Below are 144,179 nucleotides of genomic sequence, written 5' to 3'. Positions count from 1 at the left end.
AATAATGGTGATGATGATGATGATGTCACAATAGTAACAATAATAATAAAGAAAAGGGGAAGAGAGAGAGGGAGACAGAAATAAAAACCAAGAGAAACAAATAACACACAACAAAATTGCTCACCACCTACTCGTTGATGCCCAGATCAGTCCCAAGAATTGATCAGCCCCTCCTGGCCAGCTCCCATAGTTTTTATACTGGACATGATGTTCTATGGTGTGGAATATCCCTTTGGCCAGTTCAGGTCAGCTCACTTTGCCATGCTGCTCCTTGGTTCCTTGTGCACCTCGCTGGCAGAGCATGGGGCACTGGAAAGTCCTTTAGAATGGGCAGAGCTGAGCAACAACCAAAACATCACTGTATTATCAACATTATTCTTGTACTAAACCCAAAACACAGCACTGTACCAGCTACTAAGGAGAAAATTAACTCTATTCCAGCCAAATCTAGGATAGGAAGAATTACAGAAATTCATAAGGAGAGGAACAGAAAAAAATCACATTTTTATTAAGGAACGTTATAAAATTATTTTTCTCAGGATCTTGTAGACAGAAGATACATAAATCTGTTTTCCAAGACCAAAAGAGCTGCCTGAGCTTTATTTTCTGTCCTGTATCTCTCCTCATGAAATTCACAAGGGCAACAATCGTAAAATTCTTTGAAAAGCTCTATCAATGTTATTTAAAGGGATTTAAGACATTTGAATGTTTTAACATAACAGTAAGGAAAACATGGATAATTGCTCTTCTCTATTACCCTCTGAACCTTGTTTCTGCACAGCACCTCTGCAGTAGTATGGTGTCTCTCTGGCTCCTCATCCTCACAAGCTCATTAGTCACTAATCAGCTGCATCTCCAAGTGTGGGGACCAGCAGCAAAAGCGATGCCCTGGTAGGAACAGCTCCCAAGAGACGTGAATCCAGCTCTCCTCACTGCAAGGCAGTTCTGATGGCAGAGGGATCCTCAAGCCACTTTACTACCACGTATTCACATTGCAGCATTTTTCTTTCTTGTAGACAGATTGAAATGAAGCAGAAGCCCACTGACACTCTTCAGATGGCCTGACACAAACCAAGTCAGATGGACAAGCTTCATAGCCATGATAGCAATAGTCCTTCCCAATCCATGAGCTCATACCAGATGACAGAGCCCAGTTCCACGTGAAACACCATCTGCCCAGCTTAGTGAAATGAGCTCGTGTGTTCTTGCGCATGGAAACATTAATATATTTGCTTATTTGGAAGTGTGTTGTATTTAAATGCAAGTTCCAAGTAGCAGACACATGATGTAATTGCTGTATAAATAGGAAGGTGGTTTGCACACAAATATAGCAGGACTATTAGAGGTGATCATTAGTTACTAATATAAGCAGTTATTTGAACATTAGCATATTGTTATTCGTAGCAGAACTCACGATGCATTTAACAAGTAAGTAATAGCTTCCCTCATAAGCTTAGGAGCATAAAAAATCTGTTCTGTACATTGCTGGATGGACAATGACATCAGTGATTATACAATCTGAAACTTTCTAACAATTATCCATATTTAGAAAGACTATTTGATTAAAAAAAAAGAGACATGAGAGTATTTTGACCTATTTCAAATAGAATTTCCACTTATATTAAAAACTGTTGAAATTAAAAAGACAGAAAAGAAAATGGAAAGAACGGAAGGAAGTGTTAAAACTCTAAAGATATGCTGAATACGTCCTCCTAAAGAGCAAAAGCAATTAATTCCCTATTACATGTGCCTTAAAGGATTATATATTCATAAATTGACAACTTAGAAAGGACTATCCCATCATGTTTTCAAACCAATCAACTATGACAGAAGCTCATATTTAACCCCCCCCGTTGTCCTAAAACAGATGTTGTGCTCCACCACTGAAACTATACAAGAGGAGACTCTAAACCTTTCTGATTCCAGTCTACTCCCATCTTTCCAATGTAATGATGTCTTCCTGCTCAGTACTTTCTCTTCTCTCATTTTGTCAACACTTAAAAAAAAAAAAAAGGAGCAAAGAGATTAAGGTAGCTTGACAAAGCAGCAAGAAAAAGCTACTTTCTGATGTGATGCTCCTTGTAGGACAAGATCAAGGCCAGTTTTGCCCTGCAGTCACAGCTCTCATTGTGACTTGACAGTGTTAAACTCTCTCGTTGGGTGATTCCAGGGATACAGCTGTGACAGCACTAAATTAAACATGGATCACTAAAACCCTGTGAGATGCTGAAATAAGCCCAGGTCATCCTGGAGGCTCTCCAGGTGTGAGTAAGCTTCTTTAGAGAAAGTTGGAGATACACAGATAGGTATACATGATACGTGCAACCTTAGTCATAACCCAGTCATAACTGACTTCATCAATACTAGGAATCTTACTAAAAGTTGTCAGCAAAGTTTATTTGAAACTTTTTCAAAAAACTCTCCTGTGTGATGCACTAAAAGGAATATTGTAATTTAATTTGTTTTCACTGTTTCCAATTAGTTTCCAAATGATTTCAAGTATGGCTGCTAAAAGGAAAACAAGCTCGTTTGAGTTAATGCTGACAAATAATGAAATTTAATCATGTTTTAAGATTCTTAATGTTCATTGATTAGTCCATTCAAAACTTGAATAACCTCTTTTGAATTACAGAGTTTAAACACTTTTCTTTAGTTTTCTAGGACTACATTTAGGTCACTCACTTCTATTACTTTCTAATGGTTCTGATTTTTATTTTCCCACTCTTTCATAAAAATCTTGTTCATCTATAAATTGTCTTGGTTACGTATAATTCACTGAAACCACACTGATTTGGGGAGCAAAATACACTGATGGCACCCTGGATAGGAACATCTGTAGGTGTTCACACAGTGTCAAGCTTCCTGAAAGAGCTTGGCAGGGTGGATGTCCAAAGAGACCAGAAAATCTTGTTTGTGCAGGAAAGGGAACTCAGGTAAAACATCAGGTTGGAGGTCAATGGGTACTTCTGAACAGCTCCATGTCTTCTGAAATAAATGTGTCTATTTTGTTCCATTTAAAAAATAAACAAACCACCACAAAACAAATAACAAAACAAAACAAAAACCAACCAAAAACCACAGTATACAGTCATAGGGAGAAACCCTTGTGAAGGGAAAATTCTTTTACTTTCTTGTTCTCTGGGGTCTTTGTGGGGGTTTTTGGTTTTGTTTGCTTGCTTTGTTTTTTACTTACCTCTTCATTATTTTTCCTTAAATATAAATACAATTCTCATTTTGAATTCCAGATTTCCAATAATTCTTCTGCATCCCTTCTCTGTACATTTCTCAAGACATATCAGAGGACCCCATATATGTGACGCAGGGAAAATTGTGCCTGAATTGTCTTTGGAGGAACAAGTTGGGGCCCCACCATCTTTCCATACTTTAAACTCTCTGCTTTAAAAATCCTGAAGACAGGATTACTTGGCGTTCCACAGCTCTTTCCTACCGCATTGCTGAAATGAAATGTTTCAATATTCTTGAAATGAAGCATTCTGACATTATCAAAATGCAAAGAGAAGATTGAAATGATTCATTTGGACTTACTCCCATAAAAATGTCACTGAAATCAGCACATTTTCACAACATGTTTTGATTTGGGCAAAGCTGAATATATATATTTTTTTTCCCCTTGGAAAATGATTTCATTAAAAACAAATGACCAGCTCTAATTACAACTCACTGAGCCTTTGCTTCAAAAGTCAAAGCCATTAAAACAGCACTTAGTCTGTATGTACTGGGAGATAGATTCTCTCTTACAGGTTGCTATGAAAATCATCTTTCTTCCCCCACAGAAGGGCTGCTGTTTGATGTCCCTGGGACTGCAAGCCAAATTTGTGACTTGCCTTTAAGTGGCATCCACAATTTGTAAGAAAAAAAAAAAACAACAAGAATTTAATAAGCAAGTCAAAGGCAAAAGGTGAAGGGCACATCCCAACCCTTTGAAGAAAATTACCATTGACTTTCGAGTTTAGTTCTGGAAATGGAAAGCAGGAGCTAACAGAGCCATGTCTGCACAGCATTGGGGCCTGAGCGGAGATCCACGACAGGACCAACTGAGCCACCTCCCGAACAGGAGTCGATACGGCCACGCCAGAGCAGCCCTCTGTCCAAACTCATTAGGCTGCTGAAAAGCTGGATTTTATGACTTTGTCCATGCTCTTAAACTAAATGTGCCCCAGTTCACAGCGTGAAGCCGAGGCCAGCTGGCACGCAACAGCTCACACCAGTGTGGAACCCTCCATCCCCCTGCATCCTGACTGCCTCTTGGGAGCGACTCCTGCCCCACGCTAACACCCAAAAAGAGTACAGACGTGGTTTGTGGGAGTGCCTGCTTGCTTGAGATGAAAATGCACTGTCAACTTATTAGTGTAATTTATCAGAAAAGTTGCAGTGCCCAGCACTGTTTAATTTAGTGATATAAATATGGCCAATTAATCTGCCCGTGTGACTGATTGAAGTGCTCATATCTTTTAATGAGTGAATATCCCAGCATTTCCAGGGCTGAGGGACACATGGCTTTGTCACAGTGCCTGTGGCATGAGAGAGACCTGCCCGGTTCTGACCTGAGCCCTCGCCTGGTTACAGGGCACCAACACAAGAACTTCTTCAGGGCAGGGTCAGCTCTGCCGTCCCACTGCAGCTTCAGGGGCAGATGCTGACACACATCTCTCACTCACCCTGGGCTGTGAAGGTTTTATATTGCTTTTAAATCAGCTTTTCACCATGTCACAGGTCAGTTATTTTGGGTTTGGGTTTCCTTAAGGGAAATTCCTTTCCCTGGCAAGCTTTGGTGGTGTCCTTGGCTGACCAGGACCACGAGCCACAGAGTCATAGAATCATTAAGGTTGGGAAAGTCCTCTAAGAGTATGGAGTCTAACCATTAACCCAGCACTGCCATGTTCACCACTAAACCATGTCCCTAAGCACCATATCTACACATTTTTTGAACACTTCTATGAATGATGATTTCACCACTTCCCTGGGCAGCCTGTCCCAATGCTTGACAATCCTTTCTGTTAAAAAATTTTTCTTAATATCCAATTTAAACCTCCTCTCGAACAGCTTGAGGCCATTTCCTCTTGTCCTATAACTTTTCACCTATGAGAAGAGATCAACCCCCACCTGACTACAACCTCATTCCAGGAAATCGTAGAGAGCAATGAAGACAAACCCAAATCAGGAACAGGACTCTGAAGAAAAGCATGATGCACTTTGTCCTCCCTCCTACTCACTGCCTGTTCCTATCAGTGCAAAACTAACTAAAACCTCCCAAGTTTGGGGGCAAATTTTGTTTATTAGTCAGAGATGGGCAGGAGAACCATGGGATTGTCTGTGAGTCAGAGACAGGGAGAAGGTTAGGCTTTAACTCTCTTGGTCTCTGCTTGGCTCATGCCTTCTTCCTCCTTCCCTGTATCCTTCCCAGTGTGGCAGGTGCAGCACAAGGCAAGCAAACACCAGTCACCTCACAAGCTCCAGGGATGTACACTTGGAAATCAGTAATACTGTCTCACCAAACAAAGCTTTGAATAAGGCCCTAAATGTATCATTTCTGTGGAAGAATAAATGAGTAGCTGGGATGGCAAATAAGGAGGGGGTGATGAACATCAAGATGTGCCTCTGGAGTGGTGGGGAGAGGAGCAGGGCTGGTTGAGTGGAAGGGAAAGAGCTGGCAGAGCAGTTGATAAAAGAAACATTTGTATGACATTAAGGAAAATTCTGCGAGAAATTAAAACCCGCAAAAGGTTAAAGTTGAGTAAAGAGCTCCAGACATCCAGCAAGGCTTCAGTTGGGTGTCTGGAGTCTTTGACAGAAGAAGTGATTCATCGGCTCCCACACACACCTTTTTTTAAGTATGCATGCTCATTTCAACAAATGTGAGATTTCCAGGAAAAGCAAGAGCACAGCACACCCACTCGGCCCTGAACAGCCTGGCGTGGGAACGCTGACGCCATGCCGGGGACGCCTGCCAAGCGTGGCAGAACCACCCTCTGTCCTTCTCCCAAGGGGTGGAAAACAGGGAGCTTTTCCCTCTCCTTCTCCTCCCCTCCACTGTTTCACTTGGGAGAGGTTTGGGTTCACTCTGCTGTGGGTTGGGTGATTCATCTCTTGCACACATATGGGGAGGGGAAAAAAAAAGATAAATATCTGTATGTATATTGATATATATATTTATATAGATATATGTATCTATATATAGGAGATAGATGTCTCCTGTTGGGCAGCTAAGGTCTCAGAAGACAAAAGTTTGGCGGATAGATCGGCATACCTGGAGATCCAAGAGGCCTTTGAAAAACTCTCCAGAGAGTGCTGAAAGACTGCCACATGCTGCAAAGTTGTCCTCCCCTATCCACAGTTTGGTTTTACAAAGAGAGTGTTTCAGAGTTCACAACCACAGGGGAAGAAAAGGCCACACAAACACCTGATATGGAAGATGAGTGGGATCAGGTGTAGTAACACCTGCCTGACTCTTCAGTGGGCTCATACATCAGCTTCAGTAAGTGAGGACTGGGCTTATCCATGATAACAGACAGCTCAAAAAGAAACATCAGAACATGAGAAATATCACCTGTACTAAAATGTTTCTCTTTAATAATATTTAACCAACACTTATATGACCCCTGAACCCTCTGCTCCCTGTCACACAACTAAAGTGCCATGATCACTTAGAAAAAGCCAATCTCAGTCCCTCATAATCCAAACACATAACCAGTAATTTAAATACAGTAAAACAAACAGACCTTCTTATACTTACACAGAAAAATAAATATAGTTAAATACTCAACCACTTTTATACTACCCTATTCATGTTAGTATAAATAATTTAATAAAAACCGCTGTCAAAAATAACCGAAGCTGCTCCAGACTTTTCATCTTCTTGAATCTCATGCTGCAAAATTTAGGGAACTTTGACTCGGAGTTTATGGTTGACTTGCCACCAAGTACCATCACCTCTGTGATGGTGAGAACATCCCGAGTCATCACTCTGGACTAGACGACCTCACAGGTCTTTCCCATCCACGCTTTCTGAAATTCTATTAAAGGCCTCTGTCAAAACCCCACCTCTGCTTATTCTGCAAAGAGGGAGGGGGCATTTGGGTTTGCAGTCAGGGCACAAAACTGTGATATGTAAAACTAAATTTCTATCCTTCCTCCTACCCCAGCTGATACAGGTATGGATACAGATCAACAAGAGAAAAAGTAACATTCCTCAAAACGGTCAAAAAGACTTGGTGACTTAGACTCAGTCTCTGAAAAAAAAAAAAAAAGAAATATTGAGAAAACTAAAAGACTGTTTGGGTTTTTTTTTTTTCCTATTTTTTCTATTTTTTTTCTATTGCCAACCTGGTTCACACCAAAAGACTGATAGATGGATTATTGTGTGGGACAAACACTTTCTTTCAATTAGAAAAAAAAAGATAAATCAGAAAAAATAATTGGTTTGAGTATCCATATCGTTACCCTAATACATTCACTGTGTCCAAATCATGTGGAGTGTGGGTGAGAGTTTGAAAGCTATGGACACAAGTCAGTCCACATTAATTGCCTCCTTCCTGGGTGGGGCACAAAGTCAATACTGTCTTTTTATAAAATCACCCCAAACACATACCTACAGTCAGTCCAATATAGGATAACATCATCAGTATAATATAATCAGTTATTTTCTCATAGAATCCCAGAATCATAGAATGGTTTGGGTTGGAAGATACCAGAAAGCACCTAGTTCCAAGCCTCCTGCCATGGATAGGGAAAATTTCCACTAGAGAAGCTTCCACCAGAGGACCTTCCACATTTTTTTCCCAGTACTGCATTTGCTGCAACAAATAGGCTTTATGTTCCTGGGCCTGAATTTCTCATTAATACCTTTATGAATCATTTTGGAGACGGGTCACTTAAGCTTTCTCTACAAGGATCATGGACCAGTGCACTTGAGATGTTCAGCTCCCAGAGCGAGCCATTCTGTGGACAAAGCCAACCTCTGTCAGACACCAAAGGTGGACATCACTTGCTGCAGAACTTCAGAGCAATTCTATGACTCCACGATTTGCATGTCAGGATTTTGTAAGTTTGAGTTACGGGATTAGGTAGATCCTCTACTTCAGTATCTTGAGACACTCAAGTTTCTCAAAATGAGATAGGTGGATCAGTTTTACAAAAAAGAAATTTTGGGGAAAAAAACAATGTTTTCTCCTTTCTCTCTGTGTTTCAAGGGCTCGTGTAGAGTTCAGATACCTCCAGATCATAGCGGAGGATAGATGGAAGCTGGGATGTCCATGGCAGGGAGTGTGTCATTTAGAGATTTGGGTACAACTCAGCTAGATTTATACAACTGCGCACTACTGACAGACACACTGTAGATATCTAAATTCAGACACAGTCACAGACATCCAAACTCTCACTCAGGCTGAATCCCATCCTCAGGGATCTCCAAGGGAAGATTGCAGTGGAGTAAAGGAGTGGTGGATTTTCCCTTCATCGCACTTAAATTTTCCACAAACATATTTCATATACTGTTTAGAATCAAAACCTCCATTACTTTCAAAAATTGGGCAGATGTTCCTTCATGCCTTATAGACATCTGATGTTTTAGATCTGGAGAGTTCCCACGACACACACCCATATTTCTGGACATTGCCACAGTCAATGCTATACAAGAGTTAAACGTTGCTGAGTATTATTTTTAGTTGCCTTGAGAAATGTTCAGGAAAAAAAGTGGCCACAATATAGGACAATGCATTGCAAAAATAAACACTTAAAAAGAACTAAATGAAACTGAAAAACAACTCTGTGCATATGATTACCATTTCAAACAGGGACAGACTGACCCATTGGATACTCCTGAGAATGCTCCCTCCATGGAAGGGTATTCATATATATCAGCATTTGTAAAATTCAGAACAACATTGGGGTCATTTTGTTTAAAATATACTGTAAACTCAGCAGGATGCATCTGCTTTATATTAGTCTTGTGGAAATACTATAAAGGGCTTTTGGGGGTTTTTTTTGGTGTTTTTTTTTTTTTTACTTGGTGGATAATTGGGATAAAACTGAACTTGTGTAAAAAAGACAGCAACTCATGGCAGAAATATCTTAGTAGCCCAAGTTATAAAAAAGGGAAACAGAAGTCTGAAAACTAATTATGTACTTTTGAGAAAACATTTATTAAAGTATCTAACGATATTTCAGTATTTCCTTTATCATTATATTGCAGTATGGTGGGATTTTTTCTATTCTGGCAACATGAAAATTTATATTTTGATACTTAATACAACCATAGCTCAGGTATCAGATCAACTGATCACTTTTTGGGATTGAGTCAAGTCTGTTCACCTTGTACTGTCATTAAAACACGTGCAAAGCCAGGAACTGGTTTAAACTGATCTGATTTGTGGCATCTGTGCTGCAATTCATCATTCTCCTTGCACAGATGCAAATGACAAAGGAAGGGAGAATCAGGCCCTCTGTGCTGACAAAGGGCTCTTATCTTCCCAATGTTTTGCTAGCTGATCATACTGTTTCCTTGTCCTTTCATTTAAGGGTCATCAAGATAAAAGTGTTTGTTTGAATTCTTTTTTTTTTTTCTCTTCCTTGCTCCCAGGTCCTGTGATACATAATGTTCCTACTAAGGTCGTACTGTGGTCCCCTAAATGTTTCTGTATGGCTTCATGGACTGCTCTGCTTTTGTGGTTTTGCTTAATTATTTAAAGAAATCGTGTTAGGTCTTCAAACAGAAAATAGAGTGAGGGTGACAGGGATCTTAAATGCCATTCTCTCATAACTGCCTGTTCACAATCTTTCCAACCAACATAATTTGGGGGTATGTCCCCCTCCTATATGCCCTGTCCTAAGGCCACCAGCCCCAGCTCTGCTTTGAGACAGAGCAGAAAGGGTTCATCTGAGCGGGGTCTTACAGCCTCAGTTTCAGCATCTCATACAATCTGAGATCAGGAGCTGCTACAGTAATCTGTTTACTTTCTTTCTCAACTTAAATAAAACAAGAGGGGGAAAATGTTCTAACGAGATAGCTCCTGCTTCTGTGAGAGATTCACGGAGAATAAAAATAAAAATCTATTTACCTTCCACCACTTGCAATGAATTATGAATACAGCGGTGTCACCAATTTGCATAGAGCACGTACACGCAGCTCATTCTTGCTTAATCCTTTTGCTTGAGCTTTTTATTATTTCTTATTATTATAAATTCAAGCACAGAAGGCAATTTCAGCACCTGAACTATTTAGAGAGAAGACTGATTATGTTATTATGGAGAAAACTGGTTTTTATCAATTGGTTTGGCAAATTCAGGCTCAGACACTCTCCAGTTCCCTGGTCTCTCATCTTGATTACTGTGACATCCCGCTCAACTTACTTTGATTCGTATCTCTACGGTATCAGCCATTCAAAGTACAACCTGAAAAGCACAAAAATGAGCCACCATTGGCTTACTGGCAACATTTTGATTTCTGTTTCTTTTATTCCTTGTATATCACATCTTTTCCAAGGGTTCAGTTTCAGCTTCTTTAAAACTGCTTGTGTTTATACCCAGGACGACACTGGTGCTGAAGAAAAGCTGGATTCAACAGAATGAAAGGCAAAGTATGATTCTTATTCTGAGGGCAGAGATTATTTCAAGAGTTTCTCAAGCTAAGAAGGTTGGCAAAAAGGTCTTATGGCTGGTTTGTAGAGCAATGTGGAGATTGCATCTTTGCAGTCTTAGAGAGGTTGCTGCACAGAGTAGGTTGGGAGTGACCTCTCTGTTTGATCACCCCTGGTTCACTGGATTCATAATCTGAAACTTGACTGGATGCTGTTGCCTTTGACTGCAGTGCTGGCATACATATGTAACACAAGGATACAGAAGAGGGAAAGAAAAATTAAGAAAAATAAAATTAAAAAAAAAAAAAGGCGCTTAAGAGAAAATAAGACAAAAAATGGGAGCAGAAGAAATGCAGATGGAGATAGGCCTGAGAGGAAGAGGGGATGTATCTGGGGAATGGCAAAAGGCAAGGACAGTGGGAGTTGTCACATGGTTGTAACCATGAACTTGAATGAGGCCAAGAGGAGGGACAAGGGTGTGACAATGGGGCATCTTGCAAAAGCCTGCAAGATGCCAATCTATAAGCAATGGAATTAGGTGCAAGAGCCATGAAAAGGTACCCATTGATCTGCAATGAGAGTCATCCACATCAGTAAAGTGGAAGCAGAGAAGGAGGAAGCAGATGAAGAGAGCAAGATAGATCAAGAAAATTGAGACCAGAAAAATCACTTTTTGGTTTAGCTCAGGCCAGGAAGTCACTAATGGCCTTGGGCAGGCGGCTTTCAGCAGAGGGGAGGATTTGGGAGCCAGCAGAGAGGTGATCAAAGGGGAAAGCAGGAGGAGCAGAATTTAAGGCAAGATGAGTCAATGCTCTGGCATTTTGGAGAACAGGTAGGGAAAGGGTAGAAAGGCAGGGGGTTTAAGAGGCAAATGGAAGGTGTAGGGCATTAGGGCACCAAGTGATGCTGATGCAGAGCCATCCTGAGGCACTGCAACCTTGGAAGAGCCTCCTGTTCCTTTCTTGCTTTTCACATTCCCAAGCCTCCCTCTTATAGAAAAAAAAAAAAAAAAAGTCAAACAAACAGAAAAAGGAGAAATTATGACTGACAAAGCGGTAAAATTAATGGCATCAAGCAGAGCAAAGCGCTGTCACGGCCCAGAGCTCCGTCCTGTAATAAGTGAGTGGCCCAGATGTCAAAGGGGTTGGGGCATTCCCTGCCGACACAGACAGGCTCCTGAGGGCAAAAAACATTTTGTCCTCATTTACAGTGTGGTGGAATAGGAGAGGGGGAGAAGGGAACAAGGCAGAAGATAACTGAGAAGTAAATTGATTTACATTTAAATGTTATGTTTTTATTACTATTTTTTTTCCACTCAGTGTGAAATCTCATCCTTTAAACTAGACAAACCAGGGTAAACTATTTTTTATAGTGTGAAAAAAAAAATGATTGACATTCTGAGGTAATACTTTTTAAATTCCTCCAATTAAACAAAGCGAATTTAATTTTAAGTTTAATTAAAAGGAAATTTAATTAGAAAGAAGATTAAATTTTAATTAAATTTCTCCAAAATCCTTATCCTTGCCTTTACTGCTAATATTTCTCTCGGAACCAAATCCCTTTTTAATATTCTTAAATTCTATTCTAGTAAACTTCCCCTTTATATTAAAATTATATCTGCCTGGATGTACTCGCTACCAGGAAAAAAAAAAAAAAATCATTACCCCTTTTAAAATACTTGAAGAGTACACCTGAGACACAGAGTAACTCGAGAGCGACCAGTGGAACATTTGGATACGCTCTGAGTGCGACATCGCTAAATTAACCCGCCTGCTGCTGAATGCTCCGCAGGCAGGGAAGCATCTGTGTGTCACAAGACATTCCTTTCCTGCACACAGCTCTCTCTGCTGCTCAGCACACCCACGGTGTCCGTACGGGCTGCACTGATCAGCGTTTCACGTGCTCTGCTTGTGTGTCCTCTTTTCTTCTGCAGAGAGTTTTTCTGGTGGGTCTTTGCTTTGCTTTGCTTTGTTTGGGTTTTTCAATCGTAGGATAGTTTGGGTTGGAAGGGACCTTAAGGATCATCTTCCTCCCCCTATCATGGGCAGGGACACCTTCCACTAGACCAGGTTGCTCCAAGTCCCGTCCAGGCTGGACTTGAACACTTCCAGGGAAGGGGCAGCCACAGCTTCTCAGGCCACCCTCTCACAGTACCGCATCACTGTCACAGGGAATTTATTCCTAATATCAAATCTAAACATGCCATCTTTCAGTTTAGAGCTTTTCCACTGCCCTATCACTGCAGGCCCTGGTCCAGAGTCCCTCTCCAGTGCTCTTGGAGCCCTTTTAGGCACTTGAAGGGTCTCTAAGTTCTCCCTGGAGCCTTCTCTTCGCCAGGGTGAACAGCCCCAGCTTCCTCATCTACTTTCTTTTCCATCTATTCTTGTCTTTTGGAGAGGTTTGCCTCAGTCACAGCACTCAAGATGGGCCAGTTCAAATCTGCCTTTTGCTTACTCTGTACTCCTCTGACATCAACTCCACCTCCAGAGTGAACAAAACTGTCTGATAACCAAAAATCTATTGCTATAACATACCATAAGGGTTGTATAAAGGCTTTGCAGAGCTCTGCTTGGTGGGTACTGCAGCAGGAGACAGATGGAGCACTGATGCACCCACCCTGCCACCAGACCATCCTCCTGAATCTCCAAGGATACATCTCCCGTGCACAAAGCAATGCCATGCAGGAACAGGGACCGGACACCCACCCAGGAGACACAAGATTGGAGGCAGCCATAGCAGGGCAGTGCTTGTCCTAAACCACACATCCACACCTCCAATTTTGCTCTTTTTCCAGCAGAGGCAATCACATCTCATAGCAATGACCAGGTGAGCCGGCTGTGCTGGGAAGTGGACAAGCAGGATGGCACTTAGTAGGGCTTTCCAGAGCACCTCTGGCAGTCATCTCCTGACCCCTGAGTGAGGTATGGTGTCACAGCCCCATCCACTGCCATGACCCCACAGCCCAACGTGGACTGGTGGGTCCGGCACGGGGTCACAGGGTGGAAAAGATGCTGTGAAACTACGTCAGCCCACAGTTTGTGCTGGAGCCTGGCAGAAGGGGCAGGAGAAGGAGTGGGAGGACAGCCAGCATTGGCCCCTGAGCTGTGCTCATGGTCTCTGTCCCCAAGACCTTCCATGCTCATAATGAGCCAGTATGTGACCCATCGTCCCAGATTCAGAACAACCCATGCTTATTTTAACACGTTGTCATGGTGACCACTAGTCTTGCCAGTGAAGACTGACTTGCAAAGCAATCATTATTTATGTAGTTACTCTTACACGTAAAATCTCATCTGCTGGACTCATATGTTGTTATACCTGGCATCTACCTGCTCCAGCACCTCTTCTTTGACAGGAATCAGGACCTGACACTTCAGAAACTCCATAACAGAACACAGATGATGCTTTGTCTGCACACTTGTCAACTAGAAAAGTCACATGCCCACTTTGAAAAAATACCACAGATGTTTATGCTCATGAAACTCAGAGTTTCTTGGGGTTTTTTGGCTTTTTTTTTTTTTTACCAGACCACTCCTGCATGGGTTGCCAAGTGGTGCTGCAGAGCACTCACTGAACTTTTGAAGGACCAGAAAGCATTTTGCAAGATTTATAGAGCTCTATTTGCTTTGAAAGGGAATCCAAATAAGATGCATCTTCCCTGCTGGAATTAAAGCAGAGATCCCAGGAAATGCCATGTGTGCAAGGCCAGTCTCAGCTGTCTCACTCACAGCAGACCCACCATAGTCCTGCACACCCACACTGCGCATCTTGAGAAATCCTCTAACCTGACTACTTTGGTCACTTCTTTTCTACTTGTTGACATTTGTGAGGTCATTCAAGTTGTTCCTGAACAGCAGCCTAGGGGGTTTTGGGGGGATTTTTTTTATTAACCAATCTTTCTATGTTCCCTTACCCTAAAGTCATCTATTTTGTCTATGGGAGCACCCTGCTCACCTCCTGATCTCCACGCTCTCCATATCTCTCTCCCACCCACTGCAAAAGTTAGCAGGAGTTGACCTTTCTCCTCACCAGCTGTCAGACCTGGCAGAGGTTCCTGAACAATGGAATTTTTGCCTTGTAGGGCTTTTTTTCTTGTCTTCCCCATCTATCTTAAAAATAAACATGGACCAAGTGACAAAAATTCATACACTACCAGTCTGTTCCGCAGACAGTTACACAGTTACGGTGATTGGAAAAGACACAGAGCAAAGACTGATTAAAATATGATGGACCAATGGCATTATGCATCTTATTTCTTTCACAGATGTAGTCCTAAAAGTATTCTAGGACAGGCTTGAGAACATGGTGATAATCTTTTATTTATAGTGATTAAATTGTTAACATGATGGAAATTTATATTCTTGTTTTTGCGTGCCACTGCTCATTTCCAAAATCTATCTTATGAGTGGAAGGTATTTTTATTACTAGCTTCACTTACACTAGGATCAACACAGATGAGGTCTAATAGGCAATGCTAAGATAGAAATAGAAATGGAAACAGAAAAAGGAAATAACTTTATCCTTTTTTTAATGAGATGCTGAGGCATAGAGAAATCAGCTGTGGGTACTGACCCACCTGGAAGTGCACTCTCCAGTCAATTTAGAGTTCCACAAAGATCACCTGGAAAATCTGTGGTGAAACAGAGAATTCAGTGCTGATTTCCAGAGTCCTAGATTGCTACTTCAAGGAAAAAATAATCCCATTATTTTAGATGCAAAACAAAATTAAGAGATAACACAAGACAGAACATTTGTATTACTAATGGAAATGCTTGGATAAATCTGGTATCATCCCAGTGATGAAACATGATACGATCTAGATATCTTGGATAAAATCATTACATGATGATAGTATAATTTTAACTGATGGATAATTTGAATTCATCTTTTGTGTGAGGGCTCAGTCTATTCAGATGGATCCCTGTGAGCAAGGAGTTGCTCCAGCAGGGCAAATACAAACTACCCAACACCGCCAGTGTTAAGTGCTATTTCAGTGGGCAGAAGACGTGCTGTACACACCTGGAGATCTCCTCCACCAAAGAGTCTGACACTGTCATGTTCATGCAAAAACACAGCAGAGGAAGAGAACAGTTTCTTGTATTCATCACTTTATTAGAAGATGTTCTTGAGATAATCATGGTCTGGGCCATGTTCTTAGCCAGGGGGTGTTGTGACACTGAGCTGCAAACTCTTCAGCACAGTTGGTGTTGTGTTGTGGTAAGTTATGTCTCATGAAGCTTTGCTATTTGAGAAGGGGAGGCTTTGAAACAAATCACAACACCACATATGAAACTAAAAACAAAAGCCCAAGAGCACACCACTGTCTCCATTTAGTGGATTTGGACTTTTCCAGGTGATATACCCAACCTGGAGATCTGAATTTGTCTGCAGAAGAGAGGGGATGCAGGCAGTGCTTGACTGCATGAAGCCTGTGGTCAATCTGATTGAGTATGCCACCTGGCAGGAACCAAGGAGGCACCAGAGGAAGGTTCAAGACATTTCTCTCACGAGGGAACTTTCCTACTTTCCCACAGCTGGTTAAGGTCTTCTCAATCCTGGAAGTATAAGGATTTATTTCCTGTTTCTTGCTCCTGTTGAAAGAAAACTGTTCTTTACTGTTTAGTGTGTTCTGCAGACTATCTGGAGAGTAAGGAGCTTTCATCACACAGACACAAAAATAGAGAGAGTTTTATGGGGTGTGTTTCATTCCCGTTGGGTGCCCACCAGCCATGACTAGTGCCCTTTGGGCCACACAATCAACCTCCTCACTCACGAAGATAAATGTCGTATCAGCCCTGCAGTAAGCCATCATCTATTCTTGAGAAACAAAGAGAGTATATAGCATGACCTTCCTTGAAATATTGGATCTATTTACACGGGTTTGCGTGGACCACATTACTTATGAGTCACCAAGGGGAAACTGAGCTCCTTGTAGATAAAGCGATCAGTGCAAACCACTGTAAATAAATCTGAAATTTCTATGAAGGTCGCACTGTGTCTGATTTATACTTCAGCACCCTATGAAATAATGTTGACCAGGTAAGTGGTTTTCAATTATTTTTTTTTATTCACATAAGAAAAGAAAAAACCTCCTTTTTTGTAGTATAAGGGACTGCTCAATTTTAAAGTGCATCTGGTTAGAGAGATGGCACATGCCCAGGAAGTAAGTTATTGTCTGGCATAAGGCTAAATGTTCTTAGATCTGATTCTGCCATCCTAACTAACCAGGATGACTTGAATGGGCATACAGGGCAGAGTCAAAACCAGCAGCAGCCACAGATGATCCTTAGACACCGAAGCTTCATTTTTCTGATTAATCTATAACTTTGTTTCCCTTATTAACCCCAGTATAGGTCAAGCCCAAGTGAAGCCTTTGTATCACTAACATAGGAGTTACCATAAGCACAGGCTTTTGGTCTTGGAAGATAAGTAATGCTCCAGTGGCCAAATTATAGGAGTGGAAGTCAGGAACTTTGTTTCTGTCATTAATCTGCTTTGTGACCAGTTTCACAAAGCAGAGCTTTTTCTCAGCTTTCATCTGACCTGTCTGCTAAAGTAGGTGAACCCCTGGTGTCAGAGGGGTCTACCTGATGCAATTAGGAGCAATAACCATGAGGACTCCATTTTAGGTTGAGAGGAGTCTTCTGGCTGAATGTGCAATCAGTTGCTTCAGTTTGCAAAATCAGACAAGAAATCTATGAGCAGATTGTCCAAGAATATTGATAGTTTTCTACTTGCTGCTCCTGATGTTACTGGAAGGTTAAAATGGTATCTAGTAAATCTGAACTTGATCATCATATATTCTGCTGAGCCTCAAACTCATGTTTTAGTGTTCTAAACAGGGTGAAATAAAAACACTTTTGGAGTACCTAAGCTTAACACAGGAAGAACAATCTTTTGAGAATTACAGCAAGGTTGAACTTGCCCGAACTGTTACTCATTCTCACAAAAGTTTTACTTTACACAGTAGGAAGTTAAGATTTGGAAAGTCTGAGAGTCTTCAGGGACACTAAGCAGCCTCAGCGATCACAGCAGATACAATTCAGACCTGGTAAAGACAATAATGCTCTCTGGCAAAAGAGAAAAGTCGAAGTTACTTCATGAGTCTTCCACAATGTCAAGAAAACATGTCTTTTTTAAAATTTCCTGGAAAATACACCCAGCACTCAAACTTCAGCTCAATTTTTAAACTTTGTAATAAAATGGCTGGAGTTAGAAGCTGGTCTGAAACACAGCCTTCCAGGAAGTCTAGGTACAATAAGGTTTTTCTAAACCAGACTGAGATTTTAAAACCAAATTGGTTAATTTAAACCTGAGTGGTACCAGCCTTTTGTCAGCCTCAGCAGTTCTGCCACACCTCAGGACCTTTTATCAAATCTATGCCTCAGCAAATTTAAATGCTAGTTTAACTGCAGTTGTTAGTTAAATGACAGTTAATTACATCCTTGTAGCTCAGATTAATCACTTTAGCATATGAGTAGCTTACATATTGGACAGGATGTATATGAAGTGTCTCTGCAAAAGTTGAGTCAGAGCAGCAGTTTTCCCTTCACTGTGGAAACACCCTTCTGCCCCACAAAGGGCAAATCTAAGCACCCATCAGCACTCCAGGACCATCCTCAGCCACAGGAGGTGGCTCAGCTCAGCTGATCATTGCCTTCTCCAGGGAAGGATCAAGAACTGCCTCATGACTTACAGGAATGGCAAAAAACACTGAAACCTTAAAAAGGTAGTGGATGCCCCATTCCTTTAAACATTCAAGATTAGGTTGAACAGGGCTCTGAGCAACCAGATCTAGTTGAAGATGTCTCTGCTCACTGCAGAAGGGTTGGACTAGATGACCTGCAAAGGTGCCTTCGAACTCAAACTATTCTATGATTCCACAGGATTGGAGCCTTAAAAGTTGTTAAAGTAAAATGATCACATTAAACAGGTGGGGGGTTTTGTTGCTGTTATTAACACTATCATGATTGTGACAGTTCTTCACAAAAGTACCAGACAGGAAGAAGACCCAAATTGTCCTAGTCCCTGTGTAAACTCCAATCCACATCCTAGAAAACTGCCACTTAAACTTTACAATTGAATTACATCGATGCTATTCAATCTGAATGTAATATCTTTAGAGTAATTGCACTGCAAAAACCATCTATGCAAAATATTAATTCATATTTTTTATTTACTTCATTTGGCAGTTTGTCTTGCTGCCTCCTCTTCACTCAGATTTATCAGTAGTCTGGCAACCATCAAAGACCATTTGAGAAGTGGCACAGTCTTGGCAAGGACTGGATCCTAGCAGAAGACTCTCTGAAACTCACGGTAAAGCCCTCCCATTCTGTTGCTCCACAGACCCTGCTCCACCATCTGCCTCGCGAATTAGATTTTTTTGTTGCTGCATTTCACAAGTTTAAAAATACGGTTATTATGATCCATAAACCAGCTTTCACGGAGATTATTAATTAAGTCCCAAATATTGTACTGACGTGCTTTGTGAAATATGCCTCCAACGTCACAGCACTGCTGCTGTTACAGCCCATCTGCAGAATGTCACATCGGAGCACTTAAAAGTTTCGTGTTGCCTGCAGGAGGGGGGGAGAGGGGAGTTTTGTTTTGCTATCCCTTGTAGCAGTCCGAGAAGTAAAACCTGGAGCCTTAGAGTCAGGTGGGTGAGATAAATTGAAACGGATCTTATTGCTCCCAAACACTCTCCTGGAAACAATGGCATCTTGACATTTTATCAGTCACTCATGCGGTCATTCTCAGCGGTATCAGCCAGAGCTTGAAGGATAGAGCCGTAAAGAAAGGATTGTCAGCCATAAACATTCCTCAAAACCATGAAAGCCACAAATGAAAGCTTAAGTAATGGAGGACGGAATACCCTTGATATTTCAACAATTACCTGCAACAACAGGCTTTGTTCAGAGCCCCGGCCATTTTTTTCAAAAGCCTTTAGTTGTCATGGCCAGAATAGGATAGGGGAAGGGAAAAAAAAAAAAAAGAAGAAGAAGAAGGAAAAAAAAAAAGAAAAAGGGGGGAAAAAAGACAGAAGAAGAGAAAAGAGAAGGATTAAAAGTTCCTATGTGAAAAGATAAACTTGAGTGGCTGCATAGATGAAGAAGTTTATGGAAATTTTTCATTTTTTAAAAAAATCAAGATTTATTGCCAGATATTAGAATTATTAGGCTGGTAGAGAGATACTTTTTTTTTTTTTTTTTTCTTCCTCCAAGAGATCATTGGAAGAACATTCATGCTGCTGAGCTGTTACCTCTCTGGATATTTCTGATGTCAAATTATGGAAGAAAAAAATGACACTTGAAAGGACATAGCAACTGAAGGAGCTTCAGCAATGGACAGAAGTGAGCAAGTGGGAAAGCAGAAGTGAGTTCAGCTTCATTACACTTTGGGAAAACGATCATATTTTTGTGCAGGAGAAGAAAAAGAAAATCTAGTTTTAAGTAGTCTTTGTGCCAATATTTTAGCAATTTAGAGCTCATAGAAACTAAGTAAAATGTAGTGCTTGGTATCCAAGTCAACCCAAACTCTGGAGGCAGCAAACATGAAAGGTTAAATGCTCTAGAAATTGCATTTGTAGAGTTTCTCAACTTAGGAGATTAATAGTTACTCAAAGCAATGGATAAATATTAGCAAAGGACCATTAGCAGAGAAAAACACATCAGTGAATCAGAGCTCCCCAGCTTATCAGATCAATTTTAAACAGGTTTATCTTGGACTTTTCCAGCACCTTAATGAGGAACAAATTGGTTTTTTACCCCTTTTTGTTTCCTGAGATTTTGTTGACTTTTTGTTGTTAGGTATATCCAACCATTAATATAAATGGGTCAGTGGCATAAGACAATTAATCCTCTCTTCCCTTCAAGTTTCTGAATACAGGCATTTTATGAAAGTTCCCTTTTATTGCTCTGCTGATGGTCACCTAAACTCTAAGAACAAAAGAGTTACTGCTGTTTAATGATTCTCACAAAGGAGGAAGAGACCAAGTAATAAATGGAAACAACACCAGAAACAGGCTATTTTTTTTTTAATATTATTTTATATATATACATATATATTGGTAGACAATAATGTGAACAGATGAGTTAGAGCTTGTATACTGGTGTGAGTAATTCTGTGGCCAGAGAGAAAAGAATCACACCCTGAACCACACCCTGTGTTTGCAAGCAAATATTGAACCAAGCAGTTGAATAGGAAAGCTTTATTTTACCTTTCAGACCTCCAGGGGATTAGAGGGAAAAAAATAACAAAACAAAACTCACACATCAAAAAAAAAGAAAAATGGAGAGGAGAGTGATATTTAAAATACAGTCCTTGCTAAAGCAACAAAACACATTCATTATACTTTATTAATGGCAGAGTGGGGAGCAAAGCAAAGGCACTCTTTTTTAAAAGAACTCACTTGCCTATGTAGAAATCTGAGTTCATTAGAAATGCTCCAGGAGATGCCTGTGGTCTCTCACTGTCATTCCAAAAAACTACAGGTCCCCATAAATCCTAGATGATTTCTGACAGGGTGATGTGGATCTCTTAAACACCCAAGATTGTCTCAGATGATTCAACACACCCAAGGGAAAGAAATTGGAATTAACTCCAAGAGCTAAACCTTCCAAGACATGCAGACACCCGCCTCTGGGCCGGGCATCTCGTTAACTATTGACTTCTGTGGGCTTCAAATGACTTTTGGCACCTAAATGACTCTGTGGAGCTGACTACAGGATCCTTTTCCCTGGGGTACCTCTGTCTGGAGTTCATAACATTGCTCTGCAGCCTGGGGGCTGGGGTTTTGCTCCTGACCAGTTGAGTAAATCTTGATGGTCCCTTATCCACCTTTGCTTTCATTTGGCATTGTAGGAGTTTGGTTTATTTAAATCTCTGCCTGCAAGGCCAAATTTCTCTACGCCACTGTAAACAGAGCCCAGGCTTCTCTGGACACTATCAAAGGGCTGAGGTAACAGATTAGTTTTCACGGCCTTTGGATACAGTTTGTCATTTTGGAAGGGTGCTGGAAGCTGTCTATGCCCTGAGGTGTCCGTGAGATGGAAAGTAGTTACCCTGAGGAGCTGTAAAGTCTCATGGAGAAACTTGTCCTCACCTCCATCAGCACTTGTATGTCTCCTGGAGGAGGGATATCATGCAATCCCCTTCTACCCACAGACCCCACAGACCAGAAACATCTGCTCATTCTCCTCCCTTAATTCCCTGGCCATATAAACCTGCTGGGTTCCTGCAAAAGTCTTAGTTTAGATAAAGCATAACTTTTCACCAAAAAATCCTAACAGGTTTTGACATCAGCAGTTGGTTTTATACATTATTTGGATGCAGGAGGTCTAACAGGATAATGTAGGAATCTCTGTTTATACCAATTGTAGCTGACAAGCAGATGCAGCTGCTCTTACACATTTTTTCTTACACTTGGCATTGTCTGAATTCTGCAAATAATGATGCTGGTAAGTTTGGAAGTTTTCTAAACTGTATTCTTTTGGATTCATATATTCATCCCATTTTCATGACAAAACAAGTGCTTTTTCTGTGAATACTTCAAGCTTTTACAGAGGGAAGAACAGAGTTTCCATGAGGTTAAATGTTGCGGTGTAGGTCTGAGCAAGTTGAAATACAGAGCAACACTTCCACTTCCTCCAATGAAATATGCATTTCATCTTCTATGAAGACTTGTTTCTTGCTAGTCTCTGTCAGCAGGAGCCATCAACATAACAGTGTTTTGCTGACCTGTGAAAGAGCTTCTGGTAACCACTACTCAAGAGCTCCATTAAGACAAACCATTTAAGCTGATTCCATAACAATGTGAAACTTTTGTAGAATGAGGTTAGGAGGTTGATGCATTTTATATAACCAAATGCAACCATTTTGGGCCTGAACTTGTGAGCTGCTGAATAGTCTCAGCTTCCATTAACGTCACAGACATGCTCAGCATTTTATGAGATCAATATCGATGAAATCTAAAATATTAAGATAATGTTTTAGTTACAGTAATAGCAACAGAGGTGTGTAGGAATTTGAAGACATTTCCAAAATAAAAGAAACAAAACCCATGGTATGTTTACTCGTTCCTGATGACAGTTTCTAGTTAAATCTTTGCCTTGCTTTGCCGTGCCTTGCCTTGCCTTACCTTCCTCCCTCTTTAATCTGAAATCTCTTAGAGTACCTAGTAAAGCTAATCCGATTCATGATGTAATACATTTTTTCACACTGTTCCTCAGCAATTGTCAAGTATATTAAATTGTTAATAATTAGGTGGGTAGCTCCAGTTTTTAATAAGTACAACATAACACACTCAGCCCATTAAACTTAAAGGTAAGGGACAGCGACCAATGTAGATTAATCAAATCAGAAATCTAGCCTGGAAAGAATCCAATCCAGCTCCCTGTTTGGGTTTTTTTCAGGAAAGTTTATAGTTTAGTCACACATATAAGTGTATGAACACTGTTGAAAACCTTGTTGAGTCCAGTTGACTCTAACAGGAGGCAAGTTCCACATCCATATTCCTCTAACAGGTATAATTTTTATCTCCTTTTCCACGTTAAATATACTAATTTATAGTTCACCCTATAAAATAGATCTTGGTGATACCAGTAATGTCGATGACATCTAAACCCTTAAAGTTTCTTAGGATTTTTCTGAAGGATGTTTGAGATCCTCCATTCCCACTGACTGCAGAAGGCCTGAACAGAGCTCACCAGCAAGATCACAGCTAGGATGCCTCCAAAATTAAATTCCATCAGTGTAAGTAGAAACAGCACTGCTAAGAAGCAGGTTAAATTATAGTTTGTGGGAAGTTATAGACCATTTCCCAAAAATATCCTTTCATCTTGAAACTTCTAGTACTTGAACACACAAATCCCTCCTCTTTCTCAGGCTATTTATCATTTTTAGAGGCTATAAATTATACACACCGAGCACCAATTTTATACACCAACAACCATAACAATGCAGTTGCAAAATAGAACACTCTGAAGGGTATGTTCCCCTTTCAAAAAGGATCAGAAAGGATAATAATGCAATGCCTAGGTCTGCAGTAACATTTTCCATTCAAAGATCTCAAAATGGTTATAAAGGAGCCATTAACCTCATTAAACACCTGTGAGACAGGAATCCAGCCATTATCTTCATTGCTTTCCATGAAGAGGAAGAGTGGGGAGGGTATCTTACGTTTGTGTACCTTAAGGGGAAGTTTTACAAGTGTTTTCCAGTCCTGCTATGACTGGTTCAACTCCATCAGTTTTAAGCAAATTCGGGAGCAATATATTGATTGTTCTGAGCCAAGACAGATTACATGATATATAACATGCTGACGGCAATGCTGGATAGATCAGGCTCCTAACACCAACTGACTGACTGTTGTTAGTATTGACATCAAGTTAATTCATCGGGAGGAGAAGTTGTACCACAGAAATCAAAAGTGCACATCACCAGCTTCTCCCTGGTGGAGTTTGGGGTCTTCCACTGCCTGAAAGGGAGCACAACTGTCTCTTTGGAGAGCTTGCCACAGACTCAAAGTGGGAAGGTACCCTGGATTCCCTGCCAAGAGGGACATCCTGAGCGGAGAGGAGCAAGTCACAAAGCCAGGGCTGGCAGAGTAAAACCTCAGGGAGACATGCTGCATCTGTTTTCTTCCTGGAATAGCTCTTGGTGATCCCCACTTAGCTGACCTCTGGATCACAGATCAGAGCTATCTCCCTCTAGTCACTGAGGAGTGACTATGACCTGAGAGAAGCGTCAGGCCAGATACAGGATTTCACACTTGTTGTCTGGTTGGAAAAGCCTACAGCTGAGCCTGGCAGCCCGAGCTTTTGTTATATTCAGCTGCAATTCAGTCAGCAGCATATGGAGCACTGGATACTGTGGCCTGAATGTAAAGCTGAATCCCACCCTGGTTTGCACTGCTGCTCTTAGTCATCTATTTTTTCAGATATTGAGATGCCAGAGTTGGGTGTCTCAGTCTTTCCCTGTGTGTTTATAGTCTGTGTGACATTTTGACTCCTGCTTTTGCTTTATTAACACTATTTTTTACAAAGTTTTCTGGACAAACAGGTCTAGAGAGGGTCAGCTGCTTGCTCAGGGTCACCAGCACAGAAACAGAATCCAAATCATCTGCATCTTCTGACCACAGATCACAAGGCATCACTTCCACATGTGGAAGATATGTTTTCCATTAGTTACTCCATTTTCCACATAAAGTCTTCTCTGAAATGTCTCCCTATCCCAGAGTCCAGTTATCTCCCCTTGAAAATCACTCACCTCCACTCTGACACAACCAGTGCTATATTGCAACATGCTTACCCTTCAACTTTACTGCCTTTTCTCTTTTTAATACTACATCTAGATGTTACAAATCTTTAGGAGACTACAGATATGCTATATTCCCCCAGAAATACAAAAGTTAATAAGTAATTTCATAAATACCTAAACATTAAGAATTATTTAATTTCAGACAGTACTCAGGAGGAAATTTCCAATTTTTGTTTTGCTTCACAACCATTATGAAAGTCAGCCTTTGTTCGCCCTCATTACCAAGTATATTTCCTGACGAATGCCAATATTGCAGCATATGCAAAATGTCTTTTGCTTTACCTGTGTCATCAATTTTCAGTTCAAGAGATGTATTCTGTGTGGTGAGGATATTTAGGGAGTTTGGGATTGAAGGATGTGAGAGACCAGTTCCCCAAACTCCAGCATAGCCATTGTGGTAAGAGCTAAACATGCCATGAGTCAGAGCATCCCTGAAGCACTGAGGCAAGGGAGACAAAAGATGAGTAAGGCAATGTCCACAGAGGCATCTGGCCAAAGTTATAGGATAGGTCAAGGGGAGAATGAAACATGGATCACAAATCTCTCTGCTTCTACTAAGTGTTCTTGCCACAAGGTGAAATACAAAAAGGATTTACTTGTTCATCTTGCCTTTCTATTTCAGTACCTATCACCACATGAGACTCTCCTACCCTTTTGCCAGACTAATTAGATTGTTTTAAAATTCCCAAGGTTTCTTCTGGACTTTCAGAAGCCAGAATGAGATGCAAAACAAAACGAATCGTGAGAAGAAAAATCCATTTTCTTAACCCTTACTTTAGTGATGTTCACAGGAAACATACATGTTATCTGCTGATTTTTCCCAGGGAAGGCCACATCACAGTTTTGCACTGTGCTCTTAAACAAGAATCCTTTTCTTCCTCCCACCCTCCAAATGCATATAAAACCCAGAAGTGTGCAGTTTTTGCGCTTTGTAAATATGCTTACCTGGAATATGAATTCAAGTTTGAGCCTGTGATTTGCTTGATCTGGAACTCACTTTGCCAAGAGGATGCAAACAAGAACATATAAGTGCTGACAGTTCTCCAATGCCATTTCCACAAATCCTCCTCCAGGGACAGATAAATAATGAAATGACTCGATGGGAAATAACACTAAAGCATCCCAGCCCACAGAACCACAGGATATGCACCAGACACACATGGGTGAATGCTGAAATGCTGAGAACATTTAGTAACACAGATAGGACTTTGGGAATCCTCATGCTTGTCTAGGCTAACTGAAGCGTAAATCTGGAGTAAATGGAGCAACAGTGATGCAAACTGTCATAACAGATTGAGAACCAGACTCAGAGCTCCTACCATCTACCTACATGATGGAAAAAAATCTTCATCGTCTCTATATCAAGGCATATTTCTTGATATTTCTCTTTTGAACACCTTCTCTGCTGTTTTAGTGGCGCTGAAATGCAAAATATTCATCTTACGTTTTCCACAGCTGACTCCCATTCCGCTAATTCAGTTATGCAAGATTTGACCCAAATGACTCCTTTCTTTTGATTTTTTTATTACTTTGCTGATATTTGTAGGCAGTATCTTTATGTCCGAGGCTGTCAGTGAACTGAGTTTGATCAGGCAAATCTTTACTCCCAAGACTGTGCTGCTGAATTAGAATGGTAGAGTGTGCTCTCAGCTAAGTGCATTAAGTAAAACAGCATAACAGCATGCAGCAGTTTAGACTTGCAGCCTACAATTTCCCCTCCTGCCCAGAACTTATCAGGGAGATCTATTAACATCCTGCAAGCACAGGGCTTTTCCATTCAGTGACCATTTCCTTTCCTATTCGTTACTAACATGCTATTAACCATTTCAGCCACTGCTGAGCATTGAGTTGATGTTTGCAGAGAGGTATCTAAAATGATTTAAGGACTGCCTTCCTGATTGTTAAATATTTCCTTCAAGATCTTTATAACTACTGTAAGCATATTTTTTTTCCTTATTTATTAGGTAGATACCTCTAACCATAAGAGAACCATATACCACCATATACAAACTCTAGGACTTCTCAGACACATCAGGGTCTCCAAGATTGATGACTTAATGCTTGTTAATGAAAGGATTGACTTCAGTTTTCTCTAAGCAAAAGACAACTGGAGGACCTATAGCCTTGTGTTGCAGTCATTAAGCTGTGTGTCATCCTCCTGTTCCCATTCAAGGGCTGTCTGTTGTCTCTGCTCTTCTCAGCCAGGGAGATGCTCTGATTCAAGACAATGTCATCAGTGGCCTCAATTTCTACCTTTGGCTTTAGAGATAACACATCTCTTTTAGTTATCCAGTACCATTTTTCCCCCTTTTGCTATCAAACAAACCATAGGTTTCTTTCTAATATGATACCTGTTGTTCTTTGGGAGTTTTTCTGATTTTTATGAGAGACTGTCCCACTCGGATCCACCTTTCAACAACAAGAGGGACGAAAGGGTCTTAAACCTCTTAAAACCATCTTAAAAGGGAAATGCTTTTCATAGAGCAGCTCTTCAGTTTTCATATGGTTCTTGCTCATTGTGTTTTGATCCTATTGACGCTGAATGCTCTCTTGCTATACCTCAGTGTGATATAATGGAAGGAACACCATGTGGTAGTCTGCAGAAAAGTCGATTAAACTAGCAGACATAAAACTGCAAACAGCTTTTACGCGTCACTAATGGACTGGGACCGCTTGGCTTTTATGATAGCTCAGAAAACCTTACACACCTGAGGTGCTGTAAAAATGAGTAACAGTTAAAAACAGGAAGAAATGTAAAGGACAAGGTGCAAAGCTAGATGGCTTTTGGCATGAGCTGTTCAACAGTGTCAGACCATGGTCTGTTTACAGGTGCAAACAAAATGAGCTCTCTTCCTCATGGGAGAACTGCCATGATCCCAAATGTATCCTGCAAACTTGGTGATCAAAAATTTGACTATTAGCAGAGTCCCTTTCCATCTGTTAAAAAGAGGAAATGGCTTTGGTCAACAGGGGCATTTAAATTGTAGGTTCAATGTTTGGCTAACTAAGGATGAGAAGTGTCATTTTTCTCAGACTTAGCAGAAACACTGGTCATTAAATACTTCCCTACGTCGTGTTTAGCTCTGGCTAGTGCTGCCTGTCTTTTACTTTCAGACCCTCGAGGCTTTTTGTGTCATCATCATCTTGCCACATGTAATGTCTACATGGTGCCGTTTCCCCTTTTAGGACCCAGAACTCAGAAGGACAAAAGTTCTGTCAAATCCTTTTCTCCTCTCCTCTGCTGGCAGACACATGGACTAATTCTCCAAGACAAACTTAACAAAGCAGTATCAGAGAAATGACAAATTTCTACAAAAAAATGCTGAATACTGCAAATGATATGCCTGAAAAATCACTTGATCATTAAACAATAGAAGATGTCTTCTGTAAAATAAATAAACCATGAAAGGAGAAGGCATACCTGCAATTTAATATTAATAGGATCTGAACTGTTCAGGAAGATCTTGGCCAAGTCTGAAGATACTCTCTGTGTCATACACTTTTGACAGATGCTGTCCCCAAAGCAAAGCTGAAGCCAAGTCTGACACCTGACTCATACCAACAGGGAAGACAAGAGAAATCTCCAAGTGTGGTTCAACTAGGCAGGAGACAGCAGGGTTTTTTATGGCAAAATCTTTTGACTGTCATAAATTTTCATGCTCTATGCCTAGATGTCATGGTGAAAGGCAATAGATTATATCCATTTGTCATTATTAAAATTCCTGCTCATAGCTGGAAGAAAAAAGTTAACTTGCAGATAGTATAGCTCAATTAAGTGGAAAAAACACATCCTAAAGAAAAGCGACTCTAATTGAAGAGCTTTGACCTAAAATGAATCAGGTTTGGTCTTAACTGACTGAGCATCAAAATATATATTCTATTATTCTTTATTTTGCTGTGGTAATTAATGTAAGGAATGTTTCATGCCAAGCTAGCTTTGCCTGTAATGTCCTCAGATTAAAGAAAGTGGAAATAGCATCTCTGTCAGAGTTGCACAGTGTTCTCATCCCCTGAAGGAAACCCAAGCTCTGCTGATTAAGAAGACTTCAGCTTTTGATCGTGAGTTATTGGATATTGACCCATCATTCAGTCAGGGCTGCAGACTGACTGTCCTGAGCTGAAAGGCTTGGAATCAGATCACGTCCAGGGGGAACAGCTCTCCGAGCAAAACTTCCTTCCCATCTAAATCAAGCCTACAAATAGCAACTCACGTTTGTCAGACATTCATCAAATGTGACATGCTTCGTGGAGCCAGGCCACAAAAACACAGGAACCTGTCATAATAACCTCATGCAAGACAGTGGATGGTCCTGATGCTGTATGACATCCTGGGTAGCAGATATTCACCTGCTTCCCGAGCAGGTGAATGTAAAACTCAATCTCATAGAAAGAGAAATTGTCACTCATAAATTGGGGGGGGGGGGGAGGGGGGAAGAAAAAAAAAAGGAGAGTATCTGATCTAATTAAAATGCACATTGATTACTGTCAGGTTGTGGAAATGCTGACATGCAGGGATTGATCCTGCTTGGAGATGGTGCGTGAAGCAACAAGCCCCAAAACTGGGAGCTATCTGTCTTTCCAAACCCATAATAAGTAGTTGCTAAACCCAGGTAAAAAAAGTCCTCCAAAGTTGGGTATCTCCGCCTATCACTTAAAAACACTTCTGGTCTGGGCAATGATTATCACTGTTCTTGTTAATTTTCAGTACAGAACGCTGCAGTTTAAACACTTTGGTACAGAATCATCCACATTTACCGACCCTCGTGCAGCACAGTCTGCAAGACTTCAGGCTGTGCAAGGATCAGCTCAGTAAAAACACAGCAGACAAGATGTGATGAGCAAGAGTAGACAGTGTCTATCCAAGCCCAGCTTGCTTACACAGTGCAGCAGGACAGGATCAGGAGCCAGCAGGAGGGGAAGGTTCTGAGATATAGATGAAATCAACAGTGAAGGAAAAGTAAAGTTAACACAAAACTTTTCAAACAAAAAAAGCCTCTAACGAATCTGCCTCCTTTTCAAAATTAGGGAATGAGAGAGAGTACGTTTAAGTAGCTAACAGGAAGAAATTCTTGATGGTGAGAATGGTGAGGCAGTGGAGCAACCAGCCTGGAGAAGCTGTGGCTGCCTGATCCCTGGAAGTGTTCAAGGCCAGGCTGGATGGGGCTTGGAGCAACCTGGTCTAGTGGAAGATGTCCCTGCCCATGGCAGGGGGTTGGAACGAGATAATCTTTAAGGTCCCTTCCAACGTAAACCATTCTGTGAGTCTATGAAAAGTATTTTGCCCCCTAATGATTGGTTTCTCTGGAAAAAGTTCCCTTTTTTAACTGGACATTTCCTCCCTCCACCATTATTTTTTAATCCCTTTCTTCCTGTCTTCATCCTCCTAGTATCCCATTTTTCTATTGTGAAAGGAGATATTAACTTAGGAAAATGAAATTACAGCTGAACACTTTTAATAAAACTTTTGCAACAAAAATCTCAAATAAACAAATATTAATCTGGTTTGGAAAGACAAATTTTAGTAAAATATATATATTTTTTTCTTACTTAAGTAGATTTACTGGAAATCCCCTATAGGCAGTAATAAGTTCATTTATTTTCTTGTCCTAAAAGAAAAGAAAGATCAATGGTTTTGGTTGGTTGTTGGCTGTTTTTTTAAATTTTGTTTTGCTACATGCCCACATTCCAGATTGAATACATGTTGGGAGAAAAATCCAAATAAGGATCTAACTATGAAAAAATTCACAGTACATGCATTGCTGAGGTGAAAATATGTAAGGGTTCCCAGTGAGCAGTTCAGGTGCCCATTGTGTCCGGTTGTGTCACATCCGGACACATCCACAACATCTACAGGTGGATGCTGCAGTGCCAAAGACAATATAAAATGATACCTACATTTAGAATACTCAGACCGTATCCCCTTAGGTAAAATTACATCAATTTTCCTTGTGTCAGTTTGCTCACCTTCAAAAAAAAGGAAACTAATACAACTTATGATCACTTAAAAAATTCTATTTAATCCATTGAAAAAATTATAGACAGAAAATATTAAAATACTTTGACCTATCTATCTAATTTATTGATACATTTTCGATCAGTAGATAAAGTTATGCTATACACCAGAAAAATAACCCAATTCACTGGACAGAAGGAATGTAAAACTCAGACTTCCCTTGGAAAAAAAATATAACTGCTCAACTTTGACTTATATTCTTTAGCAAAATAGATAATTGCTGTAGTAGAATAGCTTATAGTTGATTTTTCAGGTAGAACAAAAGATGTCACTAGTTTGTGGACAGAAAAAATTTCCCTTTTGATGGTCAAGTTCTAAATTACTGTGACAGACATTTCACTGACAATCTGTGATGGTCAGAGGTGGGTCACAGTGCCCATCCAGTTTATGTACTGGATGTAGGTGTCTGCGAGCTCAAACTTAAAAACCTCCCAAAACTGCAAGTCATCTTGGAAAAATCTCCACATAGAACTTCACACAGGCACATCCTTCTTCCTAACACAAGACATTAGAGATCTTCTATACTATGACAAAAAAAAAGAGAAAAAACCCCAAACCCTGGATTATTGATAATTTGCAGCTGGAATGAGGTGCTTTATGATCGATGCCCTGCAAGGAGGATGCTGTAAACAAAACATTATTTTGTATTGCAAATAAATGGGTCTGCTAAGTGCTGTGTAAATCCCCCCAGGTACCAATGGTCCATAGCTCTGACAAAAATGCATTTGCAGAGCACTTAGCGTCAAGAAATACCATCTCTTGGTGCCAAAGGGTTAAGAGTCTCTCCAAATCAGAGGATAAACTCATTAAAATGGGCCATTACTAGAGAAAGAAGAAGCCCCAAGACTCCTTCCCCATTTCTTTGGCAGGTTAGCAGGAGGAACCAAAGAGCATAATACAGGTTTGAGTGCACATAAAACAATAGTAAACTGCATAAGGAGTGAGGATTCCAAAGTAAATAGAATACAGAAAGTCAGCAGAGGCAAAAGTTAACTTAATATAAAATACTTGACTCTCAGGTAAGGCATTAAGATGCTGTTTTGGCAGCCAGAACTAATAGCAGACTTGCTGAAAGGGTATTGGCTTCAGAAAGAAGACAAATACAATCCTAATCCCTTTTTCCTGCCACACACTGGAGATGAGTGAAACCCAAGGGGGAAATTCTTATTACAGCAAATAGGTGCAAGTCCACAGGAAAAATTAAGTCAACTTGACAATTTACAAATTTCCTTTCAAGCATGAAAGGTGGATGAAAACAGAAGGTTATTTTTAAATCCAAACCACAGTATTTTATATCTGTTAATATCACGGCCGAAGAATAAGGGACACAGGAAAAGAGTTCATAATGAACCTAAGCTTCATCTCCCTGGCACAAAGCCAGGACAAAATAACTTTTGTCAGACAAGCAATATTAGAAAATCTAATACCAGGAAGAGACATTTTTCCTTCTTCCCATCAGGGGCAGTGAGACCTGGCAGTTTATCCACAGCTTTCTGGGTGAAGATGCAAACCAAGGTAAAATCTACTTATCCCTGACTTTGCTGGGTAAGGAATATACAGCACAATGTTCCTCAGTTAAAAAAAAAAAAAATAAAAAAAATTCCTTTGCTGTGTGCTTCACGTTCCTCCTGATTTATTCCCCTGCAGACAAAAGAGGATTAGGGATAATCAAAGTTTGCCATCAGCATACCTGTACTATTCCACAAATGAAAGACCTTGAGCTTTGTGGAAAATACCCATACTGTTAGGTGGGCATCTGCTTAACTCCTGTGGACCTTTAACATGTGTTTTGAAATGCTCAGGCATGCCAGGACCTAGCAGTATTAAATCTTGCTTTTGTAGGTGGAAAAAATTGCAATCTATGCTCTGTTACAGTCAATTGACCGTGCAGATAAAATTATATCCTACCCACTACATAGAGACAGACACGCTCCTGAATCTTGGGCTCAAGTGCTCCTAACTCCCTTCTGATGTCCAGCAATCTGCACATCCACTGCTTACTTGTGGAAAATACCTCCCTCTCCCAATGATTTTGGTTTGGGTGTACAGCAACACAAGCATGGTAGAGTCAGTGAAGATTGTACCTGGGGCAAAAATAGGTAGTCTGGGGGCAAAATGACAACATCATAGATCCAGATATCTCTTCCTGTCGAGTGAGGAAATCAAAGCAAACCATTCTGTTCAAGGAGTTCCAGGAACACATGGCTGCCATGATAACGTGCTCTACAGAAAAGATCTGATGCTGAGGAGTAGAGAGATGCTGGAGGAAAAGAAACTGCATCTCAGGCACCAGAAGAAGGAATTTTACCCTTCCTTTGTAGACCACAGAGAAGTTGGAGGGGATGAGAGAATTAGTTTGGAAATTTGCTTTGTTGCTTCTCACAGAGGTCACATGGGTGCACATACATGTTCATTCCTGGGGGCAGTCTGTGAATTTAAGGCTGAAACTGAGTGAGGTGAGTCTTGCAGAGATAATTGCCCTGAGGAGAGAACATCAATTAAACTTATGAAATGGAAGACACCACAGAGGATCATAAACAAAACAACATTTAAGTGTCTCTGCCAGCAGATACGTTGGATTATCATCTGCTACCTCAGATAGGAAAAGGGTGACCAGCCAATAAACACAAGAAAGATGCCCAACCACACAAAATGCTACTGGAAATTTCCACACCAAGACAGTAGTCCACCTAGCAGTACTTTTTTATGATTTTCCTCTATATGACTTATAGCTGAAAGTAATATAGCCAGTGCCCTGGTTAGTCTGATGAGATCTAGTGTCATATAGAATAAGTTAATTACATAATTGCTACCATGAATTCCACTGTAATGCTGTTAATATACAAAAAGTGTTCACAGGATTGGGACCTAGACTGCCAGCTCATGAAACTTTCCCTTAATTCTTTTTGTAATACTGCTCTTCTTTGACAGCACCAAATTTGAGGATCGCTTGGTGAGAGATCTATGTGACTGTCTCTATGACTACATAAATATTCATATAAATAAGTGTACAAATATCTACAGATGAATGTATAAATATCTTTACATACAGAGATTTGAGCAAGCTTTAAAATACATATTTATTCCAGCAATGTCAACAAAATTATAACAGATGAAGCACAAAATTTCAGCTGGTGTGGTTTTTAAGATTTTTCAGTACAGATCTGTGCTCTCTAATTTTATATATTTAGTTAATTGCTGTAAGTTAGGTCTTGGTCACCCTTGTATTTCTCTACAGTTGAAACAGAGAAAGAAATGAAATTATTCTTTGAGAAGGTGACTGATCTTTTTGGGTTGAATCACCCTCTGAAGGTGCCTATTATATCCCTGCCTAAGAAGCCAGTATAGGAATGCTTCTTAATTAGCATGCTGGCTAAAAAAAATAAAGTTGAATTTGGTCCCTAGTTCCAATTCCTTGATCAGCCAAATAAAACAATGCTTTTCTTTTTCTGAGGCAGATCAGTAGAAAGCTGTTTGAAGTCAGTAAATTTCGCCTGGTTTGCACAGTAGTTGACCTCATCTGGGGACAGGCATCTGGGACTGGTGACATCAATTCTAGAGGTGTCAGCTCAACATGACTGGCCTCAGACACTAATGTTACAACTTCTTGACAGCTGAAGTTACATGAGGTACTCCTCTCCCTCCTCTTTTTAATATATGTATGTTTCCACTCAGCTGGGTAAATCTCAGATTTCCTTGCAAAATCACTTCTTAAAATTCAAACATAGTCAGGATGAAACACAGTGGGTTTTTATCAATTTCTTACAATGCCGTACCTACTATTCAGGGCAGAAAATTATTTAGGTCTGAGCTAGGCACCTAGGCTCCATCACAGATAATAGAAAGAGGTAAACATCTTCAGAGGGCAATTAATCCGCAGGCTCTGTCTTGCTTTTGGTAAAGTGAAAGTCATCTTGAGATGGGTATGAAATGTAGGACTGTCTTGCAACAGTGATAAATAGAAGGAGAGGTGTTATGAGACAAGAAGAGTGAAGATAACAGTACAGCTGCTAAACATCTGAACTAGGGGTGCACAGGCTGGAATTCATCTCATTCAACATCTAGGTGAGGGAGAGAGCATGACCAGAGGGTTCACTATTGGCAGCTGAAACACTCATGGCATCTGCCAACATTTGCCATCAACTTTAGCAAACACTAATTATCAGGTATCTTACTTTTAGTCAACTTAAGTGGAGTGAGATGGATTCCATACCAGATATTTCCTATGGAGGTATATTTGTTCAGTTTAACTGTTGAGCTGGGAACTGGCCACAGTCCTTCAGAAATTCTCCTGTGCTATAGGCTCAGGGATTTTAAAGCCTGGAAAAAGAGTATTAGCTCATCTAGTCTAACCACTTGGATACCATCAGCTATTTACTGCCACAGAATTACAACTGTACTAAACCCAGTCATTTGCTTTTGCTTAAACTTAATCTGTATTTGGCTACATCTACATTTCAGTTTTGAACTGAAGACATCAAAAGCAAGAGAATTTCCCTCATCTCTGTAGTTTGTTCTGAGAGTTCATTCCCTTCTCCACTATAAATGTGCACCTTTTTCCCCATCTGAATTTGCCTGGCTTCCAGCCACTGACTCTTGTTAAGACTTTATCTTCAAGATTCAAGATCCTTTTACAACCCAGTATATTTCCCTTCGGAGGCAACCTGCACATGGTCACAGAGGAAATATATAACAGAGCAAGGAACCAAACCTTACACTCTGAAATCTCAGGATAATGCCCAGATCATCAGCTCATCCATGCTGCTGACAGCACTTTGGAGGATGGGGATGGATAATAGTTATTAATGCAGCATGTATAAAGGGTTTTACAGGTGGGACTATGAGAAAGGACAGTGCTACCTCTGCCTCCTCCAGTCATACACACTGCATGTGGCAGCTGCAGCTCCACAGAAGAGACCTGGATATACAGCACACAAATGTCTCAGGAACTCAGCAATGTGTGGCTGTGGCCTCTCATGAGACAGAGTTTCCCACATTTCGGCTTCAACCTGTTTCTAACCTAATAGCAAATGTCTGCCTTGATTGTACTCTGACTTTCATGGACCAGATGATGCTCTCTGCAACACTGCAAGTACTAGGTGCTCATGAGCCATCCCTCATCCTCCTCCTCCAGCTTCCCCTCCTGGCACCCTGAGGTTATTGTGGTAAAGACACGTGAAAGGGCACGCAACTTATATGGAGAGTGGCAAAATTCATATATGAGAAAGCACCTCCCTAGAGCTTCACCTTGCTGTTGTGAACTGAAGCTCTGCTCTCTGTCTGCTGCAGCCCCACATAAAAAGAAAATTGTTTCTCATAAATTACTTCAGAAATGCACATTGCATGTTAATTGTAAAATAAACAGTTTAAATTCATTTCATTGAGCACAACATCAGAAAGAAAATGAGCCAACTGCAGTAGATTATTTTTGTTGGATAGGTTTCAATCATCTTTACTGATGCCCTTCATTCTTCTCCTGATTACCATCACTAAAAAACCCCATAGCAAATTTCATCTGAGTATCTAAAAATAGAGATATTTATAACTTAGCTGTTTTTGTCTCACACTTCTCCTCCCCCTTTCCTCCTTGCATTTCTGATCAGACTTACTTCAGAGCCCGGTGAAAAATGTAAAACATCCATGCAAAGACTATGTACAGAAGGGACTCTGGGGGCTTCACCACGTTCTTTTCTATCTGTACCAAAGGAGTAGCCTCAGTCCATTCCCATTTGCTCTGCCAGAAGTTGTTGTCCCACAAGACTTGCTCTCTCAGCTGCTTCTGTGAAGAATGCCTGTCTTCACTGAGATTCAACCAGGTTAGTAAAGAACTCCTAATTAAACAGGTTAAGCCAACCCAGTTTGCTTTCATCAAAAAAAAAGAGTGAAGTGGGCAACACAAACAGTCCATCCTGCAGGCCAGCAAGAGCAGAAGAGAATACATGGGGCAGAACAAAGAGCAGCATCTTCTTCAGCTATTTGCACTGCAGCCCGGAGATGTGTGATCAAGGCATTAGTGCAAATTCTCATTTGGAATAAAAGTGCCACAGCTGCATTGACTTCACACCAGCAAGGAGCCACCTGATAAGGTGGATGAAAAAACAGCAAGTTTCTTTCACAAGTCTCAGAGACGGGTGAATGTCACCCTTCTGAGTTTGATCTTTTGGTTGACATTCCAAAAATTAAGCAATTCATATTGAAGCCAGGAGTCTACATGTCGAGCCTACATGATCACTTTGTAGGTTGTAAGTCATACCTTAAGGCACAAGATAACTTGAAACTTAGCCCAGGCTTGTTTTAAATTCAGCTCACATTCACAGAACTACAAACCTCAGTGAACTCTGTGAACTTGGCTCAGTTTTAGGGTTTGAACAGTCCAGGTCTAAACACATTTAAAATACTTTTTCTTTTTACAAAAGCAGCCTGGGCAACAACTGGAAGCCTTGGGAAAAGTTCCTCTGCATAGGAAAATAGCTAATGCATCAAGTTATGGTTTCTTAATGGCATTCAATTAACACATCACCGTTGTTAGTTGATTAAAAATTAACTGTGAATACACATTTAACATTTAGTACTTATAAATGTTCCTTGATTTATTAAAATTGTCAGGAGTTAAGGAGTCTTGGGATAAGCAAGGAATATTTTCTTTGCCTATTTTGGTAACTCTGTAATGAAGCAAGCAGCTTTTAATAGAGAATTCAGACTTGCTGAAAACTTTTCTGTAAAGCACATTATAAATCATTCTGCAGATACTAAACACTCACTTTGCTCAGTTCATGTTTGTGAAAGTGTGTGTTGACTAGCAGCAGTTGCACCAGAAGAAACCCCCTATTTCAGAAGTGCAAAAGAAGAGAGTGTTGTGGGGAAGATGAGCACAGATGAGTTCCTTCTCGTAGTGTGTTTGCTGATGGTAAATCTTCTCCACACTGACTTTTTGGATTGCAGTATGGCAACAAATGCCACCACGGGCCTTTTGCTGCATGGCATCCCAGTGCCAGTGCTACATTAACAAGGCAGGAGGTGACACTCCCAGTCTGTGGTCCGGAGCAAGCAGCTGGACAGCCAAGCTCGGGAGAAGCACAGTCACGGGGTGGGCACGATGAGCATACTCCACATGGAGGGTTTTCAAGTGACTGACAATCCCACCTGACCTCTGATGTGACCTACAGGACCGCCTCAGGCAGACCATCGATGCAGCCAGCCTGTATTCCCTACCATTTGGCACTGGTATAGTTCCTCCTCTTATGTGGGATCCTCCTAAACTCGGACATATCAGTACTGATGCTGCATACAGGGCTGGCTCTGACTGCACGTGCAGTTACTGCAATCACATGTTCAAATAGACATTTAAGCCTCTGAAGAAATATTTGTACTCTCAGATGTGGCTAATGTGTTTATTGAACCAGGTCCAGGCAATGACAGGCATGAGGACACTGCGGAAATAGAAACAGTCCAACCAAGAAGCAGCAATAGCAGTGCAAAACACTCAACATTTCAGCTAAAGAAGTCAGGGAAAAGAGGACTTTCCTCCTACCTGAGCACTGACATTTCAGGTCTGTCTGCTTTAGTCCACAGTTGTGCCTCTCTGATTAAGTGTGTGACATATGGATGCAGATCACAAAAACAAGACCCCTACAATGTCAGCATTTGGTCACCCTGCTTATGAGATGCTGACAAAAATCTTTTAAATACAGAATTTGATTTCCAACACCATAATTTTATGTTTTTGCCCTTCTGCATTGCTCTATCCCCAGTAAAAAGCAAATGAGAATAATTAAAAAAAAAAAAAAGGATAAAAGAAAATAAGAAAAGAAAACAAGCTTGGGAACACTTTTTATCACGTCCCCCTCTGACTTGCTCCCAGGGAACACAGCAGTGTTTTTCCCTAGTTCTGCACCTAATGAAACTCTTGTCATGATGCAGGGATTAATCTGATTATTTATTATTTGCATTAGGATGATACCATCTGCCCTTCCTTCCCCTCTCTTCTCTTCCTCCCTGTATGATTAGAGATCTGTTGTGTTGAGCAAGACGGGTACTGTGTTAAGAAAAAGGTGGTTATCCTTGTTTCAAGGAAGGGAAGTGAGGTGGGGAGAATTTAATGATTTAGATGGAGTTCGCTGAAGCACAGTCAAAAGCATCCTATCCATTTCTGTGGGCTCTGTATCAGGCCCTAAGCATAAGCCTGCTCTGCATAAAACATCACTGTGAGATAGAGATTTAAATTGGCTCCAAAATAGCTGAGTGTCTGCACTGCAGCATCACCACCCGAGGAGAGGCTCGTTCTGGCTGTGGGAGCAGACTGGTCATCCCAGCCTGGTGCTGGTAAACTAAGGTCCTGCAGCCTCCTCATTCAGAGCCGGTTCAATGTACAGCACTCCAGGGTGTGTTGAACACAAATGCCCAGGATAATCTTCCTCAACCAACACAGGAAGCAGTAAAATGAGAAAATAGTGTTTCCATCCGTAAACTGTACTTCACCACCATCCAGTCTTAAAGCATATCTTGCCATGCTGATAAAACAGGATTCAGGATGAACTGAAAGTTAGACATTGTTTTTGATTTTGTCTCTTCTCAAGTCTTCTGCCATATTTATCATGTCTCTCATCATGTCTAAAAATCCAGTTTATCAGAGATGACTGAGAAGGAGTCTCATCAATGTCTATAAGTATCTGCAGGGAGGTGTCAAAAGATGGAGCCAGGCTCTGCTTGGTGGTGCCCAACAACAGGACAAGAAGCAATGAGAGGGTGTGGAGTCCCCCTCATTGGAGGTATTCCAGAACTATCTGGACACCATCCTGTGCCATGTGCTCTGGGATTACCCTGCTTGAGCAGGGAGGGTGGACCAGATGACCCACTGCAGTCCCTTCCAACCTCACCCGTTCTGTGATTTTGTGATAACTGTTCCATAGAAAAAGCACTCATAGCATATCCTGTGTTGGAGGGACCCACAAGGATCACCGAGTCCAACTCCTGACCATGAACAGCACAACTCCAAGAATCACACCATATGCCCGAGAGAGAACTCTAGCAGGAAAAGCATTGCTTTATGATACCAACAGTGTAACTCGTAAATGCTCCACCAGAAATACTTTTTAGTGCTCATTTTTAAAATGAGACACTTTCTATATAGCAGTTCTCAGACAAGTTTTTTAAGACATCTAGATACTAAAAGATGCTAATAAGTGATAACTGAAGTTAAGATGCTTGTCTTCTGCTGAAGTTAATGGGAATGAAACACATAAACACTTTTGAAAACCTTCCTTTGTGTCTGCTGATCTTTAATCTAAGCATCCTTGAAAATCTGAGTCTTGTGTGCTCTTAAAAATGAGATGTCTGTGCATGTCTGACACCCTTAACCGTCAAAGTATTTTGTTAGTGTTACTCAAAGACAGTGATGTCCCAAGAAAAACCTAGCACTAATAACCTTTTTTGCCAAGTGGGGATACTGACCTTCACGTGGTGACACCGGCTACACCCCTCTCAACTTACCAGACTGGTCTTGTCTCACCATCTGCCCACATGAACCACATGCTGCTGTTACCAGCAATTACTGCTTAAGTCTGAGCCTGACATTCTTCAAGGAAATGAAAGGAAAGGGCTTACTCACCCCAATGCTCTTTCTGTAACAAGTATGACAGAGTTTATATGCCTCAGAGACAGAGAAGGATCTACTCAGGCAACAAAAATATCTCACATAAAGCAGGTATTTGTCAGGTTGTGAGATAAAAGGCTCATCTACACACACATAGAGGAGCCCAGAAGATAATAATGGGGAGGGGGAGAACCCAAATAACTTCAGGAGAGAAATGCACCTCTGTCATGCCTTTTTAGGGCTGTCCATAAGTAGCATCACCGCACCCTGGTGAGTCACAAGAGCTGCTCCCTGGAGCCCCTCAGGGACAGAGAGGGGTTACTACCCAGTGACACTTTTGGGAAGAGTGTTTTGGAATAGAATGAGACTTACTATGGGATGTTTAGGGGAAGTCAAGAACAAAAAAAAGATGGGAAAGAGAGGACTGAGAGAGTCAAATGTTGGTAAACTGGAGGGAAAGGGGACAAAACAGACAGCTGTGTGTAAATAGGACTGGCCAGTCCTCTTATCTGGATCCTCCGTGTGTGTGTCTGTGATGTTGTGTGCAAGGTGCCTGTACCACCCCGGAAGGGGGCTGCAGGCTCAGGACGTCCTGTGTCCAGGTGCCAGCAACATGGGGGAGATTGGGATTCACAGGCAGCTACTGGTCAGATTGAGTGTCTGAGCCCAGCTACTGGTGGATCCATATTTTATCCATATGTGCATATTTTGTGCCGAGAAGGGGGATGTGATGGGTTGTTGGTGCTGTGTTTGTGCGAATGCTCCGTGTGTGTGTGAGGTGTATGGATCTGGATCCACCTCTATATAAATACTTATGGTGTATATATGTGTTTGTGTGCCTGCTGGGAATACATGCTCTGTCTCTGTACTCATTGGATCTCTGATGTCGATCTGAGGCAACCTCCACCAGGCTGCTGAATTTGGTCTTTCCCTAACAATATTCTCAAGCCACTTAAAAATGCAGCAGTGCCATATGCTAACCTGAAACAAATTCAGCTATCTCAGAGTCAGATTTTGGAGGTTTGGAGAGACTACTGCATCGTAACGCTCTGTTTGATAAGCTTTGCCAGCCAGATCCGAGGAAGGGAAGGAGAAAAGGAGGTACCTTTGGATAGTCCTGCCAGGCAGATGGACAGGGGAGCTTTTCTTTTCAGTTGAATGATCCCAAGCACAATTGCAGGGAACAGTTTATGGTGCAAAAGGAAAGATAATAAGAATCTAATGTGGAGGAAATTTTCAGATTAACAACTGTCTTCTCACTCTCTCCACAGGCTGATATTGCTTGGTGCTTTCATTTTCTGTTACGCTTTAAATCCAAGCTGACTGTGATTTCTATTGATGAAGGCACTGAGACTAAGAGCAGTTGGGTGCCTAAATATCTCTGAATATCTCTGTGGACATAGCTCTGAAGACTCTGGGCATTCAAAATTCAAAATGGGGTTAGATTCCTCCAGCTGCAGAACAATAACTTTTATAGCCCTTTTCCCCAGACAGTCTCAAAGTCTGGAGTTTGAGACTATAATGAGAAATTTAGAGCAATTGAAGTCTCTTATTTCATATTCATCTGAATGAGGACAGCCTGGAACCTGGGATATCTCACTTTTTTGTTTAAATAGCTAGACCTTTTTTATCTATGAAAGGGGCCTTGAGTAAAGTAAGGCCTTGTGCTGAACTTGAGGACATGAGGGGTGGTTCAAATTATACCTATCAGATTCAGAGGCTTAACTTTGCCTAATTCATGGATCTCACTGGGATTTAGGCTAGAGTTAGTCAAACCACTGTTCAAATTTGGGGGTGCCCAGGGTATGTTTTCAGAGTAAAAGCACAGACACCCAGAGAGTTTATGACTCCCATAGATTAAACAGCTGAAAGGAGGTGTGGTTCAGATGACAATTTAAATGTATATTTGGCACCAAATTTCTTCTTTGCGAGTGATCCTGAGATAAATTTATGAGGAACAGAGCAATGAGCTTTGCTGGCACTGTTTGCAATTGGAAAAGGTTTCATCTCACTTAGTTTTTCCCATTCCATCAGGTAGCACTGAACTCAGGCTCCTTCCAGTGATAGAGATAAGCAGAAGGAATCCCCTTCTTCTGCAAGCTATGCAGCCTCCTTCATAGTTCTGCCTTCCTCTTTCACCTATCAGAAGGAAATTGGATGTTCAGCTTAAAATAAGAACAGGGAAGAAAAGATGGACCTTGCATTGAACCACACTCTTTCTTCCCGAAGCCCTCTCCTAGCTGGCAGTGACTTATAAGCAGAGAAAACTCTGTAAACTGACCACTTATTTCAAAATCTTATTCTGTAATTGGAAGATGTTCACTAGCATGGTGCAGCTTGTTAATTATGAAGCATTAAACATGTGAGGCCAGATTTTGACATCTTGACAATGATGGCAATCTTGTATACAAATAGTCCTGCTGTAATAAATTGGACCATTTGTGTTATGGGATCTACCCAAGGCTACGAGTGACTCTGTGAATCCAAATCTGACACCTAATATTTATAACAGGGGACTAGATGACTCAGGGCTTCGTAACAAAACACAGAGTTTTCCAGCCTCGGGCTACCTGCTTTAATCTCACCGCTGTCAGCTGTGACAAAAAGTCAGCACCACATGACAGCTGTTCAGAGACATCCTAATGAGCGGGTGATGTCGGGGGTCCCGGTGGACATCACCCCGGGAAGCAGAGCTGTGCCCCAGCCCCTGCGCTGGCGGCCTCCGGGTCAGGGTCGGAGCATGTCGGGTGGCACAGGGACACCGGCACTGCCGCCACTGCTCCTGCGGCAGCTGCTCCAGGAGAACGGCACGTCCCGGCACTCTGGGCACAGCGAGGACAGCGTTCCCCATCAGCATGCACAACCAAAAATAATCCCCTCCCCCTACTCCCCGACAACTTTGGCTCACCAGTGAGGCCTAAACCATGTAATCTTTGGGGAGCGCAGCAAACCCGGAGACCATAATTAAAATATGTTAATCTACACTGGGCACTTACCCATGGATAAACACTTCAATTTGGCACAGTTTCCTGCAATCTTCTGAGATTTGCGACTGATCTCAGAACCCCACTCCTTTCCCTTTTGACATTTTTAGTCTTACTTTTGAGCCAAAAATAAATAAATAAATAAAAACAAATAAGAATTTAAGGGAAAAAGAGGGAGAAGGAAAAAAAAAAAGACACTTGTTTTCCTCATAAGCTTTGTAATTCCAGTACATTTTTACTGGGGGTGGGGGAATGCTGTCGCTAAGCTATGTGTTCATTACAGCCAGGGGGAAAAAATGAGGTTGGCTCCTAGTTTTGCTTATGTTGTTAAAAGAGCCTCTGAAGCTGCAGTTCTGGAACAGGTCTCCTCTTTCTTTGAAAGCATGCTGTTTGATAGACTGTCATTTGTCCCCTCCTTTCAGAAGAGCCAGCTGGCAGCTAAGTGCTAAAGCCAGTGACTTGCATGTGTTTTTCTGACATTTAACAAATGGGAACAGCTTGCAAATCTGCATTAACTCACTCTGTCTCACAAATAATCATCGGCTACGCGGTGTAGACATTCAGAACATTAGCGCAAACACAAAAGGGAGCGGGAGTCTGTGGGAAAAACAAGTTGGCAAATAAAAGCTGTTTCACTAAGGGACAGATAAAGCCTTTTGGTTCAGATGGAGGGTTCGGATATAGATCCTGAAGTTGGGGGGTGCATGGAGGTATGAGAGGAGCGTGGAGAAGGTAACTAATCCTCTCCCTCAATCCGCATGGGAAGCTATCAGATTTGCACCTAAAATGATAGTGTCTTTCCCCCACCATTCACAAGTGTTTATCAGTGGAGCATTTTCATTCTGCAGCCACCACCTGAGACAGTCTAAGGAAAACACAGAAAGCACACCCAACACCAAGTTGTTTCCTCATCAGTCCTTCTGTGTAGGAGCTTATGGATGTCCCCAATTTTTTTCTCTTTGTAAATTAACATAACAGTCTGTTACTAGGATAATGAATACCATGGCATTGTTCAGGTAATAAAGGGATTTGTATAGACTCAACACGTGATCAGTTCTGAGGCTAAAATACAGCAAGTGAAACATTTACCTTCTAGGCTTAGGTCTGAGATTTGGATTCTTCACTTGAAAAAGAAATGCATACTTAATTGCTTTAGCCTCTCTGAAAACTATAGCCACAGATTTATGGAGCGAAAGAAAAATCCAACTGTTACTTCATCTTAACCTGTCTTATTTCTCCCTTCTAAAGACTGAGAAAGCTTCATGCCCAGGTCACAGTGTAGACATTTTCCCCTGCTGTCAAAATATCCCCATCCTCTGTAGGTTTACACTCTTATAGGTAGTGGGGGGAAATGAAGTACATGTAAAATTATGGGAAAGCCTCGCATACAGACCATATCAGTTCGGGGTCATCATCTTCCTTTGCAATGGCACTCAGGCCAGGACTCCAGCATTTAGACCAAAACCCCTCTGTTACTGAGCCTAAGTATTAAGTTCTGTGCCTGAGAGTCATCACAGACTCACGGCACCTGCAAGTGCATCACTTGAGGCTGCAAATAGTGAGTTGCAGTAACAGAACTGGTCCCCCTCCCAGGGCAAAAGAAAACTCCCACAACAATGGCACAGTTAGGTGGATATGATTTCCAGACAATACTTGATGGATTTGAGTGCCATTAAAAATTGTTTTGCCTGGTGAACTCAAAATACTTTGCATTACCAGTAGCTGAGAAGGACACGTCTTGGCTGCCTCATGCAGCACAGTAACATTTCAGAAAATATCACTCTATGTGAATGCACCCGTGTTTCTGACACAAGTTAACTGAGAGGATATAAACTATATACTGCACCACTTTGTCCCTGAATATCCTGCCTCACGCTAATGACAGTCTAACATACTGGCTATATGCAAATTTTTCACTAGTCTCACTAATGCCAAAGAAAGCCCAGGATCAAACCTTGTGCCAGCTTTTCCATTAGGCAGAATTCATCAGCCTGTACAACCCCATGGGGACACAGACCTTCAGGAACCTGCCTGACCTGTAGGCCAAGACTTAGTGTGCTCATGACATTGTAGACAGCTGGACTCTTCTTCCACTGGGAGCAAAAGCAGCTCCATACTTTCCTGGGTGTGCAAATCCTGTCCCAGAAAGAGCAGCAGAATCACAGGTGCTGGCTGGCTGTGTCTCCCTTCACCTGAAAATCTGCAGGAATGTTTTTTTGTCTTTTGGGGTTCCAAGATTCAGGATTCATTGAATCAGAAACCTGATCTACAGGGTGGCATCCCTGCTTATGGCAGGGAATTGGAACTAGACGATCTTTGAGGTCCCTTCCAACCCAAATCATTCTATGATTCTAGGCAAATAAAGAATTATTATTTTTACTTAAGCTATGTTCCTCCCCTTTCCCCCTCTACTTGTCTACTAGTAAAAATCATCTGGTCATTCCAAGCAGCTACAGGAAGTTCAAGACCATGGATGATAAATTATGTGCACCATCTCTAATTACTCTGTCATCTGTTTTCCTGTAAGTACTGGGCAATTTCAGTGAAGCCTGAAGTAGGAAACTCGAGTCACACTTCCTTGTCACATGTGCACTGTACTTTGCTTGCTTCTCTGAAATACAAACGCTGTCATTTTTCCTGTAGCATCCGTATTTCTTTTCACCACATCCCTCTACCTCCTCCTCTCTCTCATTCTCTCTCTCTCTCACAATACTTGGCAAGTTTCTTCCTGACAAAATGTCCATCTGTAAAAAATAAATGGAACAATAACACCTTGTAGGCATGATGTAAGTGTTGCTTGGGTTTTATTTTTGTATGAATACTTATATATTTAATTAAACACAGTCCTGGCAGCTTTGTAATTGCTTAAGAGTGTTCTAACAAAAGCCTAACTGCTGAAGTGGGCAGAATTGCATATTCCTTCATTTCTCTTGCTCTCCTTTAGTGCATTCTGTGCAGTGCAGCAGTGAGTGTATGATTTACTATTGTCCTGGAAGAGTCTCTGCAAAACCTTACCTTTGATTCCCTTCCCCACCTCGGACTGTTCATGCATACAGGTACACATTTTGTATCTGCAGGGGTCCCAAGGGAAGACCTGATTCATTCCTTAAAACTACCTGCAGTCAGTGAAGTTTCACCATCACAGATGAGTTTGGCCCCTTCAAGCAAAGCTCTGTAGTGGTTACAAGATATATACGAAACAACCCAAAAGGTATTCCCTTCCAGATTATGAAGCAGCAGATCAGGCAGACAGATGGAGCAGCAGGCAGACAGGAACAGATAGGATTTTATCTCAGAAAAAGAAATGGCAAATAATTCCATGGCTGAGCTAGGAGCAGTGCAGCTCTGGAACAAATATTTGAAAGGAATTTCAGGGACTGGGAGGCAAGTTGCAACTAATAAAATAGGTGTTACCAAGTGAAGGGCAAAGAGTTCTCAGGCATGCTTATGTTAGTTTCTGCTCCTCGACCCCCTCTGATGTTATAGGACACACCTGGCCAACAGACACAAGCAGTGTGTGACTTCTGAAGATGCTGGGGTGCATTTTTATAAAACAGAAGGGAACAAAATAAAAACTGCCCAGAAGTTTACTTTTGAACAACCTTCATCCTAGAACATAAGTAACTCCCGGCCAGCAGCTGGTCAAACTGAGGAACTGCAGGGTAAAACTCACATTCAGAGATTTCACACGAGGTCTTATTACCAAAGCCAAACCCACTGGTACAAAGCCATTATGCAAGAGCAAATCTCAGTGACGAGATCAATGCTACAGCCATTCCTGAGACTTTGTTTTTGTGAAAAATGTTCCTGCTCACAGGGGCTGCCATGAGACTAATGAATAGATTTTGTCCTCTGGGAGAACTTGTCCTGTGCTCAAGGAGCTTTAGGTCAGGCCCAAAGCTGTTGGTTTTCTGTGATGAGGCTTGTCATGGACAAGCAAAGAAATATGAAGCAACACACAGAAACTCACCTTTCCTACAGAAAAGTTAGGCCTAGGTAACAAAGTCTTTCCCTACTAACTCTCTGTATCATTTAAAACTGCGTAACATTTTTAGATGCACCTTTCCAACCTTATTGTTATTTACTGTTGTATAAAGATATTACAGGATTGTTTCGGTTTGCCTTTTTTTTTTTTTTTTTGGTTGGATAATCAGAGATACCAAACAAATATTTGGAGGTTTTAGAGCTCAATGGCACAGAATACTTCAGAGATAAATCGTTTGAGATACTTTTACAAAAGACCTAGTGGTATTTTTTTTTTTTCAGAGAATAAGAATCAGCCTAACCTTTCCATGTACATTAAGCAACAGTATTGATCTGCAAACCTCCAGGGACAGCTTATAGGCAGGAGAGGTCAGGAAGAAATGCTCCCAGTTGCACAGCAGGGTGTTCATCGGGAGGAACCTGAGAGAGATATTTGTTATTCACAATTTCCTGGAAAATCTCACTGACCTCTCCGGTGCTACTCTCTGCTCTAAAAAAATTTGGGGGAATGAAGCCAAACCAAAGCACCAGATTAAACTATTGTGCCTGGGATGGAATGGGAGAGGTTACCCAGCACAAAGTGAACAACAGGTTTGAGTTAATGCTATGAAGTCAGTTAATGCTGAAAGTCAAAAATCTGCAGGCAAGGTACATTCTCAAATTTCCAGGTAGCCACCACAACATCATTCCCATGGCTGGAAATTCCTCCCCTCATTACTTTGTGAAATAGATTGTTGGTTCTGGAAACTAGAAGTGGAAAAAGAGAGCTGCTGTAATTGAGCTGTCGTTTCTCTAGACCTGCTCCCTATCTCTCCCAGCCTTTCCTCCAGAAAATGTAAAAATTGCAAAAAGTCAAAAAGTAACACACAGGCATTTATGCCTATGCAGGCATGTGTTTGCATGCATGTGAAAGAGACAGATGAGGAGAGGATTCCTGACCCAGAAGTGTGATTAAATCCAAAGCAGGTTGATAAAGAATCCACTGTAGTAGGATGTATTAAAAAAGAGAGTTATTGTATCTTCTGAACTGATCAAGGTGATAAAGTAACTGATCACACAGAAGAACTGCTGGAACTGCACCCAATTCTACTCTATGAGTAAACAGAGTCTTGTGGCTCATTCAAGAGGCTATAAATTTAAGCTTAGTATTTCAGGTCTATATCTAAAGAGTGACAGAACCTCATATCTCCTGATTCACCCAGAAAGAATGCATCATCTTTTTGTACCAATCTAATCAGGAACACTTTTGCCATGTCCATTTTTCTTTTTAAGTCAAAAGAGGCACAGAAGAGATTTAGTTTCATTTTTTCTTTTTTCTTTTTTTTTCTTTTTTACATGTATTTTTTTTCAATTTTTTTTTCCCCTTCCTACTGGATATGGAGAAAATAAAACCAGCCTCGACTTTGCTAAGCCTCTGACACAGGTACCCTCACTACACATCTCACAGCAGAGCAGCTCATTTCAACCCTGTTCTTTAAGTACCATCTAGTGGTTACAAATATATTTGCATTTCTGTTGTTGGAGGATCTTCAGATTCAGATTCCTGTATCTTTTAGAGCTGAACTAGCATTTTCTGAAATGCAATAAAAAGCAACACTCTTCCACTTATTATTCCTCCCCTTTTTTAAAAGAACATAAAATCTTCATGTCTTTTTACCCACCTTGTCTCAGTCCCACTGCGAGTAACTTCAGAGAAAAAAGGGCTCAAGAAAAATGTAGCTGTGTCTTTTTTTCTTTTACATACAGAAGATAAATGTCAAACCATGATCCTGCATTACCTTATATAGGTAATTTTTTTCCATTGAGACCCCGACCCATATGTCTCTGAATATGCATTTGAGAATTGGCCTTCAATTTGAGCCATTTATTACTTTTGAAAGTATTGCTCCATCTATCTGCCTGTCTTAAATTAATATCTCTCTTTGTGTGTTCCCCTTTCCATATTGCCTGCCATCTGTTATGTGATCACTGAGAGATAAGCCTGGTTTGCTTGTTCGATCAGTTATTCTGCTTTCTATTCCAGTGGACACCGGTTAAATGTACCCATGGTGTTGCTCCCCCGATATCAGCAAAGTTACACCATGAACAGGGAGAGGTGACCTCCTCTTCTCCACCAAATCTATGTGATTCTCTTCCAGTACGAGGCTCTGAATGTCAGCCCCCTTCAAACAATTGTTTGGGAGAAATTAGATTTTGTCTCATTCTAAAATAGGTGTTTATGACAGTTTACATGAAAATGTTGGTTAAGGCACCTGGCTTCCCCCCTGATTACAAAGGTTGCTCATTGATGCAGGTCAGATGGGGTCCCTGGACTATGACTCAGTTCCTTGCCGTCAATGTCCAGCATTGGTCATGCTCCTTATAGAAGAGCCCTCGGGAGACCTCTCCTCTGCCTGATCAGGGCTGGAGGGAACAACAGCAGCTCAAAGGGCCCCAAAACAGGTATGATTAGTTGAGTCCTGGCGTGCTCAGGCTTTATGTGCAGGGCAGAGCCGTCAGGGCAGCATGTGGAGTGAGAGGATGACGCTGTTCACCCAACTGCAGGCTCCAGGACTGCCCCAGCAACTCCCCAGGAGCCTCCAGCAGCCCTCACTGGCTCCTTACCGGCTACAAGGACAGCCTGAACACCACCCTGGGCATAAACATCCCTAGGTGTCTAAATTCAAGTGTTTTACTTACACACAATATCCCACTCAATACTTCAGTCAGCTAAAATTTGGCAAGACAAATTCCACCACAGAAGGTTACTAATTTCACCTTGTAAGTCTAACTGGCAAGTGATGTGAGAAAAATAAAGACAATAAAACATTTATCATTCTCACACTGCCTCAGCACGGGTTATTACCCTCTCTGAGTTTGTCCCCACAAACATTCAATTTGGTGTTTGTCACAAGTGATGGAGCAGGATCCCATAAAGAAGGTCCTGCTGCTGATGGAAAATGTTTCTGTTCCTGGTTCTCAGTCTCAGCTGCTTATTTCCTCTCCTCCACACAGGAGATTTCCAGCCAGATCTGTGTGTAGCCATAGTCTAACTCTGGAGATATCAGGAATATGTGCATGAGAAGAATTCTTATTATGACAGTCTAAAAAGTCAATAAAGTTCCTGAGAAAAGCATCATTTAACTACTTTCCATTCGAAAAAATTTAGAGATTCCCCCCTTTTCCTGTAAGAATACTACTCATGCTGCTTGTATCATATATCATAAATTGCTGCCTAATGTTGAGCTGTGAATTTTCATCCTAGAAATTCCGCTGGAGACATTTTGACATGAGCACAAGATTTATTGCTGGGCAGCCAGTGGATCTGATGTCTGCGATGACAGATATTCTTTTTTCAAATGAGTATAATGACACTGAAAAGAACAGGATCAAACTTAATGTCCCTGAAGTCTTTTTCTGTGAGTTGCAGATGTACCCACAAGCAGATTTCTGAGGAATCCCCATCAGCAGAAGCAGCAGCACCATATATGTTCATTAAGCAAGAAAAATGTACATGTTTGTTTTATCAGGCAAATGTATTTTCCCTGCAGGGTTGGGGGCAGGAAGGTGGGATGTGGAGACCTTAAGCTAAACTAGTGACGAGATCCCGCTCTTACACAGGAAGATATGGCACATCCATGGGCTACAGCACATTTCTGTTACGTTACCCAGAGTGAATAGTTTATTACGTATCATTACCTCTGAACAACAGATAATCAATTTGGATGTGTCCTTATTTACCTGGACAAACACTGGAAGGCTTTGCAATTTAATGGCCTAACTGTTTGTTAGAACAAATAGACCTATTCAATTCCGAGATCACAGTCAATCTGACGGTTTATAGCTGGTTGGTTTCTGCTTTCAAACTGTGAAACTCTGATTTGTTTTCAAGGTGTAAAATTAGCAGTAACATTTTCACATGCTAACAGATAAGTCCCTTATTGAAACATATGACTGCACTTGCTCATTGCAGAGTGAAAATAGCTTTGCTCAAAACCCCAGCACAAAGCCTGCGGCCTGCCTGAGTTTCACAAAAGCCCCGAAGTGATACCAGGTGTGAACCGGCCCAGGCGCTGGCTGTCTGCTCAAGAGTAAATTTCAGCTACTAATTTACAGGTTGGAGCAGGATGTTTTCCACTCGTTATTAAATTATATTATTTGTATACAGCTCTGCAGAGTAGCAATGGAGTGCTTGAACAGAGCATGGGTATTTAAAACAGTAATTCTTCATTTCATCTCTGAAATGATTAGCCTTGGTAAATCATACCAAATCCTGAAAAGGGTTGTTAAATCATCTCCCCTTGGTTTAGTAATATATTCCACAGTGTAATCACACTAGTGTAAATAATCACAAGATTAAAAAATGAAGGAATACCTGAACTCAAACCTCTGGCTGCAGATCCTTGAAACCAAAGGAGTGGGAACAGCATACAAGGAAGGGAAAAGCAGCAAGAGAAGAAAATATATTGGTTATTTTTTCTGTTTAGTTGGGTAAGCCAAATTAAATCCTCAGATTCAGACAGCCAAGGCAAATTCTGAAAATATCAAATCAAACTACAGTGAGAGAGTTGAAGATGGAAAAAAGTCTGGCAAATGGAACATTCTGTAAATCTGGCCAGTATGGCATGAGTTGCTGTTTCCAGTACAAACATCACCTTATCCAGCAATATCCCAGCATGAATCTGCTTGAGAGACTTACTGTAGTTTGGAATTATAAAAATGACACCTATTAGGATGTACTGAAAAATACATGTGGAGTATACGTGACAAAGGAGATACTCCAGAACACAGTGATCAAAGAGGATGCTTCAAAGTGGCATGTGAATGCTTCCAGCCCTCTCTGTCCAGAGGACACCTCCACCCAGATGTGCAATTTATCTGCACCTATCTGCATTTCTCACTGTTTTTCTTTAACTTGAGTATCATTTGTTCCTACAAGGAGAGGTAATTATACAGTAATAATATTATTTTCCTGCCTTGACATTGCCCCTTTTGCTTTAAAAGTCCAGTCTCTTTCAATCTCTCCACATAAAATAGGTTCTATATTCCCTTGATAATTTTAGTAGTCCTTCTCTGTAGACACTCCATTTTGGATTTCTCTTTTTGTGGCCATTAGTGCCTGCAAGGTCCTGACAGAAAATTCCTGTACTTGCCTTTCATTTAGTTGCCTCACTTTAATGATTTGCAGACATCACACAACTTCTATAAAACCCAGGTTTCTCCCCCTTCCTCAATGACTGCTGAATATCTATTTACATCAGAAATGATTAAGTTAAAATTCCTCCAAAGCTTATGAATGATATCAGAGAATTGGTTGAAAAGGGATCTTATCAGCAACCTGAAGGAAAGATCCACATCCGACACAATATTTTTATAAAGTCCATTTACATTGTGGCTATTTCACCCCGACCATGCTGAGATGGACTACTTTTTAATAAATAAATATTCCCACTTAGCTCATAGAAATTAAATATAACAATTTTCTGAAATGCATGTTACTTAATCACCAACCTACAGAGAGCAAATGCCTTTCAGTTCCCAGTGATACCTCTAATACCTCTGCTTAAAGACTTGATTACCTAACAACAAAGCTAACACATATTGTCACTTAGATTTCCACATCACAAAGCTTCTAAAGCCCTAGATTTTTTTGTTTGTTTGTTTGTTTTCAGCTCTTGACATAAGTGCATTTTCAGTTCAAAGTTTTCATCAAATGAAAAAAAAAATCCATAGTGTATCCTTCTCCTTCTTATTACCATTAACATTAATATTATCGTTGTCATTATCTGACACAGAAGTAAGTTCTTTTGCTTCTTACTAAGGCTTCTTGCCTTGGGATATCTGTGAATGACATAGGAGGCTTTTACTGGAGGTCCTGAATAAACTTCCAGAAACATTTTTGGACCATGATGCTGTGAGGATTTATTCAGTTATTGCCAGGGATCAATCTTTAAATTAACTGTGCCTTTATAGTACTAAAATTCTGCTTTTTCATTAATGACATAGCTTAATTGCTTCACAATCAGGGGAAAAAAATAGAAATAAGAATAAAGAAAAAAAGAAAAGCAGCAAATACCTGCCTGACTTAACCACATTAAGCAGCATGGTGCAGAATATAACTTAACAGTCCAGTGAACTGTCAGTGGCAGAAGTAATTGGAAATTGGTGGGATAGTTCTCCATGTGATGGGGATAGGAGTTTTTCATGCCTGTTTTTAATGGGCAAATAGCTCTCAGGGCAGCTTCATATTCTGTCATTAATTTGTAAAGATCCTTTATAATGTAGAAAAGTTAAGATAGCAAAAAAAAAAAAAAAATCCAATTACATGTTTAATGACTTGGCATTTGTGGTAATGCTATCTAGCACTAATTCACCTGTTAGAAAACAGTCTATCTTTTAGCCCCTGGGGTTAATAGAGTGCAAAAGCCTAGTCTTATCAGAGGGTGGGAGAAAAGTGAGTAATTTTTTCCTACCAATAAGAAAGAAAAGCAAGAATGACAAAATCGATTATGAATTTTCATCTTGCTTTTTTAAAGCATAGCACTACTATTTATTAAACGCTTTTTAAAAGGAAATAATGAATTTATAAATGCTGGTGCCTAACTGGTCCTTGGGATTTTGCAGAGACATGTGGGACTCCTTTCCCTTTGTGCCCAACATGAGCACCCACCAGAGACCAGAGTGAGGTGTATACCCAAATCTTGTCTCGGTGCTGCAGTGCAGAGCCTGCCCTCGAGAACAAGGCCTGCTTCACTTCTACATGGAAATGGGATCCGTAATCAAAAATACGGTTTGATCAGTCAATAGGTGGATGGATGGATTTATCTTGGCCTCAGCTGTGTGTTCATAACCACACTGAAATCAACAGCGGATGCTTAAATGGAACTAAGAGAATTTGTTCCACAACAGCAAAGAAATACAGCTTATGCAAACATACATATTCATTTACATGTCTCCCTTTATCAGCTACTGCTTTATTTGCATCTCACGCTGCATAAAAGGTTAGCAAAGGCCTTTGTAATGAACACTTCCATTTTAAAACATTTAAATAGTCTGCAGTATAAATTGCATATTCTAACTGACTGCTCTGGTGTGAATTTCTAAGTCCACTAAAAGGAAAAGAGGCAGCATTTACCGTGTTTATGCAACAACTTCTTTGCTTAATACCAGATTTGTCTGTGTCATGGCTAAACTAGGATTAGCAGCAGAAATACTAAATGATGTTAGAATTCAAACAATTTTGTGTAGTCCATGTAGAACATGGAAATACTGGTAATGTAAAAAAATCCGAAAAAACAAAAAATAAAAACCCCAAACAAAACAAACAACTGCCATCGGTCCAGTCTCTAAAACCAAGAGTTTAGTATTAAAGATAAGTTCTGTCTAATGGATGGAACACAAGCCCTGAAATCAAGGCTTATCACCCCTGTTCCTGGTTTGTGGTTCATCTGTCAGGAGCGAGCTAATCAAGGCTGAATACTGAGCATCCAGACTACTGAAATCCAGTGATTTCATCTGGAATTCTGTAACCTCTGCATTTTCTGAATAAGAATGTCTATAACTTGTACCTGAACCCTTTCGGATCAATAATGGGTTTTGTCCTTAATCTCAGTTGGAGCAGGAAACATTGAACTTTATATTACCTGTACTCCATCATCTCTCATCTGTGGCACAAAAGATACAAAATTCAACACATCTTGAAAAATTTGGATGTGTCTGATGCTTAGAGAATTAACACTTCCAGTGTGCCGTTCAGGGATCTGGAGGTTACAGAGAAAATGCATTTATCTCAGCTAAGGGAGGGGATTCACCCTATTTAAAATTAGCTTATAGAAACAGGGATTAATACAAGTAGGTCATGTAAGTCAATTTTTTGAGAAAAACAGGACTGCAAGTGGTGGTACACCCTGACCTCACATAGTTATTGAAGGTAGGTGTGATTGTATGGCTCTTGAATGTTACTGTTGCCTTACCTTGACTCTAATGCAAGGGGAAGCCAGCCCAGACAAGGTAAAATTATGTATCCCAACATAACAATTTAAAGAAATTAACAATCTTTTTTTTATGGCCTGAATCTTTACTTGGATTTGGAAGCTATGAAAATAGAGTCTTCTGTAACTGGATGGATGGAGTGATGGATGGACTGTAACTGCATGGATGGATGGATGGACTAAATTTTGTCTTTCCTGTATGGTCAAAACTTATGTTCGTGCTTTTTATGTTTGTTATTTTCTTTAAGGTGTTATTATTGTTGCTTCTTATTTAGAACAACCTAAAAGAGATGTTCAGCTACTTTGCAGAAGCATGGGGTGCAGAGTCAAACTTGTTTTCCCTAAGTTAGTTGAAAGTGATGTGCCCTCATTCCCATGGCAAGGAACATTTCCTTTAGTGCAGCTGACAAGTTTTTCAAGGTGTTTCTGCACATCCTGTAGGGAAAGCAAATTGTCATCAAAATTGAAAATTCAGAATATGTTTTTTTTTTCCCTGAAGGTCCTTAGGGCTCTTGAAATGCTAAGCAGAAAACTGAGCTCAATGCATATGGAGGAGATTTTCATATTTTAAAAGTCAGACAGAGTGTCAGCCAGCAGACGCAGCAACTCCAAGAATCTTCAAAAAGGCAGAAGCAGGAAAGTTTACTGCTTGTTCCACGGACACATTATTTTAGCCTGTGTTCTGCAGATTGAGAGGCAGATTGCCTAAGGTCAGAGGGTGACCCTGCCCTGCAGCTTGAGTATTACTCCTTCTTTTTCTTTTTTTTTTTTTTAAGTGCAAATTTACATTTGGCTGCAGCCTGCCTCCTTAATGATGGATCGGCCTTTTGTGCAGGTATGAGCTCTGATTGATGGGGCACAGGGATAGGAGAGGAGAATGGAGCAAACAAGTTTATAAATTTGACATAAGATTTGAATCGCAGCAGGAACTCTGCCAGTCTCCTTAGGCATAAAATTGGACTGGCTGGAGATAGGTACTGCATGTGTGATGTTTCAGCACTTATTGCTTTCATAATATCTTTACTTACTCAGTTAACAGACTACTGAACTTGCAAAATCTGGCAGACCAGGGGTTTTTTCTTTAAAACAAATTTTACGATTGGGGGAGGGAAAGAAAGAACTGAAAAAAACTAAAATTACATACCAGGTCTTCATCTGGGGTAATCTAACACAATTTACTTGATTTCACTGGAGTTAAACTGATTTTCCCTAAGTGATGACCTGCCTCAGTATTCTTATTTTGGTTTAGCTTTTTTTTTTTCCCTTCTGAACAGGCTGTGTTGACATTTCATGTTTCCTATTATTATTATTATTCCTTCTCCTTTTTTGTTTTGGGAATTATATGGCTTATTGACTAAACAGCATTAGAAAACTAAAGTTAATGGGCCAAACTCTTCCCTAGTGTAACTTTATTGAGTTCAAGTTATATAGAGTTGAATGAGTTCAGGGACTCCTCTAAAGGGGGTTATTGCAGAGGCTGATTCTACAACAAAAGGGAAGTCCACAGCTTTGTTGTCATTTCAATGCAAATTAAACATTGCAAGAAGTCCAGCGCTTCGTATTTAGCTGATGGGACGAAATCTGAGTGTACTGAGCACAAAAACATAAAATCATACCTTGTTTTAATGGATTAGAACAAATAGTTCAATATTATTAAGAATTCCTTTAATAATACACCTGTTCATGTCTATATGTTCCATGGAGAACTCTGAGTTGTATGGCCAACCAGAATGACCATCTTCTCCATCATTATGCCTGGAGAGATTTTAAAGACATGTAGTTGTGGTACTTGGGGACATGGGTTAGTGGAGGGCTTGGCAGTGCTGGGGGAAGGGTTGGACTTGAGAATCTTAAAAAGGTCTTTTCCAACCTAAAAGATTTTGTGATTTTTAAATTCTATCAGTGGCAACTGAGGGAGGGGCTGACTGACTGGCATGACAAATGCCCCAGGAGCAAGGTGAGACTCTTGTGGTTGTGTCAAAATAAAGAAGGTGGTTTCTAATCAGCACATTACAAGGACAACTTTGTTCCAAGGCTAGAACTGTGAGAACAATCAGTTTTTAGATCCAAATGATACTACAAGGTTTGAATTTAACTCCAAAATAACTGTTTTTTGTGGACACTTAATATCATTCAGTATCTACAGTATAAGAATCAGTGACCTTTTAATGGCCTTATAAATAAATATAAAACATATATCTGAGGAACGGAAAGGTGTGTTCTTTTCTAAAACTCCATTCTTATCCATTTTTAAAGGAAATACAACAACCACGAGCTGAACACCTCTCCACTGTGGTTCTGAAAACCTGGCCATTGCAGTGGTATCCAAATAGCAGAAACTCTCTCTGCTGTACATCCAGCATGTAAAGTCTTTCTCAGGATATTACTAGAGGGAAAAAAGCAGTTGCCAAGTCAGTTTTGTTCCAGTTCATTAGTGACCGAAAGTCATTATCGTCTGACAGATGTACTAAGGGTTATGTATAGTTCCTAGTTGTCTCAGTCCAGTTTTTAGTGGACAGATGTCCACACTCAGAAAAGACAAAACAAGTCTGACAACAGAGCAACTCGGCTGAAAATCTTCACCAAGAAGGTGGGCCCTGGCTGAACATCTGAACTGATCAGTCCTCTTGAGTATCGTGGTAGTCCCAGGGGCAGAAAATAGATGGTGTACAAGGAATCAATGTCATTCTCTGGAAGATGGTATATAGTTCTTGGTAGGATTGAGAGGTTACATATTTCTCTGTGGCTATCAATCGAATATGAACTGCAAGTGATAGTTCTGCTTCAAAACAAGAAAAATAGCTCCATTCCCTCCAAAGAGAATTGTGTCAGTAGCAGACCTCTCTATTGCTCCCACTGTTTTCTCGATGCTTCACCTCACCAGACTTCTGGGACCTGACAAACTATCAGACTGAAAACCAGAAAGGGATGGGGGAGATTTTAACACATGAGCAAAGCAATGAAAAATGTCGATCTCCTGCTTGATATATGTTTTCCAATGACAAGAATGGCATGATATTAGCAAATAACTAAATCTAGGTGTTGCTAACCAGTTACTGATAGTCTTCATGAGAAAAAAATAGATTCCTCTTTGTATACTTTGCTCTTAAAGGCAATGTAAATGCTCACATGTGTTGAGTTAAATTGGTGTTTCAAGATCAGACACTCAGGTAAATGTTAGGTCATTACAGAACATGTGGCTGGGCTGGGCTGTGGCAGAAAGCCAGAGCCTGTCCCACTGCCAGAAAGCAGGGAAGACTCGTGGGGCAGCCAGGTCAGGTCCAGACCTGGGCATCAGGGATCTCCATGGGGATGGGTCATTAGTGTAGGAGCGGGAATTGGCTCAGTGGAGTCCATACCTGAACCAGGTAGGGCTGGGGTGGAGCACGAGACTGATTTCTATGACCCTGCTGGGACACAGAACTCCTTGAAATGGGGTCCTGAGCCATAAGCAGGTGACCAAGGCCTATTAGTCCCTCACATTGCTTTCAATTTCACCCAAAGTACAGAAGGGACAGATGCCCCTTCTCCTGCTGGCATGACGACTGTCAGAATTTGCTTCACAATGCACTTGGAGCATCAGCACTCTTGACACTCTGGTTCACTTCCAGAACTTGTTCTTGCTAACACATGTATGCAGTTGCCTCTATAGTGTTCATGCTAGTTCACTCCCAGACTTCCTTTTGGAATATAATAATTAGTCTCCTTAAAGAAGAAACCCAAGTAGAGTTTCCAGGAGAGTTTGCTTATGGAAGTGCTACAGATCAGCAACAGAACAGATGCGCCTTGTTTGACACCCAACAGTCAGAATAATTCTGCCCTACTTCAGTGGGCCAGAAACAGAAACACTCAAACACCAGAAAGTGCCCTCGTGCCAAGCCCTAGATGTGATGCTATAAAGAACTTCCTGTAGGCAGCCAAACAACCCTTATATCATAAAATCATAGAATCACAGAATGGTTTGGGTTGGTAGGGATGTTAAAGGTCACCTTGTTCTAACACCCTGCCATGCATAGGACCTTCCACTAAACCAGGTTGCTCCAAACCACATCCAGATTGGCCTTGAATGCTTCCAAGGATGGGGCATCCACAACTTCTCTGGACAACTTGTGCTAGGACCTCACACAACATCTGACACTACATCAGCCACTTTGAGCTGGAAAACACACATATAAGCAATCATGTCTTTTGGGCACAGGAGTGGTCACTGAAGCTTAGAGAAGAGACAGACCAAATATTTTTGCAGTTGGGATGTGGATGGACCAGCCTGCAGGGGCCAAGTCAAGAAAGGGCAGGTGTGACTCATGCAAACTATTTGACTCAAGGGCAACAGCCCCCGGTGGCTGTTTTCATCAGTACAGATGATGCCATAAATGCTGAGTGCCCTGAAGGACAGACAGAAGTAGCAGTAGCTCTGTACCAAAGGGCCCCATTCAGCTTTCCTGCGGTGTAGGTGTGTGGCACTTACAGACACTGCTCCTGCTCAGACACCCGTCACCTCCGGCAGGTTCTGTGTCAGCAGCGTAGGCGACGACTCCCAGACATGTACAGTATGTTCATCACTGCCTTTTCCAAGTGCCTCAGTATCCTTCAGGTGAAAAATACTCTTTCTATCTGCGTCTATGGCAGTATCTGAGAACCTATAGCTGTAAGGTTATTTATATGAGACAGTGGTATAAAGTGACATTTCTGATTGAAATAGCACCTTTCCTCGATTTTATTGTCAAAAATGTCTTCCTAAACATTTTTCTCTTCTTTTCTTTCACCTAATTTACCTATCTAGTAAGGCACACTGGAATCTGAAAAAGTTAGAAATAAACCCCTTCAAAAAACTTTTTTTAATGCCGACTTCTGTAATTTTTTTCCTTAGTTTTTTTTTTCTCTGATAAATAAACAAAAGTTCAACAATGAACTACAAATGTCTGTACTGGAGAGACAGACTGTGAGACTGTTTAACTGATACTACTCATTCGATTATTTGAAAAAGAATCTAATTTTTCCCGAGAAAAAATAATGCCAAAATAGGAACATGCATATTATGGTACTCAACTGTTTGTGTACATGAAGAGATAGCTTTAAAGCTGTGAGATTGATTTGTCTTTTAAATTTTTACTGTTTTATGTTTTTCTTTTTCTCCACCTCCAGGAAGAACAATATGCTTATCTATTTTTTTTATGGAAGGCAGAGATTTTACATTAAAAAATGGGCAGAAACAAAACTAACAAGCAAACGGAAATCAACAAAAAGTATGAGGCAGGCAAAAAATGAATGGCAGCTGCCGGAGCTGTTGAAACTGCAAATGTGATCAAAAAGTGACAAATTAAGAAAGAAAAAGCTGGGTAAAAGATCACTTTTCGTGTGTAAAGGAATTTATTAATTTAATTATGTTTCAGTTATGTTTTGGTCTCATGACATGTACCAGTGAGGCAGTGCTAGGAAGCAAAGACTTAATTTTAGTGATATATGGTTCTGGGTCATTGTCTTCTCTAACGTCCTAATTGTTTTGGAGAAAAAAGGAAGAAAAGACCACCTGGTCATAGAACCTGATGGGAAAAAAGTAGTTTTGAGGTGAAAAAGTCCTTCTTTCCTAAAAAGAAGCATTCCTCCCCTGTCTTGGCCTCCTCCCTCAGAGCTACTGGTTTGCAAGAGAACAGGATTAGCTGACATGTCCTTCCACATCCACCCATTAACTCATTCTTGCTGTGAAAATGGAAGAGAACATGGTGGTTCCAAGTGACAATTATCTTTGTTTTTAGTAAGAGCTATGCTGGGAGAGAGCACCTTTGTCTGGATGCTTCCTCAGGACCAATCCTGCTCTAAGTACAATGAGCTACAGCAAAACAGCACTTTCTATACTTTTGTTTATCAATGCTGAGAATTTCAGCAGCTGTGGTGGAACATAAAACACAAAACTCCTCCTTGTCAGTGTCAGCTGCTTTGCCTATGTTGACAGAATAAGCGTAATCATGGCTAGGCTTCGCGAACAAAGATTTAGGAAGGCTCTATCCACGTTTGTTACAGGCACGCTGGTGGCTTATGAGGCCAATATGAGATAGACATATCCGATTGCAAAAGGAACAGCAGAAAGACTCCTTAAGTGGTGTATTCAGCAGGATACGATTCTTTCTGCGTTGTCTTTTCTCCTCAAAACAGAATAAGCGTAGGACAGTAATAACTACATGTATACAACATCTATATTTTTGTCACTTAAAGATGCCCACAACCTGTATTAATACTCAAAACATTAAAGATTTTTTTAAAATCGTATGAGTATTTACAGTATGTAAGTTGGTGGTTTCTGGTTGCCTGTGTCAGATGCAGATGCATTCTGTACTTACATTTTACCATGTTTTCTGTTAAGTGGTGATTGTTGATCACCTACTGCTGCTGACAGATGAGATTTCAGGGAAAAAAACATTAAAAAATGAGAAAAAGATCATCCCAAAGTCAGCATAGTGATAACAAAATAATCACAATAAATTCAGCGATCAACCTGTCCTCTGGTGGCAGAAGGGTACAGTCATTTCTGCTTGGTGTCCTTCAGAGAGAAGAAGAAAAAATTCTTCCTTGTGAGGGGGTTGAGGCCCTGGCACAGGTTGCCCAGAGAAGCTGTGGCTGCCCATCCCTGAAAGTGCTCAAGGCCAGGTTGGACGGGGCTTGGAGCAACCTGGGATAGTGGAAGGTGTCCTGCCAGTGGCAGGGGGTGGAATGAGATGAGCTTTTAAGGTCCTTCCGACCCAAACCATTCTATGACTGTCCGAAAGAGGCCACGGGGATGGTGAGAAGAGCCTTGAGGGGAATCCGTGCGAGGAGTGGCTGAGGGCACTTGGTCTGTTCAGCCTGAAGAAGACTGAGGGGAAACCTCATTGTGATCTTCAACATCCTCATGAGGGGAATCAGAGGGGCAGGTACTGATCTCTTCACTTTTATCACCAGTGGCAGGACTCGAGGGGACAGCATGAAGCTGAGATGGGAAAGGTTCATGTTCAGTATCAGGAAAAGGTTTTTCACTGAGAGGGTGGATGTTTGCAGGAGCAGGCTCCCCAGGGCAGTGGTCACAGCACCAAGCCTGCCAGAGTTCAAGAAGCGTTTTGACAACGCTCTCAGGCACGTGGTGTGATTCTTGGGGTGCCCGGTGCAGGGGAAAGAGTAAGACTGCACGATCCTTGTGGATCCCTTCCAACTCAGCATATTCTTTGATTCTGTGAGGCTGCTAAATTGCTCTAACCCTCCCCGCCCGCAGGCTGCAGAGGAGCCCTCCTGCACCCCCCGCGCCCGCTCTCTCCTCACCGCCCCTCTGGGGACTCCCCCCCGTTGCGCGGGGAAGGGCGCGCCACGGCCCGGCGGCCATTTTGGTAAAGGGCTGGTGCCGCTCCTTCCTCCATTACTCAAGATGGCGGCGGCGGCGCATGCTCGGAGTGGGGAGCGGTGCTGCCCGCGGGTGCTGAGGGGGAGCGGCGGCCATGGGCGAGACCGAGAGGCTTTATTATGTGTACAGCTGCGACCTGGACATCAACGTGCAGCTCAAGATGTGAGTGAGCGCCGCCGCGGCTCTGCGGGGGAGCGGCCGCTGCCGCCGTGGGGGGAGGCCGGGCCGCCCGCCCCTGGACGGGTGCGCTGACCCCGGAGTCCGGCGGTGCCCGGCTGCGGGCAGTGCTGGCCCGGCCCCGTATCCCTCACGACACCCGGGGCTGCGGGTGCCGCTCTCCGGGGAGGAGACGGGACGGGGCGGGCGAGGGGCCGGGCTGGAGCAGGGCTGCGAACTCAGATATCTGTGTGCTCAGGTCCTCTGAGGCAAAGATTGGTTGTCAGTGCAGTCTGGTAACTTTTCGTCTGCCGGTGTCATAGAATCGCAGGATGGTTTGTGTTGGAAGGCACCTTAAAGCTCATCCAGTCCCACACGCCCCACCCCCACCTCCACCCCCCCCCCCCCCGCTGCCCTGGGCAGGGACACCTTCCACTAGCCCAGATTGCTCCCGATCCCGTCCAGCCTGGCCTTGGACACTGCCAGGGATGAGGCAGCCACATCTCTGGGCAACCTGTGCCAGGGTCTCACCACCCCCACAGAGAAGAATTTTTTCCTAATATCTCATCTAAACCTACTCACTCTCAGTTTGAAGCCATTTCCCCTTGTCCTGTCACTCCAGGCCTTTGTGCACAGCCTCGCCCTGTCTCTCGTGTAGGTTCCTCTCACCTGCTCTAAGGCCACCACAGTGCCACAGCTTGATCCTCAGTGATACGGGAAGGACACAAACTGGTGACACCCTTCCTGTTTCTTCCCATTCTCCCGTGAAAGCAAGATGCTCTTAGCCAGGTTTTTTATTGGAAGGTCCAGGTGCTGCAGCACCTGAGTATGTTCCCAGCTGCATACATGGAAGGACTTCCTCTGAAGCTGGAATTATCGTTCACTGGTGTATTTACCATTTTTTAAGTCACTTTACTACATCACAGCAATGGGATGTTGACAGTTGTGCAGGAGAGATGTAGCTGGCTCTAAAATGTAGTGTCCCTGATGGTGATACATTAAAGTACATTACACTTTTCTGGCGAACTAACTTTGAGAAGGTTATTCTGGGTTATTTAACTTCTGAACAGGTGATAGTAGTGGAAGATGTCCCTGCTCATGGCAGAGGTTTGGAACAAGATGATCTTTAAGTTCCTTTCCAACCAAGCCTATCTGTGATACCTGAGTCAGAGGCATGTGTCCTTTTTGCTGTTTCATTCCACCAAACAAAATTAAATTAGCATTTTTTATTTTTTTTACATTGGACTGTATGTCATCCTGGAATGTGCAGTGCTGGTTTCTTGCAAGTAACTTGTTCATCTGCTCTGAAGTGTTTTTGTGGTACAGATAGATTTCTGTTTGCTGGAGGGTTGATCTTACGTGTTTTCCTGTCACCACCACAACAATTCCTTTTTTGTTTTAACATGTGCATCCACTGTCAGTTGTTTAATGTGTTTGATTGTTTTCATCATGGTCTAGCTGAAGCCTAAGAAATTCTGTCTTAATAGTAAAATTGTGCAAAGTGTTGCAAGGTTTTTTTGAACAATCTGCTTAATTGAACTTTGTTTTGTTGTTGATTTGAGAGATGACTGACATACAAAGCCAATCATACATTTCATAAATCTTAAAAATTAAGATTTACTTACCATTGCTGGTTTGGAGGTTTGTTTTTTCCAAACAGTATTTTCAGTGCATGTAATCTGATGTTTAGTTTGGTTTGTTGATAATAGCAGCATATGGCATCTCATTGTTGCCCTGTTTAAGGTTCCTAAATTGAGAATCTGCAGGTTGTACTAGAAGAAGTTATCTCCATTGAAAAGACAAACAAGTAATTCTTGCCCTGCTTTTCTCTCCCACCTCTAAATCAGAATAACAATGCATTCTGTTTCTCTCTGGTATCTGGATTTCATTACCAGCAAGTAATGCAAAGTGAGAATAGCCTTAGTACTGGGCAATCTAAATATGAGCTGTGGAACTACATTAGCATTTCTACTATGGATGAAACAAATTTTGGTTTATCTATGTTTTCTCTTTCTCTTTTTTCTCCTCTGTCCCTCCCGTAGAGGAAGTCTGGAAGGGAAAAGAGAACAGAAGAGTTACAAAGCTCTCTTAGAAGATCCAATGCTGAAGTTCTCAGGACTGTATCAAGATACCTGCTCTGACTTGTATGTAACTTGTCAGGTGTTTGCAGAGGGGAAACCTCTTGCTCTTCCAGTTAGAACTTCCTACAAGGCTTTCAGCACTAGATGGAAGTAAGTGACTTGCCTTTTATTTCCTCTTAATTGCTGGGGCATCAAGTAGTATGGATAGATATATATATAGTTTTTATTTCTGTCAGAAAGATTTGTTTTCTGTTGTCTTCTTCAAATGAGTTATGTTTTTTCAAGTGTCTGTATTGGTTAGTGTTACCCTGACAGGACAATACCAATATTTTGGTGAAATAGGTAAGTGATAAAATTGTTACTTTTGTTGTTACTTTGTTGTTTTTAAGATTGTTACCTGGGCATGTTTTACTAAGTGACTACTGAGGCCCGGACTAGCACTTTTTCGTACTGTTTGCTGACAGCCTTGTCACTTAGTCATCAAGCCAGACTATTTTTTTTTTTGTTCTCTTGCCTTTTAGTCATGCTTAAGACAAGTATTTGAATGCTTAAAACCTGCAGGAAAATAGTCCTTCTGCCCTTGGAAATTCATATTCTGAAGAGAATTTGGGTTGCGTAAACTAATACAGAGTAACTTGAATTCTAAAGCTTTATGACTAATAAAAAGTGTTTCTCTGCAGCTGGAATGAGTGGCTGAAGCTGCCTGTGAAGTATCCAGACTTGCCTCGCAATGCACAGGTGGCTCTGACCATCTGGGATGTGTATGGCCCTGGTAAAGCAGTTCCTGTGGGAGGAACAACGGTCTCGCTCTTTGGGAAATATGGGTAAACTGCTTTTTCTTCTGTGGTGCACTTTTGAAGCTTGCTTGTGAGTAGTAAGGTAGCAGTGGTTATGAGAGAGACATTTTTAAATCTTTCCTAAACCAGGTTAACAATTACATGTTTCAAAAATCAGATACATAGATTATTTACTCTATTACTTCCTGCCTCTAATTTCATTCATGCTACAGTGTGGTATAAATGAACTCTTCTTCTGTGTAACACCAAAATTTAGGCTTTTTTTAAGATCTGCAGGTTTGGATTTAAATGTAGCAAATGCTGAAATCACTTCATATCTATACTTTTGCAGCACCTGGATGCCAGTACTGATTACTTAAAATAATTGATTTAGTTGGCTTGCAATTGGGTGGCTAATGTAGTGTTATTTATAGAGAATAAAACATCACTCAGTAAATCAGAGGTTTTCAAAGTTAATATTCTATGGTCCAATAGAGGGTATATCAAAAGGATCTTGACTGAGTGCAAAGGAGATGTAAAAAATAGGATGTTGTTTGAGGAAAATTATGAGGTGCTGGTACTTTTTCTGGTTTAGAGTGAATGTTAAATTTTTGATAGTTCAACATTGTAGTGTTCCTGTAAAATGTGACATGAACAATTTACAAGTATATGCAACAGGGGATGCTGTTGTATCCTTCTTTTCCAATCCACTCAGCTGGGATATGTTCCCGTCTATACAACTGACTTTAAGCAAGTTTCTGACTACTGGGAGTCTGTATCATTGAGTGTTTAGCAAACAGGTGTGAGGGAGGAGGTGTAAAGACTAATGAGGCTGAAAAAAGGACTGGGAACACTTTCCTAGTAAGTACATAATGCTGGAAAATGGGAAAAAATAGCCTGTTTTAACCAGCGGATAAAAAATAACAAGGCTAAACTGAAGTGCAGGAGAAGTTTGGATTAGCATTAGGAAAGCTGTTCTAATGATGCTTGAATGCAGAAAGTGATTGTAGAGGTAGAGGTTGTATCTCTGTCATTGAGGATACTGCTTTGACAAAAATGATTGACATAGTCTTAGAGCAGAAAATTGTACTGGGTAAAATGGACTGTGCCCCAAAGACTGCTGGTAGAGCACAGCACATGGAAAAAGGTAGAAGTAAAGTAAATTTATAAATCTTATTTGCAGCATGTTGGACCTTGGTAGTTGTATTCCACGAAGTGATGTGTAAATTTAAGGTCAGACGGTCCTTCTCATTGTTATTTCTCATTTTTAAGGGTTGACTTTTTAAGGTGTTCATTTCAGTTGTATTTACCTGAAGTTGTTAGAGTTAAGTGATCAACTATGGCAAAGGTAATGCACTTGATTTCTTGGAGTGTCTTTTATAGGTGGATCAGCACAAATATGCAAGAGAAGCAGGGTTTTGCAGAGAGAAGATGTGGTCGATTACCCTGCAAAGTTCTGTTCACTGCACACTTTCAATTATCAATTCAATTTCAAGCATAGATGGAGAAAATGGTGTGTGGAGGGTTGTGGCTTTTTTTTTCTTCGTGTGTTTTTTTTATTTGGCAGCTCAGAAGGCTGCTTTATGTCAGTTGACCTTCAAATGAAACTTAGGTAGCTTTTTAGTTGATGTTTTTGGGGGTTTGGCAGACCTAAAGTTGCTATTGTAATTTGCACATCAAGAGAAATACTTTCTGCTTCATTACAAATAATAAAGCTACGAAGGTTGAGCTCTGTCCTCAGTTTGTGTTTGTACCAACCCCAGTGACTTTGGGAATTACCCATTTATCTTCCACTTGCCAAATAAATTATCTCAGGCTTAATATTTCTTCTAAACTCTATGTGCCAGTAAAATGAAGGCTGTAGGGGGTACAAGGTGCAAGTCACTTTTGCAGTAGAGTTCAGTTACGAACTTTTGTAGTTTTGGCAAAGCAAGCTGCTTCATTTTGTAGCAGCTGCTGATGTATTTTGATTCCTGACGGCTGCATTACTTTGAATTTACTGAAGTGATTCCACATTTTCCCTGCAGGATGTTTCGACAAGGAATGCATGACTTGAAAGTCTGGCCCAACGTGGAAGCTGATGGCTCAGAGCCCACCAAAACTCCTGGGAGAACCAGCAGCACAGTCTCTGAAGATCAAATGAGCCGCTTAGCAAAGGTAATGGAATAGCAAGTAACTTTTAAAATGTATGTGACACACTTGCACTTCAGTGGAGTGAAAGGAAGACAGGCTGCCCATTCTGTTTTCTCACGTGAAAGCTCCCTTCCTTTGGTTGTTTAGGTATTTCACAGGATTTATACGAAGGAGTGAACTAGATCATGCTCTGAAGTGTTTTTTGAAAGGGGACATACGAGTAACTTCTACTACACAGAGCATTCTGTTGCAACAGCTTAACATTCAAATTCCATCAGATTTAGTAAGAACATCTCCTACCAGTAACTTGTGAGGACAGTCTAGTTTCTTTCAGAAGCCATCTTTCAGCTTTAAAGCTGTCTGATGTAGTGTTTACATGTGTGTGACATACCTCTTAAGTTAGAAAGAACTTGAATATATAAATACATATTCATTTCAGCTCATGAATATGTATTTATATTAGTATTTTATTCTCCAAGCTTTTGATGACAGAGTATATTCTTGCCATCAAAACTACTGCTGCAATTGATCAGAAAATGTTAGTTATTGAAATGTTTTGCTATCTGATCTCTTGATTATTCAGGTAAGATTACCCCAAACTTTGCAAACCACTCAATCCACTTACTCTCTGAGCTTTCTTCTTAGTCTTGGTCTCTTAGTTTTCATCCTCACCTTTTTACAATTTCCACTGAAAATAAGTCCAGTGCCATAAATGCATTCACTTTCTCATCTAGACATTTATCACAGCAATAAATTAACTTTCATCTAGGGTCTGTCTTTTATTAGTTCACATAGAATTTATAATGGAAAACTCATTAAAGCCACTTGATCATAGTAGAATAAATCCCCTCTGGCCTACAGAATCTCTGTAGAGAGACACTAAATATCAGGGCTTGCTTACAGTTCATCAAATGGTTACATGATGTATGAAGTGGGTTTCTGAGAAAGGGTTTTACAGTGTAGGCCTTCCCTTTCATGTTAGTTCTGTTAAGTAACCTTAGCATTTTCTTATTTATACTCTCTAGCTCAAGAAGCACAAATAATGTGGACTATTTCGGTCTTAAAATAGCTGGTTCTGCTGTAGCCTGTTCTTTTTCTCAAAGCCTCTGAGCAATAGGAGGGAATTCTTCTTTCACATCCCATTTGAGAGTTGTAGTTAATGGCTAACAAAAAGCTGAAAACATCACTGCCCCCATTCTTTTCTTCTGAAAGCTGTTTTGGGAGATACTAATTTCTGAAAGATGAGAGTATTCTCTTTGGTATTTTGTTGTGGTCTTTTATAAAAACATTCTACCATTAGATGCCAATGAAATGAGTAGGGTTTTTGGGTGGTGTATCTGTGAGAGTTTTCATTTGCACAGCTGTTTACACCGCAGAGGAGGTTCTTGTGATGTGACATTCCTAAATAGCCATTGTTTGAGCACAATCAGCTTCAGTTTTTCTAGGACTTACTCATCAGTTGCTGAATGCCTCCTCATGCTATTCTGTGTAAAGGTATATTTAAACATAGGTAAGAGGAAAACAAGTAACTCTTGAGAAAAGCTTGTTGAAGGACCTTTTCTCCATCTAAAAGATAACTTTTTTCTGGACATGCTCTTAGTTCATGTCTGTAGGTGGTATTTATTATTACAGGGAATTTTTATAAAATCAGTGACTGGCTGGTGAAGGAGTTGCGTCCTTTTACCTTGAATAATTGGTACTATGTCAAGTCTCCGTTTTCATGTTGAGGTAGCATACCATTGTGCTCTTACAAAACACATGAATCTTGCTGGTAAAAATGCTACTGATGAAAAAGCCATGGCTTGGCATCCTGGAGGCATTGTGAACGTATATTTTTTGTGTACTAAGGAATATTAATGAGAAGAGTGTGGAGTACCTTACCATGCTCAAATATTAATGACATTAAGATATCCCTCCCATGAGTGGTGTGTTAATTTATTCTGCTTAAACTAAAACTACTCTTAAGTTCTTTTTGATCCATTCACACCTTCTGCTGACTGAATGAAATTAGGTAATAATAATGTTGAGACACTATCTAAAGGGATGCCTCTTATTCAGTAGCAGATGATGAGTAGTTCTTTCCCTGAAGGGAATGCACTACCTTCTCTCTTATTTTAAGCTTTAAATATTAATCCAAGAGAACAGTTCTTCATGTGTACATATATGCCTACAGATCTCCTGGGTCTTGTATGCAGACCTAATTAAATGCTGTATTATGACTTTTTTCCTCTATAAGGGAGGCTTAGAGGTTTAAGATACTAATGATTTTTTTTAAAACATACAAAATTACTTTTTTTTCTTTATTCTCTAGTGCGGTGAACAAGAAAATGAACTAAGAATTTGTGACCAAGTTATCTAAATAACATTTTTTTCCCCAGGACTTTGATAAATGCTATCCTCAATCTTTGTGTCAGTACTATATACAAATATATGGTATTCTGAAAACTTTGATGCTTTGGTTTAAGATGGGGCTTAGAGGGGCTGCCTTGAATAAGTAAATAAGAAAAATATTTTTCTTAGATAAAAAAAACACTGGAGAGTAACTTAGAAGTGGATAGAGTGGTGGACATGGAAGGGTGAAGAATTTCTTCATCTCTAAGGAATTTCTTCATTGCTGAGAGTGAGAAGACCTGTTCTGTGCACTATATAGGACATTTTTGAATGCACTAAGTGATGATGTCCAGCCTGTCTGAAACAGCATTTTGGGTTATAACTGGTGTACTTGCTGCTGGTTCTCTGCTTTTGAAGTGTATTATGAAGTTGCATATGAGGCAAAGGCCAAGTCCTGTATTATCCTTTTAGTACAATCCTGCCACGTTCTGTCTCTGCAATATTGCTGAGATGAAATTTGATGAACTGGCTGCAGAATATAGCAAAAGATGGCAAAAAAATTATTACTGTGTTGTGCTCGTGTTTACATTACATTCAGCTAAGCTGAAAGAACCCAGAGACTGAATTTTTGTGCTTTGTTTACATCTAACATCCTGAAGTTTTATCAAGTATTAGACTTTGCCATGCCCCCTGTCTTGTCCTTCCTTTTCTTTTTGTGCTGTTAAGTTTCTGAAGTTTGTGGAGTCTGAAGACGAGCTGTTCCAGAGTTTACTGGAGACAAACTAAATGAGAAAAGCCCCTACTATATACTGAATGGAGTTAATTCTTCAAAGTTGCAATGGTCTTCCAAACTTTGCATCAAAATGTAACTCCTTGTATGAAGGTGTGCTGTGGTCTACAGCCTAAAGAAATGCTAGGTGAATCAGCTGCTGCAAGTGAACAGTCTCATGGTTGTTACTGGATTGTGTTTCTGTGTTTCATGGAACAGTTCAGAACAAAGGGCATCAGATGCTCATGGCGAGTTTACTGTTTTAGTGCCTCTTGAAATGGCCAATCCTGAGCAAATCTGGAAATCAGTTAAAAAAATAAAAAAGGCAGAATTTTTCTCCCAGCTGAATAGCTTTTTAGTTGCTTTTTAAATTGTGGCTGGTTTTGATTAGTCCTTTACTTTAGTAGAGCCAAGAACTATAGTTGAGGATTAATATTCAGTGGAAAATTTTAAACCTCATCTCTAGTAGACTTAGTAGGAACTAAGAATCAGAAAAGCTAAATTAGATGACATGTTTGTGAAATGAATGATTGTTGGCATTCAGAGCTAATGCCGTGCTTGCTTTCATTAGTAACCTGCCTTAAAATTTAATTCCAATCTTGAGAGGGTGCAGAGGCCATGGTGTGGGCTGTAGCGTTTTCTGGCTTTTTCTAGCATAAGCTTTTTCTAAGAAAACTAAATTATTTGGGAGTTTCATTTCCTACTTTAGAGGTAGGAACCAGTATCCAAAGTTTGCTAGACCCAAATTAAACCCTAGGGAGTTGAATAAGAGGAAAAAGAACCCAAAGGACTTGTTTTAAATGTCAGGATGTCACTGGGGAAAGTGACCAAGCAAGATGGTCTGTTGTTCAATATGAAGGGGCAGTTGATAGGTGTGTGAAAAGACAAGTCTTAAATCTGCTGTGTCTTGTTTTGCTCCTGAGTGGGTAGGTTGACCACAGAACAAAGCTAATGAAACAGTAGTTGTAATCTTTCCCTTAATAAGAACAATTCTGACAGGTCTCTTCACTAGCCATTTTCTAGACAGATACTGATTTCTTTAAGACATGAAGAAACTTAGTCTTCTAGTCCCTCTGGATCTCCTCTTGCATACCACAAGAATTACTGATTTTTTGAAGATCACTTGTGATTTCTGAGGAGCTGAAAAGATGATCTTATTTGTATTCATGTGGTCTGCTGCTGAATGTCCTGTAAGCAATTACGTGATAGTACATCTGAAACTGCAGTTAGTATGTTCACGTCTTATCTTCTCTTCCACTCTTAAGTAGTCCTTCAAACAAATCAACATCCTTGCTAGTACTACAGCAATTTGTAGATGCAGGAGCAAAACCTGAACTGGTTATCAGGTGACTAAAACAAAGAGAGAAGAAGCTGTCTATGACTTGCTCTAAGTCTTCAGCTGACCCTTTGTGATCCCAGTCTGGAAACTTGTTTAGGTAAGGCTGACAAGGGCAGAATTATTCAATATGGATAGTTTTTGAGATAACTTATATTTGTTTGGCTTGGTAAGTTTTAGTGTATGAAACATAGTAACACAATTATCTTTTTTATGTGACTTTACTTCAAAAATGGTTTTGATGTGTTAAAAATGCAAAGATGATGGATAATGGTGTTTGCTGTGACTGGTATTTTAGATTGTAGAATTATTTTTATGGCATAGCTTAGCTGTTATCAAGGATTTACTATGTGTACACTGTACAATGTTTTGTGGGGTTTTTTTCCAGTTCCCTTATTTTTTTCCCCTGATTCTGTGTTAGTGTCTCTGTTACATTATAACTTTGGTATTCTTTTTCTTGCTCTGAGCAATTTAAATGTAATCATTGTGTTTTTTCGTGCAGCTCACCAAGTCTCATCGGCAAGGTCACATGGTGAAAGTGGACTGGCTGGACAGACTGACCTTTAGAGAAATAGAAATGATCAATGAGGTAGGTCATTGAACATCAGATTTATAATTTTGGGGGGTTTTAACTTGCTAATATGGAACCTTCCCGTGCTTAGGAGACCAACTCTCAAGTACTTGTCCTGTTTTTCTTTAACTGCCACTGTCTATAATAAATAATTCTGTAAGCTTCCAAAGATGATTTTATTTCAGCAATAATAAGAATAATAGGATAGTTTGGGTTGGGAGGGACATTTAAAGGCCATCTAGTCCATCCCCCCTGCAATGAGCAGGGACATCTTACACTAGATCAGGTTGCTCTGGGCCTGCCCAGACTGGCCTCGAGTGTTTCTGGGGATGAGGTTTCTACCATCTCTCTGGGCAACCTGTGCCAGTGTCTCACCGCTCTCACAGTAAAGAACTTCACCTAATATCCAGTCTAACCCTGCCCTTTGTCAGTGCAAAGCCATTTGCCCTTGTCCTGTCACTTCATGCCTTGTCCAAAGTCCCTCTCTAGCTCTCTTGGAGCCCCTTTAGGGTTTGGAAAGGGATCTAAGGTCTTCCTGGATCCTTTTCTTCTCCAGGCTGAACAACCCCAACTCTCAGCCTGTCTCCATAGCAGAGGTGCTTCAGCTCTCACAGCTCTTAATGGCCTCCTCTGGACTCACTCCAGCAGGTCCACATCTCTTTTGTGCTGAGGTCCCAGAGCTGGACACAGCACTTCAGGTGGGGTCTCACCAGAGCAGAGGGGCAGGATTCCCCCCTTACCTTCTGCCCATGGTGTTTTGGGTGCAGCCCAGCACACAGTTGGTTTCTGAGCAGCGAGCGCACGGTGTTGGGTCATGTCCAGCTTTTCGTCCACCAGAACAGACAAGTGTCTTAAGTGTTTTCAGCTTCAAGTAAACTAGATCACAGAAGACAGACTTTATTAATAAATTGGAACAGCTTGGAACAAACACTGTTGGGCATGACTAACTTAGCTCAAGGATTTAGGTTATGATGGGAAGCTTTTTAGACATATGGTCTGGTCCTTGACTTTAGACCTGTCCAACTCTATTTTTTTAATTTTGGGTACCGAGGAAAGACATTTGTAAGATTGGAATGAATATTTAAAAAAATAATAATCTTGTAGTACAATATCTGAGTGAGATATTAACCCTGACTGAGCAAAATCACCTTCAAACTGTTTAACTCATTATATCCCTCTTGCACCACAGAACTCTGTTTTCTACTTTGTGCTCTGAGATTTTTGTTGTCTAATTTATAATTAGACCTTTTGGAATCAGATTTTTTGTTTAACTGAAATTTGTGTTTTTATAAACTCTTAAGAATGTTTTAGGGTTTTTTTTAGAAACAAGCCTATAATCTTTTTTATCCCTTTTTTTTTTGTTTTCCCCTCTTTACTTACTGCAAAAGTACAGAAAAATAAAAGTTACTAGTTCCTAGAGCAGTGCTTTAAATAGAGAACCACTTTGCCTATGCTAGAAAGTCAATCCATTATTAATAGATTAAATGAACTGAAATTGCTCACTGTTGAAAGGGATGTGTGGGGTTTTTATTAAATGTACATTCCTGGTGATGGTTATGTATAATAACTTCTTTCTTGTTTCCCATCTAGATTCTAAAATTCTAAGCACTTTTTCTAGGTAAAGCATCTAAAAAATGCGTACATGAACAAATCTTCCTCTGAAAGTGAATGAGCTGCAAATCTAATCTTGTAGTCCAGGCTCACTTGGCCTTTTTTATGGTGTTGTCTTAAAAAGTGATTTTTTTCATATCTTCTGTTTTTTGTCTTTGACGTGCATAATTGTATGTAATGGTTTGGGGAGGGGGGAGGCAAGCACCAACAACCTGGTGGTCACCTGGTTATTCTTTGTTGCATTTTTTCACACCTTTAGCCCACAGTTGGAAGGCTCTGATGAAAAAAGGTTTTTATCTGTTACATGTGGATGTTTATCATGAAGTGGGAATGTGAGGTAGTAAGAATGTCAGGAAAGAGGTGATATGGTCTCGAGTAGTGCTGTGAAATGATTAACTGAATAATTGCTGCAAAAACTGATAACCTAATTAATCAGTTGCAGCTCAAAGGAAGTAGGGTAATTGCTGTACTGAGAATGCTGAAGATTGATGCCCTGCAATAAATGATACACATCTGTGGTGGTTCTTTTCTCAGAGGGAAAAGCGAAGTTCCAATTTTATGTACCTGATGATTGAATTCCGCTGCGTCAAGTGTGATGATAAAGAATATGGAATAGTTTACTACGAAAAGGTATGTGCCTTGCAGGCTTTATGGTTGTCCTTAAAAAGCAACATATGCACCTAAAATGGGGAGTTTTTCTGCTGAGGTGAAATATTCTGCTGCAGGATAGCAGCAGACAGCTGTCAGTGGCAATTGTTTATGTACATACAAATCAAACAGTATAAATGCAACAGGATTGCAGAAGTCAGTCATTTGTGTAATAGAGTTCAAGATTACAGAATTTAACAAGTGTGAGTGATTAAAAAGTTTCTGATTTATAGTTCCTTCAGTCATCCAGCAGTACTTTCAGAGTAGCTGTATGTAGAATTATGACTTAGATCAGGAAGAAACGTACCTGTATTGAGTGGTGACTTTCTAAAAGATGAGTTATTAAAACTTTGCACAGGATCTCTGCTGGTGAATATTTTCTGTAAAATGAACAAATAGAGAAGCTTAGTCTTCCATGCTGAAAGTACTGGGGAAGTAGTTGAGTAAAACACTTCTGAACTGTAATGTCTTGCATCTTTTCTTGCTGTTTACGAAACAGATCTCCAAAACGATGCCTTCAGTATTTTTTTTGAGTTATAATTTAATGGGGTGAAGGATTAACAGTGAGATTAACAGTCAGCAGTGTGGCATTGGAATGCATTATCATTACTTTTATGGATCTGTGTGTTGTGGAAAGACCCACTCAGACAGAAGAAGCAGTATATCTGTAATCTCTTCTCAAAGAAAAATGCCTCTTAAATTTTTCAGCGTGTTTAGATTTGTAAGAAGTCAGAAAGTTACTGAGTAATGCAGCTTCATGAGAAGGAGAAAGAGGGTAGAAAAAGAGGCTAGAGTCCTTCTGAGATCAGAATGACTAAGTTGAAGGAGCATCTATTCTGAGAATTTTAAAGAGTCGTACTGTAATTCAGTACACAAAAACGTTAATACAATAGGAAATGGATTATAAGTAGTTCTCTGTTTGTGACAACATTACCAGTTGATGTGGACAGAAAAACTGTGATCCAGCTTAAAATTCTTGAAGAAGGTAGTGAAAAATACAGTAATAAATGGCAAAAAGCAGGATTCCAAAAATAAAATAAAAATCTGAGAAGATACAGGTTGGAATCTGCTTCAACTGTATGATCTGTTGCAAGTTAAAGCTTGTTTTTTGTTTGACCTTTGGGTGTGTTTTTTGGGGTTGTTTTTTTTGGTGTTTGTTTTTTTTTTTTGGAAAGGGGCAGTTGATTTGATTTTCTTTTTGTTGTTTTGTTTTTCTTTTAGTTTAGTTTCTTGGTGAATTTTGGTAATTGTAGTGAAACTGTGCCTTAGGCAGATGTCTAGGTTATCTCTTTAGCATTTCTTTTTGTGGACTGTAGCTGACCATGCGACCTCTCTCCATGTTTCAAAAATCTTTTTGCTCGTTTCATAGTGCTTCTGTACACTTATCCTAGAACCAGCAATTGTAGGGGACAAAACTCCCTTCTGTTACAAATCTCGGTGAAACCTACAATGTATCAGATTCCCCCATGAAACAAAGTAAAACTCTTTACTTCTGTGGAAGTCAAGGAAATATTTGTCTGGAGAGCATAACAGAATATGATAAAAACATTTAAATGTTTTACTAACAGTTAGCTTTTTACATGAGGATGTTCTGTACATTTCTCAGGTGCAAACAGGGGAGGATGCCTGCTGTGTGGTTTTGTGTCCTCTTGGCTCTTTTCTTTTCATAAAAGAACATGACATTCCTAAAAATGACTTCTCTCCCTTACCCCCAGCAACCTGCCATTATGGATGAATCGTTCCTGATTTATACACATGATATTTTTTTCCCCCCATCATTATAGTTTTACAGATGTGCAAGGTGCAGGAAAGAAGATTCAGACTTCGAGCATGCATCTTTCTTTTGACAGATGCTTCTGAAGCATGTTAAGAGTGCATGGAACAGAATAACTATGAATTGTCTGCTCTTGTGGAAATAAAGTAATTGAATGTGTAATAGTACATATTAGAGCTATACCTAACTGCAGTTTGAGGGATTTGTTGTTATTAAGTAGCTTTTCAACAATTTCTTGACCCTTTTCTGACAGCAGTAGGAAATGGTACATAAATTAGTGCCTGTTTTCTCGGTTTTGTCATGCTTCCAATTACAGCCTGCAGTATATGTATGGGGCATCACCAATCCAGTGCACTGAGCATAATGAAAGTGGGTTCTGTTGTCACCTGCCTGTGACCGATAGTCAAAGTGGAGATTACTTGTCACACTTCTGTTGATGTATTTGTTTTCAAGTGTTTAGGAAGAAGTAGCCTGTTAAACAGCGGCTGATAGAATTTGAGATTCTTTGACTCGACATTCAATTACGATGAAGTAACAGTGTCTCTTTCCATGTTCTCTGTTGACTTCATTTTAATACAGCACCCAAGACGTGAGGGATAGAGTCAGCGAGTAATGAGAGCATCTCTCCTGGTTCTCCATTTAGGCAGAAATTCAGTGTGAATTACCAAGAACAAATAACATCAGCATTTATCATTTATGTATTTTTGGGCAGATTTCAAGTGAAACTTGTGTTTGAATAAATGATTGCACTGCTGCATCCAGTTTATTGAAAAGGAGAAGTTTGATTATCAGAGACCTTTTCATGGATTTGAAGAAAGAAAAAGTAGTGTCTGCAGCACTGCTTGTCCTTTTACTTTTTGTGTGGGAGAAGTTGGATCTCATTGGTGTTACTTGAAATGATGTTTTGGTTAAATAATAAGATAATTAAAACCTCCTTATTTACCGGTGTTGCAAAACTGATTTTCAGGCAAGTACAGAAGAATGCTGTTGGTTTGGAAAATCTTGCAAATTTTGTCAACTGTCTTAAATGGACTCTAATATTTATATAAAGTCACACACACTGACCTTAATGTAGTGAAATACCTCTATAGCTCTGTAACACAGCAGTTTAAAGCAAGTTAGTGCTGTTTAGTGTTGATGTTGCTTTTCTGGTGGCAGAATAGCAGGTCATCCCAGGTTTTGGTTGCTGTGGGAAGTGTTGCAGCCAAGAGCAGCAGATTCATGGAGTGAGGAGGTTGCTGCAGGCCCCGTGTCTGCACCATGTTCTTGTTTTTGGGAACTGGCTTTCATCACGTCCCACGGGGCTGGATGACTGTTGGCAGGTGGAGAATGTCAGGGATTTCTAAAACTTCCATGATGTGAGCTAAAACTCACTACATGGGGATAACAGGAAAGACACTTCAAAAGCATACACCTGACCATTTTCAGGTGGTGATTTAGGCACTGGTGTGGTTTAGTAAGTTTCTATGGTCAGGGTTGTGGTGCTGCATATGATGCTCTCCAGGTATGACAGTTAGAGCTGTATATTAATCCAGTCAAAAGGGTAGTTCAACAGTTGACATCCTTTACAAGAAAATTCATGTAATTGTGCCTTCTTGAGGTTTTCATGAAACAATCTCCTGGAAAATGTTGACTCCTGACACAGTTACTTGCCCCACAAATCTTGGCAAAACTTGGTTTCATAGCCTTTGGTTGAGGCTTTGTTCTGTAACACAATGAAACGCTGGGAACAATTTTCCTGGTGCTTGACCTCAGTGCCTAGAACCTTTCAGCTTTTCTGTTAAGTGTAATCTAACTGCATTCAAGGAGTTTAAGGAGCAGTCATTATAATTATTCTTTTGAAAGGTTCAAGAAAGAGATGCCAGCAAAGAGTGTAGAAATCATTCTTCTAACACTAGTCTTGGAAAAAAATCTCCAATCTTTATTTTAGAGGGTGTTATAAACATTTGGGCATGAGGCACTGGAAGGCTTTGCACCTTTTTTTGGTTTTGTAGGTAAGCAAACTTTAGGTAATAGTGCTTTTGTCATTCTCATCCTGATGAGTTCTGAGTTGTGAGTAGCTGTCATAGGCTTCTGATTGTGGGGTAGGTGTTCCACTTTCACCACCCTGTAAGCTTTCCTTTTACAGGTTACAAAACTGAATTTTTTTCACTGAGGGAAAGATGTAGTAGTATAGGGTGCTTATCCCTAGGGAATCCACGTGGGACATGGATGTTAAAAGTGCCTTAGTAGGATTTTGAATGCTTGTGTTAGTACTGAATCCACTCCTGTGTCAATTTCTCATACAGGATTTTTATGTGAAGGTTTTAAACGGAGTGGAAACTTGTCACTGGGACATTGGAGTTCTTTGTTGTTACATTAAGGAGAAATCAGACTGCAGTCTTATTATAGTTTTGAATTGGAAGATAAAGAATTAGTGGATAGAAATCGGTCTATGTACTTGTTGTCTCTTGTCACCAGATGTGTTTACGAAGATAATGATTTCCCATCCCCAACACTTCCATTGTTTTTTATATACTTAGGCTTTGTAAAACTACATGAGCATGATCTGAACATTCTGTCTGATGAGATGGCATAGCTTTAGTACAATGTGAATGCTGATCTGTCACTGTGGCTCCAGCTCAGTTCAATCTGTTGTTACAGTGAGGCAGCAGTACTTTGTTATTATAGAAGTACTTTGGAAATACTGTTAATTCTATGCAATTAGGTCAAAGCTAAGTTCATTGTTTAGGCAGTATGGTTTTAGAGCAGAGAAACTGCTCATGTCCTCATGGTCCTCTTCATGTCCTTGCATGCATGCTTTTTTTTTAAAGACTAATTGGAAAAGCAGTCCTGCTCATGTTTTGGGATCCTCACCAACCACATCCAGATTGTATGTTTATTTCTCTTAACTAGGAATGATGTATGTGCTCTTACTGCTTTTATTTTTACTGTAAAATTACTGTTACTTCACAAAGTCATAGGACACTAAGAAATGTAATACAAGTGTCTTTCTGAACGTACATTTTAATAATAAGAGATATTTAACTGTAGTCAGTGACACAAAATTTATGTAGTTGGAGAAAAAATGTTTCTCCTGGAAGGTTAATGGCAATTTTAACTCGTGTTTCTCATTGGTGATGAATGATTCTTTTTTTCCCCTTGAAACAAGCCTCTCCTTTGAAAGTTACCTCTGAAAATTATAGAAGCAAAGCTATCCCAAGAGGCATATGTGATTGGAAAAAGAAAAGAAAAAGGAGTGTGGGGGCAGAAATTACCACAAAGTTACCTCAGAGTTACATTACTGAGGGAAACGTTAGTATGTCGAAAGAGCCTTATTCTGGGCTGAAATTTGCAGCAAAGAAAATGAGGACAAACTAAGTATAAATAGATCATAGCACACATTATGCTGATGTTGTCTTGTTTTGTGTTTTACTATTTTATACTGTCTTTTAAATTAAATGTTCTTTTGTAACTCATGGCAATTAATGCTTCTTTACACTTCTAAGTTTAAAAAGCCCAAAACCACACTGCTGTGATAAACTGAGGAAGAACAACAGAGTTGCTGGCTTTGTTATGTGGTGGCAAGCTCTTAATTTCTTTTTCTTCTCCCTGATTCAAGCAGGAATCTTTTACCTTCTCCTTTCTTTATTTATGAAGCACAGGTTAGACCCATCTAAGGAAGGCCTCTGGAACCCCTCTAGATAGGTACTTATATATCTTCCTAAATTTGTCTGTGTTGAACTTTTAGGAAGTTTTTTTCTTCAACATGGCAGTTATTTCTAGGATATTATTTTGTTTTGGTGGAACTACAGAACCCGGTTTAGTTTCTTTTTGTGCTTCCACAGGACATGTGTAATGATAATGGCAAATTTTTCCACTCACCTGTGATGCCAGCAGAGTAGTGAGTTGCCAAGCTGTATCTCCTCGGGTGAACTTCCCATCTCTCTTGCCACAATGTGTATCATCTGGGAAAAATAAAAATAAAAGCATTCCATCTTTTATTTTCTTTTTTCCCTTTATAACTGTCAAATAAGGTGCAGTTGCATCGTTCTTTCACTGTAGTACAATTCACTGTGCAATAATAAGATAAGTTGGTTAATGTGGTTAATATGTCTTTAACTTTTTGTCATTCAGGATGGTGATGAGTCATCTCCAATTCTAACAAGTCCTGAAATTGTTAAGATTCCAGATCCCCAGATGTCTATGGTAAGCATGCTCCATGTAATGCCATCTGTATTTTTGTTGAACTTTTTATAGAGATGAAAGCTTGCTGTCTTGAATACTTTAAAATTCCAGTGGAAAGATGTATTTGACCAGTTGAGAAATACCAGTGGTTTTGAATTTTATAATTTCTTTTTCTGCTGCTACTAGTTTAAAATAAATAATTGATTTAATGCTTATGTTCATCTGCTCCTTTCCTTACTTAATGTGCTTGCTTCTGACGTGTGTGTAGGAAAGCAGAGAAGGGGGACTGTTGGCAAAAGAGGTCAGAGGGTGGGAATGTAAGGTAAGAGGGAGCTGAAGAAGAGAAAAGTAGAATTTAGAGGCTGGTGCAGTAACTCTTGGTCAATTCATCTGTTAAAATATTTTCTCCCTACACTCTCTTGTATGTTGTCTTTCATGTAGACAGTGCCTAAATACAGTTCTAGAAAAGATTTCCATTATTGTGGATTCCAATTCAGTGGGACAGGTATTGGCAGCTTTGGGAACCTTAATGTAAGTGGGCTTGTACTGCAACACTGTTTGAGCACCTTGTAATCTAACACTGCAAGAGCAAGTCTGACAATGCTGGAAACTGCCTTGGCTGCTGAAATCTCGTTGGCACTGTGGCTCCTATTGTGTCTCCTACTGTTTCTAACATGGTATTAACAGTGGGACAAGTTTTTGAGATGTTTTTCTTGCATACAAAGCTTTATGCTGCAAACATCATCCTGAAAAGATGTTTTTGAAGTGTCGAGCACGTTTGAGTGCTGTCAATCATGTATGTGTTGACTGAAATGCTTACATTTTGCAGCAATTCACCAGAAGGCAAGGTAGAGTTTGTTAACTGTGTGAAGTCATAAACCAAAACAAACCCTCAAAAATCCCAACAACCCTTCACCTAGTATTAAAGCAGTTTTTTGTAAAACAAACAAACAAAAGGCCAGAAGGCACTGTAGTTTTAGATGTGAATTTTAACTGCCATGCGTTTTCCAAGAGGCTGGTGATCTTCGCTAGATGGTTTCATTTCAGTAGTAATTTTCTTTGACTGAGTATTTATAAATACTGACTTACCCTCTGCGTTTAGGAGAACTTAGTAGAAAGCAAACATCACAAGCTTGCTCGAAGTTTAAGAAGTGGACCTTCTGATCATGACCTGAAGCCTAATGCAACTACACGAGATCAGCTTAATGTAAGTCAGTCATATGATGGCTAAATTCAGTTTTATTAGGTAAGTTAGTGATAATATATTTGATAATATATTGTTAGTCATAATATATTTAATTGGTGACAAGTTAATTTCAGTTTATAGAAAACCATTAATGATGAAATGCTGTTAAGCATTTGTTACAAAGGCTTAGTTAGAAGGGTCCAGCTCAGAAAGGAACAGAAGGTACTTACTAATCTTTTTGTAAAACAGTTTTGGGTGGGTGAGAATGTGTCTTTTGTACGTACCATGTAGGTGTGAATGGTAGTCTTAAAGTAACTCTGTATGTTTGCCTTCACTGCTAGTTCAATCAAACATAGCTGAGGAACATCACCATGATAGCATGAGAACAACAACAACTTTGTGTTGTTGGAAAGCTCTTTTTTTACCCCTAGCTATTTTTGTGTGTTGTCAGTGTTGGGCTTTGTCACTGTGTACTCCGTTAACTTGCTGCTCATTTGCCTGTTGATGTTTTTAAACTCACTTTCTGACCATGTATCTAATAGATCATAGTGAGTTATCCACCGACAAAGCAGCTAACGTACGAGGAACAGGATTTGGTTTGGAAATTCAGATATTACCTAACTCATCAGGAGAAGGTAAGTTGAATCACAGAAAGTTTTGTGTTGGGAGAGACCTTAAAGATCATCTAGTAATGATCTGGAATTGTTTGATAAAACTAGTGCAAGAAGAGCATCATCTGGCAGTCTTTCTACAACATCTTGTCCTTGCAGACATACAGAGCTTCAATGTCATAGAAACTAGTCAAGATTATTCTATTTTTTCTGTAATGTTACTGTTTTAAAAATTAGTGACTGAAAATTTTCCCATTAAATCATGTGAACTGGCTGTTACTGCAGTAGTCTTTCTACAAACACTGACTGTCAGCTTAAAATGCCATTTTCGCCAGTTTTGTCTTCAGCAGAAAAAATCATTGAAGAGGAGCTTCTTCATCCTTTTTAGACAAGGGTTAGCATTACCAGAGTAAGGAGCAGCACACCGAAAACCTAGAGTAAATTGAATAACAAAAATATCCCTCATCAGTGGACTTTTTTTATGTAGTGGTAGTTGTGATAGAGCAGTAACAATTATCTTTACATTTTCTTTGGATAACTCAACTGCTGTTTTTTGGGACATATTAAAACAACTCAATATTGTATTGTCACTTATATCAACAAGGTCTGTGCTTTTCTAAATATAATCTGAATCTAGTTCTACCTTAATGAAAAACATTAATTTTTGAAATAATTTGTTTAGTCTGCTGTTTTACTGATGAATTGTCCCATCTCTTTCTGTTTAGGCCCTGACAAAATTCTTAAAATGTGTCAACTGGGATCTACCACAAGAGGCAAAGCAAGCCCTGGAGCTGCTGGGCAAGTGGAAGCCCATGGATGTGGAAGACTCTCTAGAGCTCCTGTCATCCCACTTCACCAATCCAACAGTTCGGCGCTATGCTGTTGCCAGGCTTCAGCAGGCTGATGATGAGGTATTCATTGGTCTGTGGGTGCAGGGAAAAGTCAGCTGGTCTCAGGAGTTTTAGTGTCATTGAGTACTTGAAATGTTTGCTACTTCTCAGGGCATTCAAGGGAGTAATAGTGAAGGAAAACACAAAATAATTCACTCTGTTGCTATTTACTGTAAACTCTCTGAGGAGCAAAGTCTTCACGTTATTAAATGTCACTCACTGATAATTGTCTTAGCATGAAGAGCCAGTAATAGCTGGTTTAGTCAAACAAGATAAAACAACCGTTGTTCTCCCCAGAAACCAGTGATAAATTTTGATTGTTAACCTGCATAGAAGTGCTCTGAACTTAAATAGTCGACTAAAGGATTTTCAAGAAATCCATCTGGTAAAATGAAGCAGTATATCGTCATACTCTTTTGCTAAAGAAAATGAGCAGAAGAGCATCTGTGGAAATAGGGTGTTTCTAGTTGTATACTGATTAGCATATGATAAGCTCTGATCTGTGAGTAGAGCCCACATAATAGAATCTGTTAATTTTCAATGATTTATATATTTTATTTTCTACTGACATTTAAAAAAAATACCAGGTTTGAATGTATTACAATAACTCTTGAATCCTTGGCAATCAATAGAGTTTCAAATAGGGAACATAAGTATATTTTCTCAAGCCTGCTTCAATAGCCAAGGTCATACTTCTTTGACTTTAAAAATATACCTTTTACAAGGTATTTGAAGGTAGGTAAATGAAGCAAGTTGAATAGTAGAGGCAGCAAATTCATTTTAAGCAGCATGTGATTAAAATTCTGTTCTTCAGTTTAAAATAAATCAGATATGTGTTTTTTTCTCTTTGAATCCCCAACTACACAAAGGATTAAAATGAAAGTCCATAAGAGTGGAGACAATCTCCGTTCTGGATACCATGGCCCAGAGTTTATTTGAATTTTCTTGGGAGACAGAAACTGAAAGGATTTTTTTTGTGGATGCTGGCAACAAGTAGGGCAACTTAGCTAAAGAGAATTTTAAAGTACTAATTGCACTTAAATATTCACTAAATTAGCATTTACTGTCTTTGAGTAACTAAAAATAGTATGCTAATTCAGTATCTTTTGTGAGTCAGACTGCATCCAACACCAATTTTTCTGTTCTATATTACTTGTTAGGGAGACCTCAGTTTCCGTGTTTACAAGTCGCTAAATCCTGACCATGTTTTTCTATAAATTAGAATTTTGAAAACATAATGGAGTTCTAGTTTGCTTTGACTGACGCCTTTAATTTACTTCCTTTTGTGTTTGTTTTTTTTTTTTCTTTCCTCCATAAGGATTTGCTGATGTACCTGCTCCAGTTAGTCCAGGCATTGAAATATGAAAATTTTGATGACATAAAGAATGGACTAGAGCCTAGCAAAAGGGACAGTCAAGGTTCAATGTCAGAAACTATGTCAACGTCTGGAACTAGTGCAGAAATAGACAGGTAAGAAGCTTAGACTTCCGGAGAAAGTCAGAAACGTGTAACATTCTAAGCAATGAAATTATTTCTTCTTTTTTTGAGACCTTTGCATATTCAACCCATTATTTTATAATCTGAAGCAGTGACAGAAAAGGAAAATTAATCTGTTTCCTGATTACAGATAGTTTAGAGAGCAAACATTCTTAATCTTGAAGTTGTGGCCTTTACTGCAGAAAAGGAAGACAACTTTTGGAGAGCAGGAAAAACGTTACTTCCTTCTGCAAAAGTTAGAATGTCTTCAGTGAAGTTCTACTTTCATTCACAGAATGTGTATCTAAATTTCAGTCAGTCTGAAATGGAAAGAAATTTCCTCCTACTCCTGCAAAAGGTGGTGTAGGGAGAGACCTGGTGAATCGTTCTTCTTATTCTTGCAGGAATGCAAAAGAAAGACTGAGATATCTAATTAATAAAGTATTAAGCAAAGTGTAAACCAACCTAGTTAACTGAAGTCTCCTGTGAATCTGTTACAAATTGCCAGGATTTTTAGTCTTAAGCTTCTCATCGTTTGTATCATTAGGGTATATTTTTTGATGTTACAATTCTACAGCTTTTCACTGATCTTGCTGCAAAGCTCTAGAGTGAGTGTCTTGGAATATATGGTGTATTTTGAGGCTGCCATGATACTTAGACATAAGTAGAGCTATTTGCTTACTTCCTTTCAGGTAAATTTACTCTCTGAAAATTTTGCCTTGAAAATATTTCATTTGTCTGCTCTGTTATGTGTAGCTGCATTCCAGAGACGAGTGCTTGCAGGTGTTGTGTATTAGCAGCTTCATCTTAAGCACTTTTGACAACAGCTTCTCCTGAAAATGCAGATCTGTTAAATTCTTATCTATGTCTACTTATTTTGTATGGAAGATGAAACAAAATGCAAAGTTTGATGTAAGTGAATATCCTTCGCAGCCGTAAACTGTATACAGACACAGACACAGATTTTTGCTGTTTTCAGAAACTGCAGCTGTCAAAGTTGCTGTTTAGCAGTTTGTTCTGAAACAGGGTTGGAATGCTACCTTCAAAGACACTTCTCTTTCAGTTTTCTGAATTTATATGCTGTGGAAGTGAAATTCATTGTTGTTTCCAGGCATGCTCCCTGGCCCCCAAGCAAGAACTTTGAATCATGCCAATTACATGCTTTCCTTTGTGTAGTTCCCAGATTATGAGTCCTATTCCACCTGTCTCCTCTCCACCTCTTACTTCTAAGACAAAAGAGCTTGCAGAAAATGAAAACCTTGATGTAAGTCAGATTTACCTTGTATTTTTGATACTTTTTGTTGACCTGGTACTGTTTCTAACTTTCATAGTTATTGGTCTTTCTCCAGTACCTTGCTGAATATTTAAAGTGCCCAAAGAATATAAATGTAAACTAGATGCTAAGAAAATAGCAATACAGGCCATCTGTTTCTGTGCATGGTCATAGTATCTGAAATTGGGGAACTGGGCATTGAATTTTTCATAAAATGAAAGTCCTCTTCTTTGAAGGAGAAAATTACTGCAAAGGCTACCACATACTTATCAAAAATTGCCGATGTGTTCAAGGTGTTGTAAAGTAGTTTTTTTTTAATGGAAAACGGTTATCCAAATGTTTTAGTCTCTGCAGTCTGTTCTTCCTGTAGCCATATTCTTTGGCACGTCATCTTTTTTGAACCTGAGGCACTATGTTGATTTATTTCTGCAAAGGATTATTCTCAGTTTAAACCACAAAATGAGAATAGTAATAGAAATGGGACTGGACGGAGGGAAAGATAGAAGGTATAAAAAGTTTGAGGGAATCTGGGTTTAATATGACATGGAGATTAATTGGCTTTTGAACTAAAGACCTATTCCCTGTTGCAAATCGTCCTATTTGAGTCTCAGTACTGCACAGAAAATAAGCCTCAAACTGAGCATATTGGTAAAGATATACAGATTTCTTGTTAGTTGAAATATTAAACCTTAAAAAAGCAGCTAAATGCTATGTATCCTCTACATTTTTTTTTTTTTAAAATGTAGAACAACTTCAAGATTTTTAGATTCTCTGGATACAAAACAGAGTAGGAAATTTCTTTTAGCATTGACTTTTACAGCAAGGGGTAATTGCATAAGAGAAAAGTAACATAAATAGAAATTTTACATTAAAGATTTATTTTTGGAGAACACCATGTACTTTTGAAATGTTGGTAAATATATTACTGGAGTAGCAGACCATTTTTTCCTTCTAATGATGTTGATGGATTTGAAGTAATATTAAAACTAATTTGATTTGGATATTAGATTGGGTTGTATTCTGATTTTGTAAGGGAATATATCTCTCAAAACTCCCTTATATTTATTTGGGATTTTTTCTAAAGTTTGTCTCTCAAGTGCTTGGGACTTCTTTATAACTTAATTTTGCTCTTCTTAAATCTCTTCCAGCAAGACCTTTGCACTTTCTTGATATCACGAGCATGCAAAAATTCCACGTTGGCAAACTACTTGTACTGGTATGTTAGAAATGGTTTATTGTTGTTAGAAATGGTTATTTATTCAATATATAATTGAAATCAAAGTATAATGCCCAGAAGGATGCTCAGCAAAAGATGACCTGTCTAGAGAAGTAGAGAATATCAGTTTCTCTTAATATAATAGATATGCATATAATAATATGCATTTGGACATTATAATTATTAAAAGGAGGTTTTTTAAATGCAAAAATATCCTTTACTGTTAGACAAAGAAAGATAATGTCTTGGGAATTAAGTATAGCATTACAAGAAACAGTCCAATTACAGGCTGTAAGTTGTCATTCAAATTGTTTATGGTGCTGGGAAGGAGATAAAGTTCATCTTTTGCTCTGCTTCTCTTTTTGGTTTGTGTTTATGGTTTTGACAGTGTTGGCTAGAACACTGAAGTTATGCACTTTGGTATTGATCAAGAGTGTATTTTATGAAGATTCATAAAGCACTAATTTTTTTGTTCTAAGTTGTTGGGGCTTTTTGATTCCATTCGTGGTTATGCCATGAGCACAAACAAAATGTCATTGCAGATGTGTGCTTTCTTAAGGGGGAACTGTAGCTGTGAATAGTTCATTTAGACAGTGGAGACGTAGGATTACTTATCTAAGGATCTCGTGTCACCTCACTGGTTTAAGAATTAAATTAGATGCCTAAACTAGGCGTCTGAAAGCCTTCCGAGTAAGAATTTGGAGATAGGAGTTCCCTCATTTGAATGAAGCTGAGATGAGTAGAGCTGTGCTCTGTGTGTGTGTATGTATGTGTATATCACAGTACATATGCACAGCACACAAAGCTATTTACTTGTATATACACATGCATTTTAAAAGTGAGAGCTTATGTGCCTTTTACATGGCTAAACCCAAGTCACATGATTCGCATTTGTATCCTCTGTAGCTGCACCTAGTAATTAAAAATACTAATATACATGATCCTATGTTAATGTATTAAGAGCGTTAACCACAGAGAAGTTGTGAATTAGGAATGCAACATACACATAGCAGACTGTTCTTATAAAATTCTTACAGGAATCCTACGACCTGTCCTGAGAGAGACTCCATTTATAAATGTAATTTCTAATTTTTATTATTTCATTATTTTTTTTTACTAGCTTGAATTTGAAGATATTTAAGTCCATGATTTATGTACAGTTGCGAAGAGTCGTTAGTTCTGTTGCTGTGGCCAAAGATAGTGTTTGGCTTGAGTAAAAAAAAAATGCTGTTAAATTCAAATAACTAAAATAATTGCAGGATGAATCGATGTGAGTAGAAACCAAGTACTTGACCAAATCAAATATTCTTCATTAAGATACATGTTGGTAATCGGTATGTTACCATATTTCTATCACGTTGATTGAAACTGTACAGTTACATTTCCACAACATCTCAGATATTCAGGCTACAGAAAGTTCAAACATCCATAACTCGGAAGTTTTTGACTTATGACTTAAAAAAATTTCAACAACACAAACAAAAAAAGCCTACCAAACCAAGAACCCCAGTCAATTTATTCTTAGTTTTCTTTCCAGACATCTCAATTTCTCAGTGACAAAATACAAATGTTGCAGCCACTGTTAGAGCTGACGTAGCCATAAATCCTCATGGTTCTTGATCAGTTGTATGTTTCAACTATCCAGACACAGCATGCACCTAAAATAATCAGTGGAAAAAGTACAATAACCCTTGAAAATCAAACCTTCTGCTCAGTCACTTGTCATTGTAGAGCTATCCTACACTTTAACAGCAGCCTCAGAAGTCAGTGCTACTGCTTCTTCTGTCTCCTCTGTGGACGTATGAGACACCTATCCAAGTATGAGGCATTACTCTTAGTCCTTATTTCAAGATAGCTTTGAAAGACTGTCTGGGGCCTTTTAACAAATGAAGATAAAGATGGCATGTTTCAATTCATTATTTCCAGTTTTCCATGACGTTTAGGTGTTCAGATTTTATAAATATGGACTTGTTTTCACGCATGTATTCATGCGGGAACAGTGTATAATAGTATGTTAGCCAAGTCCTAGAGGGAATCTTTAGTTATAGATTCCATGAGATAATACACATGGAATAAATTACATATGCCTTAATGTATATAATATATTGACTATTTATAAATAAGACTAGTCAAATCTGATCATCTGCAAATGACAGACCTCTAATCTTCTCCCACAGTCATTCAGTGACAAAGAGATTCTGCACAATTATATAAGGAAAGGGTAATTCGAGCTGCCAGTGCAAAGTCCAGGTCCAGTTTTTGAATGTGTCACTTTCTTGAGTGAGGGAGGCACTTTTAAATCCAAATGCAGTGTTTGCAAATCTACTGGCTTGCTAATTTCTTCTTTTTTTTTCACTAATGTTTATTATATTATATGTTTTTACTTTTATTATATGTTTATTAAAAGTTTTTAATTGGTAGTACCGGGAGATATATTGACCAACAGAAAGACCTTCAATGCATAGCTACTTTTTGCTTGTCAGTGCTGCAAAAAGAAATAAGCACAAAAGCATACCAAGTGACTTCTTAATGTCAAAACATAAATTCAGTAGAACTGTCCCCAATTGTACTGTTTAAATCTTGTACCTCATTGGTAATTTTATAAATGGAAACTTACTTTGGAATGTAGACTTTTCAGAGCTGCTTTAGGGTCAACACCTGGCTCTTCCACCACTGCTAATGGTAAAACAGGGGGCAGGTATTGTGAGATTCTCCTTGGTTTTGCAGGTGTCCTTGAGTAGGACGTTTGCAGCCACTGTATTATGTAGAGGGTGTTAGTACAGTGGAAAACCTACTCCTCTTGTTGTACTGGCTTGATTGGAGCGTTCATATTGTTTGGATTTCAGACTTGTCCTGTTTGAGTGATGACACTCTACTGTAAGTGAAATATCTCAGCAACTTTAACCGACTCTCCTGATCCAAGTGGGAATTTGGGACTATGCAATTTTGAAGGGTTCACGTGTCAGTTGAACTAGAGATCTCATTCCAAGATCGACTTTATTTTTAGTTCCAGGTCTATAATAACAGAGCTAATGTGTTTCACACAAATTGTGTAGGACAGGAGTACAGCATAACTTGGGTTGTTTTTACACTGCAGGTATGTAATAGTGGAGTGTGAAGACCAAGACACTCAGCAGAGGGACCCAAAGACTCACGAAATGTACTTAAATGTGATGAGAAGATTCAGTCAGGCTTTGCTGAAGGTAATGCTTCTGGGTAAGGAAATATGTGGTGGTTTCGGGTAGTCCTTCCTTAAAAAGGCAGAGGTGTCTAAGGGGATGAAACTTTTTTTTGTGTCATATATTTTGAAATTTTATAAAAGCTTCTGCTTTTGCTTGAATTTTGAATTTGTAACAAAACCAAAGAAACTACTGAAAAGGAAAAGAACAGATATTGAGAACACTTCTTTCTTGTTGCTTGTTGCTGGTAGTAACATACTGTTTCTAAAATCCTCGCCTTATTATGGGTCTGAACCCCTGTAAAAGCCTTGTGTAATCAGGCTAGTTTATTTACTGTTTCTTTATTGGAGGCACTTGTCCTTGAAATACAAATAGAGTGACCGATTTGTTGAATTCACCAATAGTGCTTGCTGTTCTGTGTGTCAGCAGCAGAGGGTGCTGGAGCAGCGGGGAAGAATAGCTACAACAAAGCTGAAAAACGTTCTGTGAATTGGAAGTTATAATTTATAGCAAATGTGCAGTCTGTCCTGATTTTCATATATCTCATACTTCATATTATTTCCAGTTTTAGGGGCGTTACTTCAATCTGACTCTTACGCTTCATAAGAATATTCCACGCTTATCCTTACTATCTTACTTTGGCTGTGTGAATAGGTTTGTCATGCATGACTGTTCACCACTGAAGTTGTGTATGCAAATTGAAGTGCACTGTTAGGTCAGATAATTGATTGCCACCTGCCAGAATCACCTGCAGTGATTCAGATTGTGTTTTACAGAAAATACCTTTTGAATTGACAGGAAATTGATCGTTATTCACTTAGCTCTTAAAAGCACAAAGGTCTAAGAACAAAGGAATAATTTCTAGATAAAATAATTACAGAACAAGGAACTAATTCTGTTTCTTTTCATTCTCTTAGGGTGATAAGTCTGTCAGGGTTATGCGCTCACTGTTGGCAGCCCAGCAGACATTTGTGGACCGGCTGGTTCATGTAATGAAAGCAGTGCAGCGTGAAAGTGGGAACCGCAAGAAAAAGGTAACTGAAAGCTTGGAAAACCTACCTGTGGCTTGAGTCTGACAATAAGAAGTTAGCTTTCCATTAAAAATTCTTAGCACTCAGATTTATAACAGGTGTCCATTGTCCTGTGATAATTTTGCTTAATGTTAAACAAACTTTGGAGAGGTTTCAATGGGCCAAGGTTCCAAAGTGTTCTAAAAGTTTGTAGATGAAGAACAGAAGAGGCCCTTGAGAACACTCTTGGGTATTTTGGCAGAAGAAGGATGTGAGGATAATTTAATAGCTGATAATACAACAGTGAACAAGCTGTGGGGGACATGGGAAGATAGCAGAGGTTATTGTGATGTATTAGGCGGGGATAGATAGTGAAATTTAGTTAGCAGCTGTATCTGTAATTTATAAAATTGCTTGACTGTATAAACACTAGATAGAATATCTCCTTTCTTATTCAGATTACTACAAATAGAGAATTTTTATTTCCCTGGATTTTATGAGCGAAAGCTTGATTCTTTGGACATATAAAGAATTGAATAAATTGAATATTTGTTAATAATGCATCCTTTCTTTTACATACCATGTGTTTTATGTTGTGTAGGTTTTTTTCTTAAACAATTTTTCATTCTTTTAGAATGAGAGGCTTCAGGCATTGTTAGCTGATAATGAAAAGATGAATTTAGCAGATATGGAACTTATTCCACTTCCTCTGGAACCTCAGGTGAAAATTAAAGGAATAATCCCTGAAAAAGCCACACTCTTCAAGGTAAGTGAGATCTTCTGAACAGCTGAAATACAAACAAGTCTTGTGAGCAGCAAGCTTAGAAACATCAGTTGAAAGATTTAAAGGGACAGACATAGTTGAGGCAAAATGTAACTGTAGCGTGCTCTGAAAGTGATTAAACAACTCTTTATGTTCTTTTTTTTTTCAAGTTCCAAACTTAAAAGCAGCTTTTATAAGACTGATACAGATTATGAAGTTCAGAATTTCCCAGAACTTTCTTCCTATGTTCAGCAGGAATACTTAGGATCAAAATGATGCAAATCAAGGCAGATGTGCCACCTCTCAGCTACACATGCGTGTCTGTTCCATTACAAAATAAAACTTAAGTTCATAGGGAGCAATAAGCAATAAAGTGGTCTTGTCATGCAGTTGCAGTAAGCTGACAGGTAGATCCTGTATCCCTACAGTTGGTAATTCCCTAAACCAGTCTGTAGCAGCTGCTTGTGATCATGTGGCCATCCCTTAATCTTAACAGCCAATGTACTGCTGAAAGGCTGGGGTTATTTTGTTTATTATACTACTTCAAATGTAAGTTAATGCCTGCAGTGTAAGTTATTACCTGTGGTCACAGTGATGTAGGGCCTCTTTACAAATTTGGTTTCAATTCATAGAGGTGACTGTAATCTAATTTTAAGATGACCAAAATATGCTTTACAAGCTGGGCCTATGTCCAGGAGGCATTCTCTGCCAGTTAAAAAAACATACAAGCTACTGTGACAGCCAGCATCTCTACAAGGTCTTGAATTTATTATTATCATCAGTAGTTTTAGCAGGCTGCTTGTTGGCTGTGATATGATTTATGTTTACTTAAAATCGGAATATTTTTGCATAGTTTTCTACCAGCTCTAGCTTGCTTCTTTAGCTACCTGTTAGTCTCTTTGAAGGGTATGCATGCTCTTGCACCTTTGATTGGAGGCAACATTGGAAAGATTTTGTCAGGAAAACAATGTTTTGCAGATTTGAGTCAGCATTTTTTGTGAATGTGATTTAAAGCTTGAGGAAAGAATGTGGACAGAAAGATTGCTGGAACAGCATCTAAATGTTTCCTATCAATAATAACAGCTGAAGTTGTTCAGAGCAAACTTGAATCAGTCTTTTGTATATTGGTCTTGTGTAGCAATGCAAAGACTTTAGGACCAAAACCATGAGCTTGTTTCAAAATCATATATTTTTTCTTCTCCTGATTCTGAAAGGTTACAGATTTCCATTTAATATCTCACTCAGTGCTGTGGGATAAAAAAACCAAACAGACCTAAAAAGGGAAGAATGACTAATTTCTGGTGCCGTGGACATTACGTGTTAGCTTTTGTAGGACTATGTAGAGAATAATTTTGCCTTTATTTATGGAACTTAATAGTTTTGAAACATTAACTGTATATGAAAATCTAATCTAACTACTCAATATTAAACCCTGTATCCTCAATTATTTTTGTTTGTTTTGGTTTGGAGGGAAGTGACTTGGTCAGTTGCAGTGGATTATATCCTTCATGTAGGTAATTGATCCTCTTCAAACCATTTTATGCAGAAAAATATTAAGCAATTAAATGGGCTTCGTCAAACAACAATGTAAAAGGCATTTTTGCTTTTACTAAATAGGTTAAGGAAGCAATTAATTGTTTAAGATGTCTTGCCCCTAGCAATTCTTTGTTGCTTATCCTATAATTGTGTCTCTTCTTGTTCTGGACAGTTTAAATTTGTTTTGTTGTGACCTTTTGTATACGGCTTCTTTGTTGATTGGAATTACATGCATACAGAAAAAAAATAGAATACTTCTTTCCTGTTCTACCACCATGGGAAGTTAAGAGGGGGAATGTATCCTTCATATTCCTTGATTTTTAAAAAAGAAGGAAAGCCGTAATGTGTTTTTCTTTTTGAAAATATGGTTAGAATCAGACTTTTGGTAATTGGAAATGGTACACTCTGTCTGTTGAGTCACTACAAGTGCAATACAAAGACTTGTATTTCAGAACTCTGTTGTAACTGCGTGTTCATATAAGCATTGCTGTGAACCAGCTTAGTAGAATATTTCCTTTTCCAGAGTGCCTTAATGCCTGCTCAGTTATTCTTCAAGACAGAAGATGGAGGCAAATATCCAGTAATTTTTAAGCATGGTGATGATTTACGTCAAGATCAACTTATTCTTCAGATTATTTCACTCATGGATAAGGTGAGAATTATTAATCGCCATCCTTGTCTTTCAGTTTTCATGATTTTCCTTGTCAAAAGCAAGACTGTTAAACACTGTTAATGCAGCTTGTATTGCTAATACATTACAGAGTTCTCAGATCTTAGATGGCTTTTTTCTTTTCATTATAGTCATGCAATTATCCTGTGTAGATTATATTTTTTTGTTTTTTTTTAAATTGCCATTCACTCATTATCAGTTTGAGTGAGAAACAGTGGAGATCAACGTCCAGTACATATCCTTTCAGAAATGGAATCTGCCTTTCTGTTTAATTCATCTTTGCTTTGTGTTGTTTTGTTTTTGTTTGGGTTTTTTTCCCAGCTCTTAAGGAAAGAGAATCTGGACTTGAAGCTGACACCCTATAAAGTGCTGGCAACTAGTACGAAACATGGTATGAATACTGTTATTTCCTAAAAATACAGTATGGAAAGAAAACTTATCCCTATGTTCCTAGACAGTGTGTAACAAAATCTTGTTGCAATGCAAGTCATGAAATTAAACAACCTAAGTGACCACATTATTCCATAGGTCAGTCAGATACCTTCAATAAAAGAAGCCTGGTCTGGATTTTGGAGTAGGTGACAATCAGTAGTGTGTCAGTCTTTGCTGGTAGCTTGTTGTGTGATCTCGAACAAATAACACTCATATTTAGGGATGTTTGCATGAAATTGAGGAGAAAAACAAAGCAGAATCAAACTTGGCTCTGCTTTTAGATACATTCTTGATAAATATTTAGAAAGCCATTAAGATTCTTTCTCTTCTCACAAAAACTTGGAACAACAGACCTTTTGCACGCTAATTTGATGTTAGTAACGAGTTGTTTTAAAACTATTGAAGGCAGAAAATTGGAACATGGGACAAAAATGTAGGGGTTTTTTTCTGATGAGGAGCAGTGTGTATAAGTGTTGTCTGTTCATAAACATGCATTATAGAGTAGCTTGACAGTTCTGTGTGTTGGAAACCTTCTGGTTGTTTTCTGTCACAGGCTTCATGCAGTTTATTCAGTCAGTACCAGTTGCAGAAGTTCTTGCTACTGAGGAAACAATACAGGTATGTGATGAGGGAATTTTAAGTTGTCTTCTAATCAAACGGTGTAGCTTGCAGGTGTAGATCTTGTACAAAATTCCTTCAGTCTATCACCTAATTTTTTTTATCTGTGGTTAGAATACAAATTACAGCTTGAAACATTAAGAGTATTTACAGCAGATGTTTTGCTTTAAAAATGTATACTTAAATGACTGCTTGAGTATCTTGTGTTCTAAAAGTAATATGATTTAAATAATTAAAGTGTAATTTAGTTGTGAAATTGAAATTCTAGCTTTGCTGTAATGATGAATGGCAGATACCTGACACTTTTTTCTGAACTTTTTTGTTTCACAATGTTTGTCATTCATTCATTAGTTTTGACTTGACACCCTGTCAAAGTATGCTATAACGGTTCTTTTGATGTAACAACTAGTTTGTTCATATTTCTGAAGACTGTTTCCTTGACACAGTGGATGTTTAGATACTATAACTTAGCTTTGTTAGCAAACTTTCTGTAATTCTCATGGAATTGAGTAGGGACACGTAGCAATAGTGGCACACAAAACTCATGCTAGGTCGAAGCACACCACACAAACCAAGCTAGGTAGCAGAGATCGGCTGGTTGAGATAAATATAGATAGATAAAAACATACAGAATTGCCATATGAGGTAAATAGCTAGTAAGTTTTTTAATGAAAATAGAACATATTTATGTGGATTCAACTTGTCACAGTACCTGTTTTCAGTTTTTTGTAGTTGATAATGAAGTTTGCATTTGTTTATAGCTCAGTAACAGTGAGCCAAAGCACACTAGCTCCTGGCTCCTAAAAACTACATATATTAAAAATATGGAGATTAAAATTTTCTTACCATTGGTCATTATCATTTGCTTAACAGATAAGCATATCAAATGCTTATCACTTATAAAAAATGCTTGTCATTTATCAATGAACAGCATAAGTTTATTATCAAGTTGCATGAGTTTATGTAGCTTTCCATTCTGTAAAGGTTATGATAAGCTACAGCTGCACAGTCAATAATCATAGAGATCATAAAGTGTTTTCTTGGCAATCCTTTGTAATCTTAAAAGTGTACTATTCATAATTTAGTCCATTATGTGTTTTTATAAAATAATATCTTTAGAAATCTCAGATCTTTGTTTGCAAAGCCTAGCCATGATCTTTAGAAATGCTTGTGAAACTGTCATTTTGCAATTACTTATTACATCAAATTCCAATAGGAAATAGGTGTTTTTGTTGCTGTGGAGACATAAGAAGCAATTGTTCCTGTAAAGAATTATTAATCCAAATAGATAAAACACAAAAAGAATGAGATCTTAGTTTGCTGCACTGATCAATGGCAAAATACATTACAGAGCCCAGATTTCCTGTGCTGAGGCATGACAGAGTAGCTGGGCATTGTAGGCCAGGGAAATAAAAACTAATGAATTAGGTGTTGTAAAAGTTTGTTTTACTCCTCCTGTAAATGTTCATTTTGGATTTCACAGCTGTTCTATTAAAGATCAGCATTGCGTATAAACATTAACTTCTGAAAAGATTCAAAGCAAGTAATCCAATACTGGCTGTTAATGCAGATCTGCAGGAAAGAAAAGGTGTTTTGATATTTGAGTGTTACTTACCTTCTATCAACAGTCTTAGAATGACAGTTCATGTTTTAGAATTTCATTGAAATAGTTGTCTTAATTTTTTCATTATGATTTTAAGTCACCTGTACGCATCCAGGTGGCCACTATGCTCCTCTTAAGTGCTCCTCCTCAGTGCTTGCTTAGATTTTTCTTAATGGAACAAACTTGTGCTTAGACTTGGATTTAATTCAATGATCTTTTCTCTTAGTCATGAAAAAAACAGTTTTCTTCTGGCTGGTGGTTAGGACTGTTTTGGCCCTGTCCACATTTCACAGGAAATGTCAAGTTTTTATTATAATAAATTCAGATATTATAATAACCTGGGTTTATTTTCTTTTTAAACTCAGTAGCAGCACCTGGTTTTCTTGAGGAATAGGGAAACATGTAATGATGATAAACCTTGTAGGAGACTGCTTCCCAAATGAAGTTACAAAGCAAGACCCTTAATCCTGGCTTAGTTTTTGTTGACCTGACCTAAACAATTTGCTTGGAAAGTATTGTCACTCATTGATTAGTAACTTTTCAATGCATTGGTAATTTTATGAAACATTTAATAAATAAAAGTGCTTTTCAATTTGTGTGTTGAGGATACGAATGTGATGATTGAGACAGAAAATAAGTAAAGATCTTATTAAATAAGATCTTACTAGGTATTTTGGGAGTGGTCGTTAGTTTAACAGATTTTAATAATGGCCATTTGTGGTCTTGGTTCAGATTTTTTTTTCTAAAGATCCAATTTCATATCATGTGGAATAACTAAATATCTTCATGACATTCTCTCCAGAACTTCTTCAGAAAACATGCACCTAGTGACACTGGCCCTCACGGGATAAGTGCAGAGGTGATGGACACATATGTTAAGAGCTGTGGTAAGTTACAGTCTTACAGCTGATAACTTCATACCTGAAGTCTAAAGGATGAAGGGGATGAGGTATTTGAGACATTTCAGTTTAGATGACTGCAAACAGGACACTGTGCATGTACTTGCTGTCAGAATTCCTGGGAAAAGGATCATTTTGAGCCTGGCATGTCATACACAAGTCCTCTCTTTGTTCTTATGGGTGAGGATAAGTTAAGTACTCTTTGCTTTCCAGCAATAATCTTACCTCTGCCCCCTCTGCATTGTGAGTTGGGGAGATCTAAAGCATTTTATATAATAATTCTTTTGTATTGAAATTTTAATTTGTTTTGAAAACATTAGGGTCTTCAAACTGTTTTGGTTAATGGGTGAAAGTAACAGTTAGAAGAGTTTGCTCTTTATCACTACCAGACCTACTGGTGGGCTTGTGAATGCTTCTGACGTGAACATTCAGATTCATATCAGTGTCTAATGCTTTTTACAGTGCCCTTACAATATCTTCAGTTCGAAATATCTACAGTCATTTTGCTCAAAATATTTCAGCTTCCTTTGAAATATCTTAATCCCAATATTGAACCAATTTAGTCTTTTTAGTGTTAAAGATGTAATTGTGTATTAAGAAGTTAAAATCTGGGCAGTACTGAATAAATTTCAAGTGTTTTATTCAAATTTTCTTCCTGGTGCTGATAATTTTGCTTATTCTTCACCAGCACCATTGCTGCCTGAGTCTCTGCTATATGTATTACTAGTGAACAAGACCTAAGATAATGTCATATACTTTCTTTAATTGTGTGGAACTTGTTGCTCTCCAGGAAGGGTACTTATATTGATGTTTACAATTTACTTGTTACAGCTGGTTATTGTGTGATTACTTATATCCTTGGAGTTGGAGATAGACATCTGGATAATCTGCTGCTAACAAAAACAGGTAATTCTTTTTAGCAGTATAATTTTGTAGCAGCAGTTGTTTAATTTGTAATGTGTTGGCACTTTTTTGTTCCATTTTCCTTGTGAGTATAACCCACTGAATGTTGTAGATTAGAATATATTTTAAAATGTAAGTTATATTGTCTCTTTTAAGGTAACATTTGATCCAGTGATTAAGAAGAAGACTTCTTAACTAGAGGAAATGAAGGATTTGAAAGCTAAGCTATTCCAATTATTAGAATCAATGCTTTGGGAGGGAGGGAAATGCAAGTGTTTTTGTTGAAAATGAGTTCATATGTATCTGCATAAACGTCACAAAGTTTTTACAAATAACATTTCTTATAGGAGACTTTTTTTTTTCCAATTTTTGTGCTGGGCTTATTTTTACTTGCTTGCTTACTTTTGAACTACAGCTTCCCTAGGAGTTCTGATGCCTTGAATACCTTCATTACATAGTGGTGGAGAGTTAAGAGTTGTGGTTGAATGTTTATTATAAAGTGAAATGCTTATTGAATGAGAAACATATAAATAAAAAATGTTATTTGGAAAAAGAAGGAGGAGGCTTGTTAGTTTTACAGATGAGGCTGAAACTTGTATTGCTTTGAACAGGCATACTCCCAAAGAGTAGAAAATTAACACTGGGCCTTGATTAGGGTAAAAGGTCTTTCTCTAAGCTCACAGGGGAACAACTAAAGGAAGTGTATTTTTCCTTATCTGCTTGAAAATGTACAAACAGTAGTTTAAAAATGTGTTTTGGGAGGTCTCTGTCATTTGTCAATGGTGATGAGTATATATCTTTTCATAGCACACTCTTTTTCCTGAAGTAGCAATAGTTTAGTGTTTTGATTTTGGGATAAAATGCATCTTACCTGTCTCTGTTAAGGAGTAACAGCGCAGTGACTTAGTGGAAGAGTTTAGGGAGTGCAGCAGAGGGCAGTGCACATCCACCATACACCCTGAGCCTGACTGCATGTGCTCTGCCACATGCTGAGAGGTTTTGTGAGAAATCCTTGTGTTCCAAATACAACAAAGACTTGCTGCAAAGGCTTGTGTCTTGCTACAGAGAATCCCTTAGCCTTAAGTTGGAAAAAACTAATTTCATTCTTCTCTTGAAGGTTCCATGCTCTAAGTACCTTCTTCAAAATTGTATAACCCTATATGCATCCTTTCTTGATGATATTTATTTAATGAATTGAAGACTTCCAGTACGGTAAAGAATGCTGGGTACCAGCTGTGGGTTCACATACGTCTCTTGGATTTATATGGCAATAAATACCATTAACATTTTTTGGCTCTACCTTTTAGTTCCGTGAATGTAGCCACATCTCTGTTTGACTCCTTCCGATAGAATTGGTGCACCACCTTCTAACATACAAATGTCTATGCTTCTAATAGATACAGTATAATTTAAATATTAAGCAGTAGTTACTGACATTCATAAAAAACAAGTTGTTTCCTTCTCAGTGTTAGGAATGTATTTTTTATGTGACCGTGTCAGTTATCTTGATGAAGTAATTTCTGCGGTCTTTCATGACTCTTATGCTATAGTTCAGGAAACAGTGACTTTTTTTAGTAGTGTTGAGCAGGACATCTAAATTTTCAGGTTTTTAAATGCTCTGTATCATTTTACTTCAAGGAGAACTGTAGCAGTTCTTGTGGAAAGAGATATGGGAAACTTCAGGCAAAACATCCTTATGTGTCAGTAATGTTAAAAATTGCAAGAGTACTTGCATCAGTTTCATAAATAGGTCTTAGCTGGTGACCTGAAGGTCATATTATATAGTCAGTATTGCATAACAGGAATATTTATTTTCTCTGAAAACTTTGAATTTTCTACTTCTTCTGGAGATTAAATATATTATTAATTGCTCTGTATTATAATTTCTTGTTTCCAAATCTTTAGCAGCAAATATTACTGTGCTTTGTAAACAGTAAGACACTTTGGCAGCTGAATGCCCGGTTTTAAGCAGTATCAGTGCCTCTTTTTAGGGTTACAGACTGGTTTATATATCAAAGCCAGCATTTGAATCAACAGCTAATGTTCCCTTTGTTGCCTTGGAAAGACGAGCTGGATGGTTGTGAAGCGGGATTGTGATACATGAGGTGTAGCTGTTCAGTTAACTTTCATGGAAGATGCACTAGGCTAGTATGTTGCAATTCATGCCTTCTCCCAAAAACACTTTATTCTGCATTTGTTCCACTCTCTGATTTTGATTGTAGAGTTGGGATCTAGGTACTGATAAAATACCCAGATATGGATGTCTTCATGTTTCCTAAACCTTTTAGAAGAGTAAGACATCGGTACAGTCATCAGTAGTGTTTCAGCTTTCACAAAGAAGTGTAGTCTCCCTTCCCATTAGAGTTGTCTTAGTAATTTCAACTAGCTTTATAGACATAAAAAGATTTCCCAAAGGTCCAGCCTGTGTGTAGATATTTCAGGATATCCTAGATTTTCAAATGGCTTTCTTGAGTAGCCGGGCATGTGGTGTGTCTGACGAGCTAATCCACCCTGGTGACTGGCCAGCTTCATCTTTCAATAATCCCTGTGTGTAGATTCAAGTTCCCAGTGTGCGTTCCCAAAGTACAGGTGCTTTGACCTGAGCCATACACCTGAAATTGTTCTGTAGCAGGAGGGCAAATTGCTATGTGGATAAAATCAGGTTATAAATATCTTCAGAGCAGGTCAAAGACTGAGCAGTCAGAACTTGAAAACCACATTTGGTTTTAACATCATGTTACATGTGCTATCATGTGTTGATAGGTGAAAGGGCTGTACTGTCTTCTAATTTAATGCTTAGAGGTAGAGCTGTGGTCCGTCTCCAGTGTGAAGTGCCCCAACTGACATCAGATTTATTCTTCAGTCTTGGTTAGAAAGGGTTGCCAGGTAAGACAGCAGGGACCTAAACAGATCCACATGTGAGATGACACCATGTGTTTGTATTTCCAGATGGTCAAAACCATCTATCCTAAAGCAGGTTTGAAGATTACAAAAATGGAAGAACTATGGGATTCAAACCTTCCCTCTATATCAGTGTTTAGATAAGCACATTGTTAAATCTGTTTATTAATGGTGCAAACTACTATAGTATGTAAAATGTAGTAGAATTTTTAAACGTGTTTTCAAATGTTACTGGTCTTGATAGGGGAAAATCCTTATTAAAAAAAAAAAAAACCTAACATATACTTTCATCCTTTAGATTCTCCCTGCAACTCCATTTTCTGTGATGCTTATTGCAAAAAGACCATAACTCTTAGCTGTTGATCTGCTAAAACTTTTTCTCTTATAGATATCTTGAACAGTATTTCTCATTTAACAATATACATCAAACATATTTTTTTCCTGTAATATGGAATTTTTTCTTAATTTATCGAGCGTATTTTGAGAATGGACAGCTTGAGGGGAGAAGTTGGAAGTTACAATCCTAAGGACAAGCTGAGCTCTTATCGATCATATGGATGACAGTGATAAGCTTTACCCCCAGCTGTTGCTGCATAATGACTTTAAAACCTGTATCCTGAATAAGTCATTAAAAACTCATGTTACTTTCACTTTTGTATAGTCTTGGAAAAGTTGTAACATGCTGCTGATGAAAATGATGACAATAAATTAGGAATTCTGATTTTTGTCAGCATGGCAATGCTCTGTTAACAAAGGCAAGATTTTGACAGTAGTGTCAGAATTTGCTGGGAAAGCCAGAAAACCACCCCGTCCATCCAACCATTTTCATTGGAGGAGTTTTTATGCTGTCGTTTCAAGTTTAAACATAGGAATTCAGTTAAAATAGTCACTAAATTGTACTTTTTTGTTATGAGCCATGTTAAAATAATGTCGGCGCTTGGGGGTTACAGGAAAAGTACTGAAGTACTGAGCTTGGGGTTTGTTGTGTTTTGGTTGGTTGTTTTTTCCCTCCAACAATGAGAACAGAGCAGTTTGAGATAATTTGTAAGGCTTTTTTACTGTTAAAAGACAATTGTCATCAAACTTATTTTATTTCAGTAATTGCATCTCATTTGCTTTGTCTTCTGCCTTTTATTTAAGGTTTTCAGAGTCCTGTACTGGTTTCAGTAGTTTTTTGTAACTGTCCTCTAGTGAAATGGAAAAATTACTGCTATATGAGAACTTTTTCCTCTACTAAATCTAGGTATTAGCAGTAAAAGTGATGGACAAATCAGCCTCTCCAGCTGCAGTCAGGTGTTATTGGCTATTGCAAGCACCAGGTATCAATTTTTAGTCTCTAAAGGTCCATGCTTCACTTAATCAAAGATAACTCTCAAGGCTGAAAGGAACTCAGATGGACTTTGAAATCCCTGATGCCCTGACTGCTAGTCGGGGAAACTTTCCGTGTTTCATGCCATTTCCTTGAGGTCTCTAAGGGCCTGTCCTCTTTATTCCAGTATGTTAGAAATCCAGGTATTCAGTAGAAAAATGTAGTCAAACGCATGAAATAAATAAATAATTTTTTTAAAAGGCAAGCTTAAAAATACTCACCAGTATCAGCTTTTAGGTTTTGAATGAAACAATTTCGTGTGCATGCCGCATTATTACTTTTTTCTGCAAGCTTTTTTTCCTCTTCAGTCAGTAACTGCCTTCTCTTGCTTTTCCTACAGTAAAATACTTTAAATGGGGAGTTCAGAGTGGGTTTGAAAAATATAAAATATATTTAACGTATTTAAATGGAAGATTTGGACATACATTACTAGGGCACTGTTTTTAAGGTAAGAGACTCTGCAGGAAGTCTTTCCTGCAGAGATTTTTCCTGCTTCCTGAAAGAAGTCTTTTAGACTTTGAGGCACTTTGAGTGAGCCACTTTGAACATCAGAAGTGTCTCTCCAGAGCTCTGTATCTTGGACTCCTTGTGGGTGCCTACAGTTTTCCTCTGAGCCTTGAGACAGGGCAGGAATTTCATGCATGCCTGTCTGTGGTCTTGAGGTGTTTCCTGAATTGTTTTCTCAGGTGCCTAAAATCCCCCACTTTTATGAGGAACTCATATTTTTAAAGAAGTGTCTGAAGATTTCAGAGTCTATATATTAGAAATCCAAGGCCTTCTATGCCTAGCCCTACAAGAATTTAAGGAGCTCAGAGGATGAAATCTGTTTCACCTACTGTCTTAAATAACTCCTGTTTTTAGTTTAAATCATGACCGAAATGAAAATAAAATCTCCCCCGTATGATTTAGCAGTCATTTGGGAACAGTAATGAACCAAAGCTAAAGGTCCAGTTTTGTCTGTAATTTATAGACATGTCTAATAATTAAGAGCCCTTTAAATTAAGATGTAATAAATCTGAAGAAGTTGAATCATGGTAAAACATGATGGTCTAAGAGATAGAAGTGTATGTGTTATGACACTCACACTGTCTGTTGAAGGAAGGACATGTAATTGTTTTATAACACGTGGAAGTTCAAGGCCTTTAAAGGAGGTGGTGTTACACAAAGGTCACGTGCAGTCTAATTTGGTGAGCAGTCAGGTGATAACTGTATATAAATATCATGATATGAGTATGAAGGATTACAGTGAGGTGGCTGGTACAGGTTGTACAGTACGTCCCTGGAGACATTCAGAAACTGCCTGGATGTGGTCCTGGTCAAGGCAGCTGCCTCTGGGTGGTCCTGCTCAACCAGGTGTCCTCTAGAGGTCCCTTCCACCCTCCCCCATTCTGTGATTCTGTGAAATGAAGATTGCATGGAATCATCTTCTAAATTCTGTTGAGAAGGTGTGCATGTGCTTCTTGCCAACCATATTACATAACTAAGAAACTGTCAAATACAAACTGCACGAAATTAGTGACTCTCCAGAACTAAAAATCTCTCTCAAAACCTGCCCAAACAAGATGCTCATTCTGCTGTAGACTGTTTTTCAGCTATGGTTACTAGACAAGCATTGTCTTACCTGAGGTTGACAAATTTCAAATGAGTAATCTTTTGAGTAATGTAAAAACAAACAAACAAACAAAACCAAATATCTTTGGGTTGACCAAAAAAACAATTCCTAAGTTGTTCCTTGCAGGTTTTGCCCCTATCCTTAAGACACATATCGGGACTGATGGCTATGTTACAACGCAATGAGCTTTTCACAGTGAAGAGTGAATTCTTACAGAATAAAAAATCTTATTAAATATATTTTATGTCTTCTTAAAAAATGAACTCTTGTTACAGTAATTTTTAGAGCAAAGTGGGGGGGTTTGTGTTTTTGTTTTGATTTGGTTTTTTTGTTTGTTTGTTTTTCTTACTTGTCTTGAAGTTCATATAATAAACAAAAGTTTGCTTTATAGAGACTGTCCAGATTGCTGTTTTTATCCTGCTCTGTCTGCTACTATTTAGTATTTGTTGACACTAAACCTTGTCAAACAGATACCAGAAAATTTCTCCAGCCTTGTTCTTGTAATAGGGCTTATGCTGAGTGATAATATCACATTCATTAATGTTTTGAAAGTGGAACAAACATTCATTGTTATACCCTGATACGAATTTCACTTGAGATGATCACTTGAGATACTTCCAACCTTTTATCTTAATACTAGAAGATTTCAAAGCATCAATTTCATTATCTTGATAAATTCATTATTTATTAACATAAGTAAGAATATAAACATCACCTAATTGGCAGTATTAAATGTGCAGCCAATTTAACTTGTCCAAAGCAGGCTTGTTCTTTGCTTCTCCAGTTATGATCAAGTGCTTGAGGGGAATATGGGTCAAGTTTCTCTGTGGAAATCTCTAGGATTGAAGTGCTCTCTCAGGCTGCTCCCCCTGTGCTGGTGTAGGAGCTTCAGGCAGACCCCAGGGAGAACCCTCTGTCCATGTTCTGTGACATGGTTGGGTTAGTTTAGTTATCTTGGAGGAGCTGCATTAAAATTAGTCAAGTCTGTGTTTAGTACACGGGTTTGAAAAGTATTAAATATATTTAATGCATTTAAATGGAAGCTTTGGACATAAATTTTGAGTCAGCCGGAAAATCTGCTGGATTTTTAAGTTCAGCTAGTAAAACTATGATGTTAATGCAGAGATGGCCTCATCTCATACTTTGTAAGTGTCTACCGCTCAACTCCTGGAATGTTTTTGAATGTTTTAGGTGCATCTTTGTTACCAATATAAATTATTAATTATCATCTTTTATTCCCTATCTCCAGAGCAAACTAGAAAAAAAAAATTACTGCCACAAGAGTCACTATTTTATTCAAAATGTTATCTCTTGACTCTTCAAGGTGACAGGTTTGAATAAGTGAACAGAAAACAGGTCCCCAAAACTTTTTAATTAAACATTTTTTGTAACTTAGTGGTGGGAGAGGTTGTGTATGTTCAAACTTCAAAAAGTTGGTGTACAAAAATGATATCTAAAAGTAGCTCCTGTACCACCACAGAAAAAACGTATTGAAGGAAAGAAGGCTTTTTTATAGCACAATGAGTTATGCAAAATGTAGTGGTTATGCCGCTTATGAATCAGCAGATACTTTACCTGCCTTTTAAGGTTCCATGCGATCTCCCATAGAAAATTGACTGTGGTGGAATTTGATTCTTGGGTTGAAAAAGTGCTTATGACAGATATCAAACAGCCTTCTCTGTTGATATTACATTATTATTCAGTGAAATAGTCAGAAACTGGCAAAATAAACACTTGAAGAAAAGTACCAAGATCAGTGTTTACAGAGCCATGGTGCTGTCTACTCTCTTATACGGATCTGAATCATGGGTCATCTACCGCCACCACCTGCGTCTCCTAGAACGCTTCCATCAACGCTGCCTCCGCACAATCCTAAACATCCACTGGTCAGATTTTGTGACCAATACATCTGTTCTTGAACAAGCAGCAGTCACGAGTATTGAGGCCATGTTACTGCTGTGTTGGGCAGGGCACGTCTCCAGGATGAAGGACCAACCACCGCCTCCCTAAGATCCTGCTCTATGGTGAACTTGCCACTGGCTGCTGCAAGAGAGGAGCCCTGAAGAGGAGATACAAGGACTCCCTGAAACAACAGCCTTGGCCATACTGATCAACATAACTGGTCTACTCTGGCCTCCAGTTGGGAGGCCTGGAGACACAGCATCTATAACACAACTGATGCCTTTGAGAACGCACACAGGATCACCCTTGAGGAGAAAAGACAACACAGAAAGAATCGTGCCTTGCAGAATTTACCACCTAAGGAGTCTTTCTGCTGTGCCTTTTGCAATCGGACATGCCTGTCTCATATTGGCCTTTTTAGCCACCAGCGTGCTTGCGACAAACGTGGGTAGAGCCCTTCCCAAATCTTCGTTTGCGAAGCCCAGCCATTCAGTGAAATAGTCAGAGGGGTGACTAATTGAAAAATACTGAGCCTTTTTTATTTCAGGAGCTCTGAGCACCTAATCTTATGAAAATCTCAGTGAATACAGGTGCTGTAGGTTAAAGCACCTCTTAGCAAATGCATCCCTGTGTAGTGCTGTTCAGTTCCATAATTCTGAAACAAGACTCTGTGTTCTGTGCTGTCTCTCTGTCTAGATAACAATCGTGCTAAAACTTTCTACATTCTTGTTTAAAAGATCTTTTGTCTTGTATCTGTGTGAATATCTGCAATCTCACCATCTTTTTGTGATGTAGTTCTGCTATGGCCCAAGTCGTTGCTTAAATTACACATTTCAAACTGAAAAAACATTTACAGAACACTTTGAAAAACATTTTTTTTTTGCTTTATATAAGTGAATCAAGAGTGTTCCTAGAAAATGGCCTCCTAAGAATTATGAATTGTTCTACTTTGATTTCTATTAACAACATTGTGTATTTATATAATATTTAGTCTTCAGTATATCCAGATATTTTAGGTTTTTTGAAGTTGCTGGTAAACTTCAGTTTACCAACTGAAGTTCAATTGTCCATTTTGCCACCTGTTGCGTCTCGCACTTGGCTCAGTACTACTGAAGGGAAATACAGTGAATTCTCCCCAGTAAAGGTGTGAGCACCGTGGTGAGAAGCTTGACCATGTGCAAGTTCTTGATATGAAGGGAAGTTGCCTTGAGCATTTGAAGACAGCAGGTATATAGAAGTTTTTCGTTACATTAATGCTGCAGAAATGTTTTAACTGTAGTCAGTTGAAAGGGAGAAGGTGGTGATCAAGCGTTGTAGCTCATTTTAGTACTGAAAGAGTGCATGACAGACTTTGGTGCATTTGCAATACAATTTCAGATTTGGAGTTGTGATGTTTCTTCAATATATTTCCAAGCTGTTGATAAATTTTGACCTTACTCAATTCAAAAGACTTTTGAAACCACATTGAAGTCTTCTTTGATATTTAGTGGCTTCAAAAGGTTGTTGTTAGGATCCTGAGTCTTATTTTCCCTTTGTTGTATTAGTTCTGTGTCAAGTTTACCATATTTCATGCCACAGCAACTGAACAGGATGCACACGTTGCACTGCTTTTAGTATTATTTTAATTTGCTAATACATTCTAAAGAAAGTGGAAAGACTTAATAGTATCTGTTATATAAATTGAGCATTAAATATCTACTAACCAGTATTAAATATTGGTTCAGTCTTTGTGAATATACTCCATATGTTTAAAAATCAAAAAAGCAGAAAAAGCGATCTTGCTTTTTAGTACGCTTAGTGAATTTGAAATCAGCTTTACTTCTTGAAAACCACAATTTCAAGTTAACAACTGAATATATAAATGAATATATAAATATACCGTTATAAACCTTACAGAAAAGAATGAATTTTATTTTCTGAGAGCTCCCTACTGTCTCTAGAGACTAGACTTAAAAATTCTATTTTTCTAAGCTTTGCATCAAGAACTATGTGACATTTTTGCCTTTCTTTCCTCTGCAGGTAAACTGTTCCACATTGACTTTGGTTACATTTTGGGCCGGGACCCCAAGCCCCTTCCTCCCCCGATGAAGCTGAACAAGGAGATGGTGGAAGGCATGGGAGGGACACAGAGTGAGCAGTACCAGGAGTTCCGCAAGCAGTGCTACACGGCCTTCCTGCATCTCCGCAGGTAACAGGGCTCGTTTTGTGCTGAAATTTGTTAGAGCCACCATAAAGCAGGAGAGAAGAGGAGCAACTGAATCACTGAAATGTTTCTGTGGAAAACCCAAAACTTGCTTAAGTGTGAACGTAAACTCAAGAATTCGTATGAAACAAAGGAATGAAAACATAGTAGCAGTGGTGGAGCTTGAATGTAATTGTTCTTCAAGTTAAATCCCCCAGCTTTGCTTGTTTAATAACTTAAATAGCTTTATTTCGGAACTTGTGAGGGGTGTCAAATTATATATTTCTCTTTTGGGTATGTTTTTGCCCTTAAGCATGTTTTCCTCTGGTTATTGGTGATCAAGTTAATTGTCATTTTAACTCTTAAGTCATTACTCATTTGCTGCTTCATCCTCCTCCAGTTTAGATTAGTGACAATCAAATTCTTTGGCTTGAAGCTGACACACACATATGCTTAGTTGACTTCAGGTCCTGTGGGACAAAAATTAGCTGCTTGTAGTGACAATCAAATATGTTAGAAATTTCTTTAGATACCCAGAACTGTGGCAGCTAAAACCTCTTTAGACTCTGTGTATCTACAGACCAACAGATCTCTTCTTTAAATTTGGAATCAGCTTCATTCTTTTGCAGTGACTGTATTAGTTACCATCAGCTTTCTGAGCCAAGTAGCTCAGCTTTGTTCTGTTTAAACAGAACACAGGTAAGCACTCTTGGTCTGTCCAGGGATTTGATTTACCACATCTTCAATAGAGATGAAATAATCTCACTTTAATATCAGGATTACATAATGCAAACCTCCAAATATGTGGAAAAAACCAGTAATATGGAAAGCATATGTGAAAAGTACAATGTAATATGAAAAGCAGTCAGTCAATGATATGAAATAAAATGCTGTATGTAGTTCTCCACTTGTTAAAAGGAGAAAGAGTAAGGAGTTGGTCTAAGAACTAATATTACTGGCTTAAAAGCAATTCAACAACTTGAAAAAACAGTGGCATGTTACCAGCAAACAATACTTGTGGTGTCAGAGAACAATCAGAAAGGCTAATGCATATTCCAAGTTCTGAATTGCTTAAAGCTGTTTTGTAATGCTTTATTTCTTATTTGTCATATACTGAAGTTGTTTTGATTGTTTAAACCTAGCTGTTTCAATGGAGAGGTCTGTTGTGTCAGTGAAGGATTATTCATTGAATTAATTTATGTAATGATTTGCTACAAAGATCATCAGTAGGTGTGGAGTATAGCAGTAATTTTGGTATACAACCTAAACTGTAAATCAAGATAGGTTCATTTATAATGTCTGTGATTGTAGTTGTAATTATAGTCTCTCCAATATTTGTTCAGCTTAATAGGGAAATATTTTTAAATGGTTCTGGATAAATATCCCTAAGGCTTTCAACAGAGATAGTGTAGGAGAATATTAGAATTACTGTAGCTATTACTTCAAGCAACTAGAACTAAAAATTATTGAGCTTGCTTGCTTATTGAAAAGAAAGAACAACTGGATGTGAAACTGCTTAGTTCTAACAGCTCTGCATGTTGGCAGAAACCCACTCACAGATACACCTTCTGGCCAAGGAGTGTGAAACCATAACTTCTGATTGCTAAGACAAAATGCAAACTCTCTGTCATGTTCCCCAGTTTGTGTTTCATTTTTGTTCTTTATTTCCCTGAGGTGTAACCAGTTCCTTACATATGTCAAGTACTGTATGTTGGTGTTCCACCATTCCTACTGGAATGGGTGTTGCATAGTGAAAACAAATATAAGGTGTTTAAAAGTTACAAGTAAAACAATAGTTCTGTTCATTGTTCCAGATTGTAAGCATTTTGGCATTATTATCATGATCATTATTTTGTGGTTTTTTGTTTGTTTGGGGGCTTTGTGGGAAGTTGGGGAGATGCTTTCTACTTCCTTGAACAATAGTAATGGGTTGTGTGTGTTTGTCAGCAGTGCTGTAATAAAGGAGCAGCCTCTGCATTCTGAGTGTGTTGCAGGGCAAGTTGTGGCTGGTATCATTTATGAAAACCAACTGGGACATGACAGTGGAGTGTAGGTGGTCTTGAGAAGAAGTGAGCCATGGGGGGGTCCTGATTTACACTGAAAAAAGGCAATTGCATTTTAAACTGAGGAATTTTTGACCAGGTAAACAGGGCCTTAGTCTGGGACTGCAAATAACTGTAAACTCTCTTGTCCTTGTCTTGTAGCTTCGAATTTGGTAGAGTATTTGCAGTGTCAACAGCCTAAATATTTAATTGCTCTTGGGCATCTATATGCAAAGGAGCCAAGTAAATGTTGAAAAAATAAATAAAGGAATGCTTAGGATCAAGCATTTATTTGATATATTAAGCACTTAAAACCAAAAGCTTCTGTTCTCAGAAAACACAGCAGTGAGAATTTGAACTTCTGTCTGTTGTGCATTTCTTCCTTAATACATAAGGCCTCTTCTATGTAGGAGTTTTTTTCTTGGATTTCTTAAAGTTTAACAACACTTCATGTTAAAATTGTAAGTTAATCAACCTTCAGTGTAGCCAGGTGCTCATCTGTTTTGTAAGTTAGCTTGTACTGAGCTTTGAGAAAAGCAAATTGTGTGAGAAGGATTTGGGTTTGGATTTAGGTGCTTAATTGAACCTTCTTAAACCTAGGAATTCCTGTCTCCAAGTTTGTTCTGGCTGTGAATGGAAGTCAGCCATTCTGGAGGACTTTGTAATGCAGATGTCAAAGATGAGTGATATCACTTGCTTGACAAAGGTGTTTGTTTCTTACAGGTCAGCCTCCTAGCTCAGGTGAGTCAGCAGAATGTCTCCTCTTAGGATGAATTTGGGCTGTCAGTTGTCCAGCTGTGAACCTCATGGCATATTTGCCAAATATGTAGCCTGTAAGAAGGATGACAGTGGACTACTGAGTTACAGAAATGCTGGGGTGAGGGGCAGAGGACAGACCTGTGGATAATATAGTGAGCAACTCTTTCTTAATCTGGGTTTTTTCTACTCAATACCTCCCCCAAAACTACTTTTTTTTTTTAATGAGGTTCTTTAGATGACCTTATGCTTCAAGAACCAAAAGACTTGATTGTGGGGAACAGAACCAGCTCTTAACTGGCATCTAGCAATGATGAGTAGACCTTTGAAATCTTTTTTACAAGCCTCCATCACATAAATAACTCCAGTAACCACCTGCAGTGCTCATAAGCTCTTGTCCTCTATGCGTTTCAAGAGCAAAAGGGTCTCAGGGTTTGTTCAAAGGAAAAACTGCTGATGGAAGCTACCAATAACCTACAAAGAGACTTGAGAGCACATATGTGTAAGATTTAAGGATGTTTAAAGTAGATTTGTTTGTTTCAGACAGGTAGGGAAAAAAAAAAATCAGTACTATCTGTGATGTCTGTTCCTGGCAGCAAAGCAACTTGACTGTCAGATTTCTTATCCAGGTCTGAAGCAAAATTGTAGAGTAACTTTTCTGCTTCTCTTTTGACTTGTGGTAAAAGTAATTTTCCCCACTCCAGTCCCTCGCCCCTGTGAAAGTGAAACAGAACAGCTAAAACAAAGTAGACACTGAAGATTTCTGGACAAACAGTTTATTTCAAATGCTTGCGTTATAAAACCTTAAATCTTATATGGGAATGTGTTAGGCAGTGCTGGTTCCAGATAATAATTAAGTATCATGAGTGTTTGATGGAATTACACTTGTCTAGAGAGGTGTTTTTTTGAGCAGTATTTACTTTGTAAAATATGCCCATGAAGCAATCATTTTGTATGGTTAAAATACTTTGTACTTGCAACTGTCAGCTTATATATGTTCAGCAGCTTCCTAATAAACAAGTTTTGCTGCTAAGAATTCATTTTCTATCATCTGTGAAGTTCCTGATGCTCTTAGCAAAGCAATATTTCAAATTTTGAGGTCTGTTACATACATAGTCTCTTTAAGAGAACTAGACCTCTTTGCAGAGGAAGGGGAGTTTCAGTTTATGTTGAACAGCTTGAAAATTATCCTTTCAAAAAGCAGCTTACAGCTAATTTCCTGCAAGGGCAGAATGGTTTTCTTTAAAAAAATAGTACTGAGTGCTTCCAACACCATTTCAAAGCTGAAAACTGTTCTCTGCCTTGTCTGTTTTAATGGTTATAGATGACATATGTACTTCGGAAGTGTAGCATGCTACCACTGTTACTGGAGCTTAACTTAGCAACTGAAGACTTGGATCTGGTTAAATATTTAACTTGTTGTGTCAAAAGCCCTTACAGTGACTTGAAAAATCATGTCTTGTAATTATGAAGAGTTCAGCTCTCAGAATGCTAATTTATATCATACTGCTGTATCGCTTTTTAATAAAAAATAACCTTTGAATCAGTATTCTAGCAAATGTTTGTCCTACTTGAGGTAGAAAATGGCATTAAATCTTAAAATATATGAAATTACAGTTTATATTTGATGTGCCTCTGAGTAAATGTTCTGGTAATTTTAGCAAATTATAATAAAATCAAGGCAATTTATTGAGTTTTGACTGTGTGAGAGAGTTTGAGAATTAAACTTTGATGATTAATGTTAGTATCTTATGTTCTTAACATAAATATATTCAATTAAATGTTGCAAATGGACCTCTGAAGAATTACCAATTCACTCTTAAGATGATGAGTTCTTAAGTTTTTTACAAAAAATGTCTTTTGTTCAGTTTACAAAGTGTTTTACGTAATTTGCTCTTCTGCTTAGGTATTCCAACTTGATCTTGAACTTATTTTCTCTCATGGTGGATGCCAACATTCCAGATATTGCTCTTGAACCCGACAAGACTGTAAAAAAGGTAACTGAAAAGCTTTCCTTGTCTTTCTGTAACCTAGGTCATCTCATTAAGAAATGTTCAGTCACTTGTGATGACTTTTTTGTATCTGACCTGAGAACACTTGCTCCCATTCAGGAAATTTTGATCAATTTCTAGAATCATTGAAGTTAAAGATAGGAGCGTGTACTTTGAGATCATTTAGCACATGTGCCCATAAATACAGAATGGCTTTTTATCATCCATGCAGTAGTGCACAGTCTGCCCTAGCACTCTGTTCCAAGGGGTATTTTAGGTGAGAACACTGTTCCCACCTTATCAAACCTTTTATAACCAAAGCAGTCAACACTGACTATATCATGAAAGGTTGTTCCATCTAGTCTAGATTACTGTAAGTCATGGATGGTTTTATAAAACCAGTCTGCTGAAGGTTTGAAACCTGTAGGCTGGTATGTCTTCATCACCAAGAAATTTTTGTTTATTGTGAAAACAGGCTGATGTCCCATAATTCTGACTTTGTCCCTCTACTCCAGCTTGAGCCATTCTTCTCCATTTGGCATTTGAGCACCAGTTGACATGAAAAATACTGGATCCTTGTTCATCTAGATTTCATTGCACTTACATTTTAGACAAATGTTGGCTCTTTTATAACCTGGTTTATAGTGAAGGGCTATGTATTTTAATTCCACAAAGGACTTTGTGGAGCCTCTGTATCCAATGGAAATTAGTTCAGTGTAATTTTTATTTCAGCTGTGGATTTTCTCTAAAAAAGGTTGTTCTTCATTGTTTTCAATAAGCCAGAAAGCAGAGATTCAGAATCTTTAAATTAATATTTCATGTTCTAATATAATTTCCCTAAAGAAGACTAAATTGTGACTCAAACAAAGTTTTTTTTTTTGCCTTCAAGAATCTGAGCATTTCTGTTCAGAGTTCCTTGGTTTCAAATTGATACAAAGAGTTTATGTAGCTATTCAATTTCATTTCCAGGAAGGCTGAGCTAGCCACAAATACTGTGTTTTGTGGTAAAGGTGACAGTCCTCCCTCCACATGACTGTCTTCCTGCAAAAATGACAGCTAATTCTTTGTCTATATCAATATTTGAACCTCACCTCTGTCCCTAAATGCCCTACAAAGACTGAGTAGATAACTCACATAGAACATGGGAGATAAAAGCCTAAAGTAGCCAGTTAAAATGGTTCAATACCTACCAAGTTCTGGGAGTAACTACATTTTTGTAGAGACACCTTCTTTTGAAGGAAGAGACCTTCCTAGCAGTATGCAACTCCTGTCTATGAATTTCACTTTTATAAAGAAGACTTGTTTAATTCTTACTACCCACTGGAAAAAGGCATGATATACAGTAAGGGAGGGGAAGATCTTTTAGATTGCAAAGTTTACAAATAGATGCACCATAAATCCTAGGAAATTTGAAGTATGCAACTACAGGCAGAGCAGAGAGTAATTTTTGGGAAAGTTTGTTGTTGACTGAAACAGTCATCAGGACACCAAACAAATGGTTTCATTGAATTTCAGAAGTGCTGGTTCTTTCATGTTTATATCAGTAGGTTTGAGACTTGCTGTGTATTTTAATCTTACTCAGTATCTGTTCAGAGTTCCCTGTCGTTTGATCATAGAATCCCAGAATTTGGGTTGGAAGGGACCTTGTTCCAACCCCCATGTTCCAACATGACAGGAACACCTTCCACTAGACATGTGGCATTGTTCATTCCTGCCTTGAATGCTCTCTCATGAGGTCTGATATGTTTTTATCAAACAGAATTTCCCAGTGCTTGCTAATTAACATGAAATATCCTTGTTTCTTGTTAGTATCTTGGCATTGCATTTTATGGTAGTAAACTCTCTAGAAGTGCTGTCCAAGGGTATATGCTTTCTGTAATTAATGATAGTAGGGCATCAGGTTCTGTAAAATACTTGTAAAGGATTATTTTAATATAGCAACGTTTTAGTATTTCAGACACTTCTAAAACTCTTTTAGTCTATATAAATTTCCTGTATAATTTTCTTGAAATAACAAATCATCATACAGAATTAAAACCCAACAAGTCTTTTCTACAGCTGAGAAGTATGTTACAGTTCACTGATGTACAATGGTTAAAAATCAAGATTATGTAAAGCATGATGGCATTGTGTGCAATTGGAGATCATGGAAGGAAGCAGTATCTAAAAAGAAGTTGTGAGAGCCATGAATTAGATCCATGTGGTTACTTCTAAATTCCCTTACAAAGTATAAATAATAGTGCCTTCTTTGCATGGAAAGCATAGTTGTTATATGACAGATCACTATTAGATCAAATGCAGCAATTAGTTACTGGGATTGTTAGCTCTGGCAGTGACTGCAGCTTGGTGAATTGTGACTTTTACCCTCATGTAAGTTCAAGGCTGTCTGTTCACAGAGGCTTTAAAATGTGTTTCAAACTTGGAACTGAAGCAGTAAGGCAAGTGCTTCTGACAAGGAATGCAAATCACTTTCAAATGCTTTGAGAGGAAAAGATCCTACTTTTCTGGGTTCTCTGAGTTAATTTACAGTGTGCTTGTTCCTTTAAAAAACAAAAGAAGACCCACACAATAACATATTGTCAGAAAGATAGCCAAGTTTTTCAGATCTCCCAAGTATTGTTATTTTATATAAACTCTTCTTTTTTTCTTGACTGCTCAGCTGGTTTTGACCACTATTAGCAGTTCAGATGTAGTCTTTTTGGTTCAAAATCAGCCTTTGAATATACTCCCTAAATTTGTGCAAAAGATAATATGTGATATGGGATCCCTGAAGATGAGGTGAACAGAGGAACCTTCCATAAAGCAATTGTTGATATTATAATCTACTGGGTGCATATGACAATGTTGAAAGCTCATACAACAGCAATTGTTTTATTTAGTTCTCAATTTTTGGGTTTACTGTTTCACTGGGGAAAAGAAACCTAAAAAAACAAAAACAAAACCCCAAACAAACAAAACAAAAACAAAACAAACAAAATCAAAAACAAACAAACAAAAAAACAAACAAACAAACAAATACCAACCAAGAACCACAAGAAAACCAGACAACAGCTGTAAATGGGCTGGAATCAGAATCATCTTAACCCGTTATATAATGGTGAGTATGTCACTGTTGATTGTTTTTTTTTAAAATAATGTGTTAGAAAACTTATTTTGGGTATCTTTGTTAGCCCATCTCAAATCAGTTATAAACTTTGTTAGTACTAATAAAAGAAAGGAACAAGGTGTCTTGCATCTCTTGGGTTGAGTGGCAAGTTCGTTCAGTCATTTAACAAGGTAATACTGTACCTTGTTGTAGGAAAATTGAATAAATGCTTTCAGCATCTCAATTGATTTTTATTTTTTTCCTTAAAGCTTTAACAAAAAATCCATATATATATCAACAGACTCAAATTAGGTAAAGATCTATTTTGGACTGACCTGCAAAATTAAATTACCTTTGATGTGTGAGACAAGTCAATAGCCATTTCAGCCGTGGTATCACTTTCACCGGAGACAAAGGTGGAGATTTACAAATGTTTCTGTATCTAAGAAGGTGTCCTGGTAAACAGTGTAGGTGGAAGTTCACAGACAGCATTTTCCTCATTGATGCTGCAGTACAATCATAATCCTTTTTGTAGAGCCCTTCTTTTGGTCCATGCTCACTGGAGCCAGTGAGGCTCTAGTCTCACAGGCATCTAAAGTCAAGTAACTCGAGTAACTAGTTAGGTTACCTTTACCTAAATTTTGAGATTAATCAGAATACTAGTTTTATAATTAAACTGCAAGGAGAATGATGATAGAAAAAAAAATTCTTTTCAAGCAAAGGAACGCTTACTGAAGTGTATTATATATATTATAATGCCTGTTGAAGTATTATACTGCAGTTGTTTTGTCAAACCGGTTTTTTGGCATAAAGATCTCTGATACTGGAAGTTTAGTAGGTATAGCTATACTGCTGTTATCAAGTAGGCATGAATTACTCCAAATGTTATTTCTAAAGAATATTTCTTTGCCATGTTAGATGGTAGCTCAAGTTCAAGTCTAATCTTTATGTTCACAAAGAGACATCATGTATCATCTTCACTTCCAGTAGGCAGGGAGGTGCTTTATGTTGCAGAAAGTATCTGCCTGCTAGTGAAAATACAGTCAGATGTAAAAACGTGCTATGTTTTTTGTGTTCCTCTTTCCTAAACTTTCTGCTGAGATCTTAGAGCCAGAATGTAGGTTTAATCTTAGTAATCACATACATAGTCTAAATAAGCATAAAATTTGCGTCTACCATATGGTAATGATGGCTAGAGTGAAGTAAATTGAAAAAAGAATAAAGAATACTATTGACATTGTCCATGTCTCAATTTCTTGTACTCTCTCTTGTTATTTCCTGTGGTATATAGGTGTATTATTATGGGATGCTTGCTAGTTAGACTAGTTAAGAGAAGATGGTTGAAAGTCAGCAATCCTTGGACTTTCTGATGTTCAGACAAATAAGGAAACCAAGTAAGATTGTAAAGAAACTTATACAGAATGTGTCCTCTTCAGTGAGGCATTGGATGATTTATGATTTCATTTTTTTTCCTTTACAAATTTAAGACTCCTATGTTAAGCAAGAGTTTTTAGAAAAATCTGAGTGCAGAAAGTAATCATAAGTAATATCACAGCTAACGAGGGGAACAAAAAGGAAGGCAGGTTCTTTTATCTTTTTTTCCAATTTTTTTTTTTTCTTTTTTCAAAATACTGTGTACTATCTAGTAACAGCTTGGCATCCCAGGAAGCTCACTGACAGAATGTAATTGTATAATCAAGCTTAAAATCTTAACTGAAGGCATATTGCCCAGGTGTTGTTTCTGTCTAAGGGTTTTGGAAAGTCTTGGGAGAAATGCACATCAAGTGAAGTCAAAATTGGAACAGCAGCTTCTGTCGTGTGTAACTTTGTGCAAAATAAGTATAGATTGCACCTCTAACGTGGTTTATGGCACAAGTGTGTTCCTGTCCTCCTTGAAGGTACTTTCACATTCTTCCTGTTCAAAAGAGAACAAACTCTACAGAAACTGATTTTGCTTATCAGAGAAAAGTGACAAGGGATATATTTTTTCCTGCTGGCGTGAAAAGAAACACAAACTCCCTGTGGCTTCAACTGGAGATGTGGATTTAGAGCACACCAAAATTTGACATTCCCTTCCTACTTGCACTGTGTAACGTTTGTTGTCAGAAATTAAATCAATGCTGACCTTAACAAAGCATTCCCACAGCTAAAATTGGACTGACAATGAGTGAGTCAGCATTGCCCTGAAAACAAACAAAACTGTTTGAAGTTTCACAACTGTTTATCCACTGCTATCCGCTTGCAGTGAATATACCCAATATTTATGGATAGATAGGCTAGTCCCTTTCAGTTGTAAGAAAAGCTTGTTGTACTGACTCACTTGCCTCACTCCATTTTCGATCACTACTTTTTCCCACAGAAAAGAACCTGAAAACAGGGATTACCAGCTGCACAAAATTGTTTCCATCCTCAGACCTCTAGAAATCCTCTTCGAATTCGTCCTGTTCAGTTTCATAGCAAAAAAAGTATCCATTTTTAACCAAGAAAAAGTAGCTGCAGAGCTTAAAATTAGTTGTCTTTTTGATCCTTTCATCTCCTTTTGTCCTCTCCATACTATTTATAGGGAGAGCTGTCAGTATAGTGTTTCATCTCATGGTTCACGACACCATCTCCTACTGCCACTCTCTGATTTAGGCTTTTCTGAAAACCTGCCGTGGCTCAAAAATGTCACAAAATGAAATTAAATTGAAAAGTAGCAGAAGATTCTCCCCAGTTTGCCTTTCCCTTTCTGTGGCCTCTGAGGTAATTGCCTTTAAATTTTCCACTCTTCACATATGTTTTTCAGTTTTCAGGAAAAAGGCTGAGCTGAAGTCTATATTGACCTGTCAGTGCATAACTGATAATACAATGAAGTTATCCCCACTCTCACTATTTTTTTTTCTGCCAGTGCTCCTTGTTTTTCTGTTTCCAGCACAGCTGCAGTGCTAATTGTTAATTGTTGGGCTTTTTAAAATTAGCCAGTGCTATAAATCCTAAGTAGTAATGACTAAAATCTGGAGTCAATTATGTAGCCAGTTTTGCGTAAGGAAGAAGTAGACCATCACTCTTCAGCTGTAGCTAATGGATTCAGCATTGTCACCTCCTAACAAAAAAAGCTTTTGATTTTTCTACAGGAAAGCCAGATGGTTTCTATCTGTCCTTCATAGCAAATTTGACCTTTAAATGAGAAAACATCAGGGACCAGTGATTCACTGGCAGACAAAGGACTCAGCAGGCATTAAAGGACAGTGTCCTAATTGCCTGAGCTGTGTTTCAGATGCCCATTGATTAAAGAAGGTTCTGCAAAGACACTGCATTACAGACGAGGTGGTTGTGAGCACAGGCAGCACAAATACCTGGCTCCCAGCAAGCAGGAGGTAACTGCTGTCTGTGAAAGCAGCCCATTCTGTTTTGACAGTGTCTTTGGATACTCACAGAAAAGGCTAAAATCAAACCGCTCAGAAGAGAGGAAAATCCTTCCATGGACTGAAACGCTGGGAGCACCCTCTGTGTTTCCTAGTCTGAGGAGGGCTCATCCCCCTTGATAAGAAAATGATCAGTGTGGTTATTTGGAAACTATCAAAAAGAGGGAGCAGACATTGTTTTGTTCCTGAAACATTGACTATATCAAAGTAAAATTATTTTTATTGTACAGGTATAAAAGCTGAAGCAGAGCTATGACTGAAGGTACAGAAAGAGTTTCTGAGCTAGTTTGTTCCTAAGCCTGAGATAATTTTTTCCTTTTTTTTTTTCATCCAGTTTATAGTGAAACTCCTACTGCTCTTTCCCCCTCTTCTTTCCTCCCCAGTCAGTCAATGGATAATTGAGAGTTGAGTTCCCAAGTTAGTAAAATGGAAAGGACCTCTAAGTTGGAGCTTGACAAGCCTTTTTAGGCAGTGATTGTCCCTTTTCACCTGACTGAAAATACAATCATTGGTTAGAAGGTGGCACTAGGAAACCTTCCTGATGCCAATAGGAAATTTACATTTATAGGAGAAATAAACTCAGTTTTGCATGATTAGAGTCTCTTTGCTTCACTAGTCATATTTTCTTGCTGCTCTGGGGAGGTTTATTCTTTGTAAAAGTGTCACATTGCTACGGAGCTTATTTTGCTTCGACAGATATTCATGTCTGTGTCCATTTGGGTAATGATGCTGCAGCTGCACACCCAGCTTTTCTGTTTCTAGGCTGTTGATTTTTCATGTATATTAATTCATTCCAAAATACAAAAAAAAAAAAGTTGGAATAAACATCACAACATGAACCAAGAGTGTGAGAACCCTCTTATTGTCCTGTTGCTTTATATCGCACTCTCTAATTGACTGTAAGTTTTTGGCCAGCATGATGAAATTCTGAGCTGGAATAGTATCATCTTTGTGTACTGTTGCAGCTGAAACCCTGATTTTCCCACATATTCAATTTAGAGATGTTCTCTAACATCTTTAGTGCCTTCTACTTAAAAAAAAAAAAAGAGAAGCATACATGGGCTTGTTTAGAAACTGCAGTTTGTTCAAATTCAACCCTTGAAAACAAAGGCTGTTGTTGGACTAGTGTTCCAAATGAAAATGTTCATGCAAATAAAACATCTGAATAGTCTGTTCTGTGAGTTGTTTAGGCTGCAAGCAACAGGGAAAACAAGAAAGTATTTTACTGAAAAAGATGGAATGTGATAAGGGTTAAGCAAAGAATTTAATGCCAATTTCTGCCACATGAATGTTGGATACTGGGTGCTGGTAATAATTATAAGGAAAAACAGTAAAAATAATCATGAAAACACCACTAAATATACTGTTGTTTTCTGACTATAAATTGATCTTTGTCTGAGGTTTTAGTCGTGATGACATCCAAAGTGTATTATGACCTAATGGAAAAGGACACTGAAATTTCTCTGTAAGCAGCTGATTTTGCAATGAGCAATCCCATACTGGTGTGATAAAATTATATAAAACACAAGCAGTGCTGCTTAATATTGCTGGAAGAATAAATAGTAGAGCAGCGACCAGTCTTGGTGGTGCATTCTTCAGAATGGCTGACTTGCAATTTGTCTGAAACCTAAACAGGATTGAGAAAGGGTTCTCATATGTACATCTTCTATGGCACCTTAAAATGTATTATTACCTTCCTCAATAGTGATGAAAAGCAGAGCTTCATGAGTGTTCAGGATGCTGTCCTGAAGACGATAAAAGCTTCCACAGAATTTCTAAAAAGTTTATCATAACCTTGAGCCCTAAGTACCCAATTAATTTTAGGTAATTTTTTTAGCAGGGAGAATATGATTTCTAGTGGAAAAAAAAAAATTGAGTTTAATATGATTCCCCTGGCCCATATTGTACAGTATCAAATTTGAGGACAAAGAAAAATAAAAATCCATACAAATCTGCTCTTTGGTGAGAGAGAAAAGGCAGTCTTGTGGTTAAGGAACAAAAGGCCTAAGTGAAAAATCTTGCAACTTTACAAGAAAGTGCACTTACCCACACAAGCTCTGTTCCCTACTGGGTGTATGTATCATATCTCAATCCTAAGTCTGTCACACTTCTGAAAATGCAAAATGCCAAAAAAGGGTAAACCTGGGGAGATTCATTCAACAGAGTGAAGACTTTGGCCTACCATTATCTCAGACCTTTAACTACACTTTTTAATAAGATTAGTATTTTCTTGAGTATTTCATGTCTTCTTTTTGCCATCATGTTTTTTGTACTTTACACAACTCTATGGGCCTGAGAGTTTCCTATGAAATCAGCTTTATAAACACATTTGGTGCCCTTTTCCAAACAATACTCATTCTACTTCTCCTTGAAGACACTTCAAGCAAAAACAAAGTCCAAATTTATTAGCAGTTAACAATGCCCATTATTCTGGTAGATGTTATGCTCTTCCCCTCTTAGTTAACTTTGTGCTGGGATAATGGTGTGAAGTAGTGTTTCTTTCTTTTTGTTACTGTAAAATATATTTTTCCCATGCTTTGGCTATACTTACTAAGTTCCCATCCTATATGGAATTCTGCTGCAGGTGATGATCAGCATTTTTTTAGCTTATCATCAGTGCAGCCACAAGTAATTTATATTTAAATGCTTCTCACCCTCACTCCCCCATATTTTCTTTTGAACTGTCCCTCATAGTCTCTTCCCCTTTTAATTTTTATTTGTTTTTTGAAAAATAAAAGCTCTACCATGATAACTGACAGTAGCTTTCTTACAAGGCGCTTTAAATTTTACTGAAGGATAGTAAAATTTCTACTTTCAGAATTACATCGTTTCATATAATTCTGCAATCCTCTTGTTGTAGTTTATTACTAAACTATCCACTCTGCAGGGGGATAGGAAGTGGATACATTTAATATTTCAAGTTGAATGTCAGTATCTTCATGGACTCTACTTGTTCATTCAGCCTTTTCATCCTTGAATGTTCAAGTTCTTCTGTTGAGACTTAATGTTGAAAAACAGTGTTTGTATGTGGTGTGGAGTTTAAAACTTCCTTTTCTCGAAACAAAGCAAAAGTTTAACCAGATTCATCAAATATATTTATTTTCTATTTAATAAATACTAAATTAAAACAATGCTGTTGATTTAAATATCAAAGTGACAGCTTTAAGTAAATCTTCAGATGGAATATCTTTGATGCCTTCATGGTGGCAATCCTTCATAAGTGTGTAGAATGAGATAATTGTATAACTCATCAGAATTTCACCCCCCAAATTCACCTGTATTTTTAACACTGTGCAAAAATCTCTTCCTAGTTGGCCTGGTCTGTGAGAAACTACTGGCTTTTAGAATACATCATTTACGTTGGAACTCAGGGATTTCAAATAAGGACTACTGTTGGTTTCCTACAAGAAGTAGAAGTCAGTTGCTGCTGTTGCAGCTCAAGAAATAATTTGTAGTTTTGCCATGTTTCTTCTCATCTAGATTCCAGCAGTCAGTTTTAATGCAGGGCTGAAAAACTTTCATGCAAAGATCTGATACTCAGCAGCATTTGATCCTGCTGTTCATTGCAAACTGATTTTAAGATCTAACCATGGATAAATTTCTTTGCACATGTATCAGTGTGCCAGTGTGTTTTGTGGGAAGTGGGTTTAATTAGTCATTAATTCCATAGAATTAAGCTGCATCTTAATATCCCTAACTGCAGGAATTCTGAGAAGGTCTTCCATGAGCAAATTAGAAGATCGCTGAAGTGTTTGATTACTAGAGTTGTGTAAAAGAGCATTACGGTGATTTTTCCTTTTTTTGAAGCCTGGAGTGAGCAATTTTCCTGAATTCTCATTAACATCACCTTTTCTGTGAGCATGGAAATAGATCTGAAAGAAATCTGTGCTGTAATTTGGGGAGGTATTTAAACTTGTGCATAATTGCAAGCATGTGAATAGTCCATTAACTTCAGTTGGATTCTACTGCGTGCGTCATTGGCTGTCTAAAAACTTCTGATATGTCTGTGGGAGATAATAAACCTCCTTCTCATCGTGTTTGTTACGAAGATAAAAGTTCTATACTATTAGCCTGAAATATCTGCTGAATCTCTCCCTGGTACATGCTTTGTTGAAAGTTTGAACTTTTCCTGTTTAATCCATTCTTTCATGTTGATCAAACTTCTTTTTGAGAGGAAGTGGAGGAAAAACTCAATTTATGCTTACTTCCATCGTATCAGTTATAATGGTATTTTGAGTAAAGCAACTTTATGATCATAGAGCTTTTTTCCAACCTAAACCGTTCTATGATTCCATGATCTTTCCATACTTAGCAGGCTAACTTAGGCTTTTATTACAGCTCTGAAGGGTACTATTTTATAGTAGGTTGCCTTTGAAAGGAACACAGAGTTATGCTAAACCGCAATCTTGGAGCATTTTTGCTGTCATAGTGTGGTTGTGTATGTGGTTTCCTTGGTGCACAGAAAGCATACAAAATAGGAAGGAAAGGCAGTATCATCTCACAAATTCAACCTTATTAAGTGCACTGTTGAAATAATTTGGTTCACGTTTTTGTCAATGCCTAAAAAAAAGGGGAATGCATGGAAAACATTCAGGAAAGACTTGATTCCGTCTTACTGCTAGTCTCCTTAGTCACAGCCACAAGAAGGTTAAGAAGAAACATAAATCATTTGATATTTGCCTACATGAGGGGGATTTCTGATAGGCAGCTCTTTAATAGAAAAAGTTTTAATGAGCTCAACTGTTTGAGATGGAAATTGGACAAATTCAGATAGCAAATAAGTCACGCTTGTTAAATAGGGCAATTAATCATTGAAACAATTTACTGAGGATGTGAAACATTCTGTCTTTGTATAAAGATACCATAAAGGAGATTCTCATAGATAAAGTAGAAGATAAGTACTTGGTGAAAAAATTGTTTTATACCATTTTACCTAGTTCATTATGCAGGAGACTGAAGTACTTGGATGTGATGGTCTCCAGAAGAGTTCATGTCATTTGAGATTTATCTTTATGGGAATAAAGCATGTTACTAGGTGGCAGCAATAAATTTTCTGCAATTAATGTGGATTTGCTGGGCAATTTACGTATTGTGATTAGCACTTCTTTGCAAGGTAACTAGTACTTTAAGGGGATAGTATTGATTAGGCAATTCTCAGATCTAGACTTCTCAAAAGAGTTTTGAAAGGGGAAGGGGATAAAACCAAGCTTAGTTAGCCCTATATGTTAGAGAGTGTTACCATCTGGATCAGTTCTGAAAAACTGCCATGAAATTAGTTGGAAGTCACAGAAAGGCCCCTTCATTAATGTTCTTGGCTTTGCCAAGGTGGAAATAGGGAAGTATGGATGTTGCTGTATTCTTAATTATAGTGCATTAAGCTTTTAATTCATACATGAATTGTGATACTGGAGCAATGATTAAACTATGTTGCTGTCAAAAGGAAAAACAATGTGAGGGGTAGCAGTGTCTCCAACCTTTTGTGGATGGTGGATACAATCAAATTTAATGACCTTCACACCCACCACATAAAGGTCAGTTTTAGGAGAGTTGATTTGCTCAGCCCTTCCTCTGATTCTGTGTTCTTTACTTATTGCCTTACAGTTTCTAAAAGATGGTGTTACCTGAAAATAGATGTAGAGTAAGGAAGTGTTACATCTTTTCAAAAATTATTAGGGTCATCCAGACTCTTCCAAATTTGTATTTAATATGCAAAGCTATGTGTTTTTTTCTCAAGTGGCATTTCATTTTTAGTAAATGTTGAGTATTTTCTCTTTTTTCTCGTACCACTTCAGTTCTGCTTAAACTCCTATGTCCAAGTACTTCCCTTGACTTTCTGTCCTTGAGCTTTGAAATTAGTAGTTGGGGCAATGAAATGTAGGGGTCTGTTTCTAGTTCATTTAAACACTAATTTTGATTAAAGGATTTGAAATAGATGTTTTATATAGCACTGTAAATTTCCAGCAATCTGCTGTAACTTAGAAGTAAAAGAGAGATTCTCTACTAAACTATCTTAGCCGAAATTACTATGTCTGCTGCTGTATACACAGATAGCATAGTGCATGTGTTGAACTAATTTTAGCCATTTCTGCCCCCATTCCAGGTGCAGGACAAGTTTCGTTTGGACCTGTCTGATGAGGAAGCTGTCCATTATATGCAGAGTCTAATTGATGAAAGTGTTCATGCCCTCTTTGCAGCTGTGGTGGAGCAGATACACAAGTTTGCACAGGTGAGATACCTTCTGCTCAGTTGCTGGTTTGTGTGAAAGCTGAACAAGGTGAGAGGTTGCAAGTGGTTGAGTTTAAGACATAACTTCACTGTCTGTGATGTTTTAGTTCATTTTCCTACAGAATAAAACTCTGTTTTAACTGCCAGGACTAGAGAACAAACTAACAGTGATCCTAGAAGAAGTTGAGAAACACCTTAGCAAATATGCAGGTTCTGTCACCTGCAGTCAGGGTAGTTCCTGGTATCAATCCAGGCTGGGGGATGAGGAGATTTAGAGCAGCCCTGCTGAGAAGGACTTGGAGTGCTGGTGAGTGAGAGACTGGATATGACCCAGCCTTGTGCACTCACAGCTCAGAAAGCCAAGTGTGTCCTGAGATCATCCCCAGCAGCCTGGCAAAGGAAGTGATTCTGCCCCTCTACTGTGCTCTGGTGGGACTCCACCTGCAGTGCTGCCTCCAGCTCTGTGCTGTCTTACTGCAAATCACTGTCAGACAATAAAATATTTGATTCTCATGTAGAACAAAACCATGTTCACAAAAGCATTCCTGCTTCAAATTTACAGTGTTGTTTTTTTTTCCTCTAAAACCATCTGACATTTGGTTTGTGCTTGTCCAGGATTTAAGATACTACACTGTTTGCCTTAAGTATTAGACTCATGGCAAGAAATGGAATTAAGAGGAAAAATGAAACTGCTCTGAAAAGTCAGTCATTATCCCAGTTATTTTTATTGATTCTTTCTTCAAAATGCTGATCAAATTCTGACATAACTGAGCAGAACTATTTTTATGGCTATCCATTTTGCTAAAGATCTTCTGTTGCTGCCTTCAAACTTAGTTTTTATTTTGAAGAATTGCACTATATAGTGCAGAAGAAGGAAAAATGTCATTTACATCCACACATGTATTGAATAAAGGTGATCTTTTATGTGATGTAAAAAAAGGAAGTGTAATTATATGAAAATGATCTGAAATTTGTTGTCATTTACTACGGAATTCTTTGGTCTTTGTAATTTCATAACACAAAGTGCGAAATGCCTCGCATCTATCTTGGAGTTCAAGTAAAAAAAAACAGGCCATTACAAAGATTCAAGATCAAAATTTTAAGTGCCTCCAATATGTGTGTAGGTCTTCCTTTTAATCACGTACGGTCACCTTTTTAAGACATGTCTTTTTACTTCATTGGTTTTAGGTGACTGCCAGACTCTCCCAGATAATTGTTATTGCATTTGTGAAGCTGTATTAGTAAGTCAGAGTTTACAGGTTTGATTTAGATAACCTTTACTTTTTCCATTCAGGCTTGTTCTTCCTTGATCTTTCTTCAGCACTTACAACTGCTTTTAAAATTTCAGGACAGATTGTTCAGAATATGGAAAAGTACCAAAGAATGTTATCCCAGGCTTCTATGGGATGGGCCTTAGAGCAGCTTGGTCTAGTGGAAGTGTCCCTGCCCATGGCAGGGGTTTGGAACGAGTTGATCTTTAAGGTCCTTCCAGCCATTCTGTGATTTCAGCTCCCAGGAATGGTGTTCTAAGCAACAGGCTGATACATACAGCAGCATCTTCCATTCATATTTTTGGGAGATAAAAAGCAAGCTCACAGTGTATATTACACTTTGCATACCAAATAAGCAGATGTACCAGTCACTACTGTCACAGTTATCTCATTTTGGGGGTCTTACCTCTCCAGTGGCCCGTGCTGAACTGCAGCACAGTCTTAGGTGTTGTGTTTACTAAGGCCCAGAACTCCCCTTGTGCACTGCTGCAGAGTGTGCAAGCTGTGTGCTTTTACCTTTCCTTTCTGATTTTGGCATCTGATACCTAGAATGAAAACAGTAGTGTGTTGCTTTGTAAGTGCTTAGGGCATCTCTTGCATCCATGTGATGTAGGATTCTTCTGCCAGTTATTGCCTTTATTCATGCTGTGAAAACAGTTACACCTACAGGCTTGCCCTTACAAGGATTCTGGATGCTTGCAAGTGTGAGGAGGATGCAAAAAGAATAGTCACAAATTAATCAGCAGTTGGCAAGTCTTAAGAATCTGAGGTCTATTCATGTATTTAAAAAAAAAAACAAAAAATTCACTGAAATTTATGTAATTAATGTCTATTCCCTTTATATTACAAATGAAATAGGACGCTTTTTAGTGGTACTTAGTACTTCATTGGTCAAAATCATTGTCATTCCTTTTTATCTGAGGCAGTCTTAAGAACTTGCTGCTGTGGTCTTCATGGAGTCTGTAAATCATTAAATGAACAATTAATGGGTCATTGAATTTGCTGTAAAGGGATCATCTCACACAATGGCCAACTGAAGCTTCAGTTTGTTCATTTATAATTCTGCATTGAATTGCCAATGGTCTTGCTCTTAATAGTATTACAAGTTGACTGAAAAAAACCCCAGCACTACACAAGTGTTATGACACAAGTGTAAACAGCAGATTTAGCTTAATGCCACATAATATTTAATTTTAAATGCTCTTCAACACTTTTTTTTTGTTTATCAATAGATATTTGTTCTTTTACTGCCTCCAAAATAGGCCAACAAGGAATCTGTGCAGTTTACTGCAGCACTTAAGAGCTTTTTAATAAGGTTGGTTATTATAGCAACCACGGTTTTTCAGTATTCTGTATGTCACTCTGTAGTAAGTAAAATGCTTGGATAAAGTACTCAGGATGTTTTGGAATCAGTTCAGTATTGTTCTTTTGTAACAATATTGTAAATTGATTTTAGTTCACAGCTGTGTTACGAAGCCTTTGGTTTAATTTCTAATGTATCTCTAATTGTTATTTTATCAGGTATTTTACAGACCTTTTTATGCACTATTTGTCTCCTTAACAGTAAAGTAAATAAATTTAACATTTAGAATAAGATAATGGTGTTGTACAATAGTGCTCAAGAGGAGGAAGAAGTGCATACTAATTTTAATCGATACTAACGAAGACTGGAAAGGCATTTCTTCCTGGAGAGTCATTTTCATTTTAGCAGCATTATTTATTTCTGTAGAGGCAGGAAACAATCTCCAGATAAAGTGTCTAACTTCACATTTTATTTCCCATGTAAATTTACAAATCAAGTCAGTTGCATTTAGGGGTGATGTTAAGCAGTGCTTAGAAAAGTGAAAGTTTGTAGGTTATGGGATGTCCCACCTGAAGTGTAGCTGTACAGCTTTGAGGTTTTATCAGTGCTTGACTGCTTTCTGCTTAGGAGCAAACTCAGTTACCAGTTACTACGCTGTGGAAGTTCATGGCTTTAGAATATCTCCAAACTTTAATCCCAGTGCTGCTGTGTCCCAGAATGCAGGGACTTCAGGACAAGGCTTCTGTTTTCCTTCCTATTGGATGCCAAAATAAAATAGGGAATATCTACCAGCAGAATTGTGTGGGTTAACTGAAATCATTTGTCATGGGGCAGATAGAGTTGGTTTCTGTGCTGTTTTTTCTCTTAAAGGTTGTGAAAATCCCCTGCCCCTAGGCATTTCACCATGCTTTTAAGCACAGAATTCCATTTGCTCAAAACTTTTGTTCTTTGAGAGTAAACCAGGTTGAATAAACTCTGTTCTATGTTGTTTTTTTTTTTTCTTTTAGTATTGGAGAAAATAAGCCTTTAGCCTACACGTGGTGGAAAGAAACAAATGCTCAAGAAAGAGACTTTCTCAAGCCCTTGTGGACTTCACCAAGCAGCTTTGGAAGGAAAAAGCTGCAGATTTAGGAATATGGAGCACTGAGAGCTCAGAAAGTAGAGAAGCTTTTTGAGTCTCTGTTCTTCACAGGTTTAAAACCAACTAATTTTTAAAGGAAAATGATTGTTTATACCATCCTTGGGGGCCTCAAAGGTCAAAGTAAGCAACTTCCTCTCAAGCCAAAGATAACTGGAAGAGGCTGGATTTGATGGAGAATTCTTGTACCTGTTAATATATTTTCTTATTTAAAATATAAGTACATACAAAGTTACAGCAGAGAGGCCGCAGTTCCTCGGTGCAGCAAAAACCCCACAGAACTATGGCAATCTCCTCTCATCCCTTCCCACCAACTTTGTTCCCCGAGTAAATTTTAAATGTAATGTCATATGATCCTTTATTTCCCACCTTGGGCAATGTTACCATCTAGAAAGGACAATCATTTCTTGCCTGCTTACAAAAATGTTTTTAAGTGTTGATAAGTTACCCAGCCATAGGCATCCAATTAAATCATCACTAACAGGCTCAGCAACCAGAATGCACAGTGAGTGGTTCAGTTATTTCACACTTTTACTCTCAATGTTTTCTGTACAGTGATTATATATTCCTCACTCTAATAAAATCTTCGTTGTTGCAGTCTTGAAGTGTTCTGTTTTGTCTTTTTAATCTTGCCTGCTGAGACATGGCGTACTGGAGGATTATGTTTATAACTCTTGGCTTTTTATGAGGATTTTCACTTCTCGGTTCGCTTAATGCTGAAATAAGGCCACTCTTGAAATGACTTTTGTGCCACATGTTGAGTTCGTAATGAATCTGTTTTGTATGATCAACAATATAATTAGCTCTCCATAAATGTGTGGCTCTCTTCAAAGGCTGCTCTTATACTCCTGTATTTTTCTTATATAACAATTTAAGCCAGAAAAAAATCCTTCCCAGTTATAAAGATAAGAGGGACTGATTTGAATCTGAATCTAGCTGATATTTGTGAGTGAATCTTGCTTTATGCTTTTTCCCTTCTTTTCCCCTGTATGTGTCACTTAAGAACTGCATTACCGTAGTTACTAGTAGTGTTTGTGTCAGCTGGGAACACCCAGTGCCACAGAGGAGACACACTAGTACCTTTTATCTTTACCTGACTCTTTTTTGGAGAGGTAGTAATTACCATTTTCTTGCAGGTTTTCTTCTGGTCTTGCTTCATCTGGCACACTTACATACTTCTCTACTGCCTCTGTTTCGCATGAATTCATTCTACATGCAGTACTTTGTGGTATCTTCCAAGTATGATTCTGAGAGTCTGGAATTTTTAGACATTCAGAGAAAATTCTGCAAAAGGTCTTTTTTTTTAATCTGTTTTGAAGGTGCATCCTGTATGCTCACACAACTTTTGATCTGTATGAAGCAGCTACACTTTATTTGACTTGAATTCTTGTCTCCTAACCCCCAGCCCTTTCAACTGTATATGTTATAGGATTTTTCCTCTATTTTTCTTGAAGAAAACTTTCTGTTCTTCCTGCTGCAGACTAATTACCAGTTGCCCAGACAGGCCAAGGTTTGTCTCCTCATTAAAACCCAAAAGACATCATCAGCTCAATCATACAGCCCATTTCACTTTGCAGAGAGGTTTATAAAGTGATAAATATTAATTTTTATGAACACACTACAAAATAATACATGGTTGTTCGGTATGTTGTGTTTTAAAGTTAATTAACCTGTTCATATGCTGGGCTATGCAGCAGCCTATTAAAATTGTACACTAAGTCAGTTATGAATGTTACAATGTGAGCCTGAATGGAACCTGTGCACAGTGGGTAAGGCTTAGGAAGACCCTGACTTCACTGTAGATCACTGAAAACTTCATAAATGAAGACTATCAGGTATACAACACACTGCATGTAAATAAATTTTTATGCCTCGTCTTCTAAATACCAGATATTGTTGAAAGTTGTTCCTACAAGTCCACACATCAGTAGGTCTTTTGTTTTTTGGTTTTTTTTTTAATACTCGTATACACGGTTCTCACTTTTTTTGGCAAAATTTGGTGGCTCCTTGCGCTTCATGTGGCATCTTATTTAAAGTAAAACGCACAAAAGAGAAAAGGAAAAACCCAAACAAGCTGGGGCATTGGGGGGAATAATTTTGTTTTAAATTAAAGGTTTTCTTTTTAGGTATGTTAGTCTAAAGCTTTGACTTACTAAATTAAATATGTGTGATAGATTATCTATCATGGCTCAATATCTCTGTGTAATACCATGAGTATATTATGTGTCTGTTGTCTCTAATATCTTCTGAATCCCTCGAATAGCTACTGCAGATTTTGTCTTCAGAAGTACAAGTCTTAAAGCTGAAATCCTTGTATGTTTCACAAAGGTAGATCCCTGGTCAGGGAAAGATCTTCGGGGGAGTGTCAGACAGGAGTTTAACCCTGCATATTTATTTGTGTGTATGCTTTTGGGGTGGTGCACACGCAAGCACAAAATTCTGGATAGAGTGAGGCTGTGAGCTCCATCGTGTGTATCAGAGCATGATGCAGTATTTGGTAGGAAACCAGACTGTACCAGTTGTGTCACAGAACAACTCGTCAAAAGTCATCCTGTTAAGTGTCCCCAGGAAGCATTGCAGAGAAAAAGAAACAGAACAGTCAGTAATTTTGCCATGGGCTTGTTTTGCCCAGTGGGTTGTATTTTACATAACTGGAGATAAAAAGTACAATAAATCTAGCTTGTGGGTGCTTTATTTGCCTTTCAGTATCCCTCTTGGCTTCATCCTGATTTTATTCTGGTACCTCTGGTGGCCTTTCTTTGGGATTGAGAGTGGGAGAAGCAAAAGAAATCAGTCTTTTCATTTTTCTTCCCTACCTATAGACTGTCACTTGTTGTTTTCAACTGCTGGTGCATCCAGAGCAGAAAGTGTCACAGTCAGCTTTTCTTTTGGGGATGAAGAAACAATAATTGTCAAAGTAGAATTTTTGGGGAGGGTGGGGTAGGAGAGTGAGAAAGAGATGGATGGGGTCTTTGCTTTAATATAAAAGGCATGTATCCTTTTGGCAAGAAATGTTCCAGTTCTTATAGACAGTTACCTGGCTTTGTTGTTCTTGTGTGCAATCTAAAATAAAAAGCACTTCTGAAAGGCTTTAGAGGGATAATGGCTTTGGGAAGGGGAAGGAGGAACAGAGAATGGGAATCTTAGCACCTCTCAAGAGCGGGGATAGCAGAAAGAGAGGCAGTCTAAATGGGCTGCCTTTTGAACTCAGGAGAGGTTTTACTCACAAGACCGGGTGTCATCAGCAGAGGGTAAAATACTGTGCTTATTATGAAGTATCTGAAGCGCCTACATTTAAGGAGTCTTAAGGGAGTCATTGAAAACAGATTGCAGGTGGATTGTGTTAAAATAGATTTTTGTAACCTCTTCAGCTGATGTGATGATTCTGTGAAATAGTGAAGCTACTTGAAGTGTGATATTGGTGTCCTGACTTCCGTGATTTAGATTGGGCCCTGCCAGGGGGAAAGAAATTTCTCTTAGGAGGATAAAATGCCCAACCCCACTTGCTTCCGAAGTATTGAGACGGTTCACCTGCATGGGTTCAAACCTGAAACAGCAAGAACACCGATTGGGGGGGAATTCACAGCTCGTCTACATGCAGGCATTAATCAGTTAAGCTGTGTGTGGGACTGTCCTTTCCAAAGGGGATTAAGCTAAACCCCAGGGAGGTACTTAAATTCCAAATAAAACCTCTCCACAATTAGAAGCTGTGCAGAATTTAACAGATCCGCTTTGAATTCCTTCCCTTGACAGAAAAGCATTTGTCCTAATTTTTTCCCTACTGCCTTTCTTCAGTGGTGATGGATCAGAGAGTGGTAGCTTCACAGCCTCAGCCAAGGATCAGTGTTCACAACCTGCAGTGCATGGAAAGCCCTGTGAAGGTGTGGCTGAGCCAAGGCGGGCCTCTGGGGAGCTCTGGAATCTGTTCTTCTGTGGTGGAGCCATTCAGTTTGGTCCTCACAGTGATAATCAGATAATGCCCCTTTCCTCCTCTGACTGGGTACTTAGATGCTGATTGGAATACGTAATAGGTGAATCATGCAGATCCACATTCTGCAGTGTCAAACTGCTTTTTCTGTACGTGATCTATCAAATGAGAAGATACTTTGCCACAGTCCTTTTTTCGGTGTGTCTTCTTTCACTGTGAATCAGATTGTAAAGTTAATTGTAGCCAAAGGCTTTCCTTTGTCGTGTCTGTTTAATAAAACATCTCTCTCTGATTAGAGACTGAAAAACCCACATTACAAAAGAAAAATGGCTTTTTTATTAAGTAAGTTTATTTTCATTCTCAGGCATATGGAAACAGTTTTCTAGCAGAGAAGATGGGAGATAATTAGGTAAAATCTTTTCTTTTAACAAACCATTCACAAATTACATCCCTTTGAACTTTAGGTGGAGTAACTTAAGTTCCATGTCTGCGTGCATGTGTAGAAATCTGTGTGGTTGTGCATTTTGCCTGTCTGGTGATGTAGTGCCTTGTGATGGGGCGCTGTGTCCCCAGGGCAGGGACAGAGCTTTTTTTCTTTTCCATTAAATGTTGGATTGTTTTTTGTCCCCGTATCTGAAGATGTCAGTTGTATTCATTCAGTGCAGTCAGCTGCCTGTCACTTTTCTAATGCTGTATTTTCATCAACTGACATACGAATGAGAGATTTCTAACAAAAGCACAGCTGGTCTAGCAGCACTATCTATTCCCTGAAGTAGGCAGCTTCCATTTCAGCTTAAACTTGGAATTTTTTGCATCTGATGATGCAGTGACAGACTCAGGGGCTGAGTCTTATGACCCAGTGGAGGTGAAGGGGAGATGGTTGATGCTGTGATGGTTGTCTGAGTCATTCACCAGCCTCAGGGGTGAGGACAGCAGCTTGCATGTCTTGAAGCCCACTCTTTAAAGGAGTGGTTCAGCTGAGGTCTCTGATCAGGTTCTGCCAAGGCTGCACTACACTGGAAGCTAATTCAGCTTCTTTTCCAAGGGAAAGCACAGCAACAAACCTCGGGAGAGGTGAATGAGTTTTTCTTAAAAGTGAAGTACATGGCAGAGACCTGGCTACCATTGAGAGCTGTACTTGCTGAAATCCTGAATATGGGGAAAAATTGTTGTTGTATAGTTCAGAGTTTTTTTGTATAGTTAGTCCACAAAATTTAGTAAAACCTGTAGGTAGTATCTTCTCAAGGATGTTGGGCCATATTCCACTTATCTCTTCCAAGTTGGAAACAACATGCCAAGTAGCAAGGTGCTGTGGCATCTTACTCTGCAAACGAGGAGATGGCAGGTTTTAGCTCCTGTTCTACTTCTAGCTTGACAGATGCTTCTTTTGAAATGAGAACTGATAGGCTCTGTGTTACAATCACGTCTGTGGCTTTCCTTGTCCATTGGCCTTGAAGTTTTTTTTGCTTTCCGAACTTCCATTTCCCTCCCAGCTCTGTAAACTCAGCGGTGCAGGACCCATTTTTAACTTGTCTCACACAAGAAGTACCATAGCTGTGGGCTTTAATTTCAGTTGGATCTGGGAAGTGCCACTTGCCAAATAGCAGTGTGTTTTGATTGCACTTTGCATTCAGACTTGGTTCACTGGCTTGTATTTGTTCCATATCTTAGAGCTCAAAAGTGCCTGAAGAAATGTACTCGCTGGAACCCCTGTGTCTTTCAAACAGTGTTCTGGCAGTTATCTCCATTCTTCTGTCTTGGAGAGCTGTAGTTAAAACAGGAAAATGAAAATGTTTCTGTGTTTTCATTAATTAATCCTCAAGTTCTGTACATACACAAATAAAGCTTAACTGAAATACAGCAGTTTTTCAGCTTAAGCAAGCAATAGCCGCAAGACACGTTGTCAGGCCTTTTTGTCAGGGTCCACGTTTTCTGCATCTGCATTGCCCAGCTTAATGGGCACCTGATCCTGATTTAATGTGCTGCAACAGATAAATTATTTTATTCAATTAGGAGACCCAGCCAGACGGATAGCTGGAAGCTATGCGGTTTTTTTCTAGTTTAACACCACATGGATTGTAAATGGGTGTGTACAAGAAAAACTGAGAATTACAAGTCCCAAGCATTATTTTCTCGTTTACAGTTTGAGATATATAACAAGCAAGAAGAACAACTCATTTAAGACTTGGAAATCAGCATAAAGCAGAACATCCCCAGCTCAGTTTTACATCTCCATTATGTGTGTGCACCAAAGGCTTAGTTAGCATATGTTTTTCCAAACTATTTCATTGTTTGGTTGCCCATATTATTATCCCTGGTCATGTACTAAAACTACTCATTAGTTTTAGTGCTTAGCCTTTTGTTCAGTCGTAGAGGTTGTTGGGTTTGTTTTGCATTGGGGTTGGGTTGTTGTGGGCTGGGCTATTTTCAGCCACAGTGTTGGTACTCATGTTTTCCGTGTTGTATTTGCCACCCTGCCATGGAGGGGGTACCCCAGGCCATTTCAAATGACCCTGTGTGTTTAGTTTTAGCCAAATTGAATCAAGGTCTATGTGCCTTCTTTAGAACAAGCTGACTCCGAAATTACTGAATTCCACTGGCTGTACTGCATAGATTTCCATGGACCATGCTGGGAACTGGAGTCAGGTATTTATATGAAGCTGAAATATGCACGGGGCAGTTCTGTTTTCCAGTACTGCCGTGTTGCTTGCGAGGACCAAACAGAGGACATCCCTAAGTGGATGTCCCTGTCATGGGAAGTTTGGATGGTTTTAAGGGAGTCTGAAGTTCAAGGCACTAGTCCATCTCCATCTCAAAGAGGAGGTCGTAGCCATGTCATGCAGACACGTTGCTCTCTGAGCAGTGGACTTCTCTGTGAGATGTGGATTAAGTGTGCATCCAAATCACATTTAGGCTTTGATTTTTTTTGACTGTATAGTCACACTCTTGTTTTCTGAGAGGAGGCGCAGGTACAGGAATGTCCCTGTGTAACCCAGAGAAGGGGTTAATCCTGCCACATTTTCATCCAACCAGTTACTTTGAAAAAATGTTTGTTTCCATGAGCTCAACTTCAGCAGAAGTTCAGAGCTTCACAAACAGTAAAGTGTTAGGAGTACAGCCCCATCACTGAGCATTAAGACACTTTTCCTGCTCTACACTGGTGCAGCCTCACCTGGAATATTGGGGCAGTTTTGGGCACCACAATATAAGGAAGATATTGAGCCATTAGAGAGTGTCTAGCAAAGGGACACAAAGATGGGGAAGGCCCTTGAGGGGAATACGTGTGAGGAGTGGCCAAGGGCACTTGGTGTGTTCAGCTGGAAAAGAGGAGACTGAGGGGAGACCTCATTGCAGTTACAAGTTCCTGGGGAGGGGAACAGGAGGGACAGGCACTGATCTCTGCTCTGTGTGACCAGTGACAGGACCTGAGGGAATGGCCTGAAATTGTGACAGAGGAGGTTTAGGTTGGATATGAGGAGGAGGTTCTTCCCCCAGAGGGTGGTTGGGCACTGAACAGGCTCCCCAGGGCAGTGGTCATGGCCCCAAGGCTGACAGAGCTCCAGGAGCATTTGGATGATGCTCTCAGGCACAGGGTGTGACTCTTGGGGATGGGCCTGTGCAGGGCTAAGGGTTGGACTCTGATCCTTGTGGGTCCCTTCCAACTCAGCATATTCTGTGATTCTGTGAAACGCCCAGGGATGGGGCTCTGAGGAGCCTGGTCTAGTGGAAGGTGTCCTTCCCCATGGCAGGGAGTTGGAAGTAGGTGGTTTTTAAGGTCTCTTCCAACCCAATTCATTCTGTGATAACTAGAATGAGCAGCCTCCCACAGACCCATGGGAGATGGTGGTGTCCCAAGAAGACAGACTGCTCTTCCCTGAATTTATTAGTGGGTGATGTGGCAGCAGAGAGTAGCACATTTTAGAAATGCCATCTTCTCAGAAGCTGGAGCAGATTCAAGTGTATTTCACACAACTAGGCACAACAACCAAGCTTGAATCACGGAGTAGATAATTACATTGCCCCAGGAAATCAACTGGCTGTTCTGTTATGCCCAGCTTTGGGCTCCAAATCTTCATGTACCATCCAATTGCCATGGTAGCAAGGCTTCAGATGTGCTTGCTCTAATCTCTCTTATTTACCTGCTTTCAGGTATTTTGTGAAGCCTAAAATAACAAGTGTGTTTAGTTTCTGGTAGTGGAAAGATGCAAGGCAAGGCATAAATTATTAACTTTTCTAAAGTAAAGTTTGCATGAATTATCTGATGTTAAACATTACTTTCTACTCATACTGCAGTTTTGAATGTCTCTTGATGATTTAATTGATTATTCCCTTCTTATTTTGCTTAATTCCATAAAATCCAGCATGATAGAGGGTGGGAAGCAGACTATTTTTCTTTTTTTTCCTTATTTTTTAATATCCTTATTTATTATCAAGCTACATAATTAAAGAAGGGAGCTTTACTTGAATTGGAAATCATTACAGTGAATTTCTACTGACACAATAAAGGACAGACTTGATCCCAGTGCTCCATAGATACCATGCCAGCTGTTTGCCATTTCACATGTATGAAGAGTTTTTGCAGTCTCCTTTAAATCCTATGTAACCGGCATCAGGGATCCAAGTGGTTCTTATTTCATCTGTTGCATCCATCTGTGTTGTCTTCTCTTGACCTTTTAAATTTGCAAGCTCTTCTGAGCTAGGACCATATCATTACATTTGCATAGTGATTATTACCAAAGGTCTGGAATCAATGAGCGTTCCTATAATATAAGTAATTATGGAAGAAACCAGCAATTCAAGCCCAAATGACAAGGCATATGTAAATAACAAAGCTAGACCTTGCTAGTTAAATTGACTGTAAAATGAGAAGGAACACTGGATAGATGCACAGAAGACAGGAGAAGCCCTCTGAAGGAAAAGTATACTCACACATTTTCGCTTTGGTCATCCTGAAAATATCAGAAAAGAAAATGATGGTTTTGTTTTCTAAATCAAAGTGAGAAGAACTGCCAACTATATTTTTTTCAACCAAACTGTATAAGCACCCAGTAAAATCCTTTTAGTCAACTTGCTACACTGCACAAAATGACTTCTGGTGGAGAACAAAACAGGTAGTATATTCAGAGACCTTACCATTTCACAGGATAGAGGTGGAAAGAAATGTCTTGTCCAAAACTTGAGTTAGAAAAGATTTTATTATCAAGGTGGCAGTAATGCATTCCTGTGAATATCTGACTCCCCACCATGAGGCTGTGTGTTGGATTGCAAAAGCAGTTATCTAAGATTTATCTGTAACAAAATCATAGAATGATATAATACTCTGGATTTACATGGATCTTTAAAGACCACCTAGTCCAACCCCTCTGCCATGGGCAGGGATACCTTCCACTGTCTCAGGTTGCTCCAATCCCCATCCAACCTGGCCTTGGACACTCCCAGGGATGGGACAGCCACAGCTTCTCTGGGCAACCTGTGCCAGGGCCTCACTAGCCTTATTGTAAAAAATTTCATCCTAATACCTAGTCTAAATTGACCCTCTTTTACTTTAAAAGCATTATCTCTTATCCTGTTGCTGCAAGCCTATTAAAAAGTCTGTTCCCATTTTTCTTATAAGTACTCAATGTTTTGAAAGTCTTCAACAATTCCCAGCGGATCCTTCTCCAGGCTAAACACCACTAACTCTCCCAGCTTCACAGGAGAGGCCCTCCAGCCCTCTGATTACGAAACAGTTGTGCCTTGGGCCTTCAGGGAATTTTGAGCACTTCTCACCCTTTTGGAATGAAATTCCAAAATACTCCAAGTCCTACCCCTGGCTTTGAAAAACAAGTTACACAGAGGTAGGTAGAGTGGGTAGTGAAGGCATAGGTGTTCTTTCATGTTTCCTTCTCTATTGCATAAGCCAGAAGTCTTCAGCCCTTGAACTGTGTACCCTATACGTGACTAAAATAGTGCCCACAGTGTTGATAGAGGTGTCTGAATTCTCCTGTCACTTCACAGACTAGACTGTGAGTGTAGAAGACATTCCCATAAGCTGTCCTGTAGCCTTCTCAAAAATCACTTGTAGGATCAATATATTACTTCAATAGTCCATCTTTACTAATACATTGCTATTTGTATCCTTCTCTTTATATTCCTCCCTTCCCTTTTTTCACTTTTCTGTTTTGCCCTAGGAAAATAATTGAAAGGGGGCAAAAATGCTAATGCAAAATAAATTACTTTTTATGTTTTTGAGGAAGCAAAACCTGAAGGAAGAATAGTGGGAAACATCTGAAAATAGTAGTAGTATTAGTAAAACAGCAACAGTAATAATAATACCACCACCACCATAAGGAAAAGCTGGCATTTAGACAACTCCAACTGTTAAAATGCGTATTCGGAAAAGAGATCTCAGAGTTCTAATACGCAGAATATTTTTAGGAAAACATCTTTTCATGCTCAGTAGCAGTCAAAGAGGAGGATTTTTTGGAGTAGGAATAGAGAGAATGTACAAAAAAACATCCTCATGCTGCTGCCTATGTGCGTCCACACAACCGGGTGCAAGCAAAGCTATGGTTGTCCCATTCCAAAATGGGTGTGTTGGGTCTAGAGAATGAGAAGATGAGTAGAAAGTATAAGCAAGGGAAGAATATGCCTCCTAACACAGGACGAGTAGCTGGACCAGGAAACTTCAGACTAGGAAAGAAATGGGTGAGAAAGGATGTGGCAGAGGTATTTAAAATCTGTAGTATTGTGTCCGGTAAAAGAAAGATAAAAACTTATTGAAACAAGTCCATCAAAGGGACACAATGATGATTCAGGGACTCATCCGTCTTTCCTGTGAGGAGGGACTGAGGGAGCTGGGACTGTTCAGCCTGGGGAAGACAAAGCTCAGGGGGTTTTATCCACGTGCATAAATAGCCAGCGGGAAGGAATAAAGGGGAGTGAGTGTCCGATTCCTCTCAGTAGTGCCCTGTGACAGGACAAGAGGCTGTGAGGGTGGTCAAATTTGGGAACAGGTTGCCCAGAGGAGCGTTGGAGTTTCCATCAGTGGAGTTGCACAAAACCCAACTGAACAACACCTGCTCCAGATGACCTTGCTTGAACAGAAGGATTGGACTGAGCGGTCTCCAGAGGCCCCTTCTATCCTGAGATATTTTGTGAAAATCCTGAGTCATATGGGAAAAAAAAAAAGTGAGTAAGAAATTATTGGTTTTTCCTCTTTCTTAGTGAACAGATGGTATCAAAAGGAAATTAGCAAGAGAAAGGTTGGAAACAAATAAAAAGAAGAGCTCTTTACACAGTGCATAACTGAACTATGGAGTTCCTTATTATGGAGTTTTGTGGATGCTAAATAGCAATTAGATAAATGCATGGAAGAAACATTCATCAAGGTCAGCCAAATGCAGTATTACTCACAGTTCTTGAATTTCCTGAACCTACAAGTCATTGGAAGCTGAGAGAATAAACAGAGAAATGTTAATGTATTCTTACCAATATAATCTTACCCTTCTCATCACTCCTGAGTTTTGTTACTTGTCAGAGTTGAGGACATGACATGATACATCTGACCTTGCATAGCTGGTCCTATTAGAGGTATAATGCACGTGCACTTTGTGATCCATTTCATTGCAAATGTTCTGTTAAAAAAAGAAACAAATAAATGAAAGAAATGGGTGTTTGTCTTAGAAAAAGAAAATATGCCTTGAGAAGAGAAATTAGTTTGCATAGAGGTCAGATTTGTTGAGCAAGAAAGTCCCTTTTTATATCTGCTTTTGATGATGCTGTATTTTATTTTTTTTAATTGATATTAATACATAATACAGGAAATTCCATATTGAAAACTACTTAATCACAAGTCAATATTTAATATGCCTTTCAGTGGCTTGGTGTAGTTCTGAAGTACTTTAGTTAAATGACACAGTGTAAATGGGAATTAGGAAATCTGTGGCTCTTCCAAAATGCTAGAGTACATTAGGAGACTAAAGAGTTTCCTGTTTGAAAAAGCAAATAGTACAGTTTTAGGAAAATCTGAAGCATATGCTGAAGAAATGTTTTATCATAATTAATTCTTAGGCAAAATAACAAAAAATTGATTTGCACAAGCCAGAAAATTGGCAATCTCTGTAATGGATAAAATTGAGAAGACTGAACCCTGTGGGTTATTTTTAGTTTTGATTATGACAAATCAAGCAAATAAAAAAGCATCTACATTATTGACTTGCAGTGCAGGGAAGGAAAATTCTGGATAAGAGTTTTCATATTTCCTTTTTGTCTGAAGACCTGTGTGCTCAGGCAAAGAAGAAAGAACAAGTGGAAGTGACAGGATTTTGTGCAAAGAATCTGTACAAGGTTGAAAATGTTGAAAAATTAGGCAGCGTGGGGATTAATTGAAGTCTGGGCAAGAAAGTTCTCTCTTGAAGATGAGAGCAGCTGAAGCTGCCTTTGAACTGATGTCAGTGGGACACTGTGATTAAATACATCTTGTTTTTAAAGCGCTGCTGGTCCCTGTGGAGCAGTGATTAGGAACCCAGATCAATTATACGTCTGTGTTGGTTTAAGGCTGCCTTTTTTCCTGCAGTGCCAAGTCTTTGGAATGAGATGGTAAAAAAAGGAGGAGCTGCAGGTTACTGACTTAGGAATGCTGTTAGTTTTGTTTGGGCAGGAAAAGCCTCATGGAATACCACACCTATTCCTTCCTCTAAGTTCATTTTGGATATTCCAGCTTTTTTTTTTTGTTTTCCTTTTTTCTTTACCCCCACATCTGCCCCTGGTGAGCAGTGTCCTGCTGTGGCCAGCACCTGAGCCTGATGCACACTGTGTATTCGAGCTGTCATGAGCTTCACCTGGAGAGCTGAACACAGCTGTAACTGTTCTAAGTACCTTTGTCTGTAGTTTGGTTGCTTTGATAATATCCTTCCATCGTGTGTGATGACAATTAAAGAATATTTAAAGCGTTGGACACAAAAAGGGACAGTGCTGGAAACAGGATAAAAAAAAATGCCTTTATATAAGTTTTAGATCTTAGGGAAATACAAAGGAGGAACCTGAGTGGTTTAAATGACTTTTAAGAAGAATTTGAGTGTCTGTGGTGGTGACACCCCCCACTGAGTTCAGCGGGACTTTGACAAATCTCTCAAGTCGCTCCCTTTGACCTTAAAAGTTCGTGCCTCAGGCTGAGCATGATATTATGCCTGTTTTTTCATGTTTAAACAACACCAACACTTAAATCAGGACTTAGGGTACCTTCTCAGTTTGTAGCAGTCTCATTCTGTTGGGTTTGCTCCAAAGAAATATGAAAAATGTGCCCTCCAGGAAACTCGGGCGTGGTGCAGGGTTTCACCAGCCTCATCACACCAGTTGTCAGCTACTGATAAAAGTTCTCCAGAAGAAGGAGGGACAAAGCTTTGCCCTTCCTGGGCTCCAGACTGCAAAACAGGGGTTGGCATCCTTTCCCTGAGCACTGCTTCTTTCCAGGGGCTGTCCTGTGATTTCCCTCAGAGACCTCTCTACTAAGTGAAAGTGCCACCATACTCCAGGGGATGGAGCAATGAGATGGCCAGAACCCCCTCTGTGTGGTGTAATCCCCCAAGGTGCTGGACTCCCCAGTCATTAAAGCTCACAAAAGCAGCTAGTTTTCATGATTGATT

At 39.1% G+C, this 144,179-nt stretch overlaps 1 protein-coding gene across 3 annotated transcripts; it reads left to right on the top strand.

Annotated features, from left to right (window-relative positions):
- Positions 1–62,400: 62,400 nt before the first annotated feature.
- PIK3C3 (phosphatidylinositol 3-kinase catalytic subunit type 3) lies at positions 62,401–131,230 on the top strand. Of its 3 annotated transcripts, XM_064642302.1 has the most exons (26): positions 62,858–62,988; positions 65,025–65,213; positions 65,744–65,887; positions 67,867–67,996; positions 72,911–72,997; positions 75,125–75,220; positions 81,129–81,200; positions 81,621–81,710; positions 82,282–82,386; positions 82,908–83,000; positions 83,702–83,887; positions 85,185–85,336; positions 86,519–86,606; positions 87,764–87,831; positions 90,929–91,034; positions 91,928–92,044; positions 92,655–92,786; positions 94,843–94,971; positions 95,311–95,380; positions 95,975–96,039; positions 98,445–98,529; positions 99,373–99,447; positions 109,248–109,416; positions 114,115–114,205; positions 126,789–126,914; positions 130,495–131,230. In XM_064642302.1, the coding sequence occupies exons 1-26, from the start codon at positions 62,921–62,923 to the stop codon at positions 130,507–130,509; spliced, it is 2,748 nt and encodes a 915-aa protein (XP_064498372.1). In that variant the 5' UTR covers positions 62,858–62,920; the 3' UTR covers positions 130,510–131,230. The 3 variants fall into 3 exon arrangements, with proteins under 3 accessions (XP_064498373.1, XP_064498374.1, XP_064498372.1); XM_064642303.1 differs by lacking the exons at positions 62,858–62,988; positions 81,621–81,710 and adding an exon at positions 62,401–62,435; XM_064642304.1 differs by lacking the exon at positions 81,621–81,710 and having other exon boundaries at positions 62,849–62,988.
- The last annotated feature ends 12,949 nt before the right edge of the window (positions 131,231–144,179 follow it).

This window comes from Pseudopipra pipra, chromosome Z (assembly GCF_036250125.1).
Source record: "Pseudopipra pipra isolate bDixPip1 chromosome Z, bDixPip1.hap1, whole genome shotgun sequence".
In the NCBI taxonomy this organism is placed as follows: domain Eukaryota; kingdom Metazoa; phylum Chordata; class Aves; order Passeriformes; family Pipridae; genus Pseudopipra; species Pseudopipra pipra.
This window is presented reverse-complemented; position numbering and strand designations above follow the sequence as displayed.

Coding starts and splice junctions, on each gene's coding strand:
- PIK3C3 (XM_064642302.1), top strand. CDS start 62,921: ATGGGCGAGACCGAGAGGCTTTATTATGTGTACAGCTGCGACCTGGAC. Junction 91,035..91,927: donor TCAGTCAGGCTTTGCTGAAG/GTAATGCTTCTG, acceptor TCATTCTCTTAG/GGTGATAAGTCTGTCAGGGT. Junction 92,045..92,654: donor GTGGGAACCGCAAGAAAAAG/GTAACTGAAAGC, acceptor TCATTCTTTTAG/AATGAGAGGCTTCAGGCATT.